The following is a 124437-nucleotide window of genomic DNA, read 5'->3' as shown; positions in this document are numbered from 1 at the left end:
CTAGTAAAGAGTTCTGCATACCAATCTTACTAATGTTCCTTTTGTAAAGAGAAATATAATATTTTGAAAATGCCTAGAAAAAGCTTAAAATCTTTCATCTTTTTCAGTCCAACTTACAGGCTAATCGATGTATTCTTGAATATGCAAACACTGTATAAACAAATGGGATATACTGATATTTTACACCAAAGTAAAATAAGAGTTTTTTTATTTTTTGCCTCGTGATGAACAATTTCCCTTCAGCAATTCTAGAAGAGTGAGTGGGTAGCTGAACTGCTTCTCAGAACAAGAGGAGTTGTGAAAATGAACTGTGTGGGAGGGGTGCTTGGTTACATAGGCAGCCTGTCGCCTAGCAATTGACACTGACAGTGACATAATAAGAGGCTTTAAATAGTCAAGGACTTCATTGAAAACACTCCCAAATGGTTAAAATTCTCCTTGGATACCGAAGAAAACAGAAATGAAAGTGCATGTTATTTTTTCCCCCAAAAAAATGGAATTCACAAATATAACCAATAACCCGAGATTTAAAGCTTATTACATTTCAACTAGGTATTTTTGTCTTAATCCCCCCCCCCCCAGATGAAATATTATAAATATATAATACCTAATCACTTCATGTAAACATAGTGAAAATTTTAAATGTCAACACTGAATTTTGGCTAATTAGGCCATTTGCTTGAGGACCCATTGCTAACCATCTCCAGGATGCACATCCAGTGGTGAGCCTTGCTATCACAGTCCTAGTGAACAAAAAATCCTACCAGTTACTCCTTGAAAAGAAAAAAAAAGTAAAATTCCAATGTTGTTGAAACAGATAAATCTACTAGGGATGCAAGTATATTTCTTTTATTTTGATTGTACATTCAGTTAGCAAGTGTAAAAATGTAAAGGTCAGCGTTCAGAATGCCGACAAAATGTTCTAGGGAAATCTTTGGGAATCCCTGAACTTTAATTTGTGATTGGATTGAGCATCATCTTTTCTAAATGAAATATTCATTATAGTTGATTATATTTTAATCAATTAAACATAATCATAGAAACGTGGATTATTTATGTCTTTGAACCTCATGAGTACAATAGAGAATTACATACAGTATAGCACACTTGCGCCAAACCTGAGGGTACAGTACATAGGGATAGGGATTATTAACCTATAAATGCTAGCCGTCTGGAGAATGCACTCTTTGGCCACTTAAGCTCATCAACAGTACATTGAATTAGAAAAATACTTTACATTTTAATAGAATTTCTTGGGGACATCTATCCATTTTCTGACCTCTTCATCCAATTTAGGATCATGGTTGAAGCCTATCCCAGCAAGCAATAGGCAGAAGTCAGGGTACAACCTGGACAGGATACTGGTCCATTGCAAGGCAGACAGACACAAACACAGATACACACATACCAGGCCAATTGTGCCAATTAACCAAACAGTATGTTTTTATACAGTGGGAGGAAACCACAGCACCCTTAGGAAACCTACGGAAACTTGGGGAGAACCTATAAACTCCACACAGATAGCACGCCAGGTCCAGAATTGAACCAAGGGGCACAGCACTGCGAGGCAGTGATGCTAACCACTGTGCCACCTCTTTTGGAAGACTTAATTATACAAAATAGGTAGGAAAAATAGGCACCAATTACATCTTCTTTTAGATACCCAAAATATAGTGTTCTTAAAGACCTCTTATTTTGTCTCAGTCATCATTGATAAACTGACAGACATCTGTGCAAGGCTGCAATTAGCGCACACAAATCCTCCTAAGATATCTTCAAATCTTTGTCAGTCCTGGAGTAAACCAATCTTTTTATAGTCACCGTAATATAAACCTGCAGATACAGTGTTTAATATATATCAACATTTCCTCTCGATAAAGGCAGTTATACATGTACATTCAAGAACGGTGGGCCTCAGATTAAATTTATGAATGCAGAATATTGTTACCCATTGATTCATTAAGCCGTTTTTGCCCAGTCTTGTTTCCAGTCCAAAGCTGGTGTTGCTATGTGGACGCAGCCATGGTTTGGGTCTTAGAAAGTAGTATTGAGAGGACCTATTTCTGCGATCACACAATGTAATTTGTTCTAAATTAAGGTTGCTCATAATTTATATTTAATTTTTATTTCATACTGGTTTTTCCCTTGGAGTTTTCAAGATTGTTTCTCACCACAGACTACAGACACCAATGTTTTTTTTTACTCAGAATTGAGAAAGTTCTGTTTTCTTCATTTTACCACATAGAATATAAAAAGAGGAAGTAACTCCTTAGTCGCTGCTATTGTGGCTTTCAAATCTTGCACAACCTACAACTGCATTTTCAAATTTGACTAAAACTATATTAATAGCAGTAATGTAAGAAAATACATTCTAAAGGTATTTCTGGAGAAATTATTTTTTCATAGTAACAGTGTAGTCATACTTTTGAGTCGCATGTGAATAATTGCAATTAAAACTTTTAACATTTTAATTCTATCATACGCCAGCAGCCATATCACCCTGCAGCTCTCAACTGGCTACCCACTGAAGCCAAGCAGGGTTGAGCCTGTTAAGTACATGGATGGGGGACCTCCTGGGAAGTTATGGTTGCTGCTGGAAGTGGTGTTGGTGGGACCAGTGGGGGGCACCCACCCTGCGGTCTGTGTGGGTCCTAATGCCCCACTATAGTGGCAGGGACACTATACTATAGTGGGCGCTGTCTTTCGGATGAGATGTTAAACCGAGGTCCTGACTCTCGGTGATCATTAAAGATACCTGGGCATTTCTTGATAAGAGTAGGGAGTTATGATAGGCTTGCACTGGCCCTGTGATGGACTGGCGTCCCATCCAGGGTGTACCTGCCTTGCGCTCGTTGCCTGCTGGGTAGGTTCCCGCTTCCAGCTACACCGTGTGGTATAAAGCGGTTTGGCAAATAAAATGACATGAAAATTCTATCATACTAATTAGACATGATTTGAGAATACATTGAGTATTGACCAGAAAAGACGGTTTTCTCAAACAGTTAGCAGGTAAACGACCAAGTGCACCTTTGCTTAACAAAAACTGTACTGAGAATTATTTAAGCAAACACTGCAAGAGACATGTATCACAATTAGTCCCGTTAAACAAAATAAAAAAGCAAACCAGAGTCATGGTAAATTAATGTTTATTGTGGACTGTTGCTGTGCCTTCAGACTGAATATATGTGGCCTACAACCAGAGTAGGTTTGGCTACGTTTGTTTTTTAACAATACTGAATTGAAAAAGTCCATGATTTCTCTCACATGCCATTTAATCTCTTTTAGCTTCAGAAGCAACTATCACCAACATCAGCTTCTCTGCATCACTCACATAATATAAAAGTTTAAGAATAAACCAAAGTATTCCTGTCTGGAATTCGTTACACAGTTTAGTTTTCTTAATTTAAGACATATGGCCAAATACTGTTGTATTTATCTTGTTACTTGATCACTAGCCTGTCATAAACGTCATTTCATACTTTTGAAAGCAGTCTACCAGCTTTGACTTTCGATAAAAAGGAATTCAAAATAAATGCAGAATATATTATGATTTGGCATACAATCTCTGGCTAAGGTCATCAGTGTATGGATTGTTCAGGGCTAATCCCCATTGTCTTGTAGATTTCCTTAAGAATCAGCAAGGCAGTATCTTCAGATTCCCTGATAAAAGAAAGAATACATTTGATGGTTAGGCTGAAAATGCATAAAACATCACAAAAACCTTATTACACAGATATAGCGGATTGTTGTTTGGTTGAGTCCATAGCTAAACATGAACATTAAATCTGCTTGTAACACTTCTGACCTACTGTAGATTTAACAGATGAATCGTACACCTGACTTGATCGAATCCTGAAAGCACTGTTTCAATCTCCCAAAAATATGTCTAATACACCATTGTTGAAGTCAATGCAACTAGTAATTTTCAACAAAGAGGCCAGGAAATATGTGGAAGTCAAGACTGGTAAGATGAAATTCAGGACAGCAAAGGGTGTGGGTATGCTGTACATGTTGAACTGGGTATGTTGTGGATGAGCAGTTTCTAGAAGCACTCAAGAAAAGACTGCTTTGGTTACAACTTTACATTAAAATGACCCACGCTATCAGTAAAACAAAGTAAAACTTGTCTTCAACAAAAAAGACCACACAGGTACCCAACTCAACGGACACAAGTTAAAACTATAAGAAAAAAAATGTCTTAAATGGCTATTCTACCACGTTCTTAAGGTTGATAACTAGTTTTCTTTTATAAAGAAAAGGCTTGAGCAGATCTTTGGATCACTTTAATACAAATAACCATCGGGTGGGGCTCCTCGTGTTTCTGGTCTAAAACTTGTGACATTCAATGAACATCATTCAATGGCGTCAACATTCAATGAACAGGACGCAAGTCATTTTGGGTTTTCCTGACATGGACTTCAGGTCTTTAATTTAAAATTAATAATAATTAATTATGTTCATTTTACATAGAAGTAAAGAACCAAAACCCCTCCTGTATTTCTTCTTACCAGTAACACAAATGGCTCTGAAGGGCAAACAGATACTCATTGAAGCTCTCGATAGGTTTCTCTTGTAAGACATAGTCAATGCGGTTCCCTCCATTCAGCATTCCAATTTTCACAGCAAGGTCATCCTCCTTTATCTGGTCTGGGCTTTCTATCATTTTGATTTCTAGAAAAAAATCAAGGTTAAAAGTTACAGACAAAAATGTCTCATGCAGAAGTGCCTAGAGAACCACATAAAAATTTTTGTATCATGAGACACTTGCACTTTAGAAAAAAAATGTTCAGCTGGATTATTTTTATATATTCCCATTACCAATATACTGTGCATATTTATAGATGTCTCCTACAAACATTATAGATGAAGACTACTCATACACACAGCACACTCCCTCTGAAGGCATCACACAATCTGTTGTGAATCTGGAATTTCCCTGCTGTATTGTCCATAGCACACTTAAATTCAAGGGGACTTCCTTCTACTCCAGAATTATACAAAAATACTCTCCCGTACGTTATTCCAAGACAACTTCAAATGATGGCATCCAGATCAGATTTCGATAATCTCAATCAGATAATCAGATTAATTATGAATGCATGTATTCATTTTCATATTTAAGGATGGCAGATGAAAGTCATAACGAGTCTGTTACCCATCATAAAATATATAAAAAAGAAATACCATTTATAATACAATACTTAAGCCTGTATATTTTGTGTTTTAAGGGGTCCTTGGAACGGATTCACAGAGCCCTCAGAGATTGTTATTCCCGGATAAATAACATATTAAAGCAAGTATAAGATCCCTCTTACTGTAAACAAACAACAGATTCTGTCTGAGACATTGCTGTGTTAACCCTTTGCAACCAAACAAGTCAAATGTGAACGCATTCGGATTCCTGTGAATCAAATGTTGATGTCAAATTCACTGCTATTAAAATATCTGGTTGTCACCAGAGCCGCTTTTTGTCATCTTCATGAAACTGAATTTGTACATGTGGGAATCCCTGTCAGGGGCTCACCTTCGTCAACCTGCTTCTCCTCCTCCTCTTTGATTTGGTTGGCCACTTTCTCCAGCTCGGCCTGCAGCTGTGGAGAGGAGGTGTGAGCCCGGGCAAACTCGTTCAGGGTCTGCCAGGCGCTCTTCAGGGAGCTAATGAAACCTTGCTTCAAATCGGAGCCCATTCGTGTTAGACTTTCTTTAAGTTCTGCAAAGCAAAGCACACCGGGTCCGGCAAATACAATACACCTTGCAAAGGAAGTGTTAAAACCCTGCTAACAATGTGTCATTTATGCCAGAGCTTGCCAGGACTCAGTTTTGCCAACTCTTGGCTTGGCAAGTAAGTTCATAAGTCCAGTGCTTCAATTCTAAAAGTTATTCTTTTCAGTATGACCTTTTCTTTAAAATTCTCAATGCAGCTTCATGAGGGTGCTTGTGCATTTCAAGCTGTACTAGTTCAAGCAGAAGGAGATGTGTATACAAGTTAGTTGTATTTTCCACCCTGTATTCTGATTGAACGTCAGCGGGACTTTATTTAATCACCATAGCTGAGGTTATAAAATGAGAGGTCATAGCTGGAGTACTTTGTATAAGTAGATCATGTGGTTGTGATTGTCTAACATTAGTGCACACATTAGGCTTCACATTCACAGCCATTTATTATTTAGAATGTGTAGCAGGTCTACCGTCACAAAAACATTGCCACAAATTCAATCGCAGCACATTTAAAAAATACTTAAGTGATTTCGTGGGCTACAGATCACATATTTCATCACAATTTAATTACTTGATTACCTCATTTCCAAACTATGGAACTACAAGCTAAGGCAACAGGGAAGCTGATGAGAAATAGGGTCATGCAGTTTTGACTAGAACCACAGAAATGCCTATATAGTTTTGTACATGTCAAACTTCTGCTCATTCTGAAGAAACTGGACAATGTTGATATGGGCACGCCAGGAACAACAACTGTGCCAAAAGCAGGATTGTGTTACCTAACGAACATTCTTACCCAGATGAAGCCTCTTCCTTCCCTTGTGATGCGGAATTAGGACTGGCTTTAAATCCAGGTCAGGAACAATCATTGGTTCAATCCTGTACGCCACTGGGTCCAGCTGTAAAAGGAAAAATACAGAACAGCAATGAGCCCTGCTTCCAGCTGAAGGACCTCCAACCCCCTTAACGGGGAACCTTCATGTGTATAATGGATTTTGTGGGGAAAAAGCATTTTAGTAAGAATTTACTAAACCTTATTTACTCTTCATGGAAAAAGGCACTATAAAGAACTGGATTTCCTGCAACTACAGTGGCTAGAACTTCTAAAACGATCTGACATTACACTCAAATATTTGCTTGGATGTCAGTATATTTTTTATAATGCATTCACAGCTGGTACTGGACACACACTGGACCTGGGGCCATACACCTTCATTACTTGATCAAACAAGGCCCCTGGAGTCATCCTTCCTGAAGACCTCCGTTAGATCTCTGCACATGGCTATCAGAGATGCAAGCATCTCAAGTGCTGTTCCTCCCAAGGAGACACGCAAGAGCTTGAGGCTGACGAAGAAGGGGTTGCTGTGACTCACAGGGTGATAAATATTGAAGAAACCCCTACAGGTGGGCAGGTGGTAGCTTTCTTCAATCTTCTCCAGCCCCCGCACAGTCAGAAACATTCCGATGGGGGAACCCAAGGCAAAGAAATTCATCGGTTCAAAGACCAATGAATGGTAAACCACAGACACCTACGATAAAAGAGAGAAAACAAAAACCCAGAATAATATAGCCTTTTACCATGCACAGATGTTAAATAGTGCCCAACAGTGAAATTATTTCAAAAATATTTGTAAAAGCTTTGGTGTCCATGGAAGTTATCACATAATAAATACACACTATTTTATGACTTAACAAATGAAGGGAATCTTGTTAAACAGCATGTTTTATATACATTTGCAATACAATAAAAAAGAGGGTAATTCTTTTTCTGTGTTCTGGTACTGAAATATGATTGATTCCCTTCTCCTTTAATTCACACAAAAACTTTGATGAGGTACAGTTCATCCCACATCATCTTGTGATTTTTTTTTGCATTAAGCAACTGATTTAATTTGCTTTAATTTGGACCACCCCTTTTCTAAGGCTTTTAAAATGTTGGTAATTTGTCATACTTGCAGACCTGTGGCCTTCCAGGTCTGGACTTGTGCACCTCAGCACTAACCTAGCAGAGTAAAGATCTTAATGTTGAAATGGTTTCCGTTTCCCAAACAAGCACTACCAATGAGACAAACGAGGATTAATAAGATAAGATAAAACCCCTCCAATATTAGCCTTACATTCAATACTGTAGAAAATGAAGAAAAGATGTCCTAAAGCCAGTGACACTGTTTAGTTGTCAAATGGCACAGCTTTCAGAATGAAACAGCTGCATATGATATGGGTCTTATGCAGGCATTTTAAAATGGGATTAGGTTTTCAGAAAAGTGAATGCACTTCTGAAGGGTCTACCATAATATTTAACATAATAATCCCCCTTTATCTTTATCTCTGCGGGAATGTTGCAGAATCAAAATGCTTGAACGCCCACAGGTTTCTCGGTATAGCAATAAATTAAAAAACCTTACATGTCAATTATCTTAATTTACAAAGAGGTTTTATCTAATCACAAAACAGCTTCAGACCTAAATAAAAACGTGAAATATATGTATCCTCTTCTGCCTAATGAAAATTCAAAATGCTTCAGATTTTACACAACCATACACTAAAAAATCAAAATGCTGAAAGGATAATAACTAAAGTTACAGTAGCAATACTTTCAGTTCGATTTTGGGCACTACCCAAGTTCTGTTTATTAAACTAACTTCACTAACTCAAAGCAAACTTTAGAGCTCCAGAAAAGGCAAAGCAAAGCATTTTGCAACTTCATGAGCACACTGACCTGACCAGTCCCATTCTCAAATGTTTTGTACCCCGAATCATAGCAATAGGATCGCTAATTAAAGGAAAAACAAAGGTTAGGAGAAGTGACTGTTAGCGTTCCATTACTCATGATAAGACAAAAAAAATCAATAGGGAGGGTTGAAAAGGGCATTTCCTGTTTCTGCTAAATCAACCTTTTTGATTTTTGTCACTTAAAGATGTGGTTAACGCACATACCACTGGTAGAATTTTCCCCCTTTAATATCAACACATACCGCACAGGACAAAGTATTCAGAATGTGGCTCTTGGTCTCAGAACCCACTTATCTGGGACTGCATCTCTCTCTGCAACCCCCCACCCGCCAGCCTCCCCCCTTTTCCCTCTTCATCACAGCTGACGTGGAGGCCTAGTGAGCAATCTTGCACATTCACCCACTTCCTAGCCCCTCCAAGTAACATTCTGTGAGACCTTTCAATGCCCCAGTTAGGGAGACAACACATTGGACGCAGGCAGATACAAAGTGTCGCCAGGAAAATTTTGACCGTGCCTGTTTATTCCAAAACACCTCAGATGGTTAAAACCGCAATGCCTCCCACCACAGAAAACCTTCTCTCTCCTGTACAGGGGACATTGTTTCAGAAGGAGAGAAAAATTATTCTTGTTAAATCTACAGATGGAATGATACCCACTTGGCCTGTGCCAACTTCAAAGTAGTCGTAGTCCACATGCATTGAAGAGACTGTGCCGCCGACGGAGAGCCTCCTTCTGGAGGGGTCTGGCTGCGAGTGGGAGAGCTGAGCCGCTGCCGCCGCCTCTTCTCTGGCCTGCAGAGCGGCCTCCTGCTTGGCTTTCCTCAGCGCCTCCGCCGCTGCCTTCCTCTCTGCTGCAGCCTTTCGCCTTTCCTAACCAGGGCGCAGTCCCAAACAATTAAAAACAAATGAGGCCAATTAGTGCTACCAGCTAAGTTCATTGTAGCACTACATTCAAGTTTACTTCAGGTCTTTAAGACTGTTTACACCCTTAATCTGTTGAGGGCATGACTAGGTGGCAATTAAAACTCTCAACTACTGCATAACACAGCACTTACTGGAATCGGAAATTCACTGAATTGCCCCAGCCTAGCAAAGTCCTACTTCCATCCATGTACAATACACCAGTGTGTGTACCCCACCGCCACTGTTTAGCCAGATTCTGTTTCCACATCTATACTTAATGATGCCCAAGCCATGCAATGGAAAGCATTGAAAAACCCTAACTGCTGTCTGCTAAGAAAGTGCCCAATGACATCACCAAGTGACACTAAAGAAAAACATAATGTAGCATCATCAAGGTCTGTGGATTAGTCCCAATCAGTTCAGAAATCAACCCCAAACAGGATATGAACCAGTAATGACTATGGAACTGGAAAGGAAAGACGTGCCTACCTGCTTGCTAACTCTTTCTTTGACAAACTTGGCAAGTTTTTTCCTTGGCCCCAAGGGAATTCCCATCTCCTTCAGGTCATCCACAGTACACATGAGCTATTGAAATTGGGAAGAACAGAAAAGATGAATAATAATGGACATTTTCTAAGAAAGAAAATTCTAGTTTTAATCTAAGATTAACTTAAGATTTCCTAAATGAGCATTTCTAGCATTTAAAAGAAGCTACACTGCACTTTGTGAAGTATTTAAACTAAGTTTTTGTCTTTATTCTGACCAGGGACTCCATATCAATCTTCTCTTTCTCAAAGGTGCTGAGATATTCTGAGAGGCTGAGCTGCTCCAGAGCTGCAGACAGACTCGTAAGCTCCTCTCCTTCCTCCTCAACCTCCTCTTCCTCTACATCCTCTGCAAGTTCACCACTGGCAAGCAGATCACTTCCCTGCAGAGCGGGGTTTGAGCCCCCCATCTAAAATGCAAGAAAGAAAAACAGAATTGGCATCAGTTTATTTTAATATTAAAAAGGAGATTTTGCGTCTCCTGTAATTGATAAAAGTGAACAAAATATGAGCATAAAAATCGCAAACGTTTCACAAAGTTAGAAAATGGCAATGAGGTGTACACGTATAATCGTGTTTGGGAGGTGCATGGATATTTTATTATTAAAGACATTACAAAGATTAATTAAACAATGCAGGTTAGGAGTGTGTGCCACTTTTGGAAGTGATGTACACCTGGGACGCATGCTTTGCACCATTTAGCAGATACCATGTGATGAGCTTCTGTCCTGCTACTCTTTTAGTTCAATTGGTTGAATTAGAGCCTTGTTCATTGGTCTCTGAACTTTAAATGCCACAAATTATCTTAGAAATCCCACATAAAGGTTCGCTACGGCTCAAATCTGGTACATAGGTCATCTGTGGCATAACTTTTTGTTTTGGACAAATTCTTATTTCACAAAAAAGCCACTGTTACCATTGCAGCACGTGCATTATCCTCCTTAAATGTTGTCACAGCAGGATGAGCCTTAAGGAGGGACAGCAGGGGATGTCCAATGATCAATGGAGTTAGGGTACCATTACATCTTCTAGAGAAGACACATACGCCCTGGCACTTGTACCTGTTTGAGGTTGCTGGCTTCTGGAGGGTTTCCACCATTGGGAATGGAAAGTGCAGGGGCTGGCAGCTGGGAGGTATTGTTCTGATTAGACAACAGGTCGAAAAGAATAAGGGATCCTGCAAAGAATGGAAATGTAAGTGAAAATGGTAGAAGAGCTACTTTGAAGCAACATGACATGCATTTTTCTATTTACAATATTTTCAGGTATATAAGATCCTTTTTTCTCTTTGCAAATTCTCCAAAAATATTAGCCTTATATCCTGCAGATATAACTTCAAGATTAGTGATGATTGGTATCGTGCATAAGCCAATGTACTAAAGCAACCTTCAGTCATGCCACAAGAAACAAGTTACCTTTTGCAAAAGCACCAGTATCTGTATTATAAGTTGCAAGTAAACACAGGTGCTTGAGAAAATGCATAGTTTTGCCTTGTTCTGAGAAGTCAGAGAAGGTACTGCTGACTGTCCAAGGCCTATGCTTGAGCCAGCACACACACTGATTAGTGCAGCTTCATACTCCCCTGAATTTTTTTTTACCAGGAGTAGCACTGATAATGAAAATAACAGCAGTGAGAAGAACTTTGCTGAATTTGAAGACCAGAAAATTGGTTATGTTGCACCGTTTTCTATACTGGTAAGAGAACAGATTTACCATATGCTCACTAAAATATTTTCCTTTATACAACATTAACGTTTTGTTTCATAATGATTATAGTAATGGTATCTATAAAAACATATTTTTCTGTCCCATTAATTACCATAATGATAAAAGCAAATATTTAAAAAACCTGATATTCACCAAAACAACCCATGCCCTTGGTATGTCTTATACTTCTTACTGGCAAAATGATAAAGTGACAAATACACTACTAGAAAAGAAAGGTTTATCAATGAAAAACACTGATGAGTGGCATGTTTCAAAATGAACATCACGAGGGATCCAGTTAATATTCTGTTAGTATATTTTATCTATTTTTTTTTAATCCCCTGTACTGAAATATCAGTTTTTGGTGAGCACCATATTCTGAAGCTCAGTAACCAGCAGCTTCTGTTCTTAACTCTTGATCGAGCAGCAGTGCTGAATTGAGAAATACAGTAGTGCCTTTACCTAAACTGTGTCCAGCTACTGAAACGCCTCCTTTAAAGTCTGGGTTTCGGCTCATGAACAGCGCATGCAGTCGATTCAGTTCCAGTGCCACTTTATCCACAATAGTCTGGCAGTAGGTAGGGCTGTTGTAGAATAAGACGTCCAGCAGAGTCTCATTGGTGAAGTGGCGCAATCGGCCTGTACTTGGCAGCGTAATTTTCTTGATTCGCCTGGATGAGAGGCAAAAAAAAATACTCAAGTGCATCTATTGAGCAGTCTCTTGTACCATGTTATTCTAAAACATTATATAATGACTCACAGTAGGTAATAGTGAGATGGAAGAAAAAAGAAAAAAACTGCTTTGTGTCTAATATTCCTGTGAGAGCTTAATGTATGAAGCTATAATGCCATTAGCACATCAGAGCCACTGGAATAGATTACTTTTAGTAGATTGGAATCCTCAATGTAGAAATCAATGTCATTTTTAAGTACATTCCCAAATAAGAGAAATAGGGCGGGGCGGTGGCTCTGTGGCTAAGGATCTGCGCCTGTGGCTGGAACGTTGCGAGTTTGTATCCCACGGCCGGCAGAGGAATCCTACTCCGTTGGGCCCCTGAGCAAGGCCCTTAACCCCAACTGCTCCAAGGGCGCTGTATAAATGGCTGACCCTGCGCTCTGACCCCAAGCTTCTCTCCCTATCTGTGTGTCTCATGGAGAGCAAGTTGGGGTATGTGAAAAAAGACAAATAATTCCTAATACAAGAAATTGTATATGGCCAATAAAGTGATCTTATCTTACAGCATTGCTTGCTCCTCATTATTAAACAGTGTAACTAGCTGACAGACAGAGGCCAGTAGACTGGTAGTCCCCTCTTTAGAACAGGGAGCTATGGGGACTTGTGGTCGAGGGCAGTCTGATCTCTGAGGGAAGTCGCAAGTCCTCACCTGTCCACACCAGTGGCGTCCCCGTGCAGGGCTGTGTGCCACTGAACTGGGAGGAACTCCACGCGGCTGATGGCTCGGTCCTCCAGCGCCTTCTTGAAGTGGCTCTGCAGCAGCTTGAGAGAGACGCTCCGGAAGTCATCCACTGAAGATGCAACGTAGAAACGTTTCCATGAAACGTTACGGCAGTAACAAAGAAGGCGATAGCCGAGCCTGGCAATCTTTGACTAAACCACCTCTGTGAAGTTGGTCTCTATTCTGATTAAACAGCGCCCTCCAGTGGAGGAAAACTAAATCTCACGGCAGAACAAATTAAATCCTTTTTTTTTTAAATGATTAACTTTCTATGGTATATGCCCCAATCAGATACCAATGAGTTTTCCAAAAGCATGAAGGTAAAGACAGACATGGGCAGCAGACCCTTGTACAGCTCAGATGATTTTTTTAGGTCCTTCACCGCTGTAATCTTTACACTTTTTCTAGTCATTGACATTTAATTTAAAAAACACTATAAAACAAGTGACAAGAAATTAAGGAAAAGGATGTTCTTGTGCTTCTCGGTAAAAAGCACTACACTAATGCCGATCCATCCATCCTATTCTAACTGCTTCTTTCAGTTCAGAGTCACAAGAGAACCATGGGCACAAGGCCAGGTACACCCTGGACAGGATGCCAGTCCATTGCAGGTGTCAGACTAATGCTGTTGACTTGTATAAATATCACATATATTTATGGTTCTACTTTAACTGCATGTGAGGTAACGTGAAGGCTTACCGCACTCAACCATCGACCTGAACCTGAGGTCACAGACAGGCCCTATTCCGTGCACCATGAAAACCAGGTGATCCACCTGACGAAGCTCTCCTGCGGGCATTAAAAAACATCAACACAATCTTCTACTATGCCATTAATGTAAGTATATTATAAATGTAAAGGTTTTGTTAAGCATATCTGAGCAAAAATTCAGTTCAATGGCATCTCAGACTAGAATGAGGAAAGACAAAAATGAAAGACTAAAAGAACTAAGGAGATAATAAGGAAGTTCAGAACATTTACTTCTTGAATTATTATAAAAAAATGTCCAAATCTTATGACACATTCTCGTTTATACAGCTGGAATACATTGCTCCTCACATCAAGCAGGCAACTCAGCAATTCTTTTTGCTGATGTGGATTATTTCTTCTGGAGTGACTATTTTTGGGTTTTGAAATACATGTTTCACAAGCATACATATTAGAAAGGGCTCTTAGAAATGTTCGAATTGAAAAGAATTCGGTCATAAAAAAGAATCGAGACAAGAGGAGTCTTTTTTACCATCAGGGATGTCATCGTGGTCATCATCAATGCCTCTCTTCACAACCCTGGGCCTGGTCTGGCCATCCTGTGTTGTCCCCCACTCATCGGGCATTGCTGAGGGCTGGAACTGCACTATTACCTGACACCAACCAAAAATCATCATATCACAAAGAGAACTGGCATTAAAACTTGACTATTAAAAAGTAGTAAAAAGCACATGGTCAAGAAACACGGTTATGTTTTACAACTGCAGACCATCTGAGGATCACAGTTTCTTCATAATGGGTTAAAACATTATAATGAAATATAATTGTTGTTAGGTGACTAGGAATGGTCTCTAACAGTTTTAGATAAAGTGTGTGACTCTTGGCATTGAAAACACTTCCAGTTTGACAGCAGAGGGGATGTTTGCCGAGATGTGGGGGATGCCCTGATCAAAAATATTTACCATGATGTACCTAGGTAATTAAGTTGTGGGTTAATGATTGTTAATGAGCAGTCCAGAAATATACTATATAAAATCAGATTAAGAGGCGAGAAGGGAAGAAGAAAAAAACAGAAAACAGAAATGACAAGAAGAGAGGAGAGACAGAAGGTCAGACCTCGAGAGAGGAGTTGGAACTCAAAGCTTGCGTCAGGCGAGAACTCCCACTTCATGATCATCCAGACAAAACCTGATTGAAGCTAAGTATTTGAACCTTGCTGGAGAGGGCTTGCTGTTCTTTTTAGGGTTTCCTGGGTAAAAGGATACTTCTATTACAGACGTCTTTCCAGCTTGTGGGTGCATTTTTGAATAGGGAGAATAGGGAGCTCCCATTTATTTTGTGGCATCTGGGTTTGCAGAGAGAGATATTTAACTGCAGATTGTATTGCATTTATTTAGAATGCAGTGTCTCTCTTATTTTGGCCTCTGTAGGCATTATTTAATACTTAGATCAGTCTGAGGTTTTCTGGGTGTTTAGGATGTTAGACCTCTAAAACGTCTTGTCTGTACATAATGTATATATAGTAACTTGAGTGTTGTATATTTTGTTGTGTGTAGCAAAGTATTTGTCTTGTCATTGTTACTAAACCTTTGTTTAACCTTGTGTGCCTGGAATATTACTCTTTTCACCAAAGCTGTGCGAGAGAACAAAGAATTAATGTGCCTTTAATTATACCAACTGCTCAGGTGTATTCTGGAGAAATCACTTACTAAGTTAGGGCTTATGAATGTTATTTTACTTATTGACTAAACCACTTAGCCAATTCCTGATTTTCACCATTTTCGTGACCCCCATTTGTAACATTTTATTTTATTGATATAACCGTTGTGAAAGTAACACAATCCTTTCTTCCTATTCACAGAAATAGTTGAAACATTTCAAAAACAAAAATCAAGCAATGAAAATAAGAAGCTGACCAAAGGAGAGAGCAGAAACAAGAGGGATGTATGGACCATGCTTCATGCAGAAATTGTCATTGTGCTTCAAGACGTTGCCTTTGGCTACAAGAGTACCTTGGGATTGTGCATGACAATAGTTTCCCCAGTGGGAAATTCCAGTCTCCGGTGCCACTGATTGGTGGTGACAGCTTTCTTATATTCTCCCTAAAGAAACCAAAGACCAACGGAGTCAACATAACTATAATGGCAATGTGAAGCATTCAACGAGCCCAGATCCCTTCCTTATATGTCAGCTGAAAAAACTCCTCAAAAAAAAAGGCAGTCCATTAATCATACCACAGCCTCTCCTTCTGAGCAGGAGAAATTGGTAATATGTGTTTTCGGCAGAGTATGAGATCAATAAATTCTCAGTCTCCTGTATACAGGTCCAGTCTGGGCAAGACAAATTGGGCCTAAAGCAGACAATATATTTATAAAAACGACCAAACACAAGAACAGATACAACATTCAACACAGCAACATTTTCCAGCACATGAAGCCATTCCGAGACGTACCTCCAGCTTTTCGCTGAACTCTTCTGAGTAAGGTATGAACCTGCTGTCTGTGTCTCCTTTGTAAAACCAGGAGCAGCGCCGGACTTCTGAAGGCTCCTCTTCCCAGTACACTGCAGTTCTTATCCTGTCGTAAAGCTGCACGTCGTAGCGGCCCCCATCTGTACACACCACTACATTCTCTGGATCTGGCTGAACTGGTGTTGAACAGAAACCAAATAAAGAGATTGAGAACAGGAAATTCTTGCAACGAGATGAGTAACGAAGTGATCAAAAAGGCAGAGCTTTCTTCATTCACCTGAGTTAAAGGTCTCCTCCAGTTTGATGGAGTCGATGATGCTGAAGGGAAACCAGATCTCCTTGGACTCCACTTGCTTGCTGTAGAACCAGTGGGGCTGAACTGGCTCATACACATTGTAGGTATAGGGCATCGTGGGTGGGGCTGAAACCAGGGCACCGGCAGGGTGGGCTCCAGGGGGAGGGGCGTGACTCCGAGCGGGAGGAGCCTGGGAATCAACAATAAAAAACAGTCAGAGTAATTCTTCCTTCAGTCAACCTACAGTACCTCTCACCCTCTTCCTCTAGAGCACCTGTCCTCCGTGCGTGTGGAAAGGGCTTCAGCATATCCTACTGGAAAGTGAACAGCACAATTGTTCTACCAGTACAGGATTAAGAATTTAAATCATCAATGTGCCCTGTTTGTATAAACAGGCAATGGGAAATTTAACAGACTAAGGTTATTAATATAAAAGTTATATATAGCAAAACTATGCAAAGCAGAATATTAGCATAAATCTGGCAACTACATTTTTTATTTTAACAATAGTTTTTTTTAAAAAAAACAAGTAGACTCATTTCTCCAAAAACAATTTTGATCAAAAGAATACACATACGGGTCAATGATAAACCCATGGAACCTGCTTCCTAATAAATTCGGCATTGTTTTTATTAAAAAAAAACTACAAGTGGTATGTTTTATAGCTGTGTAGATATCTCTTACATATAACAACTCACATAATTACTACTCTATATTCCAAACTAATTTATCACAGTAAAGGTGTACACACATGGAAAACTAAATTCATTCTTTTAAACAGCCAGAAGGTCCTAATATGTTTTCATAATCGCACAAATTGCAGTTTGGTGCCTGAGACTCAGAAAAACTCTGAAAATGTTTAGAATTTCTTGAACATTCCTGAATAGTTGCCCTCTTCTTCAGCACCCACTGCCTTACTCCATCTCTTGAAAACAACAGGCACGCAAGGCCTCAACTAATGTTCAGTAGTGCAGGGTTGTAATAATTAAAAAGCCCTCATCTGGACAGCCTTAATAACATTTCACAACCAAGTCACTGGAAGGCAAGACTACTAGCGTTAGCATTAATGTCAAGTATTATAAAAATCAACAATCCGTGTCTGACATTAAGACAAAATGTTTTATCAACCAAATGAATTAAACTTGCATATCATTGCAGTGCATTTTTTTACCCTAAAACTTAAATAACATTAATACCAAGCTATTTTCAATTCCCCCTGATAAAAAACAGAAGATACACAACTTTGAAAAATAAGCCCTAACATACAGTATATAAAAAGAAAGCCTTCTGGTATTTTTATGGTATGAATTCTATATATTTTGTCCTTGACTATAAAAAAAATTGAGAATGTAAATCCTTCAAATTTCACAATACACATTTCTAAAACAGAATCAAAGTGGTTTCAAAGCAAAAGTCATGAGGGAAAAGCAAACACTGACACACAACAAAATAACCTAATGTTAGCAAACTGCATGATCCCATTTTGTGTGTTGTTATCTGCCTATTGCCGCTAAAATAAAATCAATTCCTTGCATTCGTATTGCATTTCATCCCACTGGGTCTCTAAGCACTTTATCAACGGGGGGCACCCATTTCATCAGCCACTGACATGATCTGCGTGATACACAGGGGCCCCACTACACATTGAATCAGGTGGAGAAGTAAAAAAAAACGTTACTTCACCAATTAAGGGGATAGTTTAGACAGACCCAGTTGAGAGATAATATAATAATACTACAAAAACATTAAAAAATAAGAAAAACAATTTCAGTCATCAAGCACACAGGACAGGATATGGTATTATGTCAGCAATAAGCCCTTCAAGTCACGTTCAGCACTACTATATAAGCCTAGTTAATCTGATTTAAACTAGTTTACCTCGTTCAGTTCCAATAAACTGGAGTTTAGTCATTTTGCAAAAAAACAAGGAATGAGCTAAAGCAGTACAAAGATGCAACGATATAAGAAGACTGAAGCTTTTTTGATATATTTGATTTTGATATATTACTTTAATTGTACATTTTTTTCCTGCAGGGACATGTATAGTTTAAAAATAAACCACGTAAAAATAACTCATAGGCTGTTGGGATTCCCCAGGAAGTGAAACATTATCTTGCTACGTTTTAGGTTAAAAAACCTATGAATAAAGAAGTAGTATTTAGTTAATTAAAACTAGTATTTTATGGCATACTGCATAGAAACCCGTCAGCAGGCACTTTAATCTATGCACTGTAATACAGATGCATCACTTGTATGCAGGCAGATCTGTAGACTTGACAGTCCTTCAACATCTTTGGAGCTATCCAGGTCACAGGTAATGTCTCCTAATATCATAGTGATCTAATGACTGTCCCTTGCTCGTGCAACAATATGAAAGACTGGACGAAGCAGTCACCTGTGATGGCGGCGGAGGCGGAGTCTGGAATGTCTGAGAGGGCGGGGCAGTAGGAGGAGCCTGCAGGAAAGCTGCCTGCTGAAGCTGCTGGGCCTGGCCTTGCTGCAGCTGGGGTGGAGCCAGATAGGGGTTGGCCCGGCTGCTCAAGGGAGTGTGGCGGTAGGGGTTGTATCCCGCTGGCTGAGCCTGTCCACTAGGTGGGGCTACGCTGCTCGGCGGTAGGGTGTACCCTGCCTGAGGGCCCGGAAAAGCTGCATTTCCAAACTGAGAAACCGGGGGCTGAGCGAAGTTTGACGGAGAGGCCGAGGTGGTGGGGTACACATTTTGTCCTGGGCAGACGGAAGGCAGAGAAACAGCCGGCCTCACTGAGGTCACTGTCCCTGCCGAAGATGCTGGAGAAGCACACTGCTGTCCTATCGAGGCAAAAGGATCACTGCTGGTTGTGGATTTAGAAAAGTAGCTGAAGGTAGGTGGGTGGTCTGCATTTTCTGATGTCTGGCCAAGGAAACTGTCCTCTTCTCCGACATCCGCTGAATCCTCTGTTTAAAAGAAAAGGCACAGAAACATTAGGCCAAGAACACAGACTTGGCAAGCCCAATGAGCTACATAATCAAGGTTCTAATATACTCCAACCTGCACCAAACCTTTTCAGTAAATCCCAGAGTTTAAGTGTAATTTACTCTCCAGACGAGCAAGGACAACAAGGCAAAATAGAATTACAGGAGATGACCTACTTCATCCACGACGAAGTGTAGCACCTACCTGGATGATACACTACAGTCATCACCACCCCTACCCTCTACACAGCACAACAGGTGAAGTGGGAAACTCCTTCACCTGCTCAGTGAACTTCATGCAGGCCCAATTAGACAGGCAAGCCTGGAGCAAAGTCTAGGTAGAACAAAAGGGTTTACACCCCAACTACTCTCATGAAAAGTGCCATGGGATCTTCACTAGCCCATTGAAATTCCAACATTCATACCCAAGCCCAGACAAAAAAAAACAGCCATAACCTGAAATTATGGTTGTTTTCACATTTTGGAAAGGTCAACTTTTTCAAGAAAACAGAACTGCCAAGTTTAGACCTCTGATCTAGCTGTTCTGGAATGATCATTTCGTACACTCTCCTTAAGGTGCGTTACATACAGTAGGAAACTGTTGCAAGGAGCTGATTAAGGAATCCTCTGTGAGTTGCAGTACACTGCAATTCTCTCACACATGCTAGATGACAGGGCACAAGCCAGGACATGACACATGAGCAGGAAATGGAGCTTCATACCCACCTCCATCCATTGCTTCAACTCGCAAAAACAGCATTTACACCTACTTTGGATCCTGACCCACAGCTGAAGAGCCCATGTGTTACAATGATTATCATTCTGTCCAATCAACTCTTTTTTGCCACACTAAACTACTTTCTATGTTTTTCACATTTAATCACAATAATACTATTATCTGTAAGCTTAAGCTTCCAAAGACTACGATTAAGCATCAAATTTCATAATTCCTCCTCACCTCTTTATGAAAAGAATGGACACATAGCTAGAGAGAGTAAAAGGTCTAAAAACTAGTCCAGTTTAATGCAAGACTGCTTGCTGTTGACTAGATTATGACTGAGACACTGCTGCTGAATCGCTATTGTGACATCAGTTAGATGGCACCAGCAGGCTTACTATGATGTCATTACGACTGAATCTGAAAATATTTTACTTCTTTATTCATAGGTTTTGCAACCTAAAAGTGGAATGAAAGTGGAACGTAGCAAGATAATATTCCACTTCCTGAGGAATCCCAACAGCCTATCAGGCATTTTTACTTGGTATATTTTTAAACTATACATGTCCCTGCAGAAAAACTAAAATAATATATCAAAATAATAAATAAAAGCTGTAGAAACACAAATACTCCTCTTATAATAACTAACAAAGATGCATGGCACTCCATGCTCAGAGTTCATGCATGTTAACCAGTAGTAATCAGTTCAACAGCAACACTCACTCTGGTATTCTCTTCATACTTTTACAGCCAGGGCTACAGATCCAAATATAACGGTTAATTGGAAATGTTCTTGGCTATGACTTCAAAGTAATTCATGCAGCAAAAAATCTTATCAAGCGACAGATGGTGTTCAGCATGGAAGTTCATGTTTGAAGACAACAAAACATAAAAAGGAAAAGAAACAACTACAAAACAGAACAAATACTAAAATTAGGCTCAACCTAAGTTGCTTCCCACACTAAATTAGGACCTAGTGACAAAGATCTTGGGTAAATTTAAGCTGGCAGCTTTTGATATGGTGCAACCTCCCTGTTCTGTACCACTGGGCATTTCTTCAAATAGTAGGTTAATTCCATGCTGAAAAGAGAAGAAAGAAAACACAATGTTTCGACCGTGGAGCCGTGTGAGGATGAGGAGGTTGCTCACACCCGAAGAAGGCTCAATGGCCAGAATGTTGTGTTTTCTTTCTTCACTTTTCAGCATGGAATAAACCTATTACTTGTTCCTTTGCAGCCTACGCATGCTGACACAGCTACCCACCTGAACTATTTCTTCAAATATATGTATACAGTATGTATTTTCCAGAATGATCTCTGAAAGACTTAATTTAACAGACCACCTATTTGCGGTTCACAGTTATACTGTTACAGGTCTTTATAAATTGATTAAATGGTTACCTATAAGGGCACGTCTAGTAAAAAGCATACTTAATACTCAGTTTCACTGCTTTAAAGATAACACATAATCAGAAAATATATCTGTAACCATTGTGTAATGTACACTTTATTAAAGAAATACTCAAATGAGGATGCAATTATAACATTTAAAAGGCAGGAAGCTTAGCTGATCACAGCTTAACTGTATGCTTGCTGATATGATAATGACAACTGAGACAACAACTAATCTCGCCCTCTTATACTACATAATGCCTGTTTACTCCAACACGACGTCGGTGAGGTGGCCAGTTCATCTTTGTGCCGGGCACTCTTCTAAATGTCACACTGACAGATTTTTCGTTTTCTAACAAAAAAGTTCATTTAATTCTGACCTTGCCATGATCGTTAATAGCAATAAAATATATTTCTAGTTTGATCCAATTAAAACGTAGCGAATTTTAAAGCTGTCTATCCTCACACACACAAATATCTTTAAATGTTGGGATTTTGAAAGTAAATAGAGCGCTATCAATACAATCGTATCGAGTATCGATCGATCATAGCTATTTACAGTAATTCATGACGGTTGGTGATGATCAACATTGTTAAGTTATTAATTAAAAAAATACTTAGGCAAATCAAAGTTTAGATCTACTTTTATAACACACTTCAAAGTGAAACGGCGTTGTGGCCTTGGCGTGTTGGTCTTTTAAAATCAAATGTAATCAATGAACACCGTAAAACTGAAACGTAATTGATAACCCTGCTTGTTCACGATATCAACAGGGACACTAATACGATTTTCGCACCGAACTGCATAAAAACTTCAAACAACCACAACAGCATTTTTGTGCTCACTCGAAACAACTGAAAAGCACAGCTGGCAGTTTTTTAATCGTCAGGTTAAATAAAGAGGCAGGAATAGGCGGACTATTTAGATTAATAATACTGCACCCGATTACTTCTCCAGTCTGTGGTACATTACCTCCCGAAAGCACCGCAGGCGCGGTGGCTTGACTGACAGGAATAAACGGTACGCTGAAGTTAAACTCCGGAGCCGTGGAGAAAAGCAGATTTGTGCTGGAACTGCTGTTCTGCTTCTTCTCAGCCATTTTCAGACATCAATTACACGTATCCTACCAGCTTCAGTTCTACGGACCGGATCTGGGGTAAAAGGTCGAGGTACGTCACACACAGCTGATCCGCTCATTGAGTAGCTTGCCACTAGTATCTTTGCCAGTAACCAAGATGGAAATCAACAGCTCTGAAGATGGTTCAAAACCAGCTAACAAGCAAAGTTGCAAAAAAAAAATCAAATATACTGTTAAACAGGAAACGTTAAGGTTGTAATGGCATTTTGCATTTCTTTTATTAATTAAATTGTATAATTAACAGACTATCACTTAATAATTATTATGAATGCAAGCATAACATAATTACAATTCAGAAAAATAGGAATTCCCTCATAAAACAGAATTTTAGACCGGTATTGGATGGCATAACAGGATTTAGCATTATTTATCAAATAAAGTATTGATTTGTAGTGGTTTTAGTGATATGAATATAGTCATACCAAATTTCAATACGACATAACTGCATGAAACTGATATTCCAAAATCCTGAAACTGCAGACAGTATTGTAGCAGGTCTATGCATAAGCTGTGGGGTTATCCATAAACTGTGGGCAGCCAGTTGATGTTTATTATTGTAGAATTCTTTGTAGCAGGTCTAACACCTGTTCTTAAGACTAAAGCATATTTGTCTGGCAGGCCTTTAGTCTCACTATGTAACAAGCCAGTTTTTGTACCTCCTACAAAGTTGTGTGGAAATGGTATATGGACTCTTTTACCTCACACAGAGCTGACCCTTATCGATTCGAGGAAAGAGCAACACTAAGCACTAAGTGTTGCTGTTCAGGGAAAGCTCAGTGTTCCTAAAAAAATATCTCAAGCTTTTATTTGCTATGTAGCACTTTTCTGTTGGTTGTAAGAGGTGTTGTTTGAGATGCACAGCGCAGTCCCCTCTCTCCATTTTTTAAATCATTTTCTGGTGCTTTTGATTGGAAATCAAATGGTAATGGAAATCACAGTCATCTTCTCAAATGCACATCTGTCTTCCAACTGACAAAAAAATAATTCAAGAAGGCATCTGTGGCAGAGTGCATAGGCAGCAAAGGAACAAGTTAAGGTTTATTCCATGCTGAAAAGAGAAGAAAAGAAACACACTGTTTCGGCTGTAGAGTCTTCTTCAGGTTGTCTTTTCAAAAGACAACCTTTTCAAAACAAAAAGGATTCTATTTATATGCCTGATATCCCTAGAAATAAAGCTAACACAGGGCAAATTCTTTTCTTCAAAGCCTCAAAGCACCTAAGTATGGTGAGGCTGTGGAAGGTAATTTCCTTATCATTGTACTATTCTCTAACATATATAATGCTTTTTTATTATTCTAACAGATGAATGTTCGAAATAAAAGCAGAGGTCCCCACTTTAGGCATTTATGGACAGTTATATCTTCTTTAGCAAATGGTTTAAATGTATGAATGTATGGCAGTTTAAACATTCTATATTTGGGAGTAAATTTCATCACGGGAAAATAGTTCAAGGAGCTCAAACAATGTTGAAAGTTCAACGTGGAAAACAAAGAAAGATGTGTTAAAGTTAAATTCTCCCAGCATGAAGACGCCCACAGTAAAAATGGCGTCAAAGCGGTTTCAGTAGGTCTCTGACGCAATACTTGCGGCAAAGTTCAGAGGTTCATCTCTGGTGACGTAAATTTCCCGCCATTGTGAATTGTCCCTTGGAGCTGCGTGAGTTTCTGAATCTGGTTCCTGTAGTGAAGAATTGTATTTTCAAATTTACTTTTCTCGCGCTCCAAGCAATCAACTACAGTTTAAAGCAAGCAAAGATGCCTTCTGCTCTAGATTGGATTAACAGCCCTTTAAGCGTTGTGCAGGGATTTTTTGGTAAGTGGATCTTTTTGCAACGATGCGTTTTATGCAGTTTCTCAGCAAATTGCGATCCAATTTGAAATGCATGTAGCCTATTCACATACCGAGTTTATGTCATATAACAGTAGTTTAATATCTATCTTCAACCGCAGAAAGTAGTGCTACAATTTGTTTACTGTCAAAAAGTCACGGGAAAAGTTATGGTTCCTGTTTCTTAAACTTTCACAGTACGCGAAATGTGTCCAGAAATCGAATGTACATTCTTCAATATTATAGTATGTCAATATTATAAGAACCTAGGAAACAAGATCTACTGATATATGATCTGATGCTGGATGTTGGTAAAGGATAATTTTGGTTGCTTTAACCCGTACTAGAGAGATTTAAACCGCGGATAGAGAATCTGATTTTGCCTATTTTATAGATGTTTAAAAAAGTAACTATATATGCTCAGGATGTTGTCTATAACTATTTCTTTCTGTTGTGTGGCTTCCTATGTTTGATCATGTTCGCCACTCACTGTTGTCACATGTTGCTGGACTCTTCTGAGCCTCAGGCGTGGTGTAAACAGTGCAAATCGAAACTAGGGGATTAGATGCATTTCATCCGGAGAAGCACGGTCATAGAGTGCGAGAAACAAAATCCCTTTCGGACATGGATTTTAGCCTCGTTGCAGGAATTTGGCAAAGCTAAATGACTGAATTGATTTAATTGCACGAATTAAGTGCTCGCTTTGGATCGGGATAGTTTATCTACCCCGATCGCTGTACTACCGCGGAGCAACTACTGAGATTTTTTAATTAATAGCATAAGATAAAAAAAATACGTGTTTTAAAAAAAAACAAGAAACCTGTAACGCCCTCCCTTTTCCAACTTTTACGTTAATTATTCGATTTGTATAATATCACTGTTAACTTTTCGTTTTAACGATAGAATAATGTACTGTAAATTAGATCATTACTTTTTCATTAACGTATTAAGTATAGATCAACTAAAAAAGTATGACTCTTTGAAGGTGGTCACAGCTCATTAACCCAGATGTTTGTGTTTAATGAGTAGTCTCAATTCCATGTAAAAGCAACCCCTAACTGAAAGCAATTTATATATTTGGGCGGTAGGAGTTTTCCACTACATCAGGTAGCAAAAATCTTAACTAAATATTTTTCCACAAGTTTTGCATTTCGAGACGAATGGGTGCACCTCTTATAACAGAATGGGTAATCGGTGCACCTCTCCTCAATCTAGTTCAGTGCTCTAGTTCACTCTCCGCGTTCTTGCAGCTCAGACCCCCAATCCTGAATGGGAGAAGAAAGTGGTGGAGTATTTTAAAGAGAAGCTAAAAGTGAATGATGCAGCAAACTGGGTAAGTCTGAGTTTGTCCTCTTACCGAAAGGATCAAAAACAATGATATTTAGATTTGAAACCTCCATATATAATTGTAACTATTACAGTACATACTGTACTTGCTCGCTTTTCTACTTATCCTGCATGTGTATTGGGGCTGCCTGGGTATAATAACCCAATATAATAGAGTGTCGCTTAGTTGGATACAGCACTGTGCTGATGCTGTGGAATTGTAAATAAATGCATACATGCTGACGTGTAGTTAATTTCTCTGTTGTTCCATGTGTGCTTGCCACAAGCAATGGACAGTCCAATGGATCACACACTAACTAATAAGGTTAAGTGTAACCTAACAGCTATGAATAGTGCTGTTTTGTTTTACCAGGTTCCTTCTTTAAATGATGTTCCTCTACACTACCTGAAGCCTGACAGTCTGGTCAAGTTCCGGTGTATGGTGCAGGACATGTTTGATCCGGAGTTCTACATGGGAGTGTACGAAACCGTTGACCCCGTTTCGAAAGAACGAGTGAGTACCCAGCCTGTCTCTTCTGCCTTCCCATCGTTTGGTGTCATCACCCTTCGCGGCTGCTGTGGACATTACTGTCGTAAGGGGGGTTTTTGTTTGGTTCGCTGCATCCTGTTTCACAGGATGGCAAGTCTGAAATGCTACTGAGAGGAATTCTTTCCTTTCATGATTGCGGGTCTCTTCATAGTTGTCACTATAATAAATAAAATGCTGGATGAAAACATCAGAGTAATTTGCTTACGTATAAAAATAAAGCAGTCTTTAACACTGGAAGTTGTGAGTATTTTTGGTTTGATGAATTCACAATCAGAATTGTTGCATTCCTTAATTGATGACTGCCAGGCAATAGTTGACTATCGCTCTGCCATCTTCTCTGTGCTTTTGTACCATCGTTCACTTGCATATATCCATCTGCTGTGATTCGTAAGGAAAATAGCTTTTCAGCCTCTTAAGACTTAAACATGATTCGTGATACTTGCAAAACTGCTGTTTTGTTTCGGCATGGCTTTCTGCCATGTGACCATCACACAGCGACTCCTATTTTAACTGGTGCCTTGTTGTTTCTTGCAGATGTTGCGATTTGGAAAATACAGAGACATTGCAGAATGTGGGGTAAGTGATGATCCTTTTTTCTACATGTATATTAAGCTGTAGAGCCTTGCAGCAATAACAGGTTAGGCCAGCAGACACTGTGTAGGACGGTTTCTGTATCAATGCAGTGCATGTGTTTGCACCATGGAATCAGGTGGTTAGGAGAATGCAGTGCTGCTACACGTGATGGAAGCCATTTTACTCCCTGGACTTTGGCAGCCTGTAAAAGACTGAGAAATCCCTGACAACCGTACTTTGGTAAAACACAACAAGGTTTAAACTGAGCAACTTGCTTGATAACGACAGACCTCAGGAAGGTCACAGAACAAAAGACCTTGGTACAAAGCTAACAGGCAGGTTCATGGTCTGTAAAATGGATGAGAGAGCCTAACTCTCTGACCCAACCAGCTGGAGGCCAGTCTGACTATATTAAACGGTGAAAAGGTTTCACCAACCATCAGAAACCAATGCACATTAGCCACAACCACATGGTTTGGGTGTGGAGGTCTTATAAACTTCACGTAGTTTAGTTTGAGATGAAATATACAAAATGTCACAGTTAAGAATAGTAATTCAAGAATAAAAAAATATGAATAAAAGGCTTTCATTTGGCATATCTTTAAGAAACCTTTTGGTTACTGTTTGCTTTATAAAGGTACCATGAATATGTGCCTGAACCCTTCAAGGGTAAAAATGTAAGTTCATAAGATTATGATGTTTCTAATGGATGTGTTTTTATATGACCATTTATTCATTAAAAAGGCTAAGTCATGGACCAGGGTTTCTTCCTACATCAATTTTGTTTGAAGAGTGTCTATGTGGGAGTAAATAGAGTGTTATTCTGGATACGGTTTTCCATTAGGGGGCAGCAGAACTACATTGCTATCTCTGCATTTAATCCCAGAATGTACTCACTGTTAAAAAGCTGATAACTTCTCTTTCTAATTTGAATGCTTTTAGCCTCAGCAGGAAGTCGACCTGAACTCGAACAAGAGTGTAACTCTGGAGAGACAAACCTTCTATTGTGTGCCTATTCCTGGAGAGTCCCCTTGGGTGAAAGAGATATCCTTTCATTTGTTTTTTGAAAATATGATATAGGGTTAGATTTGCCGATTGATCACACTTGGCATTTTTGGATCTGAGAAAGCCAGAATATCAGAACTGTCTGCCACTCATTTGCTGAACAGATTTTAAAGTCGGTTGGAGAGCATTTAAACATCAACTAATGAAATGTCCATTTGATAAAGAATGTAGGTGCTTCAACTACTTGCCAAGCGTTGTCTCAAAATTGTAAAGAATCGTGAAAGAAAGGGTAACAAGCATAAATCTTGTGATAGAGGTAATATGCCAACTCAGATGTTTTTATTTAAAACTCATTCAGTATTTTTTAAAGCTCTGTGGATGGTAAAAGTCTGCAGAAGAGAGAACTCAGCAGTGTGAACATTCACAAGTCTTGATAGTTTTGAGTCAGTCAACAGCAAAACTCAAGTTGTTAATGTGTGCTGGAGGTTAAGGAGTGGCAAAACAATTTAGAATGTTTCTGTTAGCATGCAAAATCTTTGTTGATTCAGAGACTAGCCACGCACGTTCTGTGTAATTTAGATGGCTCTGGTCTGACTCTGCTAGGCTGGTTTGCACTGTAATTGATCTTAACTTTGTCGTGCACACCTACGCCTGTGAAAGTCAGGCCCGTGTCAGTCCTTCAACATCTTACACACCCTGCCGTCACAAGCGCAGCTATGAGGAGGACGAAGATATGGACATGCAGCCTTCCAAACAAAAAGACCAGCTTTCAGGTATCTCAAGCTCTTACATCTAAAGAGAAGGCAAAGAGCAAGGCTTCTGTTTATAGCCGTGAATTGTAATTTTGACTCTGTTACCTTGGAGCTCAGAGCTTTTGCTTCGTTCTAATTTTTTTCGGTCCACCCAGAAATTGTTCGGTATTTAGAAACAAAGTCTACTCATTATAGTGTTAGAATGGAACTAGCAAATCACAGTTTGTCCTAGGTAGAAGGTTAAAGGAGTTGGCTTCCCCCTTTTCAGGACCGCCAGGGGTTGCTGAATCCCAGACCAGTGGAGACTCCAAGCGTCTGGAGACAGAAGCTCCATCCAGCCAGAGCAACTCTCTGCCTGGTTGCTCCTCCCCCCTTGACCTCAACTTCCCTCTTCCAGGAGAGAAGGGACCAGCCTGTCTTGTCAAGGTAATACCCTGACATGATCAGCACTCTTTAACTTTAGCTCTGTAGTTTTTTTTTTTGTCCATTCTGCTGTAGGAGGTGTGCCATAACAATTGCAGCAAAAAACAACTTTGCAGCGACAAAACTGTATCCATTGCCATGATTAACTCGAAATATTTTAAACAGAACTAATCCAAATCATGCTGTTACTGCGTTGTAATCAAAGTGTTACTTTTCAACGAGCTTGAACATTTATGTGACTAACTGAGAAAGCTGTGTAGTAAAATATTTCTTCAGAAAGAAAGACAAAATACCCCATCTTTATTTTTGTGTATTGTAAAGAAGCGTAGTAGGATACGAGTGTCCTTAAAAATGAAACACTGCTTGCACAGCCTGTAGCTCATGTGGCCTCTTTCTGTCAGATGTACGAGGACTGGGAGAGTGTCAAGGTAAACGACATGCTGGAAGTGTATGGAATCCTGTCAGTAGACCCAGTGCTGAGTGTACTGAATGAGGAAAGGTGAGGAATTGTTACATTTTGTGAATAGTTGTTGATTTGGAATGGATCACCAATATAAAAAAAAAATACTTACCATTTCTTCAGTGTAATGGGGTGCTAATACGTGGGTGAGTGGATGACCCCTACAAAGTTGTGGGCAAGACAGTCCCCCCCACCTCAATTGGCAGCATTTGAGTTTTACAGAATATAACTTACCGTGGTCTGGATGCAGGAAGGCTCAGTTACTTTTCTACGAAACAGGTCACAAACCTGTAATTAAATTATTCCTGTGATGTGAAGTAAGGGAAAAAGAAGCATTGTCATTGTCACGTCCTGCAGGGACGGTAGCTCCTCGTTCTTGGACACTATGGATTGCACAGAGAGCGCCGAGGAGCAGAAGGTCCGCAGTCCACCCGCCTCCCTGGTGCCCCGGCTGCACGTGCTTCTGGTGCACAAACTGGAACACAACAACCCCCTGCTGCCCCAGCTAGCCGACCAGAGCTGTGAGTCTGCAGTAGGGTGTGAGGACCCGGGAACACATGTACAGTAGGGGGGAACGTAGTTTTCAAAAGCTTTGTGCTTGATCTCTGCATGTAGTGATCAGCTTATTAGATGCATAGTTTGAGATCTCAGGCTCACTAATTCATTGAGTGCAATTGTTTTTAAAGTGTACTCATTTGTCACTCCTTTTACTAAGTGTGTTGGACTATCAAGAGGAAGTTAAGATGCTCGAAGTGAGCTAATTAATATGCATGTTAATTAGTAGCAATTTGTTTGAATCTAATTCTTACATCTGTCGTGAAATGGGTAGTTTTACGTTTTGCGGCTCATGTAATGTGTGCATCCTTGCATTTCAGCTAGGAATCAGATTGTCGCCATCTGGCAGGGTGCTTTGGTGCAGGATGGGCATCATAAAGAATCGTGTTTTCTCACTATCGTGCAGTTGTGTCCAGTTTCCTAAGTGAAGTGACGTCGGTGAGGGCTGAACTGCTGGGGTACTTCACCCATGTGCTCCTGGGAGACAGTCTGGCGGCGGAGTACCTCATCCTGCATCTCATTTCCACTGTGTGAGTCACTGGGGGAAATGTGTCCTTAATATACCTCATCTAAGGCATGAGCCCGCAATCCTTGTATTGTGTGTGAAATGCTGATATTGTGGTAAAGCTTTGGCAGTTTTGAAGAGGCTTATTACAAATCACAAAAACTATTCTGAAAGGAGGAAGAAAGTGCAAGCTGTATGCACAGTATTTTTTTAAATAAAATGGGATTAATAGTCCAAGAATAGCAGTTTTTAAATTTATTTTAGAGAAGTTTGTTAAAGGGGAATTGCACTCAATATTTCTCAAAATTACATTATTATGTTTTGGGAACAGACTAAATTCATTGATGTTGCAGAATAAAAATACAAATTTTGAATTAAGCACAACATTGTGAACTTTGTGAAAGTACTGTAAGTCGGCATGTTCCAAATTCGCGTTCAAGTTCCTAAGAATTGCTATGCATGACTAATGTCACCGTAATGACTAATGTACCACGTTGTGCGAGCGGATATCTACAAGTTGTGCAGCAGAGTTTTCACCGTAGAAATGTTGCAACATGATCTGCATGCAGAGTTAACGAGTAATTGGTATTTGTAGGCAAAACCATCGCAAGGTCAAGAGCAATATTTCTATTGGATGCAAAGAAATGTATTCTCAAGTCTGTTTCTTTACAGTGTTATAAGGCTACATCACATTGCCTGAAGTTTTGTTGCCACATTCTGAACTGTAGTACATGCCGCTGCACATACCTAGAAATGTAGTCTATTTTGTGATGTATAAATTGGAGGTCTTACAAGTTACTGTGTACATTTTACTTTAAATGTTTGAAAAGCACTCATCAACGCTGATGCTTTCTAACTCCGAAAAAAAATAGCATTACGTTATCTATCAGTTACTATCTCCTGTGCAGGTTAATGTACCTTTGTGTACCTCAAGTGAGTGTGGTATTTTTGTTAAAACTATTGTTGCATTCTGTACAACTCGGGCAACCTAAAAGACGAGAAAAAATAATGTTTTGGCCATGTTCTCCTCGCTGCAGGTATGCAAGACGTGATGTCCTGCCCCTGGGGAAATTCACACTGAATCTGAGTGGCTGTCCCCGCAACACTGCCTACACAGAGAATCTGTATCGCGTTATACAGAATATCGTTCCATCTGTGAGTGCAGCTTTCCTGGAGGTTACAATTTGGTCAAATACACCACAGAGTGTTTTGTCTTTCGAACTTCTCTAATGTGCTAGTTTGTCAGTTTTTCTGATGATGGAAGGGATGCGCGTTACTAAGGATGACTCAATGTAAGAGACCATAAGTGCAGCTCTTCTTACACAGGACTTGCAAGCAGGGCTTACAAAGCTGGTCCTTAGAAGGAGCTTAGGAACGTAAGGGACCAGTGTTATGGAGCACTTGGCTGATGGGGAGAAGATGGTTAATTTAACCGTGTTTAAAAACCTGATGAGTACTGGGGTAGAGAAGACTGGCCTGGGTAAGTATGTTCAAACCACACTGCTCCCAGTGGAATTCTGTCTTTATTTTGTTTTCTGTTTTATTTCCAGTCTTATCTCCTCGGCATGAGTCTGCACAACATGAACAGCTTGCGGTTGGTTCCACAGAAGGACTACACAGCCAACCGGCTGGTGAGCAGTGTCCTGCAGCTGGCCCGCAACACCAGTCTCTTCTTGGATGAGACGGTGCTGGAACAGGGACAGCTGGACACCGCAGGTGACCCCGGCTGCTCTAGAGCTTCATTTCCTGTGAATTCTTGACAAAATGTCATTGAACTGACATAACAGTTACACAATGGGATAGGTCAGCCTTATTTGTGAAATGGTTTCATTTTCCAATAAATGTTTCTTGGTAAACCTCCTAAACAAACTCTCACTCTAGGCCAAAACTGTCATTCTTGCAATCAATATTCAGGTGCTTTTATGACTATGTATTTCATTTTGTCAAGTTTGTGTGTGATTGCTGTATTATAGTACAATATATAATTACTCCATAATTTTAGCCATTCCCTTTCAAGTTATATTTAGAGTGTGGGATCCAACCATATACTGCAAGGTGATAAGCAGTCTTTAGTACATTTGTCTGCAGTATAGAAATCAAAATTTGCAATTCTATCCTGGATGGTTAGAAACTCTACAATTAATCCTGTTTTATGGAGATGGCTGCTAAAAGCAATCAGCAGCTATGCTTCTAGATGGTGGTGATGTTCCTCACCTTCCAATGCTCTAAATTGTGGTTTCTGTCTTTAGGTGTGCGGAATATCACTGCCCTCGGTAACCTGATCTCGTGGCAGAAGGTTGATTACGACTTCAACTACCACCGGATGGAATTCCCCTGCAATATTAATGTGTTGATCACATCAGAAGGCAGATCACTTCTACCGGTATGGACAAAAGCCTCTTTGACACAGATTGACGTGAAGAAGAGAATTCGCCATGTTGGAATTCCAGCTTTTTGCATCCTTCAGCTGACTTGCGTAAGGCAGGCATGAGATAATTGCTGGAGGCAGAACCAAATGGGTTTTCTTTTAATGCCAAGTGATGGCATTAGAAATTGTTACTGGTTGCAAGATTGTTTTAATACTGCTTATTATCAATACAAAGCTGAGGTCTGAGCACTTGCATTCTAAACTGGAGCCCAAGCGAGAGAGCCGCTCATGAGCATATTCATACATTGAACCTAAGTTAAATTGTCCAGCTACATGGGTTCGATGTGGCTTCCAAACTTTCAACTCTGGAATTTAGAAAAGGTTGCTTCTTTTTGTAACAGTCTTTAAATTGATTCTGGACACTCTAGATTTAAATTGTAAATTGTAATTTGTAATTTTAAATTTAAATTGTAAAACATGGTTTTCTGTGAGTATGGGAAATTGCTCACAAAAGTGCGTTTTTCTGCTGCGAGTTCAGTATAGCTCAGCCCTCATGGACAATATTGCCACTGCTGAAACTGTTGTCACCCCACAGGCCGACTGCCTGGTCCATCTCCAGCCTCAGCTGAACCCCCCCAACATGCAGGAGTACCTGAGCGCTTTGGAGGTGTCTCTCCTTCCCTCCCTGCTCAACAAGTTCCGGGTCTACCTGAGCCTGCTCAGGACAATGGAGTACAGCATCTCCGAGGAGGTGACAAAGGTGAGTTGCTCTCCACTCGTGGAGATGGAAGCTAAAGGAACAGGTGCTGCTACTTTTGATCAAAGGATAAAAGTGGCTATTTGTAGTGTAAGGTGATTCGAAAAACAAACCTATGCAAATTAGTATCACCAATCCAGTTGTAACAAAGAAATCTGTCTATTGGCGAACCCTAGCATGAAGAGAACTACGTCATAGTGTCCACATTGGGTTTCTAAGTCCCTGACATGCCACATTAAGGAATGTTACCATTATTTTAGGTTTAAGCTCTGCCAGCACTAATGTGTGTATCGGAAGATAACAGCAAGGTCTTCCAAATAAGGACCTAAATAAAACAAGCGTAAAAATGTAAGGAGAATGTGTTTCTGGTATGAAGAAAAAATCATTACAATTTACATGTAATTGTTTAATGATAATTTAAATTATATTGTATATATCATACTTTATATTCAGTAATTGAAGAATTCACATTATTCAGTTGAAAGTGAGCAAACTGTTCTAAGGGAACTGCATTACAAAAGTTCTGGTTTTGACATGTCTTAATCACTGTAACAAAATCATTTAGCTCCTATGAGCTATATTTAATTATAATTACATAGTTCACTGTACTTATAACATGACTAGAACCAATCAATTTATACTCAGCTATCATAAATTACAATGATCTGTCTTAAAATCATACTCCCTGTCTACATCAATACAAATATCAAAAGAGTAATAAAATATACATGTATGATCTAACTACACTAATTGGAAAACTTTTCATGACTGACAGTGATTTCCCCCACGTTCTGAAACACAGTTCATTTGGCTGAAAGTGAAAACATTTTGTTATGGTGCAAGAAAATTGCAACTAATTTTCCTGTCAGTTTCAATTCCTATTAGCCTATGCTAACAGCTTTGGATTAAGTCCAAGTCTGCTCATTGCTTGCCAAAATCTGGGAAGGTGACACACAGAAACAGAAGACAAAGCATTCAAACCTTTAGCATTTTAATAAACAGGCTTTCTGAAACTTAGTGAAAAAATCAAATCAGTGAGGAAGCTTACTTGGAGTCTGAGACTTTAAATGCATGATTACATTCATTGTGGATTTAAACAAATTTAAAAAGATATACAAAGGTATTCTTGCCTGTATTTGAATATGATTGACTAAAAATAAAACATTAAGGGTTTAATTAGAATGTTCACCTATTGGGAGCTAATTCCTGCTATTGGTAATTAATTGAAATGAAACATTATTCTCAAGTATATATACTGGGACTGCATAACGTGTGACCATTGTTTCTATGGGAAAAAATCTTAAATTTACCTTTAAACTTACCAATTTAACTTTCAGCTGACACCCGAGTTGTCATCACACTTCAGTGGAGATTGTAATAAATGCAATGCTAGTGATCTCAAAGTCCTGAAGTTATTTTTCCTTGCAGGCAGTGGAGGATGACTTTGTTGAAATGCGCAAAAATGACCCCCAAAGCATCTCTGGCGAAGACCTTCACAGATTGCTCGTTGTTGCCAGGTATGTGTTGAGGTTCTGTAGCGTTTTTTTGTCTTAATATCTCAGTTTCTTTTACCTTAACTTTGTAATGCTCTGTGGTAGAGAGTGCCAGGTTTGAGTTAAGCATATCAGCCCTGAGTAACACTTGGCTGCCTGTGCAAGAGGTCTCAGATCAGTAGTTTTCAGCTGCCTTATAAGATGGTCTGCACTGTAGCTGAACATGTTTAAAACTTGCCTGCTTTTTGAGAATCATTCAAAGAAAGTGCTCAGGTAAAGCTCCGATGTGTTTAACAGGTGGCATAAAGCATGCAGTATTCTGTAACAGGTTGGGATATGCTTGGATGTTGATGCTGATGACGTCCATAAACTTGAGTCTTTAGTAAAGACTGAATTTACTGTTCACTTTTTTTGTTACACTGCCGTTGATCAGGGTTTGTTTGATTCCCCCTCTACAGGCTGCTGTCTCTCAGCGTGGGGCAGACCACACTCTCCCGGGAGAGGTGGACGAGGGCAAAACACCTTGAATCTCTGAGAAAAAACAGGACTGAGCAACAGAAGTGTGTGAACGGGAACGAGCCTTAAACGCCCAAGCTACTCTGTTCACCGCAGAAGCCTGAACTCTCCTGGCCCTGGGGCGAGTAGAGAATAGCCCTGGTTGGGCACAGGAATGCCAAGGAAAAGCACTGACCATGGAGCTTGGTGAAATTGTTTAAAATTTATACCAAAACCATTTTTTTCCCTGAGAGAATATTATTATGGTTCGTAATCTTGTTATATGTAATTAACTCAATGTCTGTTAAGTAAAATAATTCTGGGTTCTTTTTGTAAGATGGGAAAACTGTACTGTTATCTGTCCAATAATCTCACCCCACACCTCGTTACAAATAGGTTTTTATTTGGATGTATTAAAGAATTCAGTTTTGTATAGTTTAGTGTTCCCTGGATGGTATTTGTTGCTTTTCGGTCTTATTACACCCCTGAATTACAGATAAGGTGTTTTTTGAGGCTAGGACAGACTTTCCAGTGGTGTCACTGCCAGGTCGACATCTTGCTGCTGAAAGGTGCCCGGTACACAGGAAATGAAGCCCAGTAAACATCAGGGCTCTTAAATGAAATATTCCTTCTTTTAGTATCTGTTTTATTTTTCGCTTTTTATAAAATAACATTTGAGGGCCAGAAAAAAGTATGCTACAACCTGAATATTTACTTTTATTTTCAAAAAATCATTTTAAAAACAAAAAAATATTCTAGCTGCCTAAGACATTTTATACAAATGCGTAAGACCAGCCTGTCATTTCTGTCCAGGTTCAAATGTCTTGTTTGGTAGCTTTTACAAATTCACAGAGGCTAATGCATCCGCACCATTCCTGTGCCTCTGTAAAGTGATCTGTACACTCACCTCTGCAGTCCAGTGCCTTACATTTGGTCTTCACGTCAGACACTTTTAGCTGTGTTGCCAGCCGTAGAGTTTCAGGAAGGCCATTTGTTAAAATCCCTTCAGCCTTCAGCTGTGCTTGAGACATTGTATTTCAGATTAGTTCTTCCTTCCCAAAATACAGGTCTCATTCACCCACCTTTTATTGATGGGTTTCTTCATGCACATGCCCAGACTCTTCTTATGAAGTGCCTTCTCAGGTTCTATCTTAAATGTTAATTTCCCTGGTTGTATACTGTATGAAGTCTTAACTGCTACTAGTTTCGCCCTAGCCTTTATTTCACTGCAGCCTTAAGTGCAAGCTTTATTATAGTTACTAGCCACAGGATACAAACTGAAAGATGCCAACTGCTCAGCTGTTAATTATAATTCTCACTATGTTAAGTTAGGCTTTTGCTTAAACTGTCTTATGTAATTTTATTGTGGATCCAGTAGGGATTGAAGACAAAGGATTTTCTTTAGTGCTGGATGAGTTATAATTTAATATGCACACGTTTTTGTTTGTACTGCTGCATCTTTACTGTTTTGCAAGTATGATACAGTATGTACTGGTATCGGTTTTCTGCCTGCCTAAAATAAAGTTTCAGTCTCAATATACTCCCATGTTTTTTAGTGTTCTGCTGTACTGAGCATCACCTTATCGAAGTTATAGATTCTATCCTGATGGATTCTGTTCCCTTCTTCTCACATAGCTTGGTCAAGCAAATGCCTGGTCCCTGGTCCATGAGCCCTACATCTTGCGCGTCATCCCTGCTCATCCAACAAAATTTTTATGAGACTCAATTCTAGCAATTAGGACAGCAGAGTCATAATTGGCACATTCTTGTAAAATGTCTGGTAAGAAAGCGGTCATTGCACAAGCAGTAGCATGAGCATGTGATGGCCTGGTGGAATCCTGTCACTTCTGGATAAACCCACAGGTAGGGCAGCAAGTGAAGTACCAGGACCTGATCAGAGAAGTTCTGTTCAGTAAGATAACCATCAAACACAATAAGGGGCTAGGTGGTCCAACACAGATCATCACATACAGACCTCCCCCATCAATGCTGGTATATAATACAACATTAAGTTTATTAGTATATCATCCTGCATATCTAGCCCACACTTGCTGACATCCATCAGCACATCTACACAAACCCTTGCTCAAGAGGACAAGGCTCCACTGCTAGCATGTCCACCTGAGGTGACTTGTGACTTAGCTTCCAAATATAGTAATGCTATTGTTCTCTTGATAAGCAGAGAAATACTAAGGAACCAATCTTCCCTTTCTTGTTTCTCACCAAGCTTGAAATTCAATGGGTTAAATGTGTCCACTCCAGAAATGTGATCATTAAACGAAATCGGTGAACTTGATTTTCCTAAAAATAATACATTGTTACACGTTTCTTTTGTTGCTTAGTATATAAGCTTGTACCAAAGGATACTTCAATGTTCCCAGAGAATACGTTTCCATGTTTGTTTTCCAAAGGCCTACAGTTCTTAGCGGGATAAGTTGCCTTGCAGTTATTTCCAGAGTCTACATTCTGAAATCCCACTGTATCTGTATCAGGCCTGTACATACATCTGAAGTTATTGTTGGGTCTACCCAAAACATGCACGCATTAAGAAAATTATCTTTAGTTTCAGTTTGGCCACCATGCTCATATTGCTTTTTATGTTTTGTCTGACTGCACAAGATCTTTCCCCTCTCTCTCTGAATGTCCGTTTATGCCTAGATGCAGACCAGTCATTTTGCACAGAGAATTTTTCATAGGGTGTTTCACTTGATTTTACAAAAGAACTTTAACCAAGTTGCATTTTACAGCACAAATCACTAATGTTCTGTCTACTCTACGAGTGTACTGTTTCTTCCATAAGGAGGCAGTGTTTGTACAGTAAACTTTTTTTATAATTTTACAATAACAATCAGTCTGGACTAAACTGGGAGTGAAGAGAGTAGTAGTATTTTATCTTATGAACTCTGTTCCTGTCATGTGTGGCTGGTTGAACAATTTTGGTAGGAAGCCTCACAGAAACAACAGGATACAGATATGGCAAAGATTACGCTACAGTATGTCATTCAACTTCACAGAACTCAAGCACTACAAAGTGTTCTAAGAACACAGAACTAAAAAATAAACATCGCAAGAACTTTCACAATCTGTATTTTTTATTAAAATATTCCAATGTACATCCCTCACATCTTAAAATACAGCAGAGTTTATACCTTTAATGTAAAGATGTTTTTAAAACATTTAACACTCCAAGAGAAAACACAGTACTGTGATAAAACAGGAATAAATAAGCACATTTAAAACATGTACAATAAAATTTTGAATACCAGATGTGACAATGTTTCTGCTGATGTTGTACCTCATTGCACAGAGGTTTCTGTAAGAGACTCGACAACAAAGACACTTGAGAATTTGCTTATAACGTGCGACACATCTACTGTACGAGTACCACAGAAGGCTTTGCTCTAAAACACTGGCTCTAATGTAGCTATACATTAATTTAGAGCAATCTAATAACAGGTTCATATACTTAACTATGCCTACATAGAATTTTAGAATTCCTTTTACAGAAAAGGAGAGGTCTTGCACAGATGTGTCTCATTACCTTTATCCATGGAGTCCTTGTTGAACTGTATATTCCAAAAAGAACACAAAAAAAAACATTTTAATAGCACTTGGTGCCTGAATTTTTAAAAGGAAAGTTGGAACAACTCCACTGTCCCTGCAAACTGAATGCCTTAAGAGAGGAATAGTCATTTCAATATGGAACAAAAAAAAGTTCTACATAAATGAAAAATATATTTTTCATTTTGCTTAGAAAAAATAACAGACTGCCAATTCAGCCTCCGGGAATGTGAGAATGTTAAGACTTTTAAATATTTTTCTTTACATTAAGTTTAAATATAACTTATAACCAGTTCCTACCCTTCTTGATTTGAGAATGCTCAATACCAATGTTTCTATGGAAACCTTTTCTAAGGAATACATTTTTATGTTGTGGGAAAACAGCTGCTGGCTCAATCCAGTGTGTGTACTTTAAATACAGCTTGTAAACTCCCTGATATTCTTCTGAGCTGACAAGCCCATGTATCTGTCAGCCTTGCTCTTTAGCCAGGAAGCACCAGCTACCTTGCCTCTTTGGCAGTGCCAGTATACAGAATATTGAGAGCCATTATGCTCAGTACCAGGGAAAGTCATTGTAGTACATAATAATTAGGTTTACAGGTACTGTATATAACAGAAGTACCAACAGAAGTGTACTTGTACAACTAGCCTGATCCTTCCCAGAGATAATACACAAAACCACTATTGCTCTGATTCCAGCCTGAATCAAGACTAGATTTAGTGACTATGCACTGTATCCCCAAATAATGATCTATTAAGGCTTAAAATATAATTTGTGCCACAGAAAATATTTTCCAAGCATTTTCTCAGCATTTTGTATGCAAACTACCCTTACATATGAGTAGCTGTTTTAGACCTCAAGTGTAGCAAAGAAGCAAATGCTATATTAAAGTTACTTATAAATAGCATTTTACAAGATCCAGAAAGTCAGCATTTAACATGAACATCCTTAATTTATACAAATATCTCTATCAGGACAATTTCACATACAAGTAATGGGGCAATCTTTGTTTTGTTTTGTCCTTTTATGAAAATCTTCCTTTTATGTTGTGTATTTAAATGCAGTTACAATATTATTAAATGTCAAATTATTCATCAAATTATCTTCAGAATAAAACAAAATCCTACAATTTGCACTGCTTTATTGCTTTCTTGTTTTTCACTTTGAAAATCAGTATTCACCACAAGGCCAGGGAGGCAAGTCTAAAGTCTGCACTATCCAAAAAGACCTGGGTATCCCAGGAAATAAATAATTTGAAGTCTGTCACTATGGTGAAACAGCATTAATTCTTATCAGCTAAAAATATGAATGAGCATTGATTGTATAATTATGACTTCAAATTAGAAAGGCTCATTTTTTACTAATCTAGCCACACAAAACTTAATTTGCTTTGACTTTGTGCCATTCCTTCCAAGAGTTCCTTGTAGTTCATTGTAAATCTGATGAAATATCAGTCTATGAAGATAATTTATGGGGATAAAGAGCACAGCCACTCCTATCGATATTCTGTGCTACAAAATGCTGTAAACATTAGTTAAAAAACAGTATTTGGAAGCATGATTCTTAGCTACAGGTTGTGTCAGTCTTCCATGACAGCTTCTCATTGTGCAAAGCTTATTTCTACTGATGCCTAACAACAAGCCACAGAGAGAATCTACAGCAAGCCAAAACAAGAGGACTAAATCTGGATGATTCTTGTCTGGCACTGTGTAAACATTGCTTTAAGTTCTTTTTGCTGGGTTTCATCGATGGCCTCAGGCTCAGGGCTCTTTTGAACCTTTGCCACTGCAAAGTTGATCCCTTGGGTCAGTCCAGCTTGAGTCAAGCTGGCCACCTGGACCATGGAACTCTTGATCTTGGCAAAGGGAGACACCACTCGACTGCCACTGCCATCTGCTGGGGAAGGGCCTGTATTCACCTCCAGCTGAGACCCCAAGCTCTTCTGTGAAGAGGACGAAGCTGCAGAAACTGGCGCTTGGACAGCAAGGAGGCTTCCATCTGAAGTAGAAGACAGCACATCCAGCTTGGATGGTCTGGAGGGCTGCTGATCATTAGCGTCTAATTTCCCTTCCTTGTTTGAAGGAGAGATAGTGCTAGGGCCCCTGTCCTGATTCTGCTGTTGGAAACTAGGCTCTTCCTCAGGTGGCCCCTGGCTTTTGATTTGTGCATCCTGGACAAACTGGTGGCAGTAGGCATCAATGGGAGTGCCAAAGTCAATCAGTACAGGATCCTCAGAATCTGGAATTTCCTCTGAGTTTTTCTTGTTGCTTTCAGCCTCGTTCTCTGGCTTGCTGTCACAGTTGGTGACCCGGATGACAGAAGGGATGCTGGGAATGCTGATATCCACACTATTAATTGACTGAGAGCGACTTCCTAGGCGCGGGGCAGTGGCCACAATGCCACAGCTAGGCAGAACATAATCTACATCTTCCAAGGAATTAGCTCGCTGGTGGTCCGCCTCAGCCTTGGAGCCAGTGAAGAATTCATTGTCTGAGTGGCAGGAGTCTGTGTCCGAGGAGATCTCCTGATCTGATCGGTCAGTGTGATCCTTGATGTTTCCAATCCCAGGATTGCTGTCTGACGTCTCCAAGCTGCTGTCAGATTTCCACAGGTTCACCTTCATGTTAGGCTTCAGGAAATTGACTTTCACATCAGGTTTAGAGAAAGTGCCCAGTTTTCCTAAGGGTCTGAAGTTCCCAATGTTCACATTGGATTTGGTTTGCTTTACTTTCTGGTTTAGGGAGGAGAACTTGTTCATGAGGAAGTTCTTGCCCTGAGCCAGACCAGTGCTGCCCAGGACTTGACTCTGGTTCTTTGTACGGATTCCAAGTATGTCCTCATGGGGCTTACTGTGCTTTCTGAAAAGAGCAACAATTATAAAATGGTGAGAATTGTTTTCCTGTTGTTTCTCATGGGAGATTAAGTCGCTAGGTAATACACGTATGTAATACGAATTTGAATTAACATTTATTTCATCAGCAATTTTCATCTCAAATGTAGGCGAGCACATATGTTTTTAGGAACATTAGGGCTGTTATATGTAAAACAAAGGGCTGTATACCTACAATTCATCCATCCTCAGAAAGCTATTTAACTCCTGGTAAGGTTCACAGCAAACTACAGTCTATTCTATAAGCATGGTGACTAAGGAATAACTACACCCTGGACGGCACACCACTCCACTGCAGGGAAATCCCTCACAAGGGACACACCAGAGATACCATTTAATCCATGTCTCTGGAATGCAGGAGTGAAACAAAGCAGCCAGAGATAACCCTCATGAACACAGGGAGAATGTGGAAGCTCCAAACAGGAGATGCCTCAGTTTGGTGGGAATGAAACCCTCAACCCAAGAGCTGTGGAGCTGCACTCCCCATCATGTTACTGTTACATACAATGCTAGCTCCAAATTTTCGAACCGAGGCAAGATGAATGTTCATTTAAAAATAATACAATGCTGCTGAAACAGCAGGACCTTCACAAAATTGATTACAAAAACTGAAGTTTCGCATTTGATTTGCAAGTTATCTCCACGATATCAGTAATAAAAGATTATTTTCAATATTCTTATTAAACTACACGATAGACATTTTATAAAGATTCCATTGTAAGGGTTAAATTGTGCAAGCCAGTTACTTTTGCCTACCATCTCACCACCATTTTTCATACCTTTCAGGACACCTCAACTATAAATAACATTTCTCTTTGATCTTTAAATATCATGAAATATTTCAGTCTGACTTTTGCCTACCATCTCACCACCATTTTTCAAACCTTTGTGAAATAACATTTCTCTTTGATCTTTAAATATCATTAAATATTTCAGTCTGCCATTTATTAATATTTGTGTTGACTTAAAAATGTCAGAGGAAACAGAAACGATTTTGTGATGGTTTACTTACATTCGAACTGTTTACTTGTACATTGTCTACTGTGTTTGTATATTGTCTTGATGCAATGTCTGCACTTTGTGTTTTACAATTGTTTTTAACAATCAAGAGGCTTTCCGTAAGCATGAATTCCATTGTTCCAGTACATGTACCGGTTACATTTGGCAATAAAGTTCAAGTTCAAGTGATTTTGACATAGAACTGTTATATTTTTGTGCTTCAAGGGGTCTTTCTAGTTTTATAGGCAACTTCTCCTTTGTTAAAAAAGGGCTTTTTTGAGACTTAGTTGTGCTGGCTTCAGAAATTCTCAAACTGCACTGCACTGTTATTGTCCTGTCAAGGGATGCAGTCTGGTCTTGCACCCTGTATTTCAGGGACAGGCTGCAGGTTGCAGTGATTGCACCACGAATGAGCAGCGTTCTGATAACAGACAGAAGAAAATAATACTTAAATTCTGTTTAGCAAAACACAAACACAAATATCATTTCACCAAGATTTCATATAAACCAGCAGGTTTTTATAAAAACCAGCAAACATAAAATCCAAGTATTTTAAAAGCCACTGACCTATCCTTTTCAAGTGATATTTCAGAGAGAAGTACAGGACCACTAACAATTTTGTTAATTCAATTCAATCTGTTGAATTCAGTTTTTTCAGATTTCAAGGTAACTGTTCTATAGACAGTCATTTATTGCAACTCTGTGAGAACAACTACAACCCTGATTGTTCAAAAGCCGCCGACACTGGAACAAGACTGAGTGTGCAGATGGACAAGGCCGAGTGCATAAAACCAGGGGGGGAGGAAAAACAATCAAGGTGTGAACAAAAGGAACCGTTGAAATCAGTATTTTTACACTGCTCATCAAGTTTACAAACTACTCCACAGCCACAGAGAAGTTAAATCCCTGTGTGCTTTAATAACTGCTCAAGTGAGAAGACAAAACAGCTTTCTTCAGTTCATTAGGAAACAAGACTAGTAAACCTGCCTCTCCAGCTTCTTCTCCACCACCTGTAAGTCCAAGCCCATGGCCTGTTTTGTGATGCGTAGCATCTCAGCAATGCACTGCAAAGTATCTGAAAGACAACGGGGAACAGTTACTGTTGAGGGAATATTAGCTGCAAAAATTACACTGGCAACTTCAATAACACACCGTAGCGTTTCTGATAGTGGTAAAGCTGTACTACTTAGTTTTAAGAAATTAGTGCTTTCCATGACAACCGGATTAAAATAAAGCAGGCAACAACAGCATTTTTGTTAACTGTAAAGTTTATTGTCCTTTACCTTTGCCATCATCTTCTGGATTTCGTGTCACTGCTCTCAATGTGTGAAAATATCCACTTGTCTCCTGGTTCCTATAGTGAAGCCTCATGCAGCAGAACTTGGGTTTTCCGAAGAGCGTTGGTTCAGGACCTATTAAGGAAAAAGGAGCAGAGCTTCATTACTTTTTTTTTCCCAAAATGAAATGCCAGATTTTGTTTCCTCCTCCCTTTGTTATCATTGTTCTGTTGATCCCAAAATGTTCTCACTCCTGTTAAATGCTACATGAACAGCAAGCAAATGTCTCCCAGTATCACTTCAGAGCCACTTGCTTCCATATGGCTGATGGCTGATAATTTGGTTGCCAGGTTACTAAGCTCCTGCTCAACACAAGCATTCTCCAACTGGTCTAAATATGCACCTTTACCTACACTATCATTTTGGCTAAATTAATTAAATCCAGTATTCAGCTCCTTAACTTAAATCTCGTTCAGATCAAAGTCACACTACAATCAAATTAATTTACAAATTCATCCAAAACTAAGTCAATGCATCTCCAGTATATAGACTGTGATGCCACCAGATCTCTCAAAATAGATTATTTTATATGGTCTTCCATTCAACCAGCTATTCTAAATACTTTTAAGAACATCTATGAATGAGACAAACTGTAATAGTATCGAGAGTAAAAAAATCATTTTAGAAGGGAAAAATCTCCTTACCTATTTCTATTTTCTCCAAGCCTTCCAGGCTAAGTCGCTGATATTGGTTCACTTTGTCAGCTTCATCATCATAGCTGAAGAAATGAAGAAAGTTAACAGTTACGGTGGTTAATAATGATAAACTATGCCTGGCACTCCCCTAAATCAGTAACATGAGTGTGGTGTTCTTATTTCTTTCTACATTTATTTAACTTTCTTCCACTGCTGCATTAATACTGCTTAAATTTTTAGAAAACCCTAATTGTTTAGGAAATCCAAATGTCAGAATAAAGAATGATCCTTGGGAATGGGAAGATTTGTAACATCTAAAGTCTTTCAGGACACATTCCCAGTTTTGAGTTGGCCAATCTCATAGCTTCCATTCATTGGAGGGTGTAAACAAGAACAGTTGTACCACATAAAAACATATGTTAGTAGTTAATAGTGAAAGTCCTGTTAATTGAATATAGTGGTTTGTAAGATTCATGATCCACTTATGTACATGGATTCACACAGGCAAACAAAACAAGAAGCAAACCATACTACAGAATTTAACTTTTTCTTTAGGAGAGCAAAGTATCCAAAAACGTACTAGGCTACATAGTAGGCACAGTTTGAAAGGAGGAGTAGAACATCAACATCCTTCTGGGTGGCATCAATTAGGCTGTAGGGGGAAAAAAAAGGATTTTAGTGAATAAGAAAATATGATCTGTCATTATGTTTGTATGTTTGATATGGGCAGAGAAAAGACAACTGTGCTCTCTTGGCTTTCTAGGGGTTAACCTTGTTAAACAAATTCAAATGTTATATAGAGATTTATGTCTTGGTGCTTTTCCAGCCTTAATGTCACATCTTTTTATTTATTGTTTTTCTCATTCTGTAAAGTGCTTTGCGAAGCCACCTTTAAAGGCGCTATATAAAATAAAGTTTATTATTATTTTCTTACTTTTATAAATAATTTCCCCAAAATTATATCAAACCACTACACATATACAGTACTGTGTATAGTTGAATACCCACTTCATCCATCACTAATTTAATAAAGTGGGAATTTTAGGGAGGCCAGATTGTATAAACCCAGAATGGATTTAGCCATGACACCTGGGTTAACACCCCAGCTCTTTTCAAAACGTTCCATGGTATCCTTAATGACCACACAGTAAGGATTTAGGTTTAACATCTCATCAGATGGATGACACTTCCTACAGCTGTGTCCCTCAATGCTATCTAATGAAAGCTAGCACATTCATTCTTCAAATTAAAAAAATCTCCAGAGAATTTATGTATTATACAAAGCTCTAACAAAGAAATAACATAATTTACAAATACTGTATACATATAACAACTCTTCTGCAAAAAAAAAACAACAACTGAATTGCACTCTGTGCCATTACTACACTGGTGCTCCAAATTGTGTCCTCACCCTAGCACAGATATGTCATCTAGTACAAATAGTGTATCTTCTTTTTCTCTCTTATTTTTGCATACAGCACAACAGCAGAACCTGAATTCATTTACGTCTACAATAATAAGGATTTTTATTTTTTTTAAAGTGAGGTCATTTTGAAAGTCATTGCTAACGTGTGGATGCAAGAGGGACAGCTGAATAGATATTAATAAAGACTGGACAGATACTGTACACAGATGTACCAATTTAGGTGAATGGACACAGAACAGGAGACAAGAGTGAAAAGATGCTGGATGCTGGCCTGACCTGGGGTCACAGTCGATCAACGCCCAGCCCCCATGAAACTTCTCCTCGTCCGGCAGGAGCAGCTGCATGTAGGTCTGCAGCAGCAGGCTGACCTGCTCCTGCTGGCTGCGCTGGCTCTCCTTCTGCAAAGCCTCGTGCTCCTTCTCCTTGGTGAAGATGGAATACAGGTCCTCCGTCACGGGTATGCCCATCATTAGATCTGTACAGAGTCAACACATGCGAGAATGGTCGTCAGTATCGTCAATACCCTGACTGAAGGCTGCAGAATGAACAAATACAGGCCACAAATCATGCTTTCCTTGTACCTGTTATGATCAGTACTCCCACCTTTTAAGGGTTTAAGCAACAGATAAGAAATTCTCACCTCAGAAAAGCAAACATTAAATCAATTATAACAACTTCACGTTAACAACGCAAGGCCATTTTGATGTTCACAATAAAGAGCATTAACCAGGGGAAGTACTTCAATAAGAGGTAGCTAAGTCTGAATTGTGTTAATGAAATGAATCTACTGTCATGAATCTATTTGTCAGAACAAATATCTGACTGCCCAAGCATAAAATAATGCTTTTTATGCATTAAAAAACCACTATCAGACCTAAAGGCAGCTCAAGTTGGTACACTGAAAAGGCACTAATGGACCATTAAAGGAGAACTAAGTATTTCAGTCAAAATGTAATAGAGTTGTAGTGATTTTCTTTTGTAGAGTTTCTTGGTTGAAAATTAATTTGCCAATGAATAACTGAATGTTTATTAATTATATTTTACAACACATTCTACATTACAACATTAGATAGACTGCAGTACATGAAAAAATATTAACCACAGGAGACTTTAAGGCAAGCTAGATGCAACTGTGGAGCAGATATGGTCTCTGAATGTGCAGTAGGTGTCACTGTGGTGCTGTGATACTGAAAAGAGGTCAGTAGAATGAATACTGTAAATTGCCCATCAATTTTCCTTCATGCTGCCTGTAAATTGCATTTACATAAATTCAAGCTGACTGTCATGAAAGATTTCCTGATTACATTGCAAAAGATGGGCTTTAACAAATATAACAGAGACTAATGAACTCATTACATTGTATAGCAGATTTAATTTTAGCACAGCTGTGACTTTTCAAGGAACTCCTCATAACAAAAGCAATAACTGCCCTGATTTAAAAAAAAACAGAATCCTGCAACAGATGTTAATGTTTTTTTTTTTAAATAAAGCTGCTTTTATCCCGATTGCACACTGAAACACAACCCCAGAATCAAGATAAACTGAGGGGACAGACATCTGGATAAACCTGTAAAACCTTAGTTAAAATTCTGTAAATTTAAAATAAATTACTGTTTCATCCTTTTTAAGCATTTTCGGAGACATCTGAATATTATATACTGTATGAGTAGCAGAGCAAATTCAGATAAGTACTTCTTCAAAACTGATCCACATGTTAATAGATCAAGTTTGTAAATTGTGTACTATAAACTAACAGACACAGTTCTCGGATTCAATCTGTACAGAAACTACCAGATCAGACAATTTGGTAATGCTTAACACTAACATATCCAACACATGCTACAAGAACTTGATTGCATCTGCTAACATCTGCCTTACCCATAAAGATTTCCAGTGTAATTGCTGCCAAAGGTTCACTCCACCAAATATTGAGTTCACAGGTCTAAATATCTATGCAACATATCAACATATTCCAGTATTTTTCTACAGTTTTTACTGAACTTTACTGTAACTTATCTTATCGATTTAAGTTTTGAAAAAATATTAAATTAAAAAATGTATATGCATCATTTTTTATTTTTATTTTGTATTTTAATTTCACAAAACTAGATACCATAGAAAGGGTCTAAATACTTTTTTGAGGCACTGTATTTGTAATTAGATTTAGAGTAAGCATATATCATTATTATGAAAGGGGAGAAGTTGAACAGGGCATCGACAACTATATTGTGATGAATACATTACAGTGTGAGTATGGCTATGTGAACAGAAATTTCCTTACCGATAACAGCTTGCCTGTAGGCATCTCGAAAGCGATTCAGATAGTACCGGTTGGCAGAGTTGACCCCATCTTTCATCACACCAGCCAGTTTTCTCTCCCCTGTTCTGGTAAAATCCCCCTTTCATGAGAAGGGTTCGAATGTCAATAAAGAAACAGCATAAAAATAGTTTCTAATGTTCATAAAACTGGTAAAACATGTACAGTAATCACAGGATGACAGTTTGCCATTTAAATATGTACAAACCTTGAAAATAATCTCAAAGCCCACAGTTAATTAACTGCTCACAGCAGTGACTCACACCAGAGAATGAGAAAGTGCAGACTCTGGCTCACCTACCCATCAAGAAATTAATCTTTAGCTACACTATTACACTTCGTTCTTGTCTCATGTGCAGAAGGTTCAGTACCAATTGGAAAAGCATGAGCCTGCAGGCACCCATAAAGTTGCAGAGGTCACGATTTAACTTGAATTTAAAAACACCCTCTCCAAATAATCATGATACTTCATCTTAAACTTCAAAGGCTGGAGGCGTCTGCCTACACTTCCTCATTCTCAGCCCATATGGTGCAGGGTTTTCAGATATAAAGCAAGAAACAATTTACAATTCTTAATCAGATAGGTTTCTAGTGAGAAACTGGAGATTCTAAAATTTAGGAACTGAAAAAAAGACAGCTGGAGTGGTTTGATAGAGAGAGTGATATCAGAGATGTAGAAATGACAAATAGGTGCATTAAGCATGCCTACCTGCACTTCTGTCCCTGTATCAGACAGATACACAAATATGATGGTGTGCTAGCTACCCTTGCATAACCCTTGCGTATTTCAAAATTTAACTTAAAAAAACTTAAACCACAATCATTTTATTCGCTGAGTATAGTTCTTCTTGAACCAATATTCATTGTGTTCACATTCATTTTTGTGTAGTTAGCAAAAGCTTTACAGTTCCAAAAAGATCTCGGGCAGGAAACTGAGCTGAAAACATGGCCTGCTTTTCCTCTCTAATTTTGGTTATGATTATATAGTCTATTGTGATACAAAATGTGAAGGCTGACACTCACAGATACATTTCTCCAATCTGCAAATGCAAAAAAAAAAAGAGCTTCATTACAAGATACACGCCTTGGGCATAACTTCCTGAAAGGTTTCCGGAAAGGCTTGCATCTTCCTGAGCTCCTCAGCTCTGCTTTAATTAATTTCAGCTCATGAAAGATGTGCTTCAGTAAAGGTTACTAAATTTAGGACACTGCGAAAGGAGGAGCCCCAAAAAAAAAGGAGAAAAGCATACCTTCAAGGCCGCGGTGCCTGCATACTGTCGGCTGATGGTGTCTCCATTGTTGGCCCACATGATCTGGTAGATCCTGTAACACTTCAGAGGCAGCGGCTGCTCAGGAGGCATCACCCCCAGCTTCTTCAGCTGCATGGACCAAGAACAGCCAAGAACCAGCATGGATCAACTTCGAGTCTGGCTTAAAGTCACCAGAGGACACTGTGACCTCCAGCAATGTGAGACTCCTGTTTTACAGGTTTGCAGAATAAGCTTCCAGTGCCAAGGTTACATCACTTGTAGCTTAAATCACTGACGTGATATACACATTCAAAAGAAAAGCAAAGAATCCCCATTCTTTGCTCATTTATTACTACTAAACTAATTGTTCATTTCTTGGTATCGAATATCATCCTGGGATTAAAGGATTTTATTCTGCTTCCTTTTACTTTCATACAATGCATTTGTCATAACAAATGCTAAATAGAGCACCTCAAAGCCAGAAAAGCCAACTCCAGGCCTTAGAGACTACTGTATACACCATATACAGTATGTTTCATATGCCTCTTTAAATCTCATCTGGGAAATGTGTTAAGCATTTGTACTGCAAAAACAAACTAATAATTGCATCAGTTGAATAACCAGCTTACTCAAAACAAAATTAAGATCATGTATCCCTCAAGAACCAGAGAAATGCACTATTGCCTTAATTATAGTTTAAACCATTCATCACATACTGTAGGTCGCAATTCACTCTTAATTATTGTTTCCATTGAGAAATAAAAGCACTATCACTTCATTCCATGCTGTTGGCTTCGGTCAAAATATTGCCAGGAACCTTAAATGAAAATGTTATACATAACAGGCCACCAATGGGTTAAGAAACGTTGCTTTAAAAAAAAAACGAGAAAACCTTGGTTTTACATTGGAATTTTCTTCTAAGAAATACTTGCTATTATACGAAATATTAAAAGCACAAAGAAATATAAACTCCTGCACAACAGCAAAGAGAAAAAAGGCAGATCCAACAGTGTTAACAACTGAATGGTGATAATGTTGTAAAGGATGTGAAATGTCATCTTACAATAAAGAACAGTGTGAGAAGAATTGAAATGTGAGACAATTCACTGCAGTGAATGGATGCAGTTTAACACTGAAAATTGAAAGAGCTGAATGCAAAATGACTAGCCAGTTTCTTACTGTAGGACTGTGGCTTCACACAAATAATATGATGGCTGTACAGGAGAAACAGGAATATAGGAAATATAAAGGGTGTGAAGTTCATAATCACTTCAATACAAATCAATAGCAGAAGAAAGGTTTGATCATGATTGTTTGAAATGTTTACAATGGGAAAGCCACCAACATAAAGGCAGAAAATGCTGCTCCCTACCATTTTAATCTGCCTGACCAAAAATCTTTTCCATATTGTGCTTTCATAATGAAGAAAATAAGAGTGAACATCACATGTTCCATAATAGTCTATCACTGGTGTGCAACATGATACCTGAGTCAGATATCAAAAAACAATGCTGAGCTTTGCCAAAATACAAAATTAAATGAGTGAAATGGAACTAAAAAATACATAACTTAAAGGTTCTACCTGTCAAAACACTATCTGCACAGTTTCCACAATTATTCAGTGTATTGGCATGCAAATGTATACAGTGACACCAGATTATTTTTTTGTGCTCACAGACTCAATAATTGTCTTATATTAAGCGGTTTAATTAAAGTGGGCAAGTTTGTGTTCCTTCAAAACAGATGTGTGTGCACAGTCAAGCCTTCCCTGCACTCTATTTTACAATTATTTCATCTTCAGCACGCAGGTGCGTGGTTTTGTACGAGAGTGCTTAATGTAATTGTCTTTGCAGTAATCTACCACTGTTTCAAACCCTGAGAACTGCATATGAAATATGAAAAAGTTAGTTTTTTGTTGCTATCCAACAGACCTCCAAAAATTAAAGTTTTGTTTCCCCATTATCTTCCTCAAATGTAGATTTACAAAGGAAATATTTACATACTTTATGAAACTTGAGTTTTGTGCCTAAAAAAAGTTGTTGTTTTTTAACCAGGAACAAACAAATCTTTATTGGGTTAGCCATCATTTTGTTGTGTTGATCAACCGAGAGAATCCGAAATAGCTCACCTGCTGCTCCATGACTATGCGGGCAATAGCTGCTTGTACCACATTGGTCCGGTCCAGGCAGTCCATGCAGTTCACTCTGAAAATGCCTTCCTGTTTACAGATCACTCCAGCCTGGTCCACCCTGTCGGCATGGCAACACAAGAACAAGCTTACGAACTGAAGGGTGGACTAGACCGCTTAGGAAGTGTTTTGACTCCAGTCCCCCTTCCCTCAATTCAACCTAGAAAGTGCTATAATTGATTTTTGAGAATGCCTTAACAGAGTGTGTCAAAGTACAGGAAGTCCAAGAATTTAAAGTAGATTAGAAACTCTACTTAGAACCACATTAGAGAAGCTGTTACAGTAGTAGCTCATTCAGAAGTGGGATGAGGTTGCCTCATTAACCATGCCTCATATAAGGCCTTCTGCAATACATTTTAATAAACTCTACTGACTTGAAATAAATGTGGAGTGTATTTAAAAGTATATTCTTCTGTAGCTGTAAAAAGTTACATATACAGATTTTTCACTGAAATGGCACAAGTGTATTCAGCTGTGCTTTTGTTTTATAGAGCACAGAACAATGGTGTTAACAAAGAATATTATAGGGCAGCATAATCCAAGTTATAGAGACCGTGCATACACTTAGAGTCAGCTGAGTTCCAGAAAAAATGTTTTGTCTTTCTATACATTGCATTGGGAAGTAACAGTTAACACCATGCGTTTTGGCACTGGCTTTTGTCCTGTGAAAGACAATACATGTTCACTGCTGCAGGCTATGTCAATAACAAAGCCTAAGATGGGGAGCCCTGGAAAGCAACCCAAGATGTCTGATCACTATTCTGATCAGTCAAAGCAAAGCCACCACACTATACACATTTTAATAGTGGAGAGCTATGCTTGCTGTTTAAAATCAGAATGTTTTTGAAAAGATATATTAATGAATTCAGAGAAAGATGGTGGAAATACAAGATAGCAAAGCCGAAATTCACCCTAGAGAAGGTTCAGTCCAGCATTTACAGCATCAGATCTTACATATTTTATTAAGGACTGAAAATGGATGTGGGCTGAGCTGTAACTCCAAACAAAGTAAAGAAATCACAAATTTGTCCCTGGTAGTTCAGTGCTGCCCACAACTGGAATCCTGCCTTTTGATTTGTACTAGCATTCAGTCTAATGGGAATGACAAACCATGTTTAACACAGTATGCAACACAAACTCACCAGCCCCATTTCATGTCAGTTATGATGTCACTGATGGCATCTGTAAGAGTCTGGACATTTTCAAACTTCATCCCCCGGCTGTGAAAACATTTGCAATTGTATTGAATAAGATGACACTGTACTTCATCAAATTAATCAAAACCAAATTTGACAAAACTATAAATATTTAGAGGCGAAACATTTAGTTTAGCTCCATGTATTTTAGATATAGTCATTTAAAAAAACAGTAGTCTGTATCCTCCTTTCAGAAAGCAAGTTACAGTATATCAATGTGGAAGTCAATCCATGCATTAAACTGTGCTTTAGAATCTCAGGAAAAGACCACTATTTCACCTTTCAATATTGTGATTTTGGTCTCCACCTATACATGTTTAGATATTGTTGGTTTCATCTGTTTATAGCTTAATATTTTCAGCCATTTGAATGACACATTTCTGCTCTCCAAGGCTAAAGCCAAGTTCCTTATAAAAACAATAAATGAACAATAAATAATCAAATAACATAAGCAAGCTTTTTTGGTTTAAGATTTATGTGGTCTTGACTTTCAAAAATACATTGATACAACCACCTCATTTGCTACACTGAGCCTTCTAATTAACAATAAAATAACTGAGAAGCTGACATCTGCAAAATTGTGTAATGGAGTGGACTAAGTGAGCCACTGATTGAATAGCTCTGCTCTAATCTGTAACAACGTGAATAAAGTTTTATTTCACTTGAATTTGCAAAAAAACATTACTTTAATTAGTGAAGTCCTCTCACATTGTGCAGTAAAGAGAGCAAAGCTGCCCCTTTGAGGATATCATATTCTATTTGTCTTAAAATGCATTGCATGAAACATTCAAATAAAAGTGTCTGCCAATGATAAGAACCAAAGTGTTGCAGGTTTCATAGGGATCTTCAGGTAATAAATAGCTTAAAACCCACAAACATTTACTCTCTCAATAAAGGAAATGTAGGTTAATTCTAACGTAGTTTGTCAACCTTCAAGTAAAACACTTTTTGTCACCCTTCAAGTTCAGTCGATCTGCCTTTTTCAAATACATACAGTAGCAATCATTCAACAAAAAAGAAGTATGTAAGGGTTTTAGGAACAGAAATATTTACTTAGAAGTATACCTCTCCTGTTTTTACTGTGCAGATGTACACGTCACTGAGACATGAAAAAGCTTTTATTTTCAAAATTATGGATGTGATTAAGTTAATCAGAACTCCATTGCTGGCATTTAATTGTCCAGAAAATACTTGTGCTGTTCTTTAAACTGGCTACTTCATGCCACCTTAAGGATTTGCAGCAATACAATAGTACTGTACATCATTGTAATACAATTTAAAAGGATACTGCAGCAAAGATTACAGTCTTCCCAATAGCTAACTCAAATTAAATGAAGGCAGATATTGAGTGTACAGTGGACTGGTCATGGCTTAATTGTATTTTTAATGATGAATTATTTCTTAAACATTGTTTAACTAGAGATTGTACAGCAGAAATGTTCCATGCTCTGCGTGTAGAGTTAACAAGTAGTATTTGTTGGCAAAACCAAAAATCTCAAAATCAAAGCAATATTTCTATTGAATTAAAAGAGATGTATTCACAAGCCTGCTTGTCTACAATGTTATAGGGCTGCATCATGTCACTAGAAGTTTTGTTGCCTCATTTTGAATCCTAGAATATGGTGCTGCACATACCTGCAAATTTAGTGTTTTGTGATGTAAATTGGTGGTTTTACAGGTGACTGTGCACATTTTACTTTTATCGTGGTTTGAAACACACTCATCAGTCCCGACTCTTTCTAACCCTGGGATATGAAAATAGCGTGCCAGTTCCCTTTTAACTGTGAGCAACCATAGCAACTGGTATAAAAACAGTTCTCGGTCCTTAGCATCTTTGACTCTTCCAAGCTGATGTGGAAATATTTTCAGAAGAAAATAGCAGTTCTACATGGAAATAAAAAGGCAGGTGGTGGTAGGGGGAAATATTGTTAAAGCACTGAAACACCATCTGCGTTGCGTTCCAGTGGACCTAACAAGGCTTTCACTAATAGCATTTTTTATGCATCCAGTCACCTCTAAATTAGAACAAAAAGAGTGAACAGAGAACAGGAGTAAAAAGAATTTCATAGACATATGGCTGGTAGATCAAACGTTGACCTCAAAATCAACAATTTAAAAACAGCTCACCTTTACAATCATGTTCTTGTAATGTACATACTTTCCTCTAAATCTTCCTGGAATCTAAACATGCTTTAGAGATCTTTTTAGCTAGAATGTTGATTAGATTGCAAAGCAAAAATGAAAACAATACATTCAGGTTCCATACTGTCTGTCAGACCACACTTAATTATTGTATGATATGATAATGTTATCCTTCCAAAAAAAAAGAACCAGCAAATTTTAAATAAAATACTTCATAAAATTTACAACTGTAGCATAAGCTACAGTACATTAAAATAATTACCGATCAGTCCACCATATCTTAGTACAGGGCTAAAAAAAAGAGCACTGCATTATGTAAACACCTATTTCCCACAACAGAACTAAGCTTTCTTCTATTCTATATTTTGAGTTCTAAAAATATCTATTGAAAACCGAGATTTTCTTTGGAAATAGGTTACAAAACAAAAAAAGCTAAGCAAAACAGACCATGTAATTAATATTTTACTTTATCAGTTACAATATCTGACTACTGAAGAATGAACATCATGGAACTTTCTAGAAACATGCAGGCTCAATTGATGCACCTTTTGCAAGCCTGATTAGCTTAGCAGGCCATACTGCGTCAGGCACTTACTCTGAACAGGATCCTGGGTCATATAAAAGCACACTAATCAAGTTTATCCAAGCCTAGCATAGATTTTCTTTCTGTGGGTGCCCAGGCAAACCTTTAAATCAGTGTGACCAATAATGCTTATTTATAATAGATACAAATAAAATTACCTTGTTTGTGGTAATCAGCCGGTGGGAATACAGTTTCTTACTCAGCTAACTCCAACCCACTCCCTCGTATTATCTCAATATAATTCCATTCGTGAAGACATTAGCAATCCATCCACTCTCATTTTTAAGTCCATACTGAAGGCTCATTCATTTTCTCTTGACATAGTGAAGCAAATTAAATTGTTCTTAGGTTTCAGATGAGTTTTAAAATGTCATCTTGACTTGATCCTCAAGCAATCATTCTACAACTATGCTGCACTCCTATCAGACTGACTTCAGTCAGATAAAATAAATCATCCATGAAGGTGAAAAAATATTAATAGAAGGTTTGTTCAAAGCAGACAAACTGGGCAGCCAAAGAGTTTCCTTGACACCAGGGGCATTACTTGGGGGAAGCTGGAAGCATCGAAGTCACCCAGCTTCTCAGAGGGATTTCCAAGCGATTTCTAAATTTAACATGCTCCAAATTTAGAAATATGCCCCCCCACTCACTCCCGCAAAAAATTGTGTAGATGGTGAAACTATTTAAATTTAAGGTCTCCCACTTAAAATTGATGCTTTTTATTCCTGGGAACCACTGTTTAGGGGAAAGCAATCTTCATTAAACAGTCTGCTAGCTGTGCTTATCCTCCCACTCATCACTTCTCGATTCCCATCCTTGAGAGAAGCAGTAAAGGTTAGAACGCAACTGAATTTCCTTTTCCAGAACAATCTCCAACTCCACACTCCAATGTCTTACCAGTGCTCATGGAAATCAAAAGACACATAGGTCAGGTTGGGATTGTTGTAAAGCAGAACTTGCTTGAGGTATGCATCTCCAATCAGCTTCTCCCTTCCTGTTTGATCCACTAAATTAATGATAACCTGCCCAAATCCAAACAAAAGGTTAATTTGTCATTTGCCTTACAATTGAAAAAAAGGTCAGTAAAAACTAAAATTGTATCTTCTAAATGGGATTTAGCGTCTATGTATTTTTACCAATACTGGGCATTCAGTTTATGTTTTATCTTACATTAGCCTCCTCAACAAGGTAAAGATGTATAGGATAAGCATTCAAGCTAAAAAGTTGTTTTCCTCTTTGAATCACCAGGTGACTAGGGTATAGCTTTATTACAGACACCCTCATGTTATTTTTGGTATTCTAGGCAAACTTTAGATGAAGAAAACTGAAGAATATTTGCATTGCTCAATGCACAGTGCAATCTCATCCCATTTATTCAGGCCACACTCACCTGCTTCTTGTAAATCCTCAGTTGCTCCTCAAAATGAGCGGCAAAGAGAGGAGCTGTCTCTTTTTCACCTGAGAAAAAAACAATATTTGATTCTAGCATTTCCTGGTAAGCATTTGTATTGTTTTTACACTGTTTCACTTGTTCTCAAAATGGGCCCTTTTTTTGAAGGGGATTTTCTAAAAGCATACTGTACAAAGGACAGAGCCCAGCAATTACCTCACATTACTTCAACAGTAACAGTTTAAACATTTCTGCACTTCATTTATCTTGACTCTGAAATAAAACCACTCTTGTTACTATGATAATTACACTATCTTGGTGCCCTTGGTTCCTACTTTTTGCAAGTGGAAATGTCAAAAAAGCTTTGAGAAATTTAAAAAGAAGCAGTCTCTTAATCAAACCAAGTCAAATATACAAATTTAGGCTTTGGAATTGTCTATTTGCCCTTCACTGCAGTCTTGACAGTAATGCAATGTTATTTTCATAATTTGGAGACCGCAAAGAGTCAAAGAATTATTCAAGTTACATCAAGACTGTTTTCTCATATTGAACTAACGATGATCTGTCAAATCTATAGCTAAGCCTTCTGTTGTATATTGCTTATTTCTATTATATTGCATCCAGTATATTGCTTATTGTATGTACATAAAAACTATGATTGCTAAAACATTTTCAAACTCTTCATCTTGGACAGGTTCTAGTTAGACATTGTGTGTTAGTCATGTCTGCTTCATACATGTAGAACTACAGTACATTCTCATCAAAACGTGACCTCTTTATACGAGTAACCAGTTGTATAAATGGATGGTAAAAATCAATCATTCAATTCATCAAAGGTTTTTTTGAACATCCCAAAAAATATTTTACATGCTGCACATGCATCCATTTTACACACACAGCAATAAAAAATATTAGGCAAATGAATACAAAATGCTTGATTTGCACTCATGCCAACAACCTAGGATATTACTTAGCTTCCAATTATTGTAGCTTAGCTACAGACCTAGCTTCCAATTATTTTATTCCTATTTCTGTGTTTCTGGAGCACATTTCCCATCATCATTTCAATCATGTTTTTAATTCACAGCTTTAGGTACTGTCTCTGCACTGGCAATAGCTGACATTGCTCGAGGCTTTTTTTTCCCTGGTGTGTTGCTATTCTGATGCACATGGGCAGCTTTCATCATAAATACCCAACATGGCAAAAACTGCAAACCATCTGATCAGTGACCTAGTATGCTGATACAGAGCAGGAATAATACAGAAACAGGGCAAGAGCAGAAACGTTTTCAGCAGTAAAACAGTGAAGTGTAGGACACTCAGAATCTATGGCAAACTGTACTAAAACAAATAATATGATAAAAAGAGGAGAAACTATAGAATGACAAAAATACAAGGCATGCCATTGCAACATATTTAAAATGAGAACAATGTTGAACAATGAAAACAGAAGTTCAACAATGTGACTAGAGCGAATCAGCATGGTGTTGAATGGAAATGTCTATAAAGTGGCTTAACAGCGCAACAGAGTTTGTCTGCTGTTCAGAACATTTGCCCCTGACACTCCTGTACTTCCCAGTGGATCACTCACCCTTATCCAGTCGAGGCCGAGGATTGTAGCGGTACCCCACCTGACTCCAGAAGACCGGGACAGAGCCCCTTGTCTGGACGAAGGACAGAGTGTGGTTGTGCACATGGATCAGCTGCTCCGTTTCGACGTAATTCGCTACATGTCCACTCTTGTCCACACCTCTCCGTTTATACCTCATCCCTGAGAAAAACAGAAACACAGGGAAATACAGATTCAGATGGGTAGAACAGTGTCTTTGCATAGCTCCATACATTCTTTCCAAAATACAGTAGAAAATAAATATATTTAAAACAATGCTGTCCTATAAAAGTGTGAAACGTTCACCAATGCAGCCACAGAGTGTGAGATTCCCAAGTCTCAGGTTCTGACTGCTTTCCTTCTAAAGGGGTTTCAAAGAGCTTCTCTGGTAAGAAAGCATCCTGATTACTGAAGGGTTGGAAATTAGAAACATATACCTGCAGCTCATTTTATAAAACAACAAGGGGAACATATTTCTCTTTTTAAATCTTTCATAAATATTTGTAAGTAAGTGAGAAATGTAATCACTACTTTTGTGTACTGTAGTTAAAAGCCTGTGTGCTCTTAATATCACTGATCATGGGAAACCTTTAAAAGAAGTTAAAGAATAGCATCCTTTCTTTTAAAAGATACATGCAAAGGCACAACCTTTATACTCAACTACAGTGTAGGTGTAGAAAAACTAGCTATCAAATAACATTTGTAAGGAATTAAAATTAAAATTTTTAACTGAATGTGCCATGCTTTTATTAAGTACCTTGAACAGTCAGTGTTTTATATTTCTATGACAGAAGTCTAATAAAGAATTTTCAATGTCATTATGAAATATTTTATTATTTATTTTTATTTATTTTTCATTTTTGGGGAATTATTAGCAACAGTTCAATAGATCTAACAAAAAAGGAATAGCTACAGTTAAGGTTGCATTTGCCCCAACAGGAAATGTGTAGTTCCGTTGATCTACTTCCGTCGATCATACTGTGATATGGAATTTCCATATATTTTGGGTATTGGTCCTATTATTTCACTTGACAACATCTTCAAAAGAGCTAGTCATAAAAACAAACATCTTTGAAGTATGTAGTGTTTGCAGTTTCAGACTGCAGGGAGAACCAAGCTTCCTCAAAGGAATTAAGACATTAAAGGCAATACATTTTCAAGTATTAACTCCTGTTAGGAAACCACCCCCAGCCTATAGTATGTCAGTATTTCATTTTAAAGTACTTTTCTTTGACCATCATATACAAAAGGCCAATTTTTTTTTAAGATGTGCTTTCTGCTAAACCTGTTTCTTGTTCCATTAACTGAAGAAATAATTCTTCTCTGTCTTAGCTTTTACAGATCTATACCCATAAAATCTCAAAACTGCAACTCAGAAGTGGAGGCTTTCGTTTACCACCAGATTCCATCATCAAGGCCCATGCAAAGCTAAACACATTTACTGCGCAACGCATGGAACACTGTGCCATACACCTGTTTCTTCAGAAATGGCAGATCGTGATGAAAGAAGTGTTCACAGAGCAATGGCAATGCCCACCTGCCCGGTGCCGGCTTCTCCGTGAGATCAGGGCTACAGTGAAGTGAGGGTGAATGTCATCCACGCAGGTGACCTCCTGAGGGGGCGTCTCAGGGCTGCTCTTCTCTTCATCTGAGCCCTCACTGTAGTTCACCACCAGCTCCTCCACCTCCACGAAGCCCTGGATGATGGGCAGCACCCAGACGTCTGCCTGCGGGACCCCAGAAGGAACAGAAGCAGACTCCAAGTGAGTCCCAATTATTTGTCCCGCTTTTACAGGAGGGATTACAACTGTCAACTCGCTAAACCCGGTCACGAGGTGCGAACACAGCTTTGTAGACAGAAAAACCCAAGAAACCTCCAGGCCTCAAAATGATCTCATTTTGCTATGGTGAAACGCATCAACAGCATAACAGCAAAACGCAGCTCAGCTGGAATCCAACCTTGTAATGACCTGGACAGCAGTGTATTCTGGCTGCTCACATTAAGAGCAGAATTAGCAATTCACCCTCTCCACTGATTCTTAATATATAATCAATTTTCTTTATTAGGACTCTGGTCATATTGCTTTCAATTTCATATACTTTCTTTCAAGTTCATTATATGTAAACAGAATATCTAGACCCTTATGTGAAATTTGTTTTTAATACATTTCCTCTTACACAGGGAAAAAAAAATGGTACAGACACTAAATTTAACTTATGAGAAATAAAAGTATTACTTCTGTATAACAACTGAGCTTGGCTACTGTTACAGTAAGGTGAAAATAACCTAGAAAAAAGAAATACTTGTATCATTTTAAATTTTCAAATTATAAGCATTTTAAAGATACATTTGATGCCTGCTGATATGTATAGAAAATTACCTGTACAAGGTAAATAAGTGAGTCATTGTCATCAGAGAAAGAACTTACGCAATTTAAAACTCTCTTCTTTCCTAATTACAATAAACATTTGAAACATTTTTGTCATTTTCCCTGTAAATTATTTAGTAACTTACACCAAAATAACACTTTCCCCTGTGGAGTTAGACAGAGCTGAAGATTTGATGTTGTATACATGTACAAATTAAAACCACAATTCAAGGATTTCACACTAATCTCCAACAGACTGTGAAATTCCCAAGAAAATGGCAGATCTGAGAATTACTGTTAACAGAATCAGGAATTTAGCAGTTATCCTTCTTAAAGACTCAGTTCAGCTGTTAAGGGGAACTCCATAATTTGGTTCATTTTAAACCATGAACAGTCTTATCTTTGTTTTAAAATGTGCAATTCCCAGGTACCACAGACAACAGCTCCCGAATTTGATCCAGCTGCCTGCTTGCATTTGTGCTTGCTTTACTTTCATGCAGTTTCAAAAATAAGTTTCAGTGCTGAATTTATTTTTTTCCTTACAGCAGTAACACCTCAAAGACCCAAGGAAAGTTCTAGAATTGCACTCACCTAGTGCAATGAAATTTGAGCCTATCGTGACAAATATTAGAAACAAAAATGGCTCAGAGTTTGAGTTGAGCATTTTATTGTAACCCCAGAGCTGTTTGGATTATCCATGTTATATAGTACATAATATCAGAAGACCATCCATTTTTTAGGTCTAAAAATCAAAATGGGCTTGAAACAGGCCTTACTGATAATGAGACAGTAATTCACTGTTGTTTCAAGAGGGAAAATTGGCCGTCTGAGTGGATAATATTGATAGAAAAATGCTTTGCCTGTCTGAGAGACCTAAATTAAACTATTTCATGATCTATGTTGGGATGCCACAGCCTCAGACAAAAGTTACTCATTTTAAATATTTACTTATACTAGTGCTTATTTTACCAGTTACACATATAACTTAGAACAAATGTTATTTAATTTCTGATAACATTTTCTAAAAACAACTTGAAAATTGAGATCCACCATAGAATACATAAAGTATAGGAACAAGTAATAGGTTTATTCCATGCTGGAAAAAAAGAAGAAAGAGAACACAACGTTTTGGCCGTGGAGCCTTCTTCAGGTGTGAGCCTGAAGCCTGAAGAAGGTGCTCACACCTGAAGAAGGCTCCACGGCCGAAACGTTGTGTTCTCTTTCTTCTTTTTTTCCGCATGGAATAAACCTATTACTTGTTCCTTTGCAGCCTACACATGCTGATGCAGCTGAACTACATAAAGTATACATATATATGTATAGTATCAAGGTACGATGTGATCAGAAATGACAAGGCAGCATTTGAAATAGCACTAATCTAATTAATAAATTTGTTTTTCCACATTTTAACTGCTTTTTTGCATTTCAATTTAATCAACGGTTTTAGTCCTTCACCTGCATCATCTGCTCCAACTCTGCTGTGCCTTTCATTCTGTATGGCCACTGCACTGCCTCTCCTCATATTAGAGTCATATGCTGGATCCATTTCCATGCCTAAAATTGCCTATTAGATAGTATATTACAGTAGCATACAGCTTTTCTGAATAATGTGCAATAATATTCGGTAAGCCTTCAGCAACACGATTATAAAGGCTTCTGTGACCGTACTCAGCAGAAAAACTGGCACAATATAATAGTTGCACATGCATTTCATTTCTGTCTGATTACAAAATATCGGGCATTGGTATTATTACACACAACGTTGAAATATGCAAAATTCTAATTCTTTAAAATCACCTTCTGTGTGTGTTAAAGTGTTATGTGTGGTCTTGTTTCAAGGCCATGTAGAAACAAGGAAAAAAAACATCACACAGCGCTTAGGGTCTACAAAGTTCAATTTTAACTTAAAAAACTCAATATAAGCTCTTTTTCCTGAAGCTTTTAATTAAACGATAAGGTTCTAAGAGAAAATGATGCCTACAAGCAATTGTGGGGAAAGTACCTTTTTTAATTTTATGCTGAATTTACAGGATGATTTGCGAATCAACACTGATAACCTGAGGTAGATGGAAACTAACAAGCAAAGGAAATAGCCCAAGGGCTGTGAAAAAGCAAGAACCACCACTTAGATACGACATCTAACACTGGCAAATATTTCAAAAGTTAAAACTGAAAACAGTGCAAAAATACTGGTATGATTATGTACTAGCTAAAACAAATGTATGTTTTATGCTGAGCCGTTATTAATTAGAGTTATTATGTCTCTGTAATACTAATGTATATCATTATGTGCAAGTTCACAGAAAAACATCCACAGAGGCCCATTTTGTTTTCTAAAAGTTCTAGCAGATTTGCCAAGGATTTTCTAAATGCACACAGAGACAGAATGAAATGGGATCTTGGCCATTTACCTGCTGTTCTTGATCAGATATTTATTGAATAACAGGCAGGCACACCTTCACATCTGAAATATTTACCAGGACAGACTGAAATAATTCTTCCACTAACAGGTTAGTAGTAGTAAAACAGGCTCACACCTGAAGAAGGCTCCACGGCCAAAACGTTGAGTTTTCTTGCTTATTTTTTTCAGCATGGAATAAACCTATTACTTATTCCTTAGTAGTAACATGCCCAGGTTACTGTCAGAAATGTCTGTCAAGAAAGCATCCTAAATGTAAAAGTGCTACATCCGTTTCTGTATAACGGCAAAGTTTGCACTCTGCAAGTGATATCTTGGAAAGACCTCACATCTTAACCTCAACTGTAAGAACTAAGAAATATAGCCATCTGGTATCTTCACACTTACTGTAATACCAACCCCTGTGAGCAAATATTTTTCATTTGCAAAAGCATTCTCCCAGTATACTCTTACATTAATACAATATTGTCTGATTTGTGGATAGGAATGTACAGCTTTTTGTCGAGAATAAAAAAAAAAGCTTATGGACTCCTTGGTCCATAAAATGATCCACAGCAACATATTCAAGCTGGAGGAATCCTCAATCCTGGAGGAAACACAATATTAAAGGACATCCTACCAGAACTTACCTTTAAATCTATGAGGTCCTGAATCATATGCTTGTTCCAGAAGAACCTGTCATCCACCTTTTAAAACAGATAAAAATGTGAACGATACCTTACATACACTGTTAACATAACAAAACACATGTACATTACTGAATCACAGTGGTAGGGATAAAAAGCAGGCTCTTGACACAAGAGCAACTTGGCTTGAGTGGTGTCCTCCAATTTGTGCAAACTCTTCTGCCAGGAGAGAAGGAGACATGCAGACATTCTCCTCCGATATGAGTAGGTGCAAGAGTCAATGGTCAATCAATGGTCCCAAATTTGGTGGGAATACAATAAAAATAAATGGCAAATCTATATTCAAAACAAAGGAGATGAAACAAAATAACCCTGTATTGATGCAAATTACATCCTGAAGGCAAACCAAGGAATAATAAGAAAGGAAGTCAAGACTGTGCATTCTTTCAGGTAACTATACAAAAAGCAATGACAAGCATGACAAGCAAGTTCATTAGAAAGCTAATTGGTTTCTTGAAAATCCCTTCTACGTACCTGCTGCCAAAGTGGCAAGCTGGAGTTGTCACAGTCGCCCTGCCTCTGGACAGTGTTAGTGAGGTCATAGGTCAGACTGTAGTAAAAGGAGTCAGAGTCCATGAATATTTTGAACAACTCATCCAGTAATCGTCGCTCCAGACGCTCTTTTTCTTTGTTTTCTTTTATCTGAAACACAGGAAATAATCATTTGTTTTCTATACCCTGGGAAATCATCTCTCCACTTCTGTTTTAAACAACACATCCCTTTACAATTAAAACCAATAGAAAACACAGATGCATATTTTCACCTACTGACCTTTGGTCCATTAGAACAAGTGCCTAATATCAAGTGGCTAAACGGTATTTTACATGATGCATAATGAGGCAGCATTGTAATCAATTTTAAATGTATTTTAAAAATACTTATTTTATCAGATGTATTTTGACATTTTCAAGGGGAATGTAGAATTATGCCTTTGAATTTATGCCTCCTTTGTTGAAATAAAGGAATTAAATTGATATTTTTTAAGAAACATTATCATTAGCCTTTTAAATGATAATAGTAATAGCAACAACCGGGATTACAACACTGGTAGCTGGCTGTTTAAAATGGATAGATTTATTTTTTATAATAAGAAAGGACTTTATGATTAAGCAGGTAAAGAACAAAGACTAAAAACCTATTTTCAAATATATAAAAAAAACTTCTTAAAGTAGCCTCCCTCGTCAAAAATGAAATTATCCTATAAACTTTGAATTAAAGTGATTTAAACATTACTAAATATAGAGTAACATGTAAGCATAAAAAAACAGATATTTAATGTGTGTCCTTTGACACTGTAATTGAATAAGCCTGTTCCAGATTTTACAGCATCGTCCAATTTGGAAATGTTTTTGGCTCCATTAACCTATGGCCAGGTAAATTATGCAGACAGTTTCATTAAGACCAAAAAGAACAATTTAAACTCCACTTAAATCCAGTTTTAACATTGTGTTATCATAGTACTAATATTTGGATATATAATATAAAAACATTCAATATAAGGAAATGCCTGTAATTCAAAGTGTCGCTAAGTGTTAATTTGGTGCCCTATACATTTGAACCAAGAATGAAAGCATTTCCCCCAAAAAACTCAGCTGTTATTTTAGCTGCACTCAAAGTGCAAATTGAATGTTTCAAATGAATGCTCCTCAATAACCTTTTACTTCTATTGCATCAACCGCTGGAGATTCATCCTACATTATAGCCAACTGAGTCCTGAATTTTTAGTCTTTTCTCAAAAGGCAGGCTATCACAGAGGAACATTTGTTCTTTTCAAACTTATCAGCAATGTCAGTATTTAAGAAACTATAGGGTAATAAGACAATTTTTTAAAATAAGGAGACAAATAGAAAAGACAGCAATTCTGAGATTCAGTGATTCAGATCGATCTGGGATGATACATCTGTGCAATCAATGAAGATAAAGTTTATCTGGCAGCATGATCACAGTAAGGTCAAGAGGTAACTGGTTCACTTCCGATTTCCTCATCTCAGCAAAATTACAATATTTGTCATCTTCAAAGCAAAGCTGACATCAAAGGAGGATATATATAAAGGAACCAATAACTTTTGTGGTTTCAGTTTAATCTAATTACACCAAGTCTGTGAGTAAAAGCTCTTCTAGCAGTTAATTATACACACTTTCTAAATAACCCAAATGTTGGCACAACAAACACAGCAGTATGTGGAAAGAACTTACGTTTTAAGAGGATTTAAAACTGACAAACTAATTTACAAAGAGGTTTGGCATTTTATATTTGAATATTTACATATTCAACAAGTAAATGTAAAGATCCACCACTGCTGTTCTGGTAATAGAACGTTTTGAAATAAGCAAAGTAACACATTTCAAATCACATTTACAGAAACGTAACAATCACAAGACAGACATTCTTTCATCTCATTTTTCTTCCACAATAAAAAAAATATTTTATATTTTCTAGGTATCAAAAAGCAGTTGTAAAGTTGGTTTCAAATCCCCTCTGAGGACAGAACAGGCACGAGGTGTGTAGCTCCAAAAAGAGAACTGAAAAAAGGTTTGAGATGGGTAGGCCTAACATATCAGATACTATATTGTAAGAGACCTGAATACCCATTAAACTGTTTTCTGTGGGATGTCAGTGCTTAAAATGAGGAAAAAGTGGTCCAGAATGGGGAATGTTTATGCGAGTCTACTGGCCTGACCATAATCGAAGAGTGACATGGATGTGAAAATGCTGTAGGATGCCTCTGTGAGCAGCTCTTAACTCTATCACATATAAAATCTATTATGATCTATGATAGTACTGTTGCTTTGGGTAGTTATTGGAGAACAGAAAATGATAAATGTAAACCACAATAACACTTGTTTTCTTAATTAACCTGTAATGCACTGCACACCTTTAACACTACAGTGGCTGGGTATAAAGCCAAAAGTTATTTTAATAGAGAAACAATACTTTTCATTCCTGGTTGCCACTGACATATAGAAATCGTGCTGAAGGTAGAGAATTGCAGGACCCCAGCATGCAGCAGTGTTACCTCTCCAGGGCACTTATCTGTAAAGACTTTATAAAACATCACTGCGTAATAAAACCCAAAGGAGACAAAGACTTGGATAATATAATCATTATTTCATTAATTCATAAGAGTGGCTTGCATTTCTATTATTCAAAATGTCATGAGGGAGACTGCTGAACTGGTCAGTTCAGCTGCCACACAAGTCTTGGGCTCTGGGTTTGATTCTGGCCTGGGGGCATCTTGTGTGTGGAGCTTGCACGTTCTCGCCAGGTTTGCATGAGTTATCTCCTACCTTGCAAAGACATGCTTGCTCGGTTCACAGGTGCCTGTACATTGTGCTCTGCAACTGTGCCCTATGCTTCCCAGTTAAAGGGCTGCAAATATTCTTATTAGGAAAGAGCCATTTTCTGACAATGAATGGATGGAACCTGTCACTGATGTAGTTAAAGCTTTTTTTGCATTTGAATTTTGTTTAATAATAGAAACTTCAATGATAATAATAAAAGGAATAAAAATGTTACATATATTATGAAGTTGACATAAGCACAATAATTAACTTTCACTGCAATGGTATTGAATCCATCTGCCCTCCTCCCCCCACCCCATATACAAATTCTCACCTTTATTAAAGTAACTGTACCCTGATTAATACAATAAACACAATTCAACTTGATTTGCTAGTAATGGCCACCATATGTGAATATAAGGGTTTATAGACTGCAGCGCTTAAAAGATCACTAATGTGGTGCCATTATTGAAACATTAAGAAAAAAGGAAAGAATATTGTGAAAGAAATGAAAGTAATATAATCGTTTCAATGTATAGGAAAGATGAAGATTAATTAAAAATAATGAAGCCTTGGTGCAGGTAACCCGGGATGAGATTTAGCTGTGTTAATAGATTTAATTGAGTGAACCACACTTGAAGTCTAATTGATCCAACGGATTTTGAGCCAAGTCTCTGCATATACAGTGCACGACCTTAAAAAACAGTTATAAATCCTGTGTCATCTTCATGCCTGCTCTTCCTCTCTGTACCTAATCAGCACATATTGCTAATAAACCCAACAGGATGGAGTTCAGCCCACGCAATTTTCTGTGTGAGTAATTTTAATTGTGGTTCACAGTAAACCCAGTTCAGTTTAATTTTCTTCATCTAGTAAAAACAAGTATGCTCATCTGACCATAACGTTTTAGTACCCTACACCTCAGTTTAATACTGCAGACCAGAAGAAAATGATTATGTCTTTATTTTGTGGCTTGCCTTGAAAATCTATGAATATAATGCACCTAAATTCAGATATGTCTTTCCCACTTTCCCAATGTGAAAAGATGCCATTACTGCCACCAGCAGAAAACAAGAGAAACGGCATTTGTTTTTATTTTTTTAATTTATCAGGTTTTACCAGTTTAATCAGTTGTCCCAGTGTATCACCGTCTCCATTACACTTTTACGGACAAGACTAAACTATAACACAAGATTTGTACTCGTGAAAAAAACAATACAGTACCTTTCTAAGAAACAGCATGTTTTAAAAAAAAAAATCTGTCAACCCCTTGGTTGAGAGATTTGATCATTTGGGGATCTTTTGTGATATTTGCCAAAAATAAGTAACAATACTTTACTTGTCTCTACAAATATACAATGACGAACCTGAGGCAGATGTGCTCTAACAACAAGTGATACAAGTGATTTCCATTAAAAGTCTTTAAATGTAGGTGAAATTACAAAATTATATGCTAAAACAAGCTGTAACCAACTGGACCTCTGTTGAGAGAAAAAAGCTCACTGCAGGAGTGTTAAATACGGTAATTCTTCCTAGTGTCTGCTCATCATAAACTGATCCTTTATTAAGAGCTGTTTAGACAAAAGAAGAACACACCCTTAATTAACAAGTTGAGGAGAAGTTACATTCTTTATTCTGGAACAATACACTTGAAGCAGAGTGCCTTTGAAACCAAAGAATTAATGGAGAGACAGGATCTTAAACAAAAATGCATAACAAGCTGGTAAATAATTAAAGAAATTTGCTAGCACCAGTGATCAACTGATCAACGGTTCAGTTTGAATAAAAATAGCACACACAGATCCACCAGTACCATGGTTTGGAATTACAGTTCTACAGTGAAGCAATGTTACTATCTTTTAACAATATCTGCTGTTACTATATTATGTGCAAGAGACTGCTAAACTCAGTGCTATAATAAAGCACTTTGTATCACAGATGCAGAGCTATGTATAACAGACACTCAAAAATGGGCAGTAGTTTTTACAAATATTGCAGCCTCTTCCCTTGTTAACATAGAATAACCACTGTTAAATGGGTACACCTTACAGACAGAGCAGTTTGTTGGGATAAAGTTATTCAGAATCATTTTTAAAAAATTATTTTGCACTCATGTGGATGTATCTTATGCTTACTTATCCATGTACTATACTTCCCAAATCCTAATCCAACCCATAAGGAGTCTAGTTATAACTATAAGACTGATAAATATGTGAATTTGTAATGGATGTGATTGCCAGGCATGAACACAAAAGAGTAAAGAATCAAAATTATTATTTCCATCATAGTACTACATACTGGAAATAAGATGGCCTTTTAGTACCTAGGCAACAAATAAGCCTATTCATCAACAGGCTCTTGTTCAGACTGAACAACTAAAAACTATATTTCTGCTGAACAAGTACTGACAAATAGAGCATTTGTTTGTGAGGTTATTTCAGGCAACCAGCACACCCCGAGATACTAGGACACAGATTGTGTAGCCAGCTTCACCAGCCATAGGCTCTAAGGAGAATGAAGGAAGATATTTTATCACCTACTTTACTATATGTACAGCCTGGGTTTACAAGGTCTTTGCAGTTTTTCTATAGCTATTGCAATTCGAAACCACTCAGTTTAACAATCATACTTCTTTTTCAAACAGAACAATATTCTGTTCCATAATCTTTATTCCTTGCAATCACAAGTGTGTAGACCTACACTTGGAACCTTTTCCTTTCATGATGTTCAAATTAAACACACATGGGTAAATATCCCAAGACAAATAACCTGTACAAAATCATTGAGTGAGCTTGTTGCAAGGGACCAAACAGATGTACTGCTTCCTGGATCAATGATTTTGTAAAACAGAGCTCCTGCTAAGTTTCTGTTAAGTAATAGGACATGAGTACTGACAATACATTTGGAAAAACAGCATCAGCTTAGTAATGTATGAGACATGTCCCGAATGTTTCCTCTCTGATCTCAAATCCCTATATGCACTGTTACTCTCTCAGCTTTTCCAGTGCCGACCCACTTGTACCTTCGGCTTAGTCTTCCACCTCCCCTCCCTGTTCTCCTCCCCCCTGTGCAGAAACCAGTCACCAATCCAAAACTTTCCCTGCATGCAAAGCCTGTTAAGATGTGCAGCAGTAATAAAATACAACAAGATTACATTAAGTGCAGGTTTACAAAGACAGCAAATGCAGTAATTACCCAGAATTAATATAGGAGTGATGAAATCATAAAAGGATCAGCCACATTCAAGTGTGCTTTATGAATCTGGCTCATACAATCATACATGATACATGAAGAAAACTGAACTAAGTAACACTGCACATACCCCTGGCATAGTCACCAATGCTTCTTATCTGATCATCTGGGCATCCGTATTTCACTGAATGAAGGAGCCTTTTATTTTAATACCATGACAATCCAATAGATTATTAAACAACTATTACTTAATTAGAATTTGACAAAATATTTTATGCCGTTCATACACGAAAGCTCTAAAGCCCATTTTTATTCATTAAACAAGTTGTTACGACCCCAAGTGTCTAGGGAAAAAGGGGTGTAACATTTAGGATAATTCTTTTGGAAGCAGGGGGATTCTGGTGAGGGACTAGGAAGCATGATAAGGGTAAGGAACTAGAGTGGTGCCAAAGGAAAGAAAATAACAAACAAAAATGGAGCTGGCTAGGACAGTGAGGGAAAGCTAATCTGACTACAAAAGAAAACCCGAAACACACGGTCTTCGGCGTTTTCCACACCCTAGCTAATCTGCACTGACTACCCAAAACCATACAAGACAAATGGCACTCACCTGTACTAACCTAGTGTACTAATACAAAATCAACTAAGTGTGTAAAGTGTACCCAACAACCTAAACTAACCTTATATACAAAAGTTCACACAAAAACACAAGTGAACCAGGAATACAAATAAGGGAAAACAAGAGTAATCAACAGGAGCAGGGTACAAAAGAACACAAAAGTTGAACATGTAACACTGGGGCAAGGTAATGACTAAACAAGGATGAACACACAAACAAACGAAGGTACAAAGAAACTAGCGTAAAACCAACAAAACAACAAAGCCGAAGCTATATGAAAATACACACACACAAAGCAAAACAAACCAACAAACGAAGCAGAAGCAATAACCAGATGTGAAGCGAAGCGAAGCGAAGCGAAGCGAAGCAATAACCAAAACCAAACAGGACCGAAGTCAAACGAAAGGCCTCTTCTTCCTGAAAGCCTCCATGTTATATAGTGAATAAAATGTGTTCTGATTGGCTGAGAGTTAATTGATGATGATGTCATATTGAAACAGTGGTGTGATGGTTGGCCAATGGGGAAGGTAGAACAATCAAGGGTCATCAGTGTGGAACACAGAAAAAAACAGAACACACACTGGGACGTAACACAAGTACTACAGTTGTAAAGAACACTGTTACTTACCTTTTTCTTCATGGGCACGCCAACATTGGACTTTATCTGACTGAAGGTCTTCAACAGGAATTTCGACTCATCTGGTGACTGAGTTATCTTCTCCGGTTTGTTGATCCCAAAATGATGCTTCTTACATAGCTGAACATGAAAGAAATACAAGAATTATTAGTCATAACACTGCAGGTATCTCACTTGCAAGATCAGTATTACAATCAATGTATTAAGATTTATTTGGGAAATTCAAAAACAATGATAAAAAAAACACACCGGTATAGTATTCAGCAAAGGTATAGCATTTACCAATGCCAATGAGAAGGTTCATGGAACTGAACATTATTTCTGTTCAAGTAATCACACATTTTGAATAATTAATATGAACATGCAAAGGTAAGAATTTAACTTTTTTACATGGGCATGTGAGTGCAAGGGTTTGCTATTACTCAGAAGTGTGTTGTTGTTCCACAGGCTTACAAAATCTACAATTTTACTTGCAATAAAATGTACAGTAAACCAAAAAGTTTAAAACTTTAACAAATGACATGAGGAAACAGGCACTCAAGCAAAGGCCATAATGTACTATAAAATATATAAAATATGTTTGTTTGGTTGAAAGTTGCAGTGTGTCACCTCTATGTGTAAAACAGAGCTGGTCAGAGTTCTCCTGACGATTGCAGTTGCTTGAGGTAAAGCAGGACTGCTTTATTAGAAACTCTCAAAGCCTAACTCGTGATTTCAGTCTGCCAATTAGCTACATACAACAGTTCTGTAAGTAAACTGTTGATATAATTTTTTTGCTAAACTAAAAAGATACATACGTCACAGACGTATTCTGTGATCGCTGGTCATTAACTTCAGCTCATTCATCTTTTTTTCTAACAGTGGACACGTTTGGACACCTTGTTCATCTTGAATTACCTTACAATTCAGTAAAATGTTGTTCCTTAAAACATCATATTGTAACTGAAAAGTTTCTTTTATGCTTGATTTTGTAAGAAAAAAACATGTTTTAAAACATTACACAGTCTTTTGATTGTTTCAAATTAACTGTATAAAAAGTAATCCACCTGATGACACATGAGAACAGACACTCAGTAATATTTATGCATTGGTGTCTTTCTGTGTAAGCTCAGTCTTGCAAAATCTAATTTGTTTACTTTGATTACCATTGATTGGTCTTTTAATATTAGTTTTTGTAGCAATTCATGAAAAGATATCTGAACAACACTGGTGAAACTGATGTGCTTTACCACTCCAGAGAGAACTGAAAAAAGATAAGAGAACATGTTTTTACATGCATGCTGTGCATGGGGACTGACATTTCTTTATTATACGACATTGTCACAGCAAGAATAAAATAATGGAGCAGAAAGGATTACTTAAAAATAAACATATAAGTATCATAGAAGGTAAATTTCAGAAAGGTAACAGCCCAAAATTATACTATTTGGCAACAAAATTATAATTTCCTACATTACCAGAATTATTTGAAAATTCTGTCATGGAGTATTTCTGTTCTGCTGAGTTTAACTTTGTGGATCCCAAAAGCTAATGGCCATGTACTGTACCATATCCCCAACTTTAACAGCTTGCTTAAGTACCAACCCATCGCCACTAATTGTGCACTGCATTACAACACAATTGACACACACACTAACCACGTTTCAGGATGTCTTGTATTTGCATAACTCGTAATACTGTAGAAATGTAAACACGTTTTTTTATACAGATGCAGAGGCTGGTCTGCAATACTGACAGCCCTCACAAAAACTTTGCCCTGGTTTCCTATGGTTACAAATGCCCTAAGGAAATTTTAAGTAAACAAAATCGCCCTGGTGACCGTATACAGGATGAGCAAAATTATAATTCTAATACACAGAGTGAGACATTTGTTGCTTTATGTTCCATGTTTTCAGTCTTGAATTTTTCTTCTTTCCAGTTATGACACTTTCCTGATCCAAATGCAACTAGATTTACTTCATAATGTGAAAGTTCATTCCCATTTTTTGACAATTTTACATTGACTACACACAGCCCGCAAGCCACAGTACAACTCCTGTTCTAATCAAGTTCCTTGTATTTTATACAAGTAAACTAAACCGAGTTGTATCCACAGAAATCAGCAAATAGCAATATGATGGTACGATTGTAATTAAAATTGAAGTATAATCTTTAAAAAGTTTTCTTTTCACAGTTATCGATTTCAATCAATAGATGCATTTAATTAATTGGCAAGAAAGAAAAATATTTTTATAGAAATGTTTTATTTTAAAACATTAGAGGATGTGAATAGTCAACGAGGACTCTATTTCTACCTATAACCTCTAGGCCAGTCAAATTGACTGCTACATAATGATACTCAAATTAATGATTCATAAGTGTCACATCTAAAAAGATGTAACATTTTAATAAACGATGTACTATGAACATTTATCAAGTAAACTTTTTGATGGAATTAAAACATAAACATTTTTATTTATACAGATATAAACAGAACAGGACAATTTAGAAATACCATCTCATTTGAACAGACACACAAACTCACTTGAAGAGTTTGACTTTGGACAGTAATAAGCTTCAAACATTCATTTTGTGTACAATGTTTTCTCACAATCACAGATAAGGCATTTTTCCTTCTTCCTGTGCACGTACTGAATCCAAGAGTTTGACACTGGCTTTTACTCTCAATTACTTATGAGGGCCTGGCACTGTCTCTCCAGTGTGCCAGTTTCTCTTGGTAAAGGTGTGTCAGTGGATGCCTCAGGAGATAGGCTGGGTAAAGTAGCAGGTACTGGAAAAGAAACCTCAGGACGTCACTACTTCAGCTCCACCCAGTGGGCTGTGGGAGTGTTGGACTTCCCGTGGCACGTTGCTCACTTTCATTTTCAGGAGTGCCTGCATCTCAAAGCCAAGACTTTGTCTTGGTGAAGGTGAGTCAGCAGATTCTGCGGGTTGCTCCCCTCCTGGGGAAGCTAAGGTTGCTGCTGGAAGAAGTATCGAGGGGCCAGTAAGGGGCGCCCACCCCACAATCTATGTGGGTCCTAATTCTTACACTATAGTGACGGGGACACTACACTGTAAAAAGGCACTGTCCTTTGGATGAGACGGAAAAACTGAGGTCCTGACTCTCTTTATTAAAAATCCCAGGGCATTTCTCAAAAAGAGTAAGGGTATTACCCCGGAGTCCTGGCCAGATTTTCCATTGGCCTTTACCAATCACGGCCTCCTAATAACCCCCGTCTATGAATTGGTTTCATCACCCTGTTCTCCTCCCCACTGATAACTGATGTGTGGTGAGTGTACTGTGTGGCTGCCTTCATATCATCCAGGTGGGTGCTGCACATTGGTGGTGACGAAGGGGAGTCCTCATTACCTGTAAAGAGCTTTGAGTGGAGTGTCCAAAAAGTGCTACATACTGTAGGTGTAAGGAATTAGTATTAGTACTACTTGCGACAGACTCAGTAAATCCGCAAACATTCAAAGCACTACTTCAGTGGCCATAAGTCTTCTCTGGGTCAGAAATCACCCTTACCGCACTGGTCAAAATCGGTGAGAATGAGTTGCTATGGGAACAGAAGTGTTTTATTTGAGCCTGTAGATTCCAACAAACGTCCTTGGGGACCACTGTTTGCTGGTGTTTATTACAGCCCAGCTCTGCTGACTGAGGCCTTTAATTGATGTGCTTGCTTGTTTAGTTGTTTCTGCACTCAATCCTTGGTTTAAAAAATATGCAACTTCAAGCATGTCATTCCCCATAATGTCAGCATACAGAACTAAAAGTTTGCTTCCATGGTTCTGGGTAAACAGCTCTTAATAGGGAATAATTTCATTGTGAGCAGACATGTGGGAATGACAATGTTTCAGACACTCTCACACTGCTTGATTTTTATTATATTTCATGTTCAATTGGTCACACTTCAGTTAACACCTGAATACAGAATTACCAGGTAGAGGGAAACTGGTCCCTATAGTTTTATTAGGAGCTGGAAGTTAAAAAGACAACTAAAATTATCTAAATTTTGAATGAACACTCATCACTTGGTTCAAAAACTAGTCTTCCAGGACAAGATTTCAGAACCACTGACTTTAGCAATGCTGCTTGGAAAAGTTGCCTTCAGCCATAAGGGACACCAGAGAATTGTCAACTTCATACACTAGAAATATAATACACATATACATGGAACATTCCAAAAGGAATATCACGCATCTTTAACAAAGACTCAAAAAACTATTTACCCAGGTTAATATCCTGATATCCCTCAGTGGCGTCACAAGTCTTAATTATGGTTAATCTTGGACTACCTAATAATAACAACTTATTGTTATTATCAATGTACACTTCACTTAACCAACACATGATGGTTAAGTGAACCATCAATCTGGTACCACTGTATGTACAGTAAAATAATTATAAATTTGGTTGATATTCAATGAACTGTGCATTTTCAGCCACTGTACTATTAGTTTTTCATCTCTTCTGTCTCTCAAATAATGGGCTTATGTTTTGAAAAGTTTTGTGTATTGAAGTTTTCAAACTATCTTCTCAAGTGTTTTATTGATTTTGTAGCCTGCAATGTGGAAAGTCACCTTTGTGAAGGACAGCTGGACAGGCTGCTCACAAAACTCAAGGGAAGCAGTGTCTCATTAGTGGATATAATATCTGAACAGAAGGAGTACAGTGGTCTGTATATGACAGACGGCAAAAGAGAGGGTGAAGCTGGCATATCATTTAATTGCACTTGCACAGACTAATGAGTGGAGTGGAATGCTAGTTACTGAAATCACCAGGCAGAGCTGCTGGAGGGAGTCAGGATGTCAGTATTTTAATGAACAGTTGACATTGTTTTCATTTTTTGTTAGGTGGTGTTATTTTTTATTATTTTTAACGTTGCAAGCCCTGTTCAAAAATACAGTAGCACTTTTCACAGGGATAAGAAATGCAGCACTCAATTATATAAACTTTATACACCTCATTCAGAAGTCATGGAATAGTTTAACTATGATCCTCAACACAGGAATGATACACTCTTTATATACTGTAGGTTCAAAAAGGTGTTTGCATACATACATTTTATTAAGTTACTGTACGTAAGGTGTTGCTTTTAATTTCGAGATAATGTCAAGCAGCAGACAGCAGTATTAATATGGTACTTAAATACAAATTACACAACTCAAATTTATCATTTTTATAACTTTGTTATATGAATAGACGGTCCTGTTTTTGCAAATGTTATCTTCAGTAAACTTTAAACCATGCTATATTATTCATCTATATATAATACAAGCAAAACCTTGTTATTCCAAGATCAGAGACAGTGCTGAAGTATATCATGTAATTTGTAAATCAGGAATAATCTGACATTTATCAACATATTAATATCCTAGTCCACTGCCAGACAGCTTAATGGTTAATAATAAGGCGAGCAGATAAAAGTTGAATTCCCTCACATCTGTCCTTTAAGTGCTTTATATTTATGGATACCTTTGTATCACATGATAGTACTAGATTTATCTGTATAAAAAGACGGAAATGGAATGGAAATTTCACAGATAAAAAATGCAATTAATCTAAACAAAAAGCCAACAATTCATGTATAGAACCTCAGCATGCCCCCATTGTATTAAATGGGTGAAAATATACTTAGTTTCCAATCAACATCAATGGGAATCATTTTTCAACCAGGTGTTCAGAAATATTTCCATCATGTTCAACAAAAATAAATCAGATTTCCCACACATGATTCATTCAGTATTCAACACCAATTTTAACACAATTCCAACACCATTTTAAAAAACAGATGAAAAACAATGAAAATATTTGATATTCTGGTTTTTATGTAGTCATCCAAACTGAAGAGCAGTCATTTAGATAACAGTTGTCTTGATATGAATCATTAAGGCATCCATGCAAGTTATATTTACCAACATTGTGTCCTGTGGTTCCTCCACAGCCACACGCTGAAATTTACAAGAAGATTGCAGCGTGTTATAGACTTGATTTCCAAGCCATTCAAACCCTTTATTGTAAATACATTAAGGCAAATATCTTTTAGTACCTCATGTAATTCTGCTTATTTCCATTTCTCTTCTCCTGCCATGTGGTGCTAATTTGTCCTGTTGTCTTGTTTACATTTTTTTAAGGTTTATTTGATCATCACATATTGCACTATTTTCATTCATGGTTTAATCACAGCCAGAAATCACTGTCTGAAGAATGACAGCTCAGTTGTGAAATTAGTACATTAGTATAAGCGACTTGTTCCCCCATTTTACTGATATGCATTCATTGAAAAATGAATTGCCACTCAGCCTTCAGCTGCCAAAAGCAACCAGATGAGTAACAGTATGATTAGGGCACACCAACACAGTTATTCAGTACTGTACCTGGCTGTACAAGGATATTCCAGGTAAAACCTGAATAGAGTGAAAGAAAAATGAAAACAGGAAACAGCAGAGCACAGTGAAGTGTAGGAGGGAAGCAGGTTAGAGATGTGATTGATTAAAGGCTTAGTAACACTGAAATGTAACAAAACTTGGCATAAGGTTTTGCAATGAGTCACTCTAAAGATCCTGCTGCAAAATTAAGCAAACATACAATCCTCAGTGAAGATAATGGCCACAGAGGTTGGACAAAGGTTGCACACTCCTTCTCTCTGCAAATAAAAGCCTTTACAGTACCTCCAATTCCAAGTCCTGAGGCTCATCATCAGAGAGAGGGATCACGGCAATCTTGGTTATTTTGTACACTTCATGGTCACCGGGGAGCTTGCCAACCAAAGCTCTCTGACGGATTAGGATAAGGCCTAGGGGGAGGTCTACAGGGAAGAAGAAAAAGAATGAAATTCAATCATGGCGACCACAATGCATATAGCAAGTTTCATCAAGATGTTAATTTCTCCTGTTTGAGGAATACAGGATAAAAAACACATGGTCAAAAAGTCACCAGGAGATAGAATGCATACACCAAAGGCCCAAAAGGAACACTTTTGAGACAGCTGCCTAAAAACCATTAAAACCATTTATATTTACCATCACCTGCCCACCCATTTGAAATACTGAAAATCGTGCATTTTATTTTTGACTGAAAACATGCCACAAGACTGCCAACTTCAATTTTGTAAAGACATTTAGAAATAAAAACACTTAATTCTAGGTACATTTACTGCAATTGGCTGAATAGCCTGTACAAGCTAAATCCAGCTTTACAATTCATTTCAATCTTTTTGAATAAACACACCACACATGGATATATATTTACATTTTTCTGGCATAGCATTAGAAGCATTTCTTTGTGTTTTGAGAAGTTTCTACTCTGATCTGACTGCAATACCTTGCACCTGAAAAAGATCAAAGAAATGCAAAACAATCAACTTGACTGTGACTTTGTACTGTACACAACTCAGAAAGGGGAAAGCTGTCATCTTGTGCAATGTCATCTGGTGTGTAGAACATGTAAAAAAACTGCCATACAAACTACACTCACTCTAATCTCCCTCGCAGGATAAAGCACTCAGTGTTAAAAACGATTCAGATTTGTACCTCGATGCTGCTGGTACCTTTTTTCAATCTTAAAGAGAGAATTTTCCAAATCCAGTATTTTTACGGTTCAGTTTTCACAAAAATGAAGACTAAAAAACAATGGGTCAGGCTAAAGGAAGCATAACAACTCTTTTTCAAATGCACTTTTAGATTGTCCTGCTCCTGTCCTAAGCTAAACAACTCCACTAGTGACACTGCTCCACTGTCCTGTGCACACTTTAAAGGAAACCAACAATCTCTTGCTCAAAACCACAGGGTATGATGTTCTAAAGAGTAAAATCCTAATGGTTTTGAAATAATTCATACACTTAAGAATTTAAAAATTATGGTTTACAATATTATGGTTATAACATAAAAGGATTATATTGTAACCTAAAAGAATAGTGTATAAAGCATGATTAACATATGTTATTTTTGAAAGAATAACATACAGTAATATTAAAGGAATAATATAATATTGAATTATAACAAAGTGGCATTATTCTTCTGTTCTTTAGGCCACTAATATCCTGCTGTCTTGCAGGACTGCCTCAGTCATTACTGGAGTAGACTTATTTTGTGAAGGCATACAATTACAAAAAAATCTCAAGAGAAATTGTGCTTAAAACAATGTCAACAACAGGTCATCTTGCTCTGCAGAGAGCTATTAAATGTTAAGTAGGTAAACTTTTTAAATCTGCATTCTTTAGTTAGAAAGATCAAATTTTAACTAAATGTGTTCCTTGTTAAATGTGCTATGCTTTAAATGTGCACCTAAATATGTTTTATTTAGAAAGAGAGAAACCAGCCTCTGAATGAATGTAAGCAAAATCCATTTTGGCTACAGATTAAGATAACAATTGGCATACAGTGTCTGGAGATTAGATCTGTATCTAATCGTTATCACATTCAGTGCCTCAGTCATACTATAAAAACTGTCTTTAAAGGAAATATAAATAAAACTGGCCAAAATGTAGAATAGCATTTAATGCTATACTATACTTAAAGCAAGCAAGTTAATTCATATGTGCAAGCCAGGTTAAAAGCAGGTTACGATCGAGTAAGAAATGGAGAGTTAAAATTAAAGTAGCAGCCTACTGTATTTTCCAAACTCTGAACACCAAGTTCCTGAATGAATCACTGCACATTCAGGATTAGTCACACCTAAATAAAACTGAGTTACTGTAGAATACCCCAGCAGAATTAAACAAAATTAAAAAAACAAAAAGGGCCTCTGTAGTTTCCTCCAATTCAGTAAACACTCCAGTAACTACACCTTGTACTGAAGGATTCCAACCATGGACAAACATTTTAACAACTAGCAGATATAAAAATGCATCCGTCAATGGAAAGAAATGATTTATCATAATTAACGTTTCATAAAGACATTTTTGAGTTAGCAAAAAAGCTAAAAGAGTATCTTTTTTTAATAGTAAAATCATAAAATCTTTGAAAAATATGAATGCAATTAAAATGCATAAACATTTTTCAGGTAGCACAGTGGTGCAGTGGTTAGCACTATTGCCTCACAGTCCTGAAGCCCTGGGTTCAATTTCTGCTTGTGTTTCTTCCAGGTATTCGGGTTTCCTCCCACAGTCCAAAGACATACTGTTAGGTTAACTGGATTTGGGGGAAATTTGCCCATGTGTGAGTGTGCGCATGTCCTTGTCTGTGTGTGCCTTACAATGGACTGATGTCCCATCCAGGGTGTATCCTGCCTTGCTCCTAATGCTTGCTGGGATAGGCTCTGGCTCCGTCACGTGGATGGATAAACATAATTAATGGTTAGACAACTTGGACAGCTGGCAATGACAATGTTTATGAACACTAAAGAACAAAATGTTGAACAGTAAAGAACGAATTATACACAGTATTGAAGAGATGAAAACTTATTTTTCATAAAATGTGTTTACTTAAAGTAATGAGATGAACAGTTTTACACAGGAAACTGCTAAGATTTAGACTACAATAAGGTAGAGTGGCTAACTCACACATTGTTCCAGATGAAAAGCCAATCATAAAAATGGCTAACTACTAAATCAGTTTATTTTCCTTAATAGTACATTTTTTCTAAACAAGGACTTATATATAGAGACTATTTAGAACTATCATTATAGCACTGCCCTGCTTGTTCTGTAAGCATTATGATTCAAGGGTCAACAACTTCAATCCAGACTTAACAGAGCTGAAGACTGTGGATAGGATGTTCTTTTTAGATTTTTGCACAAAATCACCCAGCAGTGATGTAGTTCTCAGACGTTTAAAGCAAGATTTTTCTGGGTTACCCCATATGGAGAGCAACTAGTCTAAAAACCATCTCCATGGTTCCAGTATTGTTCCAGCAACAATATATTGGCCCTGTAGATCATAAGAAATAACAGAGTAGGAAGAGTCAACGTCCGTTATACGCCCTCCAGATGACAGATGGATCACAGTTTGTGAGGTATAATTTAGATGCATATTAAGGATATTTCAATTAATTAATACACATTATACCTATAATTTCAAATAACAGGATGTGTGGCTGTACCGAATATGATTGTTCCTTCAGACAATTACCATGATTTGACAGTCTCTGCCTCTCTGTAACATCAATAAGAGCTGCAGACAGTGTGACATTGATCTGTTGTTACAAATGTGCCTCCTCCAGAGATTCACCTAACAGAGAACAAAACAACATTGTATTTATGGCCACTAATGTGGCTACATTAAGGGGAGCGCGATACTGTTGCATGATCCTACAGTGTTCTTCTGCATTATTTTAAAATTACAGTATGTACAGGTTTATAATGCCATTCAGATGGTGTCAGTTTGTTTCAGAAACACTGATACTGTACTCAGATTTCAGGAGACATGTTTGTAAGCCTTTTATCCTTGCTTAAAAATAAATTTGACACCACAAAAACACTTGGAAGGGTGGTATATCAATCTATAGAAAAAAGGGATTTCTCTCTATTGATCTTAAACTATATACACTCCGATCCCATTAATAGTTACCAAAATTATATTTTCTGTAGGTAATGTAAATGTAATTACTGTAGGTAATGTAAATGTAAAAAAGGGACATAGGTAAATGTACTGTACAGAACATAAAAACTTGTTTCTTTTTGACAGTAATCAAATAATTTATACAGGTTAAAAAACTTAGAATACCTAGTATAATCTATAACCAACAAAAATCCATCCATTCAATAACAATTTGCAAAACCAGGGGCACTCATATTTCATCCCATCCTTTATAAAGGATGCTAAGTAAAATAAGGAATCTAAAAGGAATTTAGGAAAGTGTTCAGACCCAATATCAAAACAAGATGATAAAAATATCCATGCTGCATATTTATTCAGTGAAGGAAAAGGTGAAGCATTTTTCTTGTTTCTTACATTGTGTGAACCTAGAGGTAAACCAGAAGAGTATACAGGGTATTGGTTTGTAGGATTAAGTATTGAAAGGGAAAATTGAAGTCTGTATTATGAGTTAAGCTTCAGTCTAGTTGAAAGCCCTATAATTCCTATAACTGAAGTGAAAACACGGAGGTGAAAAGAAAGCAATCAATCTCTAAATGCGGAAATTGTTTACTAGTAAAAAAAAAAGTGGTTTGATATCAGTTCTCTTGGTTTTACACCTTATATTTTGAAGAAAATGTACTATAATTAGTCATATCTAGTGGACTGAAAACTGTTGTGCTGCCAACAGAATATCCATCAAGAATAAATGTACTTTGGTTTTCCTGCACTGGCAGCTTTCAAAAAATCATACACTATGACAAATGACTACAGCCAACAGCTGTTAAAGCATAACCGTTTTTAAAAGAGACTAAAGTAACCATATGTCAATAATATGACAGCTTCCCTTCCTTTGCTGAATGACAAACAATGCCTTATGGGACCTGTCTCTTCCAAGCATATAAGCCATAAATGTTACAATTTCATCATTCTGAAATAGGACACATTACAAACATTTTCATTATCACTATCAGTTCTTATAAGACACTTTTTTTCCTTCTTCACCACAAAATGGCTTTACAATCTTTAGAGCCCATCCTTGTTTTATGACAGTTGCCATGACAATGACACAATCACTTGTTGTGGGGAACTAGTGCTACCTTCCCAAAATAGGCTGGTGGTGATCTGTGTATAACCTGGGTCATGAACAAAAGACAGGTGTTTGTTGAACCATGATAAAATGTTATATATTCCTTTGCAAAATTTCTTCAAAAACAACAAATGTTTACATCAATATTCTGTGAACAGAATAACTAAGTTGTATAGTATGCTGCAACAGTAAACAGACAAGAATTTCCAAGCTGAAGCTTTAGAACAGGTACTGTAAGAGATGCCATCTTTCAGATAACCTGAATACTTGGTCATTAAAGATCCTATGGCAAATATGAACCCCTGTGTGCTAGGTTTTCTTAAGATATGGCCTGCCTAGAGGTAGAATAGCCTAGAATAGCCTAGAAACTCAACGTCTTCACAAACATACTATCACACATATGACAGGAAAAAAAAACAAAGCACTGCCTAGGACATCTTTCTCTTTTGAAACTTCCACTCTTAGAAAACAAAAACTGTATTCCCACAATTGGAAAACAACTACGTGACAAAAGGATTATGTCCTCCATACAATACAAAATAAAGCATGAACTATGTGGCTATTTTAGCATGCATGCAAGTCATTGTACAAAAGCAACAGTGTTCTCTGTACAAGAAAACACATCCACCACAGCCCAAATATCTCATTATTGGCATGGTGCAAAAGACTGATTTATTTCCTGCTGCTCTTCCCAGCTCCACGCTGAACAAACAACCTTCTAGAAACCTCGATATGAAAGGGGTTTGTCTTTTAAAGGGGTTCTTCCTGTATCTCAAGAACATAGCCTACCTAAAGAAATGTGTTTGACCATTTCCCCTTTTTTACAGATGGTTTCTTCTAAATAGAGTACGTGGGGCTGGGTGCGTTCCACTTCTCACAGGCTGCAGGTCTGACAGTGTCTTCAGCTTGAATATATTAAAATGAAGTTAAATATTTCCTCGCGCTCAGGTAGTTGTTTTAACAAACTGACTTTGCAATGTTCAAGAGCACAGTCCTGTTCCTTGTCAACATTTAATGTGCTCACAGAAACAAAATAAAAGGAATGTCTTCTCTCTGCAAGGTCTTAAAAAACCTAATACATATAAAATACAAAAACAATTAATAGGTCCTTGAGAAATCAACAAGATGCATTCAAGCCACAGCAGTTTTATTATTTCTTTATTCTTTATTATTTATTGCTTGTTTTCTGTGTGGCTACATCTGTAGGCCACTAATATCTAGAGCACATAAAAAAAACATTTTATTGAGAAATCTGATCCCTAGCGTGCTGCATGGTATTTAGAAAAGGCATATCAGCATTTGTAGGCCAGGCTGGAGGTGGGATTTATCCCATAATTTCAAAAGGATATTTTACTATGTGCTTATTCCAAATAGAGAGAAACAGATGGACAGGCATCTGAGGTCTATGGACAAGTCACAGTATTTTAAATTTTATTTAATTAAAGCTTCGAGGATCGGTTAAGCCTATATGGTAAAGGGTAACGGGATACAGTAACGGGATGGATTAAAATACAAAAGAAAATTCTAAAAAAACAAAACCAAAAAAAGTTTGTGAGAAAATCGTGTTAAACATCAGAAAAAAATGCTTACAAATAAGACCAAATTCATTGTCAATATAAGGCATGGAACATAACATCTAAACTGATTTCCCAGAGGCAAAAAGGGAAGCATTCAAGGTCACTTCATTTTAGTACATCTTTATTTTTATCATTCCCCAGGGCCATGCAATATATTGTATTACGCATTTAATTTCTGTCTTCCAGTGAGCTCAGATTTTTCAGCTGTAAGACCAGAAATGTTCACATACATTTATGGTACCTCCAAGTTTCATTTCAATGCAGGTTTTGTAATAACAGTAAAAAAAACTCTTCATTGTTTTCACAACTCAGTAAAAACAGTAAAAACAGTAACAGTAAAAAAAGAAAAAACAATAACATAATTAAGTACAAATAAAAAAACAACCTATTGATCAGAGTGCTGTTAAAAATAACCTTCCACTGTTTAGATTCAGGGATTTATATCCTAAGGCATATCAAATGTTTGAGAATTTAGCTCTTCTGACAAGAACTATGTTAAAAGCAATTAAATACTAAACAAAAAAGTAAACATTCACACATTCTTTGCTTTACCTATTATTCTAATGCTGTCATTAGTCAAAGGCAGTCTTGCAGAGGAACGCAGGCCTGTGTAATAGAATTTTTCAAGTAAGTGCAGCGGACTAGTCAGTGAAGTCAGTCTAAGTGGACCCACAGGAGCTAATTACTGCAGAAATATTTCAGAGGAAGTCCAGGCCCCGGCTCGGCACATCTCTGAAATCTCTAGATGTTAAGACGAGAAAAGACACCTAGACGAAAACAAATTAAAAAGACTTGCAGAGTGTACATCACAATCGATCCCAGAGGTTCAGCCCTCCTGTCCTCACCACTGGATGTAGAAACAGGCAAGCTACAGTAGGGGATTGCTGTGCAGGTGAAATATGGTGGAGGGTTTATTCTCCAGTCTGTTATGGAAGCCATAAAGCTCTGGATTTACTCTGAGCCATGCCAGCTAACAAGGCTCTGGTGAAGCTGGCTGGTCCAATCACCCAGAAAGCAGGCAGTCGAAGACTACAGAAACCTTAGCAACCTGACTTGCTTTCAAAGCTGTGCTGTAATGCATGCATGATAGTCTGTTTACTTTTCAGCAGCATTGGATCAAGAGCTGGCTTATTTCTAGTCACAAAAAAAAATAGATTTCTTTGTGTCTGTGTGGCAACAAACGTTATACACTTGAATAAAAAAGAAATTATTTTAAACCACCCAATTTAACTAAAGTTCATGACTTTATGCAACATGCGGACTGTCATAGAGGAATTCATACATGAAAAGAAAAAACTGCCTCAAAATCCAGTTCCTCCTTGTAAAACTTTATGCAATATGCGGACTGTCATAGAGGAATTCATACATGAAAAGAAAAACCTGCCTCAAAATCCAAAATCCAGCCCTCCAGTTCCTCTCTGGGGCGAAGCGGTGGCTCTGTGGCTAAGGATCTGCGCCTGTGACTGGAAGGTTGCTGGTTCAAATCCTGCGGCCGGCAGAGAAATCCTACTCCGTTGGGCCCCTGAGCAAGGCCCTTAACCCTAACTGCTCCAGGGGCGCCGTACAATGGCAGACCCTGCGCTCTGACCCCAAGCTTTTCTTCCTGTCTGTGTGTCTGTGTCTCCATGGAGAAAAGCTGGGGTATGCAAAAAGACGAATTCCTAATGCAAGAAATTGTATAGGGCTAATAAAGAAACATTATTATTATAATAAGTGAACGAACTGGAAGTTAAACTACAGGAACTGAGAGAATACCAAGAAATAGAGGAACTATAAAAATCACAAGTTCATAGAAGTGTGCGAATAATCAGAGCTACAGCAATGGGAAGCTGAAAGAAGCTGCTCCCAGGTAGTTTGATTGAAAATTACAGCTGCCTATCCTTAATACCACTTTACTTTCACATCAATCAGTTGTGCTTCAATCCAGGACATGGAAACATGAAGACTTGGAAGCTCCGGGGAGCAGCTGCCAGAACACAATTAAAACAGATTCTGAAGTTTGGACATGAGTCCAAACAACTTCAAGCAGTGCCAGTGCCACCATAAAAGGCAAAAAAGAGAAATAGTTGCTGCTGAAGATTATATTCTTAAAAAAAAAAAATTTTAGGAAGTAAAAGCCAAGGACCCCAAGTAATAAAAGACAGTACTCTGTCTCGAAGTCATTTTGCAGGCCAGCCTTGTCTTCAGGGTAGGCTGGCTTCTACAAAATGCAGGCAAAGACCCAGTTGTTCACATTGAGACAAACAACACTGGCATGAACAGCACTCTTCCATTACGTAAAATATTTAAAGAGCCTGAAAAGAAGTTCTCAAAAAAGACTATCAGCTTGGGGCAAGAACCTACAAAGAAATATAGGTTTCTCTTTCTGCATTTCACATTTAAACTAAGACAGAAAAGAAGAGAATCCAAACAAAATAGATCCAAAATGCAATGTAATGTAAATTGAAATCACTGAAACATGGCTAACAGAGAATGATGGTGATAAATACAACAGTGGTGGATATGCCGTATCCTTAAGACGGAGAACAGATGGATGTGTGGCATTATAGTTCAAAAAGAACATTCAGTGATGAGAACCAAGTGATTTACCAAGTTGAATTTGTGTCAGTTGTAACACTTTCCATCTAGACTACCCATCCACTTTCTAACCACTTTATGAATACAGTCGCAGGAGAGCCAGAGCCTATGCTGACAAGGCATGATATACCTGAGATGGGAAACCAGTCCATAACAGGGAATATTCAGACACAAACAAGCTCACACTCACACTTGGGTCAATTTTCTCAGAAGCCATTTAACCTACCAGTATGTCTTTTGGCTGTAGGAGGAAACCAGAGTTCCAAAAGAAAGGCATGTGAACAAGGGGAGAACACACAAAATCCATGCACATAGCACCCCAGGAATTCAACCCAGGGCCCCAGAACTGCGAGGCAACAATGCTACCCTCTCTACTACCATGCCGGCCCCATTTAGACCAAAAAGTTCCAATGTTGTCTTGTCTGACCACAACATCTTTTGCCTTGTTTCCAGTATCACTAAAGTGCTTTGTTGCCAACTCCATACGGGATGTTTTTTATAGTTCCATACAAGCCCTCTTTTTCGAGAGACTGGGATATTGCTGACCCATGGATATTTTCTCCAATCTCACCACTCCCACAGACAAAGGCTACCAAGCTAATGGAGTAGTTCATTAAGGTAATTTATTGCACCTAAATGAATTTAAATTCACTACCACAGACGTGTTTGATATAGTTATGCAATCAGAACTTTTACATTTTTCTATTATCAATCTTCATTTTTTTTGCACTGAATATGTGTAGCAGGTTGTGGAAAAAACATTGAGAAATATTAAATCGCTACTTCAAAAGCCATACAAGCTTTAAAGAAACAAAATGTGCATCTGAATACTTTTTCAAGTATATGTAAAGGAAGAAGTCCTTACTGTGGGGGATTTTAAGTTTCCACAAAAGTATTATCAAGATACACCAAAGATGTCAGTACCTGAAATTGAAGCCATGAGAGACATGGCTAATGATAGCTTCCTAACTCAGTTTGTCAGAACGGAATGCATGTATTGATCTGTATTCTGTAAAAAACATGACAGATTGAGGAAAACAGAAGTGAGAGAAGCATTAGGGGAACTGTGTTCATTATTTTGAAATTGTACATGTACAGTTGTATCCAAAATAAAAGTTCCCAAATTCAGGAATGCAAGCTAATATGGAACAAGAAAAAGTTCAACAGTCACAATATAACTGCATTAAAAGCATAGAAATTATCATCAAAGAATGTTACATTGTGATTGTTCAACAAATTAATAACTTACTGTATACAATTTTGGTCAATACAATACAAAAATGATTGCTGCTGAAGAAAGATATAAGATGTGAAAAAGGGGTTAACTGATTTCTTTCTGCACAAAGACTTCTTGTAACACAAGACATTCCATGCTTAGGCACCTTGGAGTTATGGTGGGATGGGAGTTAATTGATATGAAATTCCATGTGCAAGATAAAGACACCCCCTAAGGAAAGATAAAACCGACCATCAAAAGTGTTCAAGGTCTTGGGAATGTCCAAACATAGAGGGCCCCCCATTACTATGGTTACAATTTGCATCCGTAGCAGGTGAAATTTGCTATATAAACTGAAAGTTTTGTATCTATATTTCGAACAATACTTTGGTCTTATTGTTCCTTGCATGCAATAAACTCAGTTACTCAAACGTCATCTCGGGTTCTAGAACTTACTTGTCTGTTACTACACTGCTCTAGAATTAGACAAAGTACACTGCCATGCACAAAGGAATGTCAAATTTTGACAGGCTTACTTTTTGTAGTCTTTCACATAAATATAAGAACTACGAGACCTGATTCAAGCATTTAAAAGGCAACGACAAAGTTGACCTGATGGATTTCTTCACACAAATGGAAACCAAGGTGAAGCGCATTTCAGCTTCATTGAATAAAGGGTTGTGGGAGTCTGGAACAAACTACTTACTGTACTCATGTTTTTATAAGCCAATAGCATCACTTCCTTCAAGAAATGGCTAGATGAGCTCTTTGGATCAATTACTGTAGCTACTGACAACCAAACAAGATGGATGTGCCAAATGGCCTCCTGTCAATTGGAATCTTTTCTGTTCTTATGGCAGTTACTGTACCTTCTTGCAGAGAGCAGCAGTTTGTAGATGAACATCGATGCCATCTATGCAGAATAAGCACTCCCACATTTCAAACTTTTATTAGGCCGGGATGGACCCTGGATTCAGCACCTCACCCCACCCCCCACCCCAGTACACCTCCCTTTCCATAACCATACTGATGACAGACAAATTCAATATGAAGATAAGAATATGGACAGAAAGTGTCTTCCAAACAACTTATAACAAGTTGCTGAACTTCTCCAAACGACAAACACAGTCAACACAGTACTTGATCTAGTTGGCCTCCGATATAAATGCCATGTCGTCCATTATAAACCATTCAAGCAATATAATAAGGGTAAGTGACTATCCAATACCCTTTGGGAAAGAATTCCACAGCTTTGTGCCATAACGAGAGAAGGCCCTGTCACCCACAGAGTGTGAGCAAGCCTGGGGGACAAAGAGGAAGCCAGAATCAGACGAATGAAGGCTGCAGGCTGGAGAGTAGGAAGTCAGAAAGGTACCGTACCAAGCCATGTAGAGCCTTATAACCATAGGTAAGCATGAGGATTCTGACGTTGACACAAAACCCGATATGAAGCCAGTGCAGTGCAAGGGCTCCAAGACCTGGTCAGGATTCTGGCTCCTGAATTCAGGACATACATGAAATGTGTTCAGTGTGGATTTAGATACCCCAGCAAGTTGCAGTAATCAAAGCTAGAAAAGACTAATGTACTGACCAGCATATCAACTTAGACTGAAATTCAAGTACAGTACCATCCTATATTTTTGCCTCAAAAAATAATAAAACCACATTAAATTGAGAAATTGCAGCAGTGTATGCACACATTTTAAATTCTGCAATATTACAAGCATAGCCATTTTCATTAACCCAGAATAAGAAAGTTATTACTTTGCAGTCTGCAAGGCATAACAGAACACGTCAAATATGAGCTGTACTAACACTTAGTCAGCAGAGTGACTTACTCTGATGTGCTCTCCCACCTCCTACACTAGCAGCTCCACAATGTAACCACATTTTCTAACTTTGCCTCACTCTGGGAAAACCAGCAGATTATTCTTCACAGCCATTTGAAAACTGACTGATAATGTATTTAAAGAAGTGTCATATACTGCTTTCTCAAGTGACTCTGCATATGGATCATTGCTTGATAGAACACAGTTTCCTATTTCTACAAAACTACTGTAAATTGTTTTTGTTTATTTAAAATGAAGTCACAAAAAGCAAGACAAATCAAACAAATAACAGTTTGTTAATAACAAATAACAGTTATATACAGTACATACTAAAACTTATACTGTATACGTCAAGATTTATTTCATAGGTTTCTTAGAAGAGGTTTACTGACTATCACATGCTTTTATTTTAAGGTAGCACAATAACTCTCTAAGAATGTTGATGTACTATAGCCAAGACTTCCCATCCCTACAACATGCAGGAGACCTCTCAGAAGGCAAAACAGGAAAGTAAGGCAGGACAGAATTCTGGATCAGTGTATCATGTATGTTTCACATGCCCTGACACTTAGGAAATCTCTGTGTAAATCACATCAAGACATAGGATCAGTTTCAGGTATGGGCATGCAAAGTTGCCACCAATTTGGCAAACTTATTTTTAAGCTACCATAGGAACAGTCAACCAGATGCATCTCTGCTGAACTGATAGGAGACGAGAGGAGTCATCTTTCAACAAAAGGACACTTCAATCACTTCCATCCTAACAGGAATTAACTTAAAATTCTGTGCATGTGTATGATGTAAACCTTTTCAAAAGCACACCATTAATGAACCTGGGATATGAATCAGTATCATCTCTGCTATTTTTCTAGACTTTTCTAGAATCAGTTTAACCACAATTTCATTGATCAATTTAGGACACCTAACATTTCTATCACAATAACATCTCTCCCTCTAACAGAATGAAATCACTCTTACTTGCTAAATCAATTTGATCCCCGTGTTCCCAAAAGGTAGATTTTGCTATTAATATTTTGAAAGTCACACAATAAAATGAATAAGATTTAATTCTGTTTTGTGCAGAAAAAACTAAATTGTGTCTAGAGAATGGGAAATATACTGTATAGCATCTCTGATCTGCCCATAAATAAGATAAACCACTCATGAGTGTAAGCCGACAAAGAGTCCAATAAAAGAACATTAAATTACATTTCTTCATAGAGTGCAATATGTTTTATTACATAACAATTATCTCCAATAACATATGTATGTACTATAATAAAGCTATTTCATATTTGCTCTGTATGGAAAAACATAGGACAGCAAGGTTGTGCAGTGTTTAGCATTGCTGCTTCTCAGCACTGAGGCCCTGGGTTAAATTCCAGGCCTGGACTGCTATCTGTGTGGAGTTTGTATGTTCTCCCCACATTTGCATGGATTTCCTCTAGATGCTCCAGTTTCCTCCCAGTCCAAAGACATACTAATTTGTTAGGTGGCTTCTGGAAAAACTGACCCTGGTGCGAGTATGACTGTCTGTGTTGCCTTGCAATGGATTGGCATCCAGTCCTGTGTGTACAGTATCCCGCTTTGCACCTACTGCTTGCTGGGATAGGCTCCGGGTGCCCTGCTACCCTGTACTGGATGAGGCAGCTAGAAAATGGATGGGCTGATAGAAAAACATGTCTATGTTCACTGTGTATCTATTTCATCAAAGAGAACCCCAAAAGGTTTCAGAAAGAAATGCATCCAGAAAACAATTTAAAGTCTGATTATGTGGCTAAAGAGGGCAAAAGAATGACGTGGTTCTGAAAGACAGTGCCAAAGAATGCTCTTGGATGACTGTCTTTCTCTTTCTATATCAGTTTTACAAGGGGGAAAGGTTTAATATTTTTAAATAATTATATTCTAAAAGCAGAATACCAATAACACATTATTCAAGACTCACAACATACCCTGTATAAATCACCTTGGCAGCTTTTATGTGGAAAGTCCTTATATTGAACCTCAATGATGCATACACTGTGATTTATAATTTGTAGTATATTTTCAAATGTAAAATACCTTGCATAGCCAATTTATCTTTTCTGAAGTCTTCCATCAAGTCACCTTTCATACAGTACCCTTCTGTCAACTACCTGTATTTTACTGCATGACAGAAGAATGAAACACATATTTAATTAAAGCATTTCATTCAGTGAAAATTCCCACCACACCACTTTGAGAACAAACCTACAATCTGTCATATTTAGTTATTAGAAGTTATAAAATCTCAAAATTAGCATTTAATACTTAATCTCTGTCCACCTTTTAAATGCCTTTAGTTAAGAAGCTCAAATAATATATTTTAAATCTGAATGAATTAGAACAATTTTAATTTTGGTACTGGTATGGTTGTAGTGCATTAAAAATGCTCGTAGAAGTAGTTTTTGTTTTAGATCCAGCATGCAAGCAAGAAGACAATACAAAATGAAAACATATTATTGCTTCTTTTTCCAATAGTTTTGATAATATCTTTGTCATGTTTTTTCATTTCCAATAAATAACGCTGCCTCAGAAATGTCTTTTTTTTCCTAATTAATACTAGGTAATTGCATTTATATGGCACTTTTCATCTTCCCAATGAGTTTTGTACATGGATATAGAGGGAGTCATTTCACCCACCACTGATGTACAGCACCTATCTGGGTTTGCCACTACATAGGAGATCAGATGAAGCAAGAAATTGCTTCACCAACTTAATTAATGGGAACCTCTAGACAGACCAGAGTGGAATTTAACCAGGCACCAGAGTTAACACCTTTGCTCTTGCACACAGCATGGGATGACGAAAAGGCCAAGGGTTTGGTTCCAAGCATTATTTAAAAATATGACACCTTCAACTATTTAATCTCCCCATTACCACATACAGTATAAGCACTGGTTTTGGAAATTCTAGTTCAGAAACCAGACCAAGCTCCATAGTCCAGCAACACCACTTGCTTAAGCTACTGTATTTGTTCTGTAAGTCTCCTTTTCCAGTACTGACCAGGCTCACTTTTGTCTTTTTTATAAGGTACTTTAAGACTCTAAGAGAAAGAAAGTGGTAAATAATTGCAAGGAATAATATTAATAAATCTTATAACTAGTTTTGCCTTATTACCTTTTGAATAATATTACAATATTAGCAGAAAAGATGTTCAAAAAACAATATGTACTGTAATTAACAGAGGTCTCTGCACATACAGTCATTAGCAAACCGAAGCAGATGAATACTAAATGTATATGAATGTAGGTAAAATGGATACCTACAGATCATTACTGTGGAGAACTCAACCACAAGTAAATTGAAACCATCAAGCTCTTCACAGCATCACTCACTGTCCGCTCTTGGCAATTTGCTTGAATCCAAAAAGAAAGTGGTAACTCATTGGGTCGCCTTCACCTATTATTCCAGCAAAATTTGTTCTAATGTCAGCTCTAATACTCTGAAAGATCCTGCATGCAATGTAGTTCTGCGTGCCATAAATTACATTCTGGCAAAGAATCAGCTTCAGAATTGTTTAATTAAGCATGGCAAAAGATGAGCATTACTCTTTTCTTACAAGAGCTTGGCAACTATCCTCATTTCCTAAATGAACAGCACTAATCTAGAACTGAAACAAAAACAAACATAAATAATTATACATAATTGTAAACTACTGCGTTAAATTCCATTAACCATCCCCACTTCTGGAAATGTGGTTATCCAAATACTGTGTTTTTTTATCTCCAGTTCACTGTACTTGCAAAGTCAGCAATGTGTTAATGAAATTTACTTCAACAGTGTAAGACTGATTTACCCAGGTAAAAAGATCACAGGCAGCACTGGATGTTATATTTCTGCATTCCAGACAGATCTGGGTTTTTGCTAAGAAAAGCATGTCTGGTATGTAACTTATTTATCCACACTAAGCAGGTAGGGATATATACAATGAATACTTCAGATACAGATTAGGACAGATTGGTAGTGAGCTGGTAAAAATACACTGCATCACAGCCTTATGCATCCGTTTTGAACATTCAGAACAAGTAAATATGTATCATAAATCACTCAGTACAAATAAGGTCAAGGTGAGATTCAAGGTTCGACTGACCCATGTCTATGTGAACAACACTGGTCTGTACTCATCAGTAAATTCTGTTTGATAAAAAATTGTTCTGTAGCTACCAAAATCAGGAACTCTTCTGAAGCTAAAAGCTGAACATAAAGCCTAGAATGTCAGCAATAGCTCATCAAAGTACTTAAACTGAAATCTCAGAGTGACTGGATGTCAAAATCTCAGTGCTCTCTGTCTGCTTTCTGCAGTTGTATCTATCTGTCAAGAAAAGTCTTCTCTTTAGAGAATCTTAATCTAAATCTAAAGACACAAAATAGCTACATACAACTAAATGAACAAACTATAATACTTTAAAACAGCCTAGGCTGCAAAAATGAAAAGTCTTTATTGTGGCAGCCAATACATTCTGAAAAAATGTCAAGGATATTATCAGTCACTGTGCATAATAGTTTCTGGCACTATACTGAAACTTCCCCCCACTAAGCGAAAGATGATTTTTAATGATTCATGTTATTTACCTTGACAAAAAATATAAGACAGGAATATACAATATTAAGATCATTCTTCTAAACTCTGTCTAGAGTTGACATTTTAAGAAAGTGGGCCATTGAATCTTCTGACCAAAAGAGGTTAGCTCCATTTGCTGTAATGTGCCAGAGGTGTTTCATAGTTTCATTCAGCTGCAGAAAAGCCTTTGATATTCTTTCTTGTAAATAGGTATGCATTTATGGCACATCATCCTTTGGGAATTATAAAGGCCACTTTCACATAACTCTTTGGTTCATGCCTCTGTTAGCTGAAGCAAAATAAGTCAAATTACACTAATGCAATCATAATTTCTTTCCAAACGAGTAGCTTTACAGACCGTTCCTAAACTTAATCTGTGTTTCAAGTTTTAAATTTGATTAAAAAAACAAAAACATAAGAACAGTAGAGAAAATAATCTATTTTAATTATGATAAGAAAAAAAATTCTCCATAAGTGGTTCATATTGTAGCATACTACTATCTCTGTTAGTCTGACACATTTATTGAGTTGTACTTGAGATCTGTTTTTCAGTTAGGTGAAACCATCCAAACCTCCCTTCAACCTAAACCTCTAAAGCCCTAAAATAGGGCACTCTATAAGAAAAGAAAATCGTAAAGGACTCCCCTGTGCAAACAGGTAACCTTTATCTATGGTAACAGAGCAGAAGCAAAACTTTTCACCTCGCTTTCTGAATGTCAATCTGAGAGCAAAATCTAAACATTATTAATACAGCAACATTGCTACTGTACTCTAAAGATCAGTTAAGACTGCTACTTGTCTTACTGTATATTCCTGTCCAATATTTAATCAAGCTGCTTTTAAGTTAAAAAGAATGTTGTACTGTTTACTCTTATACTACTAGCCAATGAAAAAAACACGCCGAATAGCTAATGGATTTCAAAAACTATTTTTAGTTAACACGGGCTTTGCCCCGTATTAATTGTCTTCTCTTGACAGTATGTCATTGGAAGTGTTACAAGCAAGCGAGAGACTAGCCCATGCACCATGCATGTCCTGTTCTGTGGGCCTAACCTGTGTGAAGCTGAATCTTTCCAATGACTCCCTCCACCAGGCCCAGGCAGATGGGGTTCCAAGCCAGCAGCAGGTCTGTTGCTGAAAGACAGAGGCAGAAACCCATTATTACAATGATTATCACCAGGTATCTGCTTGAAAACAAAGCCAAGGGAGACATCCACATTTTCAGTAACATTCAAAAATCAGATTTTTTTTCATCCTCAAAAGAACTGGAAGAGTGTGAAGGACACTGTGAATTTTCCCTTGTCCTCTGGGCTTCTCCACTACTGCAGTGTGCTGCGAGATGAAATATCACACCAGTCATATAACCAGGTTGTATAAGTCCTCTTTGCAAGAAAAGAACACTTGAAAAGGTTCTGGTACCATTAATCTACAAGCACCTAACATTCTTTCACTGTCTTTCATCTATTATGCAAGTTGCATTGAACAAAGCTATATTTAAAATAAACTGCACGGCACAGAAGACAATTCAGTCAACAGAGTCATAATACTAGAAGTCGGTATCATCTTCTGGGTTCTGCGCTCCCTGAGAATCATTTGTTTTGAAGACAATAAAAATAACACCCTAATAAACTTCATTAGTGTAAAAACTCCACTTATAAAAGCTCTACTTTTAAGCATGTAGGACAAATGATTATTGCTCATGAGAAATAACAGTGCTTTACTACTAGTTATTCCTTCTCCCATTTGTTATTTCCAAATCACTGCTGCATCACTGCAGGATCTAATTGGTAAAGAAGCCAAGGGGGCTGAAAGTTCATTACAGCCTTCTGTCCGCATAAAAAATGCGACACATCAAGGAATACCGGTAACAGAACAAGACTAAGCCAGCAAAAAAAAAACAGCACTAGAAGTTCAAAATATTCTATAAAAAAGTGGAAGCATTATATTCAAATATGAATGATAATGTTTCACAAGAACAAACATAATTTCCTCCACAGGCCTGGTAGGTAGTGCAACAAAAATTGTTCTTTCTAATTGGCCAGCACTGCCGTAGTCTGAGACCCAAACCGCAAGTAACATTGTTACAGAACCTAGAGCCCTTGAGACTGCACTGACTGTGGACAGACAGAAGCAGACAGCATCTCCATTCGAAGAAGGGGCCATAAAAAATTCATTACTGAATTACTGCTGAGCAAAACATATGCGTGAAGGAGAAAATAAATAAATGTGCTGCTATAACAACCTCCATGTGCCAAGAAGGCTTGAAAAAGAAAACAGAGTGGGAGAAATCTTCGGGGTGTCTGCAAGCAGAGCAGCTCCCACATCACTATCGATATTGATTGGCTGCCCTTCCGCAGGGCTACAAGGACAACATCTCATTACAGGAAGATGAACTGTCCTCTCCTGTACAATGGTAATAAGAGCTGCTTCCTTTGTATAGCTCTTCAGGTCAGAGGCACCTCACCAGGGAACGGGCAAGAGGAGAAGGATTAGTCAGTAATGAGAAACTAAGGAAGAAATCTGCTTAGGACACCACCAAGGCACATAGAGAACAGGCAGTGTAAATATTATTTGCGCCACAGTATTAATATGAATTAATATTTGTTTAAAAAAAAAACTTTGGCACCATTCACTAAAATTCATCTGCCAAAACAAAAGATTTGAATTTTAAAGTGGAAGAAGCTCTTTGATGCACTACAAGACAACCATAAAGACATGTGCCATAAAGACAAGTTCAGAAGCATCTGCTGGAAAGAAAAATGCATGGCAATGCCTTCAAGTGGGATGAAAAGACCACACAGATGTGGATGATGATATGCAGGTGTCAGCTGCTAATCGTGAGGCACGCCTTAAATCCTGTGCTACATGGCAGTGATGGAAAACAGGTTCTATGAGCTGAGATCCTTCTTACAAAAGGATGCCTTTCGGCACAAGTGAAGTTTTTAGAGGCGCTCCTTGCTAACAGAGAAATTAAAATCGCCAAAGGAAAGAGAAAGACAAACGATTCAGAGCACACATGACACTGATACCAGAAACGGCAGGACTAGACAAAGCTTACGAGGTTTGTCAACTTAAGAAATGTTCACTAGACTCACTAATGTCTTGGTCTTCTGAACCTGTCATTTTCATATTTTCTTGTTGCCTGTAAAGTCTTAACAGGTTCTGACAATTCAAAGCAACACAAAGCAGGATGTTTTTGAGGCAATTTCCCTTATGTCCTTCAAGAAAAGATGCATTTCTTGTACTCCATCTCATAGTACTGTATGGATAGTAAAATCACATTTTACACTATTTCTTCTCCAAATAACAGTTCTCTCTCCCCAATTGTTCCTCAATCCATGTTCCCTCTTTTCTGGTTTGAAAAGTGTTATTTCTTAAATCCACACCTTACCTTAAAGAGCTGCGTTAATTATTGCACCTGAAGCATGTTGCTACTGTATGCTAATGATATGGCAATGATTCCTGTAACACGCTCAAATGAGAATTTTTTAATTCAGTGAAACTTAGTGTGGACTTTAAGGTTCTGCTGGTCTTATACTGTATGAGGCACTCAGTGTTCTTATTTCATGAATCTATTGAAAGAGTGAAGTCCAACCCTTCATATGAGATCTGAGTCAGGCCTTCGTATTCTGTGAAGGTTAGATTTACTAGTTATGTATTTGTCCGACACTTTTATCCAGAGCAAATTACATTTGAGAATGAATTGTTTTTCTGGTATTCATAATAGATTAGATTATAAAATATTCAAGTAACAATTTCTAATAGAGAATGCAATAGATTCAACAGGTGATCTACTGTAGATTAGAGAATGACTGTAATGGACAAAACAGATAAACTTTCAATATTGTAGAAATAACATGATATTTATAATAGGTATATAGTTCTGAATCCTCATCATTCTTAGCATTTCAAAGGGTGTTAGGGTATTTGTAGCCAATCCGGTGTAATCTATCTAGTTTCATTATAAAAAGTAAGTTACAGTTAGTCAGAGATCTAGTCATACACAGTATTTTACTCTAGAACAAAAATCTGAATGTAAACCTAAAACTCCAACTAAGATGGGCAACATAAACCAAATCCAAGTAAAGATAAACAACAAAAAAAGAAATCTTGTTGGTTTTCAGAAAAAAATGTAAGTACAAACATCTCTGCTGAGTTATAATGCCATGTGAGATAGCAGAACAGTAACTGCCAAGTGCTTGAGTAAGCTACTTAAGCTGCTTTATAAGCAAACTCCTATTTCAATAATAGCTCTGACATTGTGAACAACTGAAATATTAAAAGGCAAATTTATTAAATTACTTATTGCATTTCCTGGACTTATGCACACAAATCTTTTTCTTTTAACCTTACAATTTAATTATCAAGAAACAGGCAAATAATTATTGTGAAGCTCTTTTTCATAAGAATCTGCAAGGGTGGAATTCTCAGATAACACAATAAGGGCTATTTGATAAACTAAACATTTGGCAAAACAGTATGTTAAATTATAAGATTTTTATAGTAAGATGTTTATTAAGCTGTATTATTAGGTAAGTATGCTGAAATTCATTTTTATATTTTCATTTTGAAATACAAGAATGGCAAGATAAGTGAACATTTAACATACAGTAAAAAAGTGTGTGTTTTTTTTACAGTGTAGGTATACACAGGCTAGACAAAAATTTTTACTCTCATGCAGCATATGCTCCCCATAAGTCTTCTTGATGATCAGGTTTTCAGAAAGATTTCCAATGTTATTTTTACAGGAACATTCTGAAACAGTTGAATATTCTAAGCAGTAACAACAGTTGCAGAATCCTACAGAACACAATCGGATATATACAAAATTAGGAAGTGAAAGATAAACCCCCCCTAATTTAAGAGTTTTCACAAGAAGAAAGGCAGGAACATTCACCTTTAATTGACATTGCTCAAAGTCAGTCTTTCAACATTGAAATAGCTTCATATGTGATTAATATATTCTTGTTCCCCCATCTCCCAGGCAACAAATACTGTGCAGTCAATTACCATACTCATTTAGGAATTAAACTGTGAAGACTCTAATCACTGCCTGGTCACTTGTCAAAGGCAGGAGGAGAGTATAAACAATACAAAAAGTGATGCAACAACAGGTTGGGTATATTTCATCAACAAAGCCATTTGACAACAAACATGTTGATAGGTCATAACCCCAATCATAAAAGCCATCTGCTTTCGCATGTGACCTGACTTTAAAAAACCTTAACCTTAAAGTGAAATTTTATTATGTATGTTTTTTTTCCCTGATTTGCAGTAGATGCTCACATTGCTTTAATGTAAAAAAAAACATTCCCGAGTCATGGATTTCTAATGGTATAAGCTGCAAGTCCCCCTCAATTGTCTTTACTGGGTTGGCTCAATACTTTCAGAGGGCAATGCATTTCAGTTTAGCCAGTCAGCTCTCTCGGGCTTGCACACACAATGGCTAAGAAAGCTGCTTGTCCTTACTTCCTGTCAGAGCCTCACATTAAATCTTGATGCGAGTCTTTAAACAATGAAGCAAGCGAGAAAGGCGAATGAAAACCATTCCAACCGGATTCCACTGAAAACTGGCAGGTAAGGCTACAGTTAGTGTAAGTAAATACAGTCAGAAAGCAAAAGATTTCATAGAAAATAGACTAACACACACCACATTGTGACTAAAGGAGCATTTATTATTTCACTCAGTTTGAAATGGAACCAGAAAGCTTAAGCATAGCAAGTAAAAAACATGTGAACCATCCAACAAAAATGTACAGGAAGTATAGAACAGTGCCCAGAACAATAAAACTAATCCCGTACTACTTGACAACAATGACAGGCGTTTACAAATCACAATGCAAGTATAACATACAGGAAAATAGTTTTATACAAGCCCAGACATTGAATGTCATGTACAGTATCACTCTAGATACATATCTGGAATGATACAGTGCATGACATCTAATTCAAGTCAAAATAAGCATATATTCCATTGCAGAATTATCTGTCATCTTTTTTTGGAAATATGATCTCTAACATTTTAGATAATACATCTTTAATAATTAAAAAAATGTTTCCTTGGAGGCTACTATTTGTTTGCAGTGGTGTTGAACTACAGCACCACACCCTGAACAACCCAAGTCAAATTTGGTACTTTGGGTTTCAAGCTAATACAGTAGGACTGGTATCAATAACTTTTAGTTTTTATGTGGAGTGGCAAAACCTGCAACACCATAATATAACTTTACCTGTTACAGAAGAATTGAAAGCACGTTTAACATTTGTGCAAGTATCCTATGTTAACAAGTTATCTTTCAAACATTCCAACAATGGGCTCCCTTACGATCAGTTCCTTCATTCTAAAATGGAACCACTTTCATTCTGCAATAGAAAAGGCTGGTCAAAAAGGATTCAGAACGTAACATTCAGAAGATTCGCAAATATTCAGATCTACAGGAAAGTTTAATAACAATTTTGCCTCCATAATGGTACTGAAAACCAACAAACATTTGTATTTAAAATAAAATGAATTAGTAAAAAGTAATTAGTTTGCTTTTAAACAATTATCAAGATACATGTAATATGGTAGAGATACAGCAATATTTTAAATGTACCCATAAGCACTAATAAAAGAGGATATATACTACAATTACCAAGTCAAAACACATTCAAAATTAACTGATACCAAGGTCTCTGGAGGTAGGCTGGATATAGCCCAGCTTCAAGCCTTAATAATTATTGATAAACTGGTAGAGTGTATTCATTGTACAGTAATTCCAGTAAAGCCACTGTAACTTCATTACATGTAGACACGCTGCACATCGTTTCAATGATAACCACACTAATATTTCTTGCCCATTTTTAGATTGCACTGAAGTCTACTTTGCACCTTTTGGAAGATAACATTAATTTGCAAGTTTAGACCAAGGGTTTCACACAAGTACATTTTTGTGCCTTCGCCTATTGGCATAGAAAAGGGTTTCCCTAAGTACAGCAATTTTGACAAAGGAGCAAACAAATAGTTGAACTCGATAATTCAGGCCGGAATAAAAGCCAGAAGCATATTGGCCTTTGATGACTGGACTTTGGGAACCCCTGGTTAAGCTATCCAAGATCTATGACCACTGTACTGTACTGTATCTAACATTACATGACACCTTAGATATGTCATGCTTCCTTCATATATCAGAAATGGAATACTATAGCCACTATAAACATATACAGTATATATACTGAGAGGAATTAAAATGTGTCAAGTGGAATCAATAAGATTTGTTGCATTTTTAATTACTCTCAGTATGTAGCGAACTCCAACTGAAAAAGGTGACCCCTGCAAGCAGAAGATAATATCTTGAACAGCTTGTCTATAAGAAAAGCCCTGTTATTTAGAATCACCTTCAGACAAGAATCCGAAGTGTAATGATGCGTTATTCAACTGCATGTGTTCCAGAAGGACCAGTGGCTCTTGTTGGATTGAGAACATTAGGGTACTTATGTAACCTTGGTTCTCAGAAAGAGAAGAGTAGCTAACAAATAATGGGATTTCTCTGCGCCCAGTGGCAGAGACACAAACTTTTATACCAACAATACCAAGAGGCCAGTCAGCACCACGATGCCTTCTCTCTGCTCCATCTTCTAGGGAATAGAAGACTGACCTGCCTCCTGCCCTTTGTTGGGGTTGGAAAATTAGAATTTGAAAAAAGAAATTTGGCGGCTTGTCTTCTCTTTCAGGGAATGAGGGTTATAGGAGTAACCTAACATTCGTTTCAGTCTGAAGAGTAGCCACCTATCAGTGGGATAGTACACAAATTCTGTTGTGTGGCAGCCTAATGGAAAAAGGCATAAGGGAGACAAGAACAAAATGCCTTAGTATCTGGGGCAGTATCCCAAGCTATCTCAAATACAGAGACGGGCACTGAATGATTCAAAGTTCAAAGGTAGAGGTCAAACAAACACCAACCACAAAGCCCAGTTAGCAGCATCAGTGGAATGGGGCCCAGGACGTGGCCAAGCCTCTAACAGTTTACCACCACACCATTGGAGGACCAAGACCCACAGCTGCCGGCAATGGTTATTGCATTTATAATACAGTGGGAGAGGTTTTGGTTCTACAAGACCTGGCAGTTCCCAAGGGTGTAACAGACGATCAGTGTACTGCCTCTCTTGAGTCTGGTCAATGTACATAACATTGCAAGACCATTAGTGCCACACTGAACAGACATCTATGCTGTAATATTGAGCCCAAATGCAGACTGCCAGCTGAGGGTGGATACATCACTCCCAAACTAGCAGCACATTTGCTGTCAGAAGGAGGCCAATCTGAAGTAATATAAGGTAGGGTTGCACCCACAGGAGGATTTACACCACCACCCCATTGATGGTTTGAGACCACAAGCCCAGGACACCATTGACATACTGTACAGTCTGAAGTTCTCAGCCCCTGAGGGCAGCAATATCCCATTGCTTGGTGACCATTCAAAAAGGGACCGCTTTCAGAGGAAGGTGACTGGGGGGCTCCTAATATTTAATTTAAAGCTGTGCCAGCCAGGCCTTATATGCAAGCCCAATCGACTGGCTATGAGCTAGAAATTACAGACCCATTAACAATACTAGTACAAAAATGGAAAATTATCTTCATGTCATCAGGATATGCAAGTATAACAAAAATAATACCTGAAGAGTTTAAATTTTAAATCACAGTTACTCTATCTTCCTATCGTATCTTACGTACCACATGTTCAAAATAACAAATTAAATGAGAAAGCTGAGCCTACATCTCATATAACAAATTAATAAAATTTGCAATATATAACATGCAAGAAGCTGTTCAAAGACAAAATATTCTGCATATTTGGAATAACAACTCACTGAACATTCTAAAAAATTAATACAACAATGGTTTTTGACCACTTACTGTAGCTATACATGTCATCAGAATAACATATCTGTATTAGTAAATTTCATATAATTCCTGACTCTCCTGGAGAATTTACCAGAGAATAATTTTTTCCCCATCTGAGAATATAATTAATATAGTTACCTTCTAAATTAGAATATAATGGAAAGGCAAAAGAACATTAAGATTCTCTACCAGAGGCTACAGTACAAATGAAAAAATTGCAAAAGTCTATTTTGATTGGAGTTAAACACTTGAGCAGGTTTCAATCTCACTTAGAAGAAAAATAAGATGACTTCCTTCAAATGATTTGTATTCAAAGTTCATTGGAGAACATTTACTTAAACTTTTACAAATACCAAAAACAAATCTAGTTAGTAAAAGTACTTCTTACATAGTCAATAGAGTCCTTACAGAGCAGATACAAAACTGCCAAAGGCATTACGTATTGTTTTGCAATAATGCTCCAAAAGACAGAAACGTCAAATCTATTTTTCTTCAGAGTGTCACAGATCACTTCCCAAAGCTTAAAGGTGCCTGCAGTATCTTTTCACACAATTAATGTTCTCAATACAACCATAAACATCTGGAGGTTACAGGTGATACCTGGTGCTTGTGTTCACTTTCTGAAGTGCAGAACTTGATGCGAGCAGTTACTAGCAAAAACAGAACAGCCTGCAGAATTGTTAATTGAGAAATATAATTTTAAAGCCTGATTTCAAGCAGTAAAATGAGAAAAGGTACCCTTCATTGCAAATTATAGTTCAGGTGGATAGCTGCATCAGCATGCGTGAGCTGCAAAGGCTTCCTCACAGCCCGATGGCGGCTCCACAGCTGAAACGTTGTTTTCCTTCTTCTCTTTTCAGCATGGAATAGACCTATTATGTGTTCCATTGTTCCAATGCAAATAATATATTAGAATATGGGATTTGAATGCATCTTTTATTATGGAGAAACCAGGTAAGACCTGATATTCACCATATACACAATATACAAACATCTGCTCTATTTACATTTACATTTATACTTGTTCCATTATATAACCTACCTATAAATACAGATGTGCCTATTGTTATGGTTAACAGGATTCTTTCTGTAATGTGCATAATGCTGTTCTAAGTTGAATCATGAAGAAATTTTAACTATATAGAAAAGCACATTTAAAATGTATAATAGTATCTGATACCTTCCCATTCAATTACAATAGTTTAAAAAAGGAGAAATAACCATTACAAGAAACAGCAGCACAAACTACCACATACAGTAAAATCATGATTCATTACAATAAGAATCTTTAGCCACCCTAAATTTGGTAATGGACTTCAAGACAACATATGCCCCTTTGTTAACTGTTACCACAATATAGATGGACAGACGTTTAGTAGTTAAGTACTAAAATAATACTTCATTAAGACCTTATTACAGCATTGTTTAAGTCAACACTTTTCATATAATAATGGCCCAATGACTAGAAGAGCCATGGTCTTATATAATTTCTTATTTAGTACATAGACTGGAGGACTCTCACTATAGCATTAGGTTAAGGGAAAATAAATCTGTGAAACTATCATTAAAGACTTCAAAAATCAAACAGAAAGCTGTGAACGCAGTATCTTCTATTAAACGGTGTTAGACATCGGTGATTAAATAATGAATCAGCTGCGCAACCCAATCCCGTTCAGCCTGGCTGCACCCTCATCTGATTAAACTGAGTGCAAAGAATGTTAATTTGCATCTAAACTGACAGCTCCTTAGCCTTAGTGGTGCTCTTGAATTACAATTGCAGATTGGAGAACTGCACTGCTATCGTCATGACTGAGACATGTCAAACACAGAAGAATCACACAAGCTCTGAGCCCTGCAACATGGGTGCCCGGTTCATGAGCTGTGGTTCCTCAAAATGGCAGCAGTTTGATCAACAGCAAGCTGTCCTTATGGAGGGAAAACTAAGGCTGAGAAAATGCATTGTTGCATTTATAACAGAAGCCTGTATTGATTTCTCTCACCCAGATGTGTTTTATGCCTGCAGTATTACTATGTGAGAGGTGAAAATGTTCCACGTGCACAACTGCAGCAAAACGCAGAGTAAAACTCTAAAGACTTTAATTTGAGCATTGTCCTTGGTCAAATTAATAAGCTAATTACTAAGTAACACATATTTCAAAAATTGATTTTTAAATGCATTTTAAGTGATTTTGCTACAGTTTTTGCTAATAAATGGTAAATGTCTCAAAACTCAAAGATAGCTTTAACAGTGCAACGTGCCAGAGAGAGGTGGAGATTTTTGCATCAGAAGTTTTACAGATACAGTTAAACCAAATACACTGATGGAACACCAGGCTAACTACTGCGGCAATGGATTGCAGTCATTCCATTAACACTGGTAAAAAACACCATAGTTTTGACTCAGCTCTTTTGACAGCCTTGCAGAACTGAATGGATTAGCAGCATTAAGCAGAGATAAATGGAAAAGAAATGAAAGGATACAATGTAACAATGGAGGACTTGTGCTGTGACACCTCTGAAATCTCATAACCACTGGCACCTCATCAAGAGTCAGCCTTTTACTTTACATGACAAACTTGATTATGCACTGCTGAACGAGGACATTTTTTTTTAGTAAAAGGAAAGGAATCAGTTATACCATGTATGGCCAATCTTGAACACCCATACAGAACTGGACTTCAAATTACCGAGCTAACTTACACAAACTGGATATCTGAGCTTGAAGCAAAAGCAGCCAACACACAGCAAGAGGGTGAATCTAGTGCTAAATTGTTTATTGTGGAAAAACTGATAATTCAACAGAAACAATCGAAATCCTAGTGTGAATGCTAAGGTGTGTAACGCAACGGGGGCTCAGGCGGGCGCCCTTGCCGCATCTGGTCGGCTCACGGGGCTAGGTCGCTGCAGAGAGACGCGGAAGTCCCGGGTTCGAGCCTCCAGTCGGGATGGGGCCGAACAGATGCGTCAAGGGCGCCCGCCTGAGCCCCCGTTGCGTTACAGGTGTTATTACAACGATTTATAGTATAAAACTCATTGAGATATAAACAATCAAGATAAAAACATCTGTATGTATGCATAGCAAACTGGTGCCAAACATCTGTAACTAGTGCTGGGCGATAATTCGATAACGATAATTATCGCGATATAAATTTCCTCTATATAATTTTAACAAAAGTTCGATAAATGTTCGATATGTTTATGCTTTGCGCATGCGCACAAAATACTGTGTGAGTGTGCGTGTGTGTTGCAGACCGGGCAGCTAACGTGGTGTTGTTAACCCACACGGTAGTGGCAGACAGGACTGCAGTTAGAGTGGAGAAATGAGCGACACTGAAGCAAATGTAGTGCTGCCAATGACCAGCTCGAAGGGCGATCACATCGTCGACAGAAAAGGTCATTCAACTTCGGTAATTTGGAGATATTTTGGCTTTTTACGATCAGACATAAAACAAAGCACTTTAAACTTTGCAGTCTGTCTGAGCCATCTTCTATGTGTGTTTTATCACACTGCAGTATTTAATTTTTCTATTAAAATATTTATTTTGTAAATTTTACTCATGCATATTTTGAGATAAAAAAAGACTTGAATACTCTCTACCTCAGCTTTGTTTAATGTTTCTGCTGTTTGGCAAGTGTTTGTTGTGTTCTTAAAATAAAGAGTTGTTTAATTTACCAATTAACTGTCTGGTGTCTTCAACTTTCACTCAGGAGAAAAAAAATCTGCCTTTAAACTTGAAAGAAATAATGATTTTACATTTGTGATTATTATTGATAATCGACTGATATGACAATTTTTATCGTGATAATGTTTCTGGCCATATCGCCCAGCCCCATCTGTAACAGCATACAAACTGGTTCCAAAAAGAAAAGAATTCTACATAGTGTAAGAGTGGATGAACTTGGAATATATGAACAAAAAAGTAAAACACAAGGCAAATGAATACTGTGAGTCACTACACAGAGGGAGCATGGTTTTGTTAAAATTAACATCCAACTTGTGCTCTGTGGTTTCATGGTTACTTTAAATGTGAATGACAACAACAGATCAAAACAAAAGGTCAATGCCGTCTGAAAATGAAAGTGGACATCTTAAACGAAGAAGATGAAACTGACTCACAATGGCAATGCTCTTGGCCTTTACTTAAGTATTGGAACGATTATTAAGGACAGATTTTTTTTTTAGAGTTTCCACTCTAATATAAGGAGCAATATCACTCTGCAGCTCCCAACTGGCAACCCACTGAAGCTCAGCAGGTGTGAGCCTGGTCAGTACCTGGATGGGAGACCTCCTGGGAAAAACAGGTTGCTGCTGGAAGAGGTGTTAGTGGGCCGCTCCCCCTGCGGTCCATGTGGGTCCTAATGCCCTAGTATAGTGATGGTGACACTATACTGTAAACAGGCGCCGTCCTTCGGATGAGACGTAAAACCGAGGTCCTGACTCTCTGGGGTCATTAAAAATCCCAGGGTGTAACCCTGGGCCAAATTTTCCATTGGCCCTTACCAATCATGGCCTCCTAATAATCCTCCTCTATGAATTGGCTTCATTACTCTGCTCTCCTCCCCACTAATAGCTGATGTGTGGTGAGCGTTCTGGGGCACTATGGCTGCCGTCGCATCATCCAGGTGGGGCTGCACATTGGTGGTGGTGGAGGGGAGTCCCCATTACCCGTAAAGCACTTTGAGTGGAGTGTCCAGAAAAGCGCTATATAAGTGTAAGCAATTATTATTATTATTATTAATGCAGTCAACAAATGATAAAAAGGAAATGGTGATTAAAAATAGTTATGAACAGGACAATGGGGCATAACCCATTCTTAAACTGAGGATAAAGTATGGTCTTAAATATAAACAAAGGTTAATTTTATTGCCCAGTAGTGTTCACCCACTTTACACTATTAGTTAAATAATTGCTATATAATACATCAAAATTTCTAGATGGAGAGTTTTAAACCCCTGACAAAACTTCCAAAGTTAACATCCACAAAAGCAAAATAGAAAAGTACACCACTGAAAGATCCGCCTGGAGCTAAAAGAGATGTTCCAACAGGAATTTAACCCCCCTCCATATTTCCACATCCCTAATCACAGCTACATGGTTTAAAAAAAATAATCTCCTGTTCTGAAGGCTGAGATACAGAAACTTTACTGAGGTGTGCTGCTTTATAACCTCCTTCCTTAGATCATAATTACCAATGTGCTTGCGGCACCCGAGACCTTTATTCTGATTCAATTAACTGACGCTGACACTTCATTACAAGCCAGAGTGAGCACCGTCAAAGTGGCTCAAACAAGTAAAGTTTATTAGAAAACCCATTACTTTCTAAAGCATTCCACTGTGGCAGCAGAACATAAAAAGTCATTTTAAACCCAGAAAGGCACAGAGCTTATATCCATTTTTTTTTTGAATAACAAAAAAGAAAAACAACACAGAAGTGTCAAGAAGCTGGTCCTATACACTTTTTGCCTAAACACTTTGCCAGCCAGAATGTGAGGAATGACTTCAAAGATCTTTAAGTCTTTACATCAACTAGAAGGACTTTCTTCATAGATAAAGGAACTTAAAACCAATGCCCCAGTTATGGTTACCAAGAATATTGTTGGACTTGCCAAAAGAGTTGTGGCACTAACCTAAGTGTGCTGATTAAATTCCACTCTAGTGTTGAACAACCTGGCCTACCTCAAGTTTCTCCTTAATTCAACTTATAAAGCAATTTGTCACAAGATTTGATCTGTAGTGTAGTGGAGCTGCTGGTGCATAATGGATTTTGCATACCATCCAGGTACAGTATGTGCTGCATTTCAGTGGTGGATGATACAAGCCCCCTCCTATATGTAAGGAATCGCTTATTCTTAATTTCCAATTTATGGTCTATGCGCATGTACATACTAAAAAAGCCAGACATCCCCCAAATTAAATAAAGCTCCAGCACCAGATGTAAATCCATTGTGCACTGTTATTGAATCATAATCTACTCTAGCATTTGCCCGGAGACTTTGGAAACTAATCAAAGCAATGACTCACAAAGCAAGAAATCCCAACAGCCCTACTGCCTCTTATACAGTATGAATATAAAAATACTGTCAGAAATTTCAAGCTATAAATTTAAAGTCATGTTAATAATAATGTCAATCAGAATTTAAGAAAAGCAATATAAGAAATCTACAGAATCTATTCAATAAATTATCATCTTTGCCATCAAGGCTACGTACATTACAATCTACTGTACATTCTAGTCATCTCATGAAAGCTCATAATCCAAAGATAAGCATTACCCACCTTTAATAAATGTTTTATAACCCCATGAATATGAAGTAGTTAAATAAAATAGTTGCAAAGATACAAAGTATTGCACTGTCTATGGTGGTTAGTTAATGGATTATAGAAGAGTTTAGTTTTACTAACAGGTGAATACACCTCATGAGCCAAACTCCTTCCATGGCAGCTTCCCAGATCTCTCATAGGACAGACTTTGCACTGCAAAGGTCAAAGTTAAGATGCCCAATGTCAGTTTCACGTATCATTTCTTAAAACCTCATAAAACCACTGCATGTCCAATAAAAAAAACTGCTAAACTTGAGAGTCTGGATATTAAGTGAGTCATGTAGGCAACAGAATATGAAGTCTTATTATCCTAATGTCCGATTCATTTTAAAACATTAAATCAACAGATAAACTAACAATATCTGAGATTTTGTTTTTACTTTTCCCCCACACCAAATGTTAATAACAATAGTTAAAAATCATTACTGTGAATACAGTACTCATAATTAGACCACAATTAGATCAATATTCTCACTCGTGTGAACAAATGCACTGTAATGGGAATAGAGCAGAGATGGGTTAAAGTCTTCACCCACTTTTGCAACACTATTACTGTTGTACAGAAATGATTTCGAGCTTCCACCAACATGTGAATCTCAAGAGCAAATGTGGCAGACGGCTGACCTATTTTCTTCCTCCAGTCTTGTGACAATCTCCCAAAACTACTGTAAGCCGAGAACACGAAAACAAAAGCTCCTCATTCACACTTACAATTTAAAAAACTTGTTTAAAAACGGTTTTCAGCTGCCTATTATTACGGTCTCTGTAACTATATAAACAAGGTATACTTTGATTCCTTCTGCTTATTTATTTAGATAACCACATTTTATACGTGGCTTACATACTGTATATTTGTCTCTTATGATCAAACACACTCACAGTTACTGTATGTTCCATCTCCTCAAACAACACTTAACCAAGGAAAATTTAGTGTACTGATTAAAACGTCTTGCCTGTGTTAACTAAGAGATTACACTCTTCTAATTGATTACTGTAGTGCTCAAAATATTTTTGATCCCTACTGATACCACAAGCACTTTAATATATACCTTAGGTTAAATGCATGAGTGGCACACACTCTTATCTAATAAAATCATTGGAAACCACTTTGATTTAGAAAGTAGCTACTTTACCTGTATATATTATGATTTCATTTTGCATTTGACAGTTTAAACACTTGATAATGTCACAGCATTAATGGCGATCTCAATAACCCTCAAAGAGTCCATTAGGAGCTTCCTCATTTTAATGGACATAATTAACCCATATTTTATCACCCGCAGTGAACTCCTCCATTAGATACCTAATAAAGATGGGGTTAAGCCACCAAAACATAAGCACTAAATTATTTTTAACAAAACTCATTTGGGGTGCTTGGGCAAGTGCAGGTGATCCAGGCATTGAGGGGTTTGAATCTGGGCCTTGTCAATAGCTAGATGTGACTGACTGGGATTCCCCAGACAGTGTCACACAGTTGGACAGGCACCATCCAGAAAAGGGCTGGAGTTAGTCAGCTGGGGCTCCCACAGTTCTCTGTGAAACACCAACTCCCAGGACCTCTTGGGAACTTTCAGGCTTAAAGTGCTGGTGGTAAGGAATACATTTCTCCAGTCAGCACTGAACCTCCTGAGCAGGGCTGCATCACCTGGGAGATCTCACGAGGTGAGCAATTGGTGCAAAGGTGGGTGGGATGGAGAAATCGTCTTTCACTTTCTCCCCTTGTGATCATAGATGTGATCAGGAACACATGATAAACAATTAGAGGCTAATTTGTCAAGTCTACCACAAAATAATCTGAAAAAAAACAATGAGCAATACGAAAGATATAGAAACATGGCAATTACATACAGTGCAACTTTCACTTTAAATTTATTTAGTTGATTAAATTTTAAATTAGTATTTCAGTGCAAACCCCCTTTGGCTACCAAGTTTTTGATGTGAACAAAATAAATAATAGTATTACAATAATGCATACTATACATATGAAACCTAAGTATTCTACAAAATGACCTGTCAAAACACTAAAAAAAACTGAACACAAAAGATTACTTTATGACTTGTAGCAGATCCAAATGTCAAAACTCATCTTTATTGACAACATTATTAGACATAAAAACAAGCATTGTATAACAATGTACAAGCATTCTGATTTAATCATGTTCCAACTGAGCTAAGCTGCCAAAAATGAATAGTATTGCTATGACAGCTTCATTCCTGGATGAAATCTTGGCTATTCATTAGACACGCAGCGCTACTGGAACTCCAAAGTATATACACTACAGGCGAGATGTGGAAACTTGGCAAGCAGTTGTAAAGGTAGGGGAATAATGTGCAGCTTGTGGATGATGGTAAAAAAAACACCCATGGATGGCATGACCTCACTTGCAGGAAGTGTGCTGCAGAATTTGATTACATGATTTGCTATTGGGATTCCTGGCACTGATCCAACAGTGTTAATCAAGAAGCCTTCACCGCCCCATGCAAAGCAAAAACGAGTTGCATGGCCGCGCTGTATGGTCGTTCTCAGGTCAAATTATTCATGTGACGCAGTGAAAATGGTTTCTACCAGAACACCTGTTTCATCACTGTCAGAGCACCAGAAGCACTAGGTGTGTGACAAACACCTTTCCACATGACATTTGTTAATAAGCCTGCAATCAAACTTAAAGAGTTTTACATTAAAAACCTGACAGTGTGTGTTTGTATATACTGTATACTGTACGTGAAATGAGGCGAGAGGCCAGTTTTTTCCTGAACTCTTTAACCATCTCCCTCAGAATAGAGCTGACTAAAAAAAAAGATGATAAAAAATGGAGAAATTACTTTCCGAGAGGTTGTGAGTCACATATTTTTACGTTTCACTCAGATCCACCGGCAAGAAAAAAACATAAAAGGAGGTTGTACAAATGGAACAGATGACATACTCAGTGAATTGGAGATGTTTACTCGTCTCATGGACTTTGGAAAATATTTGAAGGCTTTCCCTTACAGCTACATTACTCAGAGGAAAAGTGATTTTTTGTTTAAGTTATGACTAATCACACCGAGCTAGTGTGCTAGAAGCCTTAAACAGACAATTGTTCTTTTTAGTCAAATCTGCTAAACAAGAAAAGTTAAAGATTTAGGCAACTCCTGCATTTCATTTATCTTTACTGCAATCAATCAATTGGTTAGACAGTCGGTAGAACTCAATTGTTTAGGCAATTCTGCATTGATAATTAAAGTTGCTACAGTAGTTTCTAATAATACATATTGCAACAAAGCATAAGATGCGATTAAATAAAAGTAATACTACTAATAAAAAACTTAGTTCTTTATGACTGAGCAGTTTAAAACACTGTCAGCTCATAGCAGAATTTGAATTAAAAAAGTTTGTTTGCTAGTTAAGTTCCAGACCATGTATCAGACGGATGCGCTGCCTTTTTATTTGAAATAAAATGTTACGTGACACCTACTGTATATGTCGACAACAGTGGTGTAGTAGACCACATGATCAAGACAAGAGTTTCAAAACACAACAGCCAGCTTAGAAGTGACAGGCTACATTACGTCATTTAAACATAAGTCAGTCAGTAGTCCCTGGAAGTTTAAAATAAAGCTTCATCATTTACAAATTTCAGATCTACAAAATGGAACAAATCAAACACAGGAACGGCTATAATGTCATCATAATGTTTATAGAAATGTTTTTTTTTTATCTATTACAGGAAGGAATGTTTCTGCTGAATATGTAACCAGTTGTGCAATCAAAAAAAACAACTCAGTGGTGCAGTGGTTAATGGGGTTAAACCAGCAGGTCCCTTGCACATAAGAATAAACCACTTAGTCATGTCTTGAGACTCTTAAGCATCCTATATTTACCCTATATTAACAAAAATTTATTTATTTAAATGTTTAAATGCTGTAAACACATTGATTTCTACCAGTCCAACAGATGGATCAATTTAATCTCATTGATCTTGAAGGTGTAGAATAGTTCTCTAATGCATCAGAAAAAAATATGCTGCACATTTAACCACTGTCACCTGCAACTGGAATAGAGTATGTTTCTTAAAAAAGACATCATGGGTAATAGTAAGAAAATATCACACATTCCAGAAATAGGACAGCGATGCTTTCATCTCTCATGCAGTGATAAAGATCTTTTGACTTTGAAAGCAACCCTGTGATATTTCCTGTTGTCTGATGACTTAGTCCCTTTCTTAGCACCGGAAGAAAGGAGGTAATGAAGTGAACAATTCCTGCTGAAATTGACTTAATTACTACTTCTGGGGAAACGTCTATGAACAGAGCTGAATGGAAGGGGGTTCCATTTCACAAATATTGGGCCTAATACAAGAAAGTTAATATATTAAATGTCACTATGAAGACAGAAACAAAGAACATTTGATCACACAAATGCTTTTTCAAAAGGTTAATACACACAACCCATCTGATTACTTATTACAAGGTTTCATTCTGTACTTTATACTGCTAGGTGCCCCCCCCTTTCATGTAAAATGGAAGCCCCCACAGTGATCTCACTTAATTTTTCAACTATATCTTCATCGTTTTCACTTACATTGTTATTGACAGGCTCACAAAATTAACTGCCAAACAGAATTAACTGCCATCATCTACAGTACATACTTTTTTTTCCTACGTAGCTTGAGCTCATTAGTTTAAAGCAATGCTCTTCCATAAGCCAAGCCTAGGCTGTTTGTATCCCTTATTGGAAAAAAAAGTACAGATGGACATAAAGCATGTCCACACTGAAAAAGCCAAAAAAAAAAGCAGAAATCACAATAACACTGTATTCATTAAATATACATTGATCTGCCTAGACATTCAAAAAAAGCCCCTTCGATACAACATGATCGGTAACACTTTGATTGGTGCTCTTTGTGAGCCAAAAGCACACTGGTAGAAGTAACCCAAATCTGAAACTCATGATATTAAGATATGAAAGATATTGCAGAAAATACTGATTAGAGGTGGAAATAATCCCTCTAAGCCTAAAAGATTCTAAAACCATTCTGGCCAGGGCATGGAATAGTGAACCTTTTTTACATGCATCCATGGCAAATCACACCACATAGTTATCAGAATGCTTTAATATGTGTAGTCAAATATGAATGATTAACATTTTTATGCACTAGAATACTGAAGTCATGTACAGAAACTAGAGTGTTTACTGACAAGTGTTTGCAGGCTTTGATTCCACCATATAAAGCTTTAAGTGTAGTAGAATACTGTATATGATGGTCTCTGAGGGATCCCAGTAATGTCAACAGGAGCTGGACTGCATTAGATTTCAGTCACACTATCCAACTCACTGGTCATGCTTTATTGTTCTTTCTGCAGGGCCTGGGTTACTACCCCAAATGCATATAAATTATTAAAAGTAGGCAGTATTTCAGCAATGCTTGCAGCGTTGGAGAACAGCAGTCATAATGGAGACTCTGAAATGCAAACCTACTGTACCTTAAAAAGAAGAGCCAAAAAGCACTGACTTCAGATTGTTGTTGTGAACACTGTCATGGAACTCAATTACAGACATGGCCTAAAATCTTGAATTGTGTCAAGGGAAAGTTATATCTCACCACTGTTTAAGGTGCACTTTTAACCTTTTTACCTGTGCAATGTATCATTATTAGACCTTCTCCCTGCCTTGTCAGATACCAAATACTGATACTGAAACGGAGGTGTGCATTTGTTTAGACTAGAATGTACGGTGTTTCCCGGCTGGTCTAATGTCGCTTAAAAATAAACTTCCGACTTGTTCAGAAACATCCTGTACCACCTTTAATAACAAAGTCTACTGACCATGTAACTTCTATTTGGATATGCTGCACTGGTTTCCCCATAGATTATGGCATTACTTCAATTTTACCCTGAGTTTATAGGACACTAAATAGGTTAATCCCTCAAGGATTTACTGAAACCTGACATTCCTGCACAAAATCTGTGCTGAACTGTTGCTGCTGTCTATTCCCAAACACAAATATTGTTGGTTACTGCAAATATTTCTCTCTTAATGTCTTTAAGACATTAATTTATTTTATAAAAACACATAAGAAATTAGATTAGCAAAATCTAAATGTATGTTTATGTTTCCCCTTCAAATTATGTGCAAGGCGAACGTCTTCGTTTCGTGTTTCATAGAAAACAAAGACAAGATTCTAAAAAAAAAATTTTAATGTAGATTTATTAACGCAAATTAAAGACATACACAATCATTATTTTGGACTTTTCAGGTAAATGGTTCACATCAATGTAATTAGAGAAACCCTTCACTATTGTGACTATAAAGTATAACTGCTCCACTGGCAGTATATGTAATTTCATCCTGAAGTCTGTCAAGAAGGTTATATCCCATCACTGAAGCCCTGAACACTTTTTCCACTGGACTGCCTGGCTGGTTTGGATACAACAGAAGACAATAGTGATCTAAGCTATGGCTGATGGGTGTTTTTAAAGGATTAGCTTCAATATACAGGCCAGTTTAAGAAATGACTACATTGTCTCTGTTAATGAAGCCGAATAAAAGTGAACCAATTTCAGCTAGAAGGGCAAGCTGTTAAAAACACATTACAATTTGCAGAAAAAGCTCATTATGTGCAATGAAACAGGCTTGAATAAAGAAGGAATGAAATGTATACACTGCACACTGTAATGAGGAAAATGATAATAGCAGTAAAATAACCTGCCAGTGTGTTTAGAATATTTCAAAAAGAAAGCATAAAATAAGCTGCTGGTGGTCCAATACTTTTTGCCTCTCTGACTTCACTGTTTACTGTAAGACATACAGTTTAAAGATTAAGGAGAGTAAGCCTCCAGGGTGTGATGGAACCTGCAAACAGTTTGAAGCACCAGTGGAGTTGCTGTATTTTTGTCCTTAACTATTTGCCAGACCCTTTGACACCCTCATTGCCTATTACTTTAACCATCTCATATGGACTAATCTGAAATCCTTAAGGCAGCAGTGCTTACACATGTTAGTAAGACATTCCCAGACAGAAAATAAAGAATCTTCAGCTCCTCAGCAGTTAGTCTCCGTTTTCAGTGTTAGTAGTCTGGCAGAAGAAGGAAATACAGGGAGAAGATTAAGTGACATGGTGGCATTCTTCACCTGCAAGTACATGACCTGTATAAAGTTCTGTGCTCTGTAAAAAGCCGAAATGCAACAATACATTCACTTCTTTAAAAAACAAAAACTGGCCCCATTTCAATTGAAATCTGTTTGCTGTAGATTTGGTAGATTCATAATTAACAAGTTGTTTCCAAATAATGATCTTTCATTGTGTACACAATCCTCCATAGGTTACACAATAGCCTTTACATCAGAAAGAGCGTTGAAAGCTTTAAATCTGTACATCCTGGAAACCCAATTTATAAACATCAGCCTCATTAAAACATAGGTTTTATTAAAACAGGTTTTACAGCACAGTGAAAAGGTTTAGTGACTAGGCGAATTCTTAACTTCTCCAAACAATTAAGTTTGAGAACACTCACTGCTAACAAAAAAAAGTAAAAAGTTAACCAGTTTTCTTTCCTGCATCTAAAATAGCACAGCCTGAAAAACAATCATTCAGCACCATGTACTGTATATAAGTGGCACAAAAAAGGAAAAATTACAAGGACTGTGTCATCAAAATCAATTGTAACCTTGCTGTAATGGACTGTACAACACTGCAGACAATCTGTACCAGAACAGCAAGCCTGCTGCCCTGGCACACTCTGAAAAAAACTTGTTTTAAAGTTATCACTTGATTTAATTCACGCCCCTCTGGAACATACAGTAACTCTTTACTAAATAGGGCGCTCTGTGTTATTAAAATTAAGCGACTTGAAATAACTTTGATTTACTAATATCATTTTGCTGGAAATAATCTTTATACTGTGCAAAACATAACACTTAAGAGGATCTTAATATACCATATTGCCCATATATACACACACATATAAAGCATGACATTTATTTATCAGCCAGTAGGAGCAGGTGTTTAGTACTGCAGCCAAAGAAATAAATGTACTATGTCCTAGGTGTTTACTGAGCCAATTTCCTTCCAGGCAAAGAAACCATGACATGTACAGTAAGTATAGATTAAACTAATAGGAAAAAGATTTTCTAAAGCCTAAGTTTTCAAATGTACTTTCTAGATCTTTGGACTGATCTAGACAAAGTCTACCCCTTCAATCAATCAGTGTTATTTTTGAATTAATATGCCATAAACAACTGCTGCCATTACAATCTACGCCTAAAATCTGGAACTACTAAACTCTAAAGCTTTTTAAGCTTTAACAGAGATGACTGCAAGGAGAGACAATTTAAGTATTCAGAATCTTCTAAGGCTTTTATCAATTTGATCAATTAACTACTGGCAAGCAAACAACCTGGATGGATTGACCGGCCTCCTCTTGCTCGTAACATCTTTTGCTTTAGGCAGAACTCTTAGCCATTGCTCTCAGGCAATGACCTAGCAGCACTGAAGACATACACACACATCCTCAAATGCGAGTTGAAGGACTGACACAACTCCTTTTGATACCATCTAATTGCACCGATGCCCTGGCATGCCACATAGCTCACAGTTTTACAGCATGCTGAGGGTCCCCCACTGTCTCCGTCCATCACAGTTTCACCAGTGTTCACCTGCAATACTGAGCGTGAGGAAAGGCACAGACTCCTGACCACAATATTCAGGCTGTGTGGTTCATCCTACTCATCAGGACGATTTTAGAAGATCTGCTACACTGAAGCACAGCTCTTTATTATGCATTTAGGACCTAGCAGCACAGTTCCTTATTTTTTTTATATTTCCGTTTAAACACATTTGAAAAAGCACAGTTCTACAAAAGTTCACATTTTTACATTTACATTCATTGGAAAATCAGAATCCAAGGGTTTTAAGGGTAGTTATTAACAATTAAAACAAACATACAGACTTGTACTTTTAGGTGCTATGTTAAACCATCTTTTTGGAGAATTTTGCATAGAAAAAGAGCTTCACAATTTCACTCTGCTGGAGTTTACCTCACTACTGAAATACAACACCTATACAAATTAGGTAGCAACACAGGTGACAAACATACTGTAGGAATACAACACTACAACTGGGGCACGCCAACAGTATATTTACCAAATGAGACCTACAGTACAGTTTATATTTGTTTTACTGTATATGTCCTAAATAATATATCAAACCAGTGTCATAAATGACTCAATCAGTTAGGCTTCAAATTCCACAAGAGGCTAAAGACTTCAGAATTATGTACTTCAAACATATTTCTATTCAATATAAATTACTAAACAATTACTTTGGCACCACTCACTTGAAATTACTTGAACAAATATTCCCTTGAAAAAATACTAATATTTCAGAACAATGGGTTTTACTACAGGCTGGAAAACACTGAAGCATGGGAAAAAAATCTTTTGATGAAGTAAGAAAAATATTTGAAAGCGTTACTCAGTTTTCACAACAAAGCTGTGTTTGTTTAAACTTCAAACAGGGGGAAACAGAACTATTTTAGAAACAGAGCCTCAAACCTTGGAATGAGACAAACATTGGAAATGATAACATTAATTCAATATATTTTAACAGTAACCTGTATTCTTAATTTGTAAAGCACACTTTTAACAAAATATAAAGCCCTCAGTCATGCGAGTCATGGACCACATAACTGTTTTTCATTAACGGAGCTCAACGTAAGTGATCCATATCACATGTGTCCATCACGTGTGTCCATCTTTAGCTCGAACGCAGCAAGCAAACTGCATGGCACAGATTACCAGAGACATTGCACATTAACAACAGGGATGTTCCTCCCTTTAATGTGTAGAGCATGAGCCAGGTTAGTGAAGTCTTTTTGGCAATGGTTGATGTAACTGTACACATATATGCCCAATTTTGAACATTTTTACCCAATTTTTATGCAAGTAAAACTTTCAAAACTGCATCACTATCTTAGTACCGCACCAGAATAGACACCAAAGGTCACATGCCTTGACTTGTTTCAGAATGCATTCAGACTGGAACACATGGGAATCCCAAAGCAAGGCCAAATACCTACTGTACAGTCAACAACCAAAAACCACAAACCACACTGTGGAATGTGGATTTAGCTGTTGCAACACTCTTGCATTGATATGAATATAGACCCTTGCTTAATCTTGGGCTTGAAGCACTTCTTAAATGTCTTAATGCATATAGGTACATTGTCTATAGCATGTGCTATACTGTTGCAGTAGAAAACCTGGTAAGTTTTGACCGCCTATGGGTCTGGGACCGCCTATGGGGCTGGAGGTCATTTTACAAAAAAGTGTGGTTTTTGTATTACAAAAAAGGGATGAAGGAAAAACAAAGAGGCGAAAGCAAACAAAACCCTCATCAAATATCCAGCAATATTAGTATGAAATACTCTGACACACAAACAACAATGCAATACCACTATGGTTTCTCCAAGTGAATATATTTGCCTTTTAAAATCTGAAGTCTGCCCCTGAGAAGCTATGCAACTGACTCAAATAATGAGAATGAGATATATACCTACATTTATGTGTTGGTTAATTTGCCTACTAAGTAGTGCAAGGAAGCCAGCCCATCATTCACAATAATCAATAATTCTGTCACATGCAGTTATGAAACAACATACTATGATCACCCAATTCTTCACCAGGGATACAAGATAGGCCTGATTGTACTAGATGTCCTAGATGTCCAGAGGCGTTGAACTTCAAGCACAGTCTTTATTTAGAAGCTGCTAGGTAAGGAGCTGCTAATCAGAGGGTCTATGTTTTAAAGTACACTAATCACACTGAGGCCCCTGAGCGTAAGATTTGATGGCACGGTAATCCAGCAGTAAACCTGCTTATTACTTTAATAATTCCTGTCCAACATAAAAAATCTGTTTATTTCTAGTAAAGATGCACCAACCTGGAGTCCACCTCACAGCCACAGGGTGCAAGGACTACATCCCGGAGTTGATGCCGGTGCATCACAAGTCTCGCACGCAATCAAGGCTTTTCAAGGAGAGTGCGAGGAACCTGGAGAAATCTCATACGAACGAGGGACAAAATGCAAACTCCACATAGAAAGACCACCAGTCTAGAATCAAACCCAGGACCCCAGAGCTGACCGCACAGTACATCCAATAGCCTTGCACTGGAATAAACATTCAGCACAGAACTTTAAAAAGAAACATTTAGAAAACGTTTCCGTATTAAAATAAAGACTTCAATTGTATTCACAGAAGCAAGTAAGAGGAAACACTAATTAAAGGCAAAAGAAAAAAAATAAAATTGAAAGAGTATTTTTTCTCGATATGTATTTGTAATATATAAAATGATTTAAAGCACAGACCAGCAGCCAAACTGGTTTAGTGGTGGGTAAGGCCTTGAATTATGCTGGTACAAGCTTCAACCTGCTCCACCTTTTACAAGTCTATTAATAGGGTGTGGCTGTTATACTCACAAGTAATTTTTAAAGCTTCGGCTTTTGCTTATTTTACGCCTCGCAGTATTTTGCCGAGAGGTTTTTAAATATAAACTTAAATATTTTTACATCTCCTCGCCCTGCTGTACCCTCTATTTACATTCCCTGTAGGACCTGCTCCGAGAAGCAGTCTGTTTTGCACTTCATCATTTTTTCTTGAACGTCAAATACTGAGCTTTGTCAGGCTAAAAGGAGACGTTCTGCGTTATAATTGTCGTTTTGCGTCTTGATCATTATAAAACAGGCGGAGAGCTTGCAGTTCAGTTTACACGGGGAAAGGGAATTAAGTTAAACAACGGTTCGTAACCGAGTAATGGCACCCCTCTCTGGACAGTTTAAATTATCCAAACCGCAGGATATTGTTATTAAAAATAATAATAATCACAACTTCGGCACTTGTGCGTAAGCAACACATTCATAATGATTCATTCAACGTAGCAAAAACAAAGCTTTTAAAAAGATTTTGCAAATTTCCTGGAGAAATAGAGTTGGAGCCCAGTATTTAATGCAACGTAACACTGCAATACTTCAGAAAGTAGGATGCTAGTAAAGCAAACGCACTTTTAATAGCTGTGATGACAGCAAAAAATACAGTTCATTAGTAGGTTTACTATCGACAAGAACAAAATGACACAAATAACTACGACTAACAAATGGACAGCTAATGAATTTCCTGCTGTACAATACACAGGAGTTAAACCAGGTCTATTTCGACACCTAGCTACAAAATGCAAATAACCAGGTAGTCTTTCCCAAATGGCTCAAAAGAAAACCCTCAGCATAAGGATGAACTGGAAAATTTGTTCTTCCTTGTTCGTGGTTCAACTGCGAATCTGTGTGAAGAGCGATATAAACCGATTTGACCTCCCTAATAATAAAAAATATTTTTATTCTTTAAAATATGCTCGTCCATAGGAGATTTATTTTTATCAGACGTCTGTTTGTTTGCGTACTGAATAAACTTAACTGGCAGTTTAAGTGCAAGGTGGAACAGAGATACAGTACATAACTCCCAGACAGGAGAAATTTTCCAAGGGTGAGGAACGAACCAGAAACGAGGTAAAATATTGACCATCATTACTCACCAGGTCTGACTTCCATAGTTCCATCTTTTCTGCTACACCACAAAGCCTTATCCCCGCTTTGTAGGATATAATGATCTTTGGCTTGAAACAGCTCCATTCTGACAATACAGTACACAGCATGTGCATATACTAGATCTGCCGGGTTGCTCAACAGTCCATCGTGCTGTGGAGAGTGTGTGATATTTTATCTAGGCTGTCATTCATTAGAACTGATGGAAGGGGAAGAACACTACAAATCCCGTTTTAAAAACATCCCTGTTAAGGGAAGATACTGTACGAGTCTAATTACTCTGTGCTCTGCTGTGAGAGTACTGTTTCTGTCTCAGCCTAGCTCTACCTTGCTTTCCTCTTGCTACCCAGAGAATCGATTTCCTGCAGAAGCCGTTCACATGTGACTTAAGTCGTCAGCCGAGGGCTGTCCTTTTAAAGGGAACACCGCCCTCTTTGAAGGCAACATAGTGTCTTTAGAAAATCATCTACTTTGACTCTATTCATTTTTAAACATGACGCCTCTTCTCATTGTAGGTTAGTTAGAACAGTGAGGGAATGTTTTGCAATTTCGTGTGAAATAGGCAGTACTGTACTCAGTTTCACCAGCAAAATCAGTAAAACTGCAAATCTGTCAAAACAGATACATTTTGAACGAGTTTAAAGTACTGTAGTTTATTCATGCCTAAAGATTCACGCAGCTGTTGTTTTAGACTGAGTTATAATAATTGTACCTCAAGTATTACTAATTTGCA

At 37.7% G+C, this 124437-nt stretch overlaps 3 protein-coding genes across 4 annotated transcripts; 1 reads left to right on the top strand and 2 right to left on the bottom strand.

The window, feature by feature from the left end:
- Nucleotides 1-3129: 3129 nt before the first annotated feature.
- sec23ip (SEC23 interacting protein) lies at nt 3130-22737 on the bottom strand. Of its 2 annotated transcripts, XM_015347648.2 has the most exons (19): nt 22571-22737; nt 18932-19470; nt 16519-16726; nt 16224-16417; nt 15784-15873; nt 14304-14424; nt 13763-13852; nt 12992-13133; nt 12069-12277; nt 10961-11076; nt 10118-10309; nt 9844-9939; nt 9109-9321; nt 8438-8491; nt 7092-7247; nt 6515-6617; nt 5525-5710; nt 4509-4671; nt 3130-3660 (listed from the first exon to the last, which is right to left on the bottom strand). In XM_015347648.2, exons 1-19 carry the CDS (start codon nt 22695-22697, stop codon nt 3579-3581), a joined length of 3081 nt encoding a protein of 1026 aa, XP_015203134.2. In that variant the 5' UTR covers nt 22698-22737; the 3' UTR covers nt 3130-3578. The 2 variants fall into 2 exon arrangements, with proteins under 2 accessions (XP_015203134.2, XP_015203135.2); XM_015347649.2 differs by lacking the exon at nt 8438-8491.
- Nucleotides 22738-24363: 1626 nt separating this feature from the next.
- Nucleotides 24364-37365, top strand: mcmbp (minichromosome maintenance complex binding protein). Its single transcript, XM_069189115.1, has 16 exons — nt 24364-24548; nt 25814-25896; nt 26263-26403; nt 26974-27015; nt 27955-28057; nt 28662-28790; nt 29038-29195; nt 29594-29691; nt 30010-30173; nt 30614-30737; nt 31750-31867; nt 32263-32428; nt 32962-33095; nt 33676-33840; nt 35266-35354; nt 35789-37365. The coding sequence occupies exons 1-16, from the start codon at nt 24491-24493 to the stop codon at nt 35913-35915; spliced, it is 1899 nt and encodes a 632-aa protein (XP_069045216.1). The 5' UTR covers nt 24364-24490; the 3' UTR covers nt 35916-37365.
- Nucleotides 37366-38896: 1531 nt separating this feature from the next.
- Nucleotides 38897-124062, bottom strand: inpp5f (inositol polyphosphate-5-phosphatase F). The gene is made up of 20 exons (XM_069189114.1): nt 123695-124062; nt 96980-97060; nt 79212-79348; nt 72546-72674; nt 65298-65465; nt 64767-64823; nt 60887-61076; nt 59332-59511; nt 57741-57808; nt 57248-57372; nt 53572-53649; nt 52370-52490; nt 50242-50370; nt 48956-49073; nt 46951-47149; nt 45829-45900; nt 45258-45331; nt 44560-44688; nt 44260-44351; nt 38897-42241 (listed from the first exon to the last, which is right to left on the bottom strand). The coding sequence occupies exons 1-20, from the start codon at nt 123789-123791 to the stop codon at nt 41066-41068; spliced, it is 3420 nt and encodes a 1139-aa protein (XP_069045215.1). The 5' UTR covers nt 123792-124062; the 3' UTR covers nt 38897-41065.
- Between the last annotated feature and the right edge of the window lie 375 nt (nt 124063-124437).

This window comes from Lepisosteus oculatus, chromosome 4, assembly GCF_040954835.1.
Source record: "Lepisosteus oculatus isolate fLepOcu1 chromosome 4, fLepOcu1.hap2, whole genome shotgun sequence".
In the NCBI taxonomy this organism is placed as follows: domain Eukaryota; kingdom Metazoa; phylum Chordata; class Actinopteri; order Semionotiformes; family Lepisosteidae; genus Lepisosteus; species Lepisosteus oculatus.
The sequence above is the reverse complement of the archived record's forward strand: the minus strand, read 5'-3'. Positions and strand labels throughout refer to the sequence as shown.

Coding starts and splice junctions, on each gene's coding strand:
- inpp5f (XM_069189114.1), bottom strand. CDS start 123,791: ATGGAGCTGTTTCAAGCCAAAGATCATTATATCCTACAAAGCGGGGAT. Junction 50,371..52,369: donor GCATAGTCATGGAGCAGCAG/GTGAGCTATTTC, acceptor TGGTCCATGCAG/CTGAAGAAGCTGGGGGTGAT. Junction 42,242..44,259: donor AGAAGAAGCTGGAGAGGCAG/GTTTACTAGTCT, acceptor CTTTTCAGAAAG/CACAGTAAGCCCCATGAGGA.
- sec23ip (XM_015347648.2), bottom strand. CDS start 22,697: ATGGCTGAGAAGAAGCAGAACAGCAGTTCCAGCACAAATCTGCTTTTC. Junction 5,711..6,514: donor AAGGAAGAGGCTTCATCTGG/GTAAGAATGTTC, acceptor TTTGCTTTGCAG/AACTTAAAGAAAGTCTAACA. Junction 3,661..4,508: donor CAGAGCCATTTGTGTTACTG/GTAAGAAGAAAT, acceptor TTCTTTTATCAG/GGAATCTGAAGATACTGCCT.
- mcmbp (XM_069189115.1), top strand. CDS start 24,491: ATGCCTTCTGCTCTAGATTGGATTAACAGCCCTTTAAGCGTTGTGCAG. Junction 29,692..30,009: donor AGTGTACTGAATGAGGAAAG/GTGAGGAATTGT, acceptor CACGTCCTGCAG/GGACGGTAGCTCCTCGTTCT. Junction 30,738..31,749: donor CTGCATCTCATTTCCACTGT/GTGAGTCACTGG, acceptor TCCTCGCTGCAG/GTATGCAAGACGTGATGTCC.